Source organism: Nuphar pumila, chromosome 5, assembly GCF_984573655.1.
Source record: "Nuphar pumila chromosome 5, dmNupPumi1.hap1.1, whole genome shotgun sequence".
Classification (NCBI taxonomy): domain Eukaryota; kingdom Viridiplantae; phylum Streptophyta; class Magnoliopsida; order Nymphaeales; family Nymphaeaceae; genus Nuphar; species Nuphar pumila.
The window spans coordinates 14,111,496-14,255,674 of NC_143253.1; the positions used below are offsets into that span (position 1 = coordinate 14,111,496).

Sequence of the window (144,179 nt, forward strand, 5' to 3'; positions counted from 1 at the left end):
TTCGGTGGGTTGGAAAGAAAAGAATGTCAGCGAGCATCTTATTTTACTCATAATCCCCGTTATTAGCAGTAATAATCACGATCAGGTGGAGGTTTTTCTTTTCATTTAGCGTTACTCTTTGCGCTTACCTAAGCGTGGTGACTCTCGGGGCGAGAGGTAAGCCTCAGCTTTACGCTGCGAGGACAGTGCTTAAGTACGACAAGCAGAGCCAACGCGACTAGGTCTTTGATGCGGGATGGTTTCTGCGAGTAAAAATAAAGAAAAGCGAAGTTTTACCTCACAAGTTTGTTCAGTCCTGCAACAGATTCCTCGTACAAGTCCTTCGTCATTTCTTCCCTCTGCGGTTCAACGGAAAAGTACAAAAAAAGGAAAAAAAAACAGCTTTGAGAACATGATTAAAAAAATAACTCAGCCATGAGAGGGCGATTATGGCTAATCAGCAGGATAATTAAACCTCGCATTATCGAACGAGAATTTCAGCCACAACTTAACGACGAAAGCAACAGATTCGATTATCAAATTTCAAAGAGCAAAGAAACAGTAGAGATCACGAGAATTCCGTTTTCTATTTTCCGTCAAATTCGTCAGAGGACGATAAAAAAAACAGGAGAAAATCGTCTCATCGGTAAACTGGAAAATAAGGGAGGCCTAGATTTGCGAAAACTGCAAACGGAAATCCAGGATATCGTCGGATCCAGAAAAAATCGAACGCAAGATCTTTCACCCAAACGCCTCCGATGAGAAAGAGCGGAAACGGTGGGAAAGATCCAGAGAAAAAAAATTGCTAAGAAAGGGAGCAAGTGAGAGAAAAAGAGACCTTACGGACGTTCGTCTGAGAGAAACTGGAGAGTGGGATCGTTGTCTTCTCCTCGTCTTCTTTCGAGAGAAAGAGAGAGAGACGGATCGACGAGGATGCCATGTATATACTGGTGGGGGTGCAGCCTAACCCTGGTTACCCTGCTAACCCTCTTCGGATCGCGCGTCTTAACCATGGTTTCAGTCTTAGACTTATCCAATCTGGACCATGGTTTAGGTAATTGTCTTCTATGCCCTTACTTATTTTAAAATATTACCGTTTTATTCTTAAGGCTGACAGCTTGACATACCTTCGAGGGTTTAAAAATGGATTTCAGTACTATATATATATATATATATTTATTTATTTATTTATTTATACTCGAAGAAACCGCTCCAGGCGCGGAGACTTAGCGGCGCTGGCTCAGCCTGCTTTACTAACGTTGGCCTAAACCTCTGAGGGTTTACCCCTCGACCCCAGGGAGTAAGCCAAGCTTTGGCTTACACAGGAGATGACGCTCGTGGGATTTGAACCTGGATGGTCCGTCTAACAGTCTAGTCACTATCCTACTATGCCAAACCCCTTGAGTCAGATTTTAGAAATATTTCAAATCGGCATGCAGTTTGGATTTTGGATCGGGTCTGATGCGCATCTTTCTAAAATGCGTTTAGATGCTTCCTGGGTCCAACACATTTTCTGGTGGCTATCCAACTTCATAAGTGGGTCTTGATGCATGCTAGATCCTACACCAAACAATATGTACTTCGTTCATGCAAACTGTAGACCACAAAGAACTAAAAGAGGTCATGTTGTTTTCTGATGGAAGAAGAAATTAAGATGATTCACTTTCATAGGAGCATGTAACCAATGTTGTCAGTATCGGTATTGGCCCTGAGTCGTTTGGCTACCGATTCAGCTGTATTTGCCGATGCTGATATTCAAGTGAATCGTTCTGTTCTGTATCGGCTCAAAAATAATAATAATAAATTATTACGTGTCAATCATAATGTGACGCATGTTAAAACTATTAAAATGATATTAAAAAATTATTTCTTGGTGCTTTTTATATTTATTTTAAAAATAGCCGATTCAAGCTTGCAGCGTATCGTTTTTCTTCTGATACGACACCGATACTGATAACATTGCATGGAACAATTAAATCCAGTGTTGTAAACGGGTTGGACTTACCACAAAAGGGTTAGCGTAGTTGGAAAGCGCTTCGGTTGTTAGACGGTCAGTCGGGGTTCGATTCCCTTGAGTCGCTACTCCTTTGCACAAGCCGAAGCAAGCATAGCACTCAGCCCATCGCATCTTCAGCGCCCAGCCGACGACTATGTCTCTGACCTAGTAGTGGATTTCCACCGGGTCAAATATGAAAAAAAAAATGGGTTGGACATGAGCTAGATATAATGGGATGCGACTTAATTGGAATCAGAGATGCAAATCCGAAATTAGATTCACAGGAAAATCTAACCAAACTAACTAAGAATTATATAAAATTATTTTGAGAAAGCAGAAAATTCTAATAAATGAACTGGAAATCTGGAAATAACTGAATTACTGATATTTTAGGTCTCTTTGAACTGCTAACCCTATGAACCTCAAAGATTTAACCTTTCTATTTCAATAAAAAAGAAATGATATAAGTTCTCTAATGTTGATAAGCTTCCTAATAACATATGGATCTAATATAGATCCAATATCCACATAAAAACTGTGAAAGAAAAATCCAACATAAAATGGATTCAGTTGGATTCTTATAGACCCATATATGTGTTTCTTTCGCTCTTGCATCATAGAGTCGGATACAAACTCGGATCTACAGAGTCTCTACCGCATCTGAATCTGATTATGGTATATATACCCTAATCGGATCTATGTTCGCATGTAATTCAGTTGGATCTTATCGGACTTCGAGTTGGACTCGGATATGTAAAATTGTTAAAATCAAGTATGAGTCTGATTATCATTCTGAAACCGTTTTGCTTACCGAATCTGAGTAAATGAACTCAGATGCTAGCAGATAGAACACTGAAGAAACCAATTTGGGCTAGGCAGGGCTCACTGAGGTTTATCAAACTTGGGCAAGAAAGCAACCCGATCCAGCCCCCCCCCCTCAGATCAATGTAGCTTACGTATATTCAAGATAGGCTTAAGTAAGTTGGACCAGGCCTTCATAAAAACACTAGAACCATAATAGTTTTGAAAAAAGAAAATATTTGGACCATAGGCTACTTCCAACGTGGCTATTCAGAAGTGAAGGTCAGCTGGTAAAGGCTCAATCAGGTGTAAGCTACAAACTTTTTGGCCCAACCCCATGAGGTGGGATCAGATCAGAGTGTGCACCTCTGGATGCCGTTGATCTCAAGATGAAGGGCATCCAAAGCCTGTACGAATGGGATGCCGATCACATCACTTGGATGGGTCCCAATCTTTTTTTTTTTTGGATGTTTCTTATTTAGTGTGGACCACAAACCTTGTGTTTATTTTCAACGAAGGGATGCAAATAAAACCCGAGGATGGATCAAATGATTTGACAAAACACAAATTTTTGTGGACACTACTGCCTGCACAATCAATGGTGATTATTGAAGTGAATGGTATCCAAAGCAGTGTTGTCAATATCGGTATCCGTTCTTGTGAGAATTGCATAGACAATGTGACTCAATATGCATTGTATTCGTTCCTCAACATACTCGGTATATATAGAGTTTACAAATTACCGAAAAAATAAAACTACAAGAGATACAAGAGAACTCGTCTATACCGAATTCTTAGAGATAAGACTAATTAGCATAGATATTTAATTAGCATAACTAAAAAAAACTTTGTGATAGGCCGGCCAATCTTCAGCCTTATCCTAATCTTAACAACTCCGGCCAACTATTCAAGTGTATATATATATATATATATCGATACTCAAGTGAATCGTTTTATATCGACCAAAAAATAATAAAAAAAACAATACATGTTGATGAGAACATGACACATGTTAAAACAATTAATAAGATAATATTAAAAAAATGGTAATTTTTAATATTTATTAAAAATAGCCTATTCAAGGGTGAATCTTATTATTGATTTTCTGGCGATACAATACATATAAGAAAATCGTGCAGGTTATGGTGCTTAACACATAAAAAAAATTGAAAAAGAGTTTGGGCCTGTTTGGGATCGGTAAATGGGATGGGCGTTTATGGAGTTTATGAATTTGAGGAAGTGGCAACTGCTTACCACCTCTACAAATCCATCTTTTAGTGTAAATACAAAGGAGAAAGTGCCTCATTTCCCATCCCAAATGCATAAATGCCCATCCTAGCGCCTAGATTCAAATGGGACCACCATGGGCGTTTGACCAAGATTCCAAACAGGCCCTTATTTACAAAAGCATACTTATAACATTTTACAATTCAAATCAATACCCAAATAATTTAGAATGTATATGTCACTTATTTTATGGGTAATCAAAGCATACCTATGGTTAGTTCCTAAGTTAGTCTTTCTTATTTTCACACAAATTCATATATATATATATATATATATATATATATATATATATATATGAATAAAGAGAAAAAATATTATTGGGGGTAAACTAGGCAAAGAGATGCATGTATAATGATGCAAAAACTGGTAAATTTTAAATTTATTAACTATGGTTAAAAGGAGAATAATTGCCGGATGTATGAATTTGAATAAATGACTATATGATTTTTTGCAGTAAATGTTTTGAGGTATGAATACCCAGTTTCTTTTTATCATAACCATGATTCATGCCATTTGAGCATCATCCTTACGCGATGGCTGCCTCAAAAGATAGAAAATAAAAGTGAAATTCCTTTTGCCCGATAAAGAAAAGATTTTGGAAACAGTCAATCCCTTAATTATTACTCCATGGTGCACATGCATAACCGGGGAGTGCAACTTCTTCTTTTCTTTTTTTTTGATATTTACACGTAGGGATGGCAGCGGACCGGGGGAAAGCGGGGCCCGCCTCGCCCCGTTTGGACCGGGGATGAAGGGTATGAAACGGGGATGGAGGCGGGGACGAAGGTTAAAATCCATCCCCGTCCGGGGGTGGAGGCGATGGACGTGCACTTTTCCCCGCCCCAACTACTTTTCCCCGCAATATCCCCGCCCCGCCGCGCCTCATCCCCGTTTGAACCGGGGATGGAGGATAAAATCCATTCCCCGCCGGGGATGGAGGCGGGGGTGGAGGATAAAATCTTGAGGGGGGGGGGGGGGGGGTGGAGACCTTGTCCCCCGCCCCCACCCCGCCCCACTGCCATCCCTATTTACAGGAAAAAACCACCTTTATGATCAGAGACCTAGCCGCGCTGGCTTTGCTTGTTGTACTTAAGGTCGCTGTCCTGACAGCTTAAAACTCAATGGGCTTACCCGTGAGAAGTGCAACTTACTCTTAAGAGAAAACAAGGCTTTTATAAAGAAAAAAAGAAAAAGAAACAACTTGTCTCTCCTCAATTAAGCTAAGGATGGGTAATTGTATCCTCCATGGAGAATTTAACCTTGCAGGGAGGCGGGTCCATTAAGTGATCCGGTTCTCAGTAAGGATTTTGTCATCGAAAACAAAACTTACTAGTGTTTACACCTTCTCTCACACCAATTAATACTTTTTAAACAGAAGATAGAGATGGTGTGCATGAGAGGCTTCCTTCTTTTCTCGTGAACATGAGAAAGAAAGACGAAGCATGCATGATGGTGGCCATGCGTACAATGATACATACTGACCTGAATCGGCCTGTATCTGCCGACGTATCGCCAAAAAATCAATACATACTGACCTGAATGGGCTATTTTTTGATAAATATAAAAATAACTTAAAATTAATTTTTGATATTATTTTTATAACGATACAGATCCGATTTCGATACTGACAACATTGGTTGATACTGAGGGTGGATTTATATGTGGATGGTTAGTCATGAGTCTCTACATTGGGATTGGTTTGTGGAAGACTAAACTGGAGATGGGGGAGATCGTGTGGATGAGTACGTTCGAGATTAATTAAAATATCTTTCTAGAGCTTCTCTCTCTCTAAAAAAAAACACTTTTTTTCTAGAGAGAGAGAGAAAGATAAGGCTTGCATACATAGCTCCATGCACGTTACGAGGGGAAGGCTTGTAGGCGTGGTTGGTGATTATATGTAGTGGCTGGCCTCGATTAATTACCAAGAAGAGTCACGATCAAAATAACCAAAAGTCTTACCAAGTTGATGTGGCTATCTGTCATGTTTCGTGAAGAAACTGAAAGGCTTAGGTCATAATTAAAATTGATAATGTCATCCTGATACCGAACAGCCCAAGGCAAAAAGAGTATGCCCTTGACTTTACCAAGAGGGTGAGTACTGTGAGAGGCTGGATCAAGTGCAATGGACCTAATGTGGCTTGATCGTAGGAGAGCTTCTCATCATAAAAATCCAAATAAAAAGCTCATGATGATTCCATTTACAGAAAAAAAAAAAGATAAACATGTTGAAAGTTGTAACTCAAACTATTGCAGTTTTATTATTCACAAGGAAAAACCAGAATTTTCTTTTTCCATGAAGAATGGGGAAACCATTCTCGAGATCAGAGACCTAGTTGAGCTGACTAAACCTGTCCTACTTACAGTCGGCGCTTTTCCGACGGTATAAACCCATGGGATGATCACCTCTTATTCGCATAGATTCGCTTGCTTCGACATGAGCAAGGAATTTAATGCTCTTGCTAATTATATGCAAGGAGCTGAGGCCCATGATAGTGAAACCTTGACCACCCGTCTAGCAGCCAAGCCACCCCCCCCCCCCTACGCCAAACCCCTTGGAGCTAGGCAAATTAAACCAGAGTTTCTCACCAAGATGGCCAATAGTAAGGTATGCTTATTAAAGAAAACGGCTAGATGAATGAAATCCTTCTATACACATATATCCAATCTTGGTTTATATTCAATCCCCACCACGCATCTCGCATGCAAGCCTTGAGATAGGTGATACTTGGGCAGAGACACTCAAGTGAGATTGCCAAGTAGTAATGAAATATATAATTATATCCAATATGACAGTAATTATTTTTTTGCCGGGTGCACATAGGCAAGCTTTTGGTTGATAAAACCCTGGAGGTCCCCCTACCGGAAAGTACTCTTAGCAAGGGATGCCCCTTCAATGTTGTCAGTATCGGCCTGAATGGGTCGATACCTAACGTATCGGCAGAAATTCGATACTATAATAATTAACCTGAATCTGCTATTTTTTCATAAATATAAAAAATCCATAAAATTAAATTTTAATATTATTTTACTAGTTTTACCACATGTCACATTCTGATTGATACGAAATATTTTTTAATTATTTTTTAGTCGATTCAGAACGATTCACTTGAGAATAGGTATCTGCAGATTCACCTGAATACCGATAATGACAACATTGTGCCACTTCATGTAATATATTTTGGGCATGAGGCCATGTTAATCTTCCCTGTATCTTTTCAATTTTATCATATGTCTCTAAAGAGCTAAGTTTTCAATCATTAAATGAGATATTTAATTAGCTTATATTAGGTTGTATAGCAACAAGGAATCACATCTTACCAGTAATGAAATACAAAAAATCAAAGTTAGATTACTAAAAATGATGTGTTGCCATTAGTCCACTGTTGTTCCATAAAATTAATAGCATACTGTACACCAAAATGTTTTTCATATAGAACTGGTGCATGACCTGTGTACTGACCAATAAATTAAGAAACATATACTTTAAAAAGAACCAAATTCAACATTTTTAATAAAGTTCATTAACAAAAAACATTTTTTATTAAAGTACTGCTTTATATAAGGCAAATCATTAAATGATCTGTTCATGACATGGGAATATATACCATATCCTATACGTTGAATCAAATTAACTGCGTCATAGGTGAGATCGTATTAAAAGGACCAAAATATCTATATATCCATATAAAAAATGAACATTGAAGAAAGGAAATAATTTGTCAAAATATGTTCAAGTTGTCATTGTATGATAAAAGTTATTATATAAAAGCATTTTACTTTCATAAATGATTTTGGAAATTGCGTGGTGCTTCTGACCACTTGAGCTCGATTACTAAAAGGCTTTGACACCCACCCGGGTCGCCCCGCGTGCATTGGGTCTGGGGAGAAGTTTGCTGACCTCTTTTTCCCAAGTTTGACTCTCACCGGGTGTGCAGGTGCATTTAACTGGTGGGCTCAGTAAGGGCTTGGGTGTAGGTGAATCCACCCTTGGTTTACCTCGCAAGGAGGCATGCCCAATAATTAGTGACCCGGTTCTGGGTGAGGGTTCCTCATCATAAAAAAAACTAAAAAACTTTCGGATAAAATAACAACATTCATGAATTTACTGTAATTGCCAAATGAAATTTACAAACGTAAAAGGAAGTGAAGGAAATAACTATTAAATTTCTAGGATATATAATATCCATGGAGAATATATATAAACATAGAATAAAAGATTAATTATTATATATATAGGGCATTGCATTTCTACTAAATGAAATATGCTAAAAGAGTTTTTCAAGCTTTTTTTGTTTTATTTTTAAATTCTGATGGTACATATGTGATCTATGTAGTTGATTTTATAAGGGCCAGCTCTTAAAGCTTTAAATTTCTACACGTGGGTGGGTTTTATAACGTTTGAAAAATCAACAATCCAAAATCTTTGTAAATTTTTGGGGCTCTAAATATAATTTTTTCATCAAAAACACATGATCCAGATATGGATTTCTAGTAAATCGATCATGCCCAATACATTTATAGAGTCGGAACCGCGAAAAAGTAATAGAAAAGTCGAAAACCCATTTAGCACATATGTATTACCCTAATATATATAAAAAACATTTTAAACGAACTAGTTAGTGTTTTAGGCTGCACTAGCAGCATTGAATGGAACTGGTGCGCCCCTGATGCCTAAATACAGTTTCCATTCTCCATTCTTTCTTTCTTCTTCCTACATGACCAATGTTGTCAGTATCGGTATCATCCGGGGGCACCGATTCAACTGTATCGGGGATACTGATACTCAACTGAATCGTTCAGTATCGGCCCAAAACTTATAGCACGTCAATCGTAATGTGACACATGTTAAAACCATTAAATTAAATTTAAAATCATAATAAAAATATATTTTTTGTTATTTTTTATAATTATTAAAAAATAACATATTCAGACCTGCAGGGTATCGAATTTCTGCCGATACTGATAACATTTGGACACAACAATCGAATATGGGCTCCGGGTTTTAAGCATTACATCAATTTGAGTTAAGACTTGAGTTCTCATTCCATTGAAGAGTAGTCCTATTTCTTTTTCTTTTTTTTGGTTTTAGTGGTTTTCTGAGGGAGAAAAATTTATTAGACAAACATTGGTTACATTGCTGTTGTAAGAAGCAGCTCCTGTGCATATAAAAAGCTAAAAGGTATAGTTAAAGCTCATAATTTATTGGAAAAAGTACAGAAACTCCAAGCAATATCATATTTCAAAATATACCTCGTTGGGACAATATCGTATCTTTTCACACTTGCATCTCCCTAGTTAATGCCAATGTACCATGAAAAGCAAAACAAATTTAAAAGTACTCCACTATCTCATTCATATATATATATATATATATATATATATATATATATATATATATATATATATATATATATATATAGAGAGAGAGAGAGAGAGAGAGAGAGAGAGAGAGAGAGAGAGAGAGAGAGAGAGAGAGAGAGGTTACCAATGTTGGAGATAGGATGGGTGCTGGAGCAGCAAAGACTGGGCTGGTCCTAATTAAACGGGGGATGGGAGATGAAGGGTGGGCTCTACAAACAATGTAAGGGGAGATGGGTGGTGCAACCAATTGCAGGGCCCTTGTTGGTTGATGAGAAGCCAAGCTCAGCCCCTGAACCCAAGTGGTCGACATAGTGCAACTTGCACTGTGGCTGTTGGGTATTTGTTGACCGCCCTAGAGGATAAGGAAAAGAAAAGCCAAAGGCCACTAGTGATTGATGATTCTCTCTCTAGGGATGAGGATTGCACACTTGAGATGGAAAGAGGCTGGTTCATCATCACCATGGCCATTGTATGGTTACCATGGAGATAGGGGCCTAAGCTTTTTGTTTGGTCCACTACTTTTTCTTTTTACCTAATTGGTATCTCGATTCCTTTTTATTCTTTTTGTGATCTATTCCACATAGTCCGTGCTCCACATACTAGGCTGATTATCTAATGGGCTTAGAACCATCTCCCATGGAGATATGATAAACTTATTCCTTGTATTATCGATAAGTATAGTATAACAATTCACACATTTATATTTTGGAAATACAGAAACAGACGAGTTTCACGGTCGAACTATCAAACAGAATGAGATTTTATCCTAAAAATATTACAATTTTATGTGATATTTCCAAAGATATACATTCTCGAAAAAAATGCAATAATTTCAAAATGACACTTATTTTTATCTTTATACTAACAAGGTTTTTTTTTCGACAGGCAAGTGAGATCCAAACCTAAGGCCTTGTTATGGTAGTGCTATTATTAATGCATGAAGCTCTCTCATATTTGTTGATCACCTTTATAAGTAAAAAGGTGTAGAGAGACTATCTGTATATAATTACAGCACATACAAATGCAAATCATTTACAAAAAAACACTTATTTTACAATTTTTTTGTGCTTTCTACAATTATGTATGTGTATGAGTGTGTTGCCTTTTACATTTTTTGTATTTTTATATGTACGGATACGTTTTTATATATTTGTGCTAAAATACAAATTTTTAATTTATTGCAAGATCTTCCTCCCCAAATTTTTAATAAAAAATATTTGTTTGTTGGGACTCAATGGTTTCACCTTTTTCCTATTAAAAAAGGAGGGAAATTTAATTTGGATACAATCACAGTGAATGCTGCCCATAAGTGTGGAATCGTTCCCAGTTCTACGGACAGATCCATCTGGTCCCTGCTTTGTCCAAAACAGTGATCCCGTTTGTACTGCTCCACATGTTCCGATCCGTTAATCGAAAGTGCTTGTTCACGGGATGTGGTTCACTCTTTTGGCTAAGGTCCATCTTTTTACCAATGGTTAATGATGGGTAAATATTGGCTACTAATGAAGGTACAAAATTAATGAGCTAGAAATTATAGGTGCAAGTTGTATAGACTCAATTTAACCACATAGATGTGTTCAGCATGGTTTGTTTGCTAAAGATCAAGCCTTGAATCGTGCTTTTCTAATGTAAAAATGTGATTTTTAAGTTATAAAATTTTGACACATTGTGGACGGTTGATTTTTAGATCTTCTTTAAAAACCTAATTACTTGTCATAATCACATGATTCAAAACAAGTTTCTACTAAACAAACCATGTAGATCACTTACTAACAATTGATCTAAAAAAATCAGAAATTTTTGAAGAAAAAAGTGATTTTTCTACTCATTAGTTCCTTACCATCATTAGTAGCCAACATTTACCCGTTAATGATTTCATGAAAAGGATGTGGGCCTGTAAGTGCAATGCATAGAAAGCATGTCAATAATCATATAGTGAGTGATATGGATGGGAACAAATGCATAAACTACAGGTGGATGGGCCATACATGTGTATTGTGGTGATGATGGGTTATGATGCATTGAACATGTTGCATGCATTATGATGAAGCATACCATATTTTTGATTTGCAACCATAGCATGCACCGCGCTTTGCGTAGGAACAATTCAAGGAGATTAATGGGTGTTATAGATGGGATGTTATACATGGTACATGGTACATGGTACATGGTACATGGTACATGTATGATGCACATTGTGATCGATGGTAGGGCTAACAATGGTCCAGCTTTACAAGTGGCAGTACCATAGCATGATTAGTTGGGTTAGGTAGACGTCCCTTATCCCGACAATATTACCTAAATATTAAAATATCTAATTTAGAAATGATTGGCCCACCACATTAACAATACAATCGGCAAAAAAGAAAAGAAAAGAAAACTACATATAGTGAAACATCCATAATATGCCAGCTTATTTAGCCAATTTGACCCATAGATGCGTTCAACATAGCCCATGTACTTGGATTAAGTGGTAAAGTAAAAACATGATTTTGTCGATCGTAAAATTTCAATGCATTGTATACCAGTGAAATTTAAAGCTCTTAGAAAATTTACTTATATAATGTGTTCAGATGATCTAAAACTTGTTTTTGAATACATATATATATATATATATATAGAGAGAGAGAGAGAGAGAGAGAGAGATGCATTCCTTGGGGCCCCTTTTTCGTTAGGTCTCCTTAGACTCTTTCAAAAATCATAGTTTTAAGTATGTTTTCTCATGGCTAACACCATAGATGTGATTCATAGGTTTTGTTTAGTGGGAACCGGATTTTGGATCGCCGGAATCTGACCTGTATACACGTTTTTTCGATGATTCAAAATCAATGGCTATGAAGGTACCAGTTTTTCCCAGCTCAAAAAAATGTTTTTTTGTCAAAAAACATGATTCAAGAGTCTATTCCCAGTAAGTATATATGTGTGTGTAGAGAGAGAGAAAGAGACGGGGATGCCCATGCCCGGCTGATAGTGTGTGTTAATAAAAAAAGTGACCTTTAGCATGACTGGCTAAATGTCATTTTCCACCCACATCTTTAGCCGCAGTCAAAGACTACAACTAATTACTTAAATGAATGTCGGGCGCGTCTCTCTCTCTCTCTCTCTCTCTCTCTCTCTATATATATATATATATATATATATATATATATATATATATATATATTGTATTGGCTACCCTCGACTGTACTATACCATCCAATAGAAAGAGCCTGTTTCTTCAGGTTTTGATTTTGGATCAAGCACTATTGATATGATTTACATGGTTTGTTTTGTCAAAAACAAGGTTTAGATTTTCTAAGGGCTTCAAATTTTAACAGTTCACAATAAATTACAATTTCATGATTGACAAAATCATGTTTTTACGTGGAAATCACTTGACCGCCAAAGTGCATTTTCTAGTAACTTGACCACGTTTAATACCTGTGGGATCAAATTGTTAAATAAAACTTTCAGAGAGTACTGTACTCTAAAGTGCAACCAATGTTTTACACACGCATTATATATTATATATATAGTTCATATTTGGTGCTTTTGAAGGTACCAAATTATATAGAACTATTGAGCTGAAAATCATATGCTTTAGTTTTTTTTTAAATTAAATCTTATAGATGTGATTTTAAATGTTTGTTTAGTGGGAAATGAGTTTTGAATCATATAATTGGGACACATAAGCAGGTTTTTTAGGAGCTTAAAAAATGAATGGTCTACAATGCGGATTAAAAAAATATTTTTGAGTTGAAATAACATGATCCAAGGCTTGATCCTTAGCAAACAAACCTTCCTAAACACATCTATGTGGTCAGATTGAGTTAATAAAGCTTGAACCTATAATTTTTTGCTCAATAGTCTTATATAATTTGGTGACTTCAAAGGCATCAAATATTAACTCAATATATATATATATATATATATATATATATATAGACAGAGAGAGAGAGAGAGAGACTCTTGTCACGATATAACATGATATTCAAAACCAATCCTCCACATATTTTTATTGATATTTACCTCATTTTATAATTTTTTACTGATATTCGTGTAGATTGAGACATGAAACTACTATTTTATAAGGATTTTGACAGAGAAGAGAATAGAATATTAGGGTTAATCTTAAACATTGATTCTCTAAAACACCACAATTACCACGAACAATCATATTAATGTTAATGTAAGTAATAGACAAGGGAACAACGTCCTATGAGTCATTCATTTCAAGCATTCGAATATAAAGCATTTCATCACTTAATATTCTATTGAACCTTTAACTCACGTAATAAAGCATAATCTATATGCATTCAAGTCATACAAGTCATCACATATATATATATATATATATATATATATATATATATATATATATATATATATATATATATATATATATATATATATATATATAAGACATTCAGATCAATGCATCATTTTCATATGTATCTATAAGCCTTTGAATGCATTTGAGGACTTACTCGCTTGGTCACAGGCCATCCCCTTAGGAGCGGAGTCAGTCAGTCATTCAGGATAACATAAAATACATATCATAATAGACCTCTGAATTGATCTTGACTGTTTCGATGTTTCGTGCCTTGTGCGTACCAACAACGGCCAGCTAATAATGAGAACAAAATGTAACCTACACAAATGACTATGAGATATGCATGTTGTGACATGAATTGATTGATTGCTTGCTCGGTAGTTCATTATGCTACTCGTTGAGCTATGCATGCCTGTCGAAGCGTTACTCTAGTTGGTTGAACAGCTTACGCAGTTCTTTGCTAAGTAATAACTAGCTTCTCATACTAGTTAAATGTTTATAATGATAACATTATGCAAGTTGCTATATATTAGCATGTAACTTGCTTTACCACTTAATGTTTATTATAAGGTAGAACTTGTTGGCTTGCGTCTCTTATGATTGACGTGATTGCTTGCAGCTCGTAATATATGAACTGTTTACTACTTGGATTAAAGTAGCTGCTTGTCTTATAAGCTGCCTACATTTTATGATAATTGCTGTCGTGTGATTGCTTATTGCGTGTAACTTATAAATTGGTTGTTGTGCAATGGTTTGCACCTTATGACTAATATAATTGTTTGTTGGCGGAATAAAGAATATTCAGTGGTAAATCAATGCATTATGAGCTCTGTTATGAATGCTTATTTCGTTACTCGGCTTGCTATGCTTCATTGTTTGATGAAGTAGAAGACTTATAGAATCAGTTGGACTGCTATAGTTGCATAATTTGCTTGTTTAACACTTTGGTCCTTACTGCTCTCGTATTTAGCTACTTGCTTTATTTTGAGTTTTGTTTGCAGTATTTGTCAGCATATATGGCTAGCTTTGCCACTTTTGCCTCTCTTGTTTAGTTTAACAATTATTTTGTTTATTACAGTCTTTGTTCTTTCTTGTTTTTGGCACCCTTATTAGTTTATCGTGAAACTGACTCATTTCATGGGCTGGTGGTGTACAAGTTATATAACTTGCGATGACACGATGACGTGATGAGATCAAGATGAGACATCTTCTCTGCTGTTTTACTCTTGAGGATATTTTGGTAAAATATGGTATAGAATTTTCTTTGAAAGCCTCTCTTTGATTAAACTCTGAGTTATTAAAACTATATTACCAAAACTCTGTTTCTTATATTTATTTCAGTAAATATATTTGAGTTGCAAATCAGTTTGTAAAAGAAAAGTTTGTGCTGTAATGCATCCAAGGTCCAGGGACTTGCTATTTCAAATATGAATTTCTACTGAACTCCTCTTTTAAACTCTGATAAATAATCGATTTCAAAGCTTTCAACCTTTTTCATAAAAGATTCCAAGTCTAGAATTTTGGGGCGTTACAAAGAGAGAGAGAGAGAGAGAGAGAGAGAGAGAGAGAGAGAGAGAGAGAGAGAGAGAGAGAGAGAGAGACTCTTGTCATGATATAACATGATATTAAAAACCAATCCTCCACATATTTTTATTGATATTTACCTCATTTTATAATTTTTTACTCATATTCGTGTAGATTGAGATATGAAAATACTATTTTATAAGGATTTTGTCTGAGAAGAGAATAGAAGATTAGGGTTAATCTTAAACATTGATTCTCTAAAACACCATAATTACCACGAACAATCATATTAATGTTAATGTAATGTTGAGGAATACTTTTTTACCATGTTAATCTGACTAAGCCTTGGTGTGGAAGAGTTAGAGGAAGTAGAGCACCAATATGAAGATTCATGCCATTTTCCCAATTCAAATTTCTTCTAAAACTTATTCTCTTTCATAATTTTTGAATGGCCTAAGTTGTTCTTTCAACTTTGATGGTTTTCATTTTTCCGTGAACCTTTTTATTTTATTTTATTTTACACAGATTTGGATCTTATTAGTTTGATTTCGATCTAGTGTTTGGTGGTGCTAAGCTCATAACAAATTCTGATCTAATGATTAAAACGATCAAGGCTTGAGCTGATGGGTTTGAATAGGATCCCTTATTGGGCTTTATATCTTAGGTTATATTTTTGATATTTTAGTTTAAATTTAATTTCTAAGTTTGGTTTCTATTCCACTATATAAAGGTGTCTAACCATGTTTTATTTTATTTTTAATGTTGAAAATAGCCAAAATTGGTGATATAGTATGCTTGAAAAAATTAAATACTTTTCATCTCTTTTTAAATTAAATTCTTTTATTTTATTAATTATTGAATAATAATAAATTGGTGATATATTGACAATATAAGTAAGGTTGGTAAACCAGACTTTACCTGCATTACCTGTCCCCCATAAAACGGGGTCGGACTCACTAAAGTCTGGTAAAGCAACCCAAACTCAAACTTAAAGAAAACATATCAACCATTTAAAGGCAAAGATATATTATTCATCTATTGTCAAGTAATAGACAAGGGAACAACGTCTTATGAGTCATTGATTTCAAGCATTCGAACATAAAACATTTAAAAGCATTTCATCACTTAATATTCTATTCAACCTTTTACTCACGTAATAAAGCATAATCTATATGCATTCAAGTCATACAAGACATCACACACACACAGGTATATATATATATATATATATATATATATATATATATATAAGACATTCAAATCATTGCATCATTTTCATATGCATCCATAAGCCTTTGAATGCCTTTAGGGATTTACTCTCTTGGTCACTGGCCATCCCCTTAGGAGTGGAGTCAGTCAGTTATTCGGGGTAGCATAAAATACATAACATAATAGACCTCTGAATTGATCTCGACCGTTTCGATGTTCCATGCCTTGTGCGTACCCACAATGGCCAGCTAATAATGAGAACAAAATGTAACCTACGCATATGATTATGAGATATGCGTGTTGTGATGTGAATTGATTAATTGCTTACTCGATAGTTCATTATGCTACACGTTGAGCTATGCATGCCTGTCGAGGTGTTACTCTAGTTGGTTGAACTGCTTACTCAGTTCTTTGCTAAGTAATATCATACTAGTTAAATGTTTATAATGATAACATTATGCTAGTTGTTATATATTAGCATGTGACTTGCTTTACCACTTGATGGTTATTATAAGGTAGCACTTGTTGGCTTGCGTCTCTTATGATTGATGTGATTGCTTGCAGCTCGTAATCTATGAACTGTTTACTACTGGATTAATGTAGCTGCTTGTCTTATAAGCTGCCTATATTTTATTATAATTGTTGTCGTGTGATTGCTTATTGCGTGTAGCTTATAAATTGGTTGTTGTGCTATGGCTTGCACCTTATGACTAATGTAATTGTTTGTTGGTGGAATAAAGAATATTCAGTGGTAAATGAATGCATTATGAGATCTGTTATGAATGCTTATTCCGTTACTCGGCTTGCTATGCTTGATTGTTTGATGAAGTAGTTAATCTTTACTTATAGAATCAGTTGAACTGCTATAATTGCATAATTTGCTTGTTTAACACTTTGGTCCTTACTGCTCTCGTATTTAGCTACTTGCTTTATTTTGAGTTTTGCTTGCAGTATATATTCGTCAGCATATATGGCTTGCTTTGCCACTTTTGCCTCTCTTGTTTAGTTTAACAATTATTTTGTTTATTGCAGTCTTTGTTCTTTCTTGTTTTTGGCACCCTATTAGTTTCTCGTGAAACTGACTCATTTCATGGGCTGGTGGTGTACATGTTATACAACTTGCGATGACACGATGCCGTGATGAGATCAAGATGAGACATCTTCTCTGCTGTATCACTCTTGAGGATATTTTGGTAAAATATGGTATAGAGTTTTCTTTGAAAGCCTCTCTTTGATTAAACTCTGAGTTATTAAAACTGTATTACCAAAACTCTGTTTCTTATATTTATTTCAATAAATATATTTGAGTTGCAAATCAGTTTGTAAAAGAAAAGTTTGTGCTGTAATGCATACAAGGTCCAGAGAATTTCTATTTCAAACATGAATTTCTACTGAACTCCTCTTTTAAACTCTGATAAATAACCGATTTCAAAGCTTTCAACCTTTTTCATAAAAGATTTCAAGTCCAGAATTTTTGGGGGTTACAGAGAGAGAGAGAGAGAGAGAGAGAGAGAGAGAGAGAGAGAGAGAGAGAGAGAGACTCTTGTCATGATATAACATGATCTTAAAAACCAATCCTCCACATATTTTTATTGATATTTACCTCATTTTATAATTTTTTACTGATATTCGTGTAGTTTGAGATATGAAAATTCTATTTTATACGGATTTTGATTGAGAAGAGAATAGAAGATTAGGGTTAATCTTAAACATTGATTCTCTAAAACACCATAATTACCACGAACAATCATATTAATGTTAATGTAATGTTGAGGAATACTTTTTTATCATGTTAATCTGACTATGCCTTGGTGTGAAAGAGTTAGAGGAAGTAGAGCACCAATATGAAGATTCATGGCATTTTCCCAATTCAAATTTCTTCTAAAACTTACTCTCTTTCTTAATTTTTGAATGACCTAAGTTGTTCTTTCAACTTTGATGGTTTTCATTTTTCCTGAACCTTTTTATTTCATTTTATTTTACACAAATTTGGATCTTATTAGTTTGATTTCGATCTAGTGTTTGGTGGTGCTAAGATCATAACAAATTCTAATCTAATGATTAAAATGATCAAGTCATGAGCTGATGGGTTTGAATAGGGGATATAATGGGCTTTATGTCTTAGTTTATGTTTTTGATATTTTAGTTTAAATTTAATTTCTAAGTTTGGTTTCTATTCCACTATATAAAGGTGTCTAAACATGTTTTATTTTATTTTTAATGTTGAAAATAGCCAAAATTGGTGATATAGTATGCTTGAAAAAATTGAATACTTTTCATCTCTTTTTAAATTAAATTTTTTATTTTATTAATTATTGAATAATAATAAATTGGTGATATATTGACAATATAAGTACGGCTGGTAAACCAGACATTACCTGCATTACCTGTCCCCCATAAAACGGGGTCGGACTCACTAAAGTCTGGTAAAGCAACCCAAACTCAAACTTAAAGAAAACATATCAAGCATTTAAAGGTAAAGATATATTATTCATCTATCGTCAAGTGATAGACAAGGGAACAATGTCTTATGAGTCATTGATTTCAAGCATTCGAACATAAAGCATTTAAAAGCATTTCATAACTTAATATTCTATTCAACCTTTAACTCACGTAATAAAGCATAATCTATATGCATTCAAGTCATACAAGTCATCACACACACATACACACAAATATATATATATATATATATATATATATATATATATATATATATATATATATATATATATATATATATATATATATATATAAGACATTCAGATCATTGCATCATTTTCATATGCGTCCATAAGCCTTTGAATGCCTTTAGGGACTTACTCTCTTGGTCACTGGCCATCTCCTTAGGAGTGGAGTCAGTAAGTTATTCAGGGTAGCATAAAATACATAACATAATAGACTTCTGAATTGATCTCGACTGTTTCGATGTTTCGTGCCTTATGCGTACCCACAATGACCAGGTAATAATGAGAACAAAATGTAACCTATGCATATGATTATGAGATATGCGTGTTGTGATGTGAATTGATTAATTGCTTACTCGGTAGTTCATTATGCTACTCGTTGAGCTATGCATGCCTGTCGAGGCGTTACTCTAGTTGGTTGAACTGCTTACGCAGTTTTTTGCTAAGTAATAACTAGTTTCTCATACTAGTTAAATGTTTATAATGATAACATTATGCTGGTTGTTATATCTTAGTATGTGACTTGCTTTACCACTTGATGTTTATTATGAGGTAGCACTTGTTGGCTTGCGTCTCTTATGATTGACGTGATTGCTTGCAGCTCGTAATCTATGAACTGTTTACTACTTGGATTAATGTAGTTGCTTATCTTATAAGCTGCCTATATTTTATTATAATTATTGTCGTGTGATTGCTTATTGCGTGTAGCTTATAAATTGTTTGTTGTGCTATGGCTTGCACCTTATGACTAATGTAATTGTTTGTTGGTGGAATAAAGAATATTCAGTGGTAAATCAATGCATTATGAGCTCTGTTATGAATGCTTATTTCGTTACTCGGCTTGCTATGCTTTATTGTTTGATGAAGTAGTTATTCTTCACTTATAGAATCAGTTGGACTGCTATAGTTGCATAATTTGCTTGTTTAACACTTTGGTCCTTACTGCTCTCGTATTTAGCTACTTGCTTTATTTTGAGTTTTGCTTGCAGTATATATTTGTCAGCATATATGGCTAGCTTTGCCACTTTTGCCTCTCTTGTTTAGTTTAACAATTATTTTATTTATTACAGTCTTTGTTCTTTCTTGTTTTTGGCAGCCCTATTAGTTTCTCGTGAAACTGACTCATTTCATGGGCTGGTGGTGTACAAGTTATACAACTTCCGATGACACGATGACGTGATGAGTTCAAGATGAGACATGTTCTCTGCTGTTTCACTCTTGAGGACATTTTGGTAAAATATGGTATAGAGTTTTCTTTTAAAGCCTCTCTTTGATTAAACTCTGAGTTATTAAAACTGTATTACCAAAACTCTGTTTCTTATATTTATGTCAATAAATATATTTGAGTTGCAAATCAGTTTGTAAAAGAAAAGTTTGTGCTGTAATGCATCCAAGGTCCAGGGACTTGCTATTTCAAACATGAATTTCTGCTGAACTCCTCTTTTAAACTCTGATAAATAACCGATTTTAAAGCTTTCAACCTTTTTCATAAAAGGTTTCAAGTCCAGGATTTTGGAGCGTTACACACACACACACAGAGAGAGAGAGAGAGAGAGAGAGAGAGAGAGAGAGAGAGAGAGAGAGAGAGAGAGAGAGAGAGAGAGAGACTCTTGTGACGATATAACATGATATTAAGAACCAATCCTCCACATATTTTTTTTGATATTTACCTCATTTTATAAATTGTTACTGATATTCGTGTTGATTGAGATATGAAAATACTATTTTATAAGGATTTTGACTGAGAAGAGAATAGAAGATTAGGTTTAATCTTAAACATTGATTCTCTAAAACACCACAATTACCACGAACAATCATATTAATGTTAATGTAATGTTGAGGAATACTTTTTTACCATGTTAATCCGACTAAGCCTTGATGAGGAAGAGGAAGAGGAAGAGCAACACCAATATGAAGATTCATGCCGTTTTCCCAATTCAAATTTCTTCTAAAACTTATTCTCTTTCTTAATTTTTGAATGGCCTAAGTTGTTTTTTCAGCTTTGATTGTTTTCATTTTTCCCTGAACCTTTTTATTTTATTTTATTTTACACAGATTTGGATCTTATTAGTTTGATTTTGATCTAGTGTTTTGTGCTGCTAAGCTCATAACAAATTCTGATCTAATGACTAAAAAGATCAAGGTTTCAGCTAGTGGGTTTAAACAGAGGATATAATGGGCTTTATATCTTAGTTTATGTTTTCGATATTTTAGTTTAAATTTAATTTCTAAGTTTGGTTTCTATTCCACTATATAAAGGTGTCTAACCATGTTTTGTTTTGTTTTTAATGTTGAAAGTAGCCAAAATTGGTGATATAGTATGCTTGAAAAAATTAAATACTTTTCATCTCTTTTTAAATTTATTTTTTATTTTATTAATTATTAAATAATTATAAATTGGTGATATATTGACAATATAAGTAAGGCCGTGAAACCAGATGAGCTTGATTGCTTTGGGCTTGGCTCGTTAAGGGTACACCCAAGCTTGAGCTCGGCTTGTTAATTCGTCACAAGCCGAGCTGAGCTTGAGCTCATTGCAAGCCAAGCTTGGTGAACCGATCATGAGCTAGCTTGTTTTCTTTAAAATTTTATTTTAAGCATTTTTTAAGCTTAATTATATAAAAATGTACATGAATTATATATGAAACGTTTGTAATATATAATAAATCTACGTATAAAATAAATAATAAATATAATATATGTATAAAATATAACGTACATAAGTATATAAAGCGAGCCTGTACAAGCCCATCTTGTCATGTTCATACTCGGCTCGTTTTCCTAAACAAGCTAGCTCGTAGCCTGGCTCGCCGAGCAATGACGAGCTGCTGGTCTCGTGTTCCACCCCTAAATATAAGGAAGACGTTTGATAATGACTATAAACAATAATTTGCCTATATATTGAGTTGTCAACTTGTGATCTAATGTACTAAACAGAATATTACAAAAATGAAAAGGGTCCATCCTTTCCAAGAGATACAAAGAAAATTAGTTGAGTCAAAGTGAGAAATAATCAAATCCAGGACCAGTGGTTAGATCCACTGGGCAGGTAGCAACCATTAAGCAATATTTTCGACCAACTTTGGTAGGAGCGATCATTTGCACGTCTCCCTGTGGTAGGACGTTGCAGGTTCAAAACCCCAGTAGTACTATTGAATAATAACTGGTAGGAGTCTGGCTAACCCCAGCTTACCTTTCAAAAAAAAATAATAGTCTTTTGAGGCCCATACCGAAAAGGTATGCTTTATTGTCCACGTTGTCTCCCTCATTTGGTACGAGTGACTCGTGAACATCCCCAAGCATAAGGGACATCACAAGTTCAAAAGCCACGAGTGTGCATCCATTCCCGCAGGGTGAAAGCTCAGTGTATTTCTTGATTGGTAAGGGATACCTAAGGTTTTCATATCAATGAGCTCACTAGTGAGTGAGGCCATTTTCCTCAGTTATCAAAGTTATCAAGAAAGAAGAGGGGTACTTTTTCTACTTTGGCAGCTACAAGAAACCATGAATAATTTAGTTAATCTAGATCACGTTTGAATAAATACTTTGGATATTGAATTAGCATGGATCATGAAAGGAATACCAAAGATCTCACTTTTTGTGAGAAAAGATGGTTTAAAAGTTGATTTTCCCATCTTTTTGCTTATATTTTTTTTTTGAAAGGCAAGCTGGGTTACTCTGAAGTCTGACCCCCACCAGTTATTCAACTTTACCACTGGTTTTTGAACCTGCAACGTCCCACCACAAGGTGGACGTGCACTGACAACTCCTACCAACCACGTGGAGCCCCGTTGGAATTTTGCTTATATTTTTTCCCAGTGAAATTTCCATCTAAATGTGACCTCACCAATCCTTCAGGATTAGGAGTGTGTTTGGATTTGTAGAATTGAGTGGAAGGTGGATTCTAATTCTGATTTCATCAAAATTCTTCCATCAAAACATGGGGAAGATAATTTTGTGGAATTGGATTCCAAAATTCCACGATCCAAACACAGCTTAGGATGAGGCTGCAAATTATCCGGGGCTTTGTTGCAGAACACTAAAAAGAAAACTAGGTGTGTACAAAAACACAATGCATATGACATGCGTAGCTTTGCAAGGGAAGAGGAGAAAGGAAGAAACATCTTGAAAAGGCATGCATGTTCTCTCTCTCTCTTTATATATATATATATATATATATATATATATATATATATATATATATATATATATATAGAGAGAGAGAGAGAGAGAGAACATTCACCATTCAACATTACCAAAATACATCCAACAGAATATTGGATGGGAGAGACAAAAGAGAAACATAAGAGCAAAACAACCACAATCTAGATGGTGATTGTGCATAGATCAGAGTACAAGTCGATCAGCCCCTCCCCCCTACTATGTAACTTAAGAGCCAGATACACATCAGACATGACCCGTTGCCGAAGCCTTCCGAAATCGAATTTGATGCCCCTGAAAAAGATGTCATTTCTTTCGGTCCATATGACCCACCATGCTGAAAGCAACCAAACCCGCCACAATAATCTCCATTTTTTTTGTGTCGTACAATCCTGGGACCAAGCAAGAGGTCCCGAATAACGGAGCACGGACGAGTTTGAACAGGTGGCGCACCCCAAGTTTGAAAAAATAAGTCTAGAACGACCGGGCAGAGCCAAAATAGGTGAGTCGTATCCTCTACAGCCTTCTCGCAAAGAACGCACATGCTTGGAAATTGAATCCCCCGTTTCCTGACATTAATTTGGGTTTGAACACGGTCCAGAGCCACAAGCCACGCCAAAGCTTTTGCCCTTGGAGCTGACCCCTTACCCCACATACAATCCCTGGGAAACCAGTCCATCCCGGACGGCAACAAGGAATGGTAAACTTGCTTAATGGAGAACCTATCTCCGCTCGCCATGGCCCAGTGAAGCCACGGCAGGCCATGGACCGGCCTAAGATCTCTGCCACTGAAGGATCGAAGTGTCTTTCGCCACTCCAGCCAAAGGGACGAGTGACACACTGAACTGGGTGTGGAAAGAAGGGATTCATGTAGACTACCATATTTTTGCCTAACAAACGTAGCCCAAGAAGATTGAGATGTGGAAGCTTCCCAAGCCCACTTCAAGACTAAAACGATGCTCCTCTTTCTCAGAGTTGGAATCTCCAAGCCGCCTCGCTGCCTCGGGAGAACGATCTATTCCCAAGAAACAAGCGGGTACTTTTTGTGCGACACATTCCCAGACCAAAGGAAGTGCGAAAGCAAACGGTTAATCGTCTGCTCTACTATCGTCGGTATAATAGACATGCTCATTCGAAACTCTGGTAATCTGGCTAAAACATGGCGAATGAGCGTCACTCGTCCCGCAAAAGATAAATATCGAGCCTTCCAAGCCTGCAATCTCCCTTGCACCCGCTCTATGGTAGACATCCAAGTAGAAGTTCCTGCTGGCTGCAGAGAGTGCAACGATAGACCCAAGAAATTGACAGGAAGGTCAGATATTGGGCAGTTGAAGATCCTTGCAGCAGCCGATTGGAGAAGAGAATCAGCATTGAGTAAGACCAGAGCGCACTTACTCTCGTTCAGGCGAAGGCCTGAAATTGCAGCGAAGACTTTAATAATGAAGCACAACCTGGACATTTGATTAACATTCGCATGTCCAAATATTAAAGTATCGTCTGCATATTGAATTTTGTGACCAACAAAACCAGGAATGCCCAAGGATTCCAAGAAGCCTGTTTCTTCTGCCCTTTTCATGAGAATAGGTAAACCATCTACCGCGATATTAAAAAGGATAGGTGCTAGAGGACAACCCTGTCGTACACCTCTAGCCAACTTGAATTCTTCCCCTCTCATTCCATTGATGCAAACTAATGATACGGATTTTGTGACCAACTCCTTAACCCATGCTATAAACCGGCTGCCAAACCCCATATTTGTTAGAGATTCAATTAGAAAATCCCATGCCAGACTGTCATAAGCCTTGTGAAAATCCAATTTTAGCATGAAGTGCGGTGATCCAGTCGACTGTAAAGAGTGAAGAAGCTCAGTTGCACAAATAAAAGATCCTTGCAAACTTCGACCTGGAATAAAAGCACCCTGGTTCGGAGAAACAAGTTGATCAATGACAGCGCGCAATCGATTAGCCAACACCTTAGATATAATGCGATACAGAGCACCCATCACCGAAATCGGCCTGAAGTTGGATATGTCTGATGCCCCTTGCCTCTTAGGAATCAAAGAGATGACTGCCACATGATATGGTTTAGGCAACCTCGCATTACGATAGAATTCATCGAACAAGTGGAGCAGGTCAGTTTAACACTTGACCAAAATGCTTTAAAGAAGTCGATGTGAAAACCATCAAGGCCTGGTGCCTTCCATCCCAATAATTCGCTAATAGCATTCGAAATCTCCACTTCAGTGAATCTAACCTGCAAAGAAACTGATTGGTTTGCCGCCAACCGCTTATAGCCCATATTGCCGATGACACCCCCGACGCCTAAGTCGACCGAATACAACCTGGAGAAATAAGAAGTAATAGCTGGCAGGCAATTGTGCGGACCAAACTGACATCCATCGATCTCGATCGAGAGTATCTGGTTCTTACTGTATTTATTTGATGCGTTCATATGAAAAAAACGCGTATTATCATCGCCATTAGCCAACCATGCAACTCTAGCCATCAACTTCCATCTAAGCTCATCTCGTGCTCTCCATTCTGCAACAAGAGCAGAGAGTACGACGATACGCTTCTGCAACTGAAGCACTTGACCCTCCGGTACACCAACAAGATCGACCTGACGTTGGGCCAAATCGGAGAGCTCGGCTTCCCACTGGCCGATGAACCTAAACTTGTCCAGGTTATTAAAACTTAGCCATTCCTTAATACGCTTCCGAAGACGAAGAAGCTTAGCATGGATGCGGATGGCCACCCAAGATCCCGTAGCAGGTTGAACCCACGATTGACCTACCAACTGCTGAAAGTCTGGCACCCGAAGCCACCATTCCTCAAAGAAGAACCTACGACACGCCTTGAAGCCTGCGCCCCACGAAACAGTCATTTGTCCATGATCGGACATGGTCCGTGGCATCAGACAAGCAGTGACATCCGAAACTACGTGAAATAGTTCTGGGGAGAGAAAAACACGATCAAGTATCCGCAAGCAAGGGCGAGACCTCATATTTGACCACGAGAATTTCTCCCCCATATGAGGTACTGAGTAAAGTTGGTTCCGCTGAACAAACTCCTGAAACCCCCTAATGGAGGGGTTGAGAAGAACCGGTAAACTAGAATCCTGCGTGGACAATAGGCAATTGAAATCCCCTCCTAAACACTGAAGAGCTCCAAATATAACCAGAACTCGATCTAAGTCAGCCCAAAACATTGGTCGCGAAGTAGACACGACAGAACCATACACAAAGGTGAGAACAACATCTTGCAGCGACGACAACAAGTTTGCAGAAAGGGAGATTGAATAAAGACCAATATCTACTATCACCACCTTAAGAGAAGCTTTCCAAAGAACCAGGATTCCCCCAGCAAACCCAACGGACGACTTAAAAGCATATGCCACACCTCTCCATAAGAAAGATACCACTGATAATGGAATATCCTCCATTTTGGTTTCACAAATTGCAACGACATCCGGACTTTCATACCTAATCCAATTAGCTAAAAACAACCGCTTACGGGGGCAATTCATGCCTCTAATATTCCAAATACACATCTTCATGATAAATAATCAGACAACACCCTAGTACGCCTTTGCCTAGCTGAGCGTCGAACTGAGCTGGAGCCATCTGCCTGAATCTGGGCTTGCGAACGTGGAAATGATTTAGCTCTACGAAGACTATTTGTGACCCTGACTGCCGATCGTGCTCGAGGAACAATCTGTTGTTGGATCGAAGAAAGCTGCCCGATTGAAATCTGCACTCCTAGTGCCTGCACAGCCTCGACGAATGACATACCCCATATGTCAAACAAGTCATCGACCCCCTGCGACTCACCCCCCGAACTTGACGAATCTGGGCAAGGTTGTGGATGCACTGGTTGCAAGCAGGAGGCCCCCGAGTTCCCCTGAACCGATGCTCTGAAACCCTTCATGGGACAACCCCCGTCTTGATCGGGCAAGCAGTCCGCCGAACTCAAAAAGTGAGTTGGGTGCAGCATGCAAGGTGACAACGAGACCATGCAGGTAAAACCCAAAACACACGTTGGGGCAGACCCCATGCACACCAGGACGCCTTTGCATGGTAGGAATATCGTCAGAATACGAATTGTAGAATCGACTGAACACAAGCTCCCATGATGATCGAAAAATGAATGGGCCCAGGATCCATCATGGGCGACAGATGCAGCACAACTCCCAGACGCAAGATCGTGCTGGCGGCCCAATAGTTGAAGAGGCAAACCAGATGAACATATAGAGCCCGAAAAATTCTCAACGCAAGTGGACCCACACTCCATCTCGAAAGCAGTTTTACTCATTAATTCATCAGGGCGGATGAGACAAATTGTCGGCTTGGAAGGACGCTTCTCGATGGACGCTTTAGGATGCGAGCGGTATAACTCTGACGAACGACCGACATCATGGGATGGACAGACGGCACTGGATGCCTTCAACGGTACCCAAAGTGAACCTATCTTAACCGCCGAAAATGAAGAGGTACCTGCCTCCATGGTACACACCTGCGCCACATCACTGAAAGATACAGCAGGTCGACGAGGGTCATGGACCCGGTGCCTGGCGTGTGATGAAGGTTCCGGCATACGAGACTTGCCGGAGAGGCAAATAATATGACGAATTTTTGAACGATCCGAGCCACACCTGTGACAGAAAAGTCTTGAACGAAAGTTGCGATTGAAACATACAGTACACCACCAGTCTCCCGGCTTCGCCCGACACGTATCCGCCCGTCGCCTAAGGCTGCAGAAAGAAGGGTGCCATGTCGGCCAAACCAGATTCCACCCCTCTAGTACATCCTTGTTAGAGTAGGGTCGAAAGAAAGGAGCATTGAGCGACCCTTGAATCTCATTTTCTTCCAAAGCTTCCCTGTGAAGAGACTTGACAAACCACCGAATATCCCTTATATCAAGCACTCGTCGACACAAACCGCGGACCAAGAACCCAGATAATGATGCGAAGAATCCCTGAGATAGCCTAAACGGGACCCTAACCGAAACTCCCCACTTTTGGAGCGACACCGCGAAGGCCCAAGCATTAATACCCTTCGCTAACTCCAAGAGAGCTTTTTTGTTGTGTGAAATTGACAGACTACACGAGAGACTCCAAAATCGATCCGACCCCCGCAACTTGCCTCTCATCATCAGCAAAGAGAGAGAGAGAGATAGAGAGAGTTACCCTGCTGCTTCGACAAGGATGCCTTCGTGATGAAGGCGCGGAAGGATCTGAAGGCGGTAGACGAAAATTTTTTTCTCTCGAACAGGAACCGGGAATCCACCAGAGCTCTTTGGGCACCGAGGGTCGTAGCGAGGAGACGGTGGGGTTGGTGGTGCAGTCGAGGCTGAACGCTCTCCTGGAGAGAGCACCCGAGGAGGGTTCTGATGTCGGGTATCCTCCGGCGAACCGAATGGGACAAGGGGTCAGGGGTGTCTGGCCGTGGGTCGACGGCCGGATTCGTAGGAGGCGAGAAACGAGAGGGGAGAAAAGGAGCAAGAACAGGGGGTGCTCGGGATAGGGGGAAGAGAGCACCCGAGGAGGGTTCTGATGTCGGGTATCCTCCGGCGAACCGAATGGGACAAGAGGTCAGGGGTGTCTGGCCGTGGGTCGCCGGCCAGATTCGTAGGAGGCGAGAAACGAGAGGGGAGAAAAGGAACAAGAACAGGGGGTGCTCGGGATAGGGGGACTGCAGGTGGCCGGACAAGGGCGTGAGGTCACCGGCGGCGGTGGTCAGAGAAAGGAAGCATCACCGAGAGAGAGAGAGAGAGAGGTGATGAGAAGTTGTGGGAGGGTTTAATCGGTCAGCCATTAAATCTGTGCTTATTCTCAGGCAACAAAGCAACAGTAAATCAACTGATCTCTCTCTCTGTTGGGTCGAGAGAGAGAGAGCCGGTGACCTAGAGAGAGAGGTAACTGCGCTGCCTTGTGCGATATTTGCGCTGGCTGTCCATCACAGGGCGTGATGGATGGCCAAAAAAAAGCAAGAACACTTTATTTATGCATTGTGCCCCTTTAGTGATGGTTTTGACCGCTGCTAAAGGTCCCAGCTACAACTGGAGCCTTTAGCGGCGGTCAAAAAACTGTTACTAAAAGTCACAAATTTCGAAGGGACCTTTAGCAATAGTTTTTTTTTACTGCGCTAAAGGTCCCAGCAGAAACTGAGACCTTTATGTAAAAAACCATAATAAAATCATTTTTTGATCTGGCCATCCATCAAGCCCTGCAATGGATGACCAGCGTAATTGCGTAGGTACCAGAGCACCTACCACTTTATATATATAGATTGTAGAAGCCAAGCAGCATGTGGTGAGACCTGCCTAGGAGCACGTGGAATTTTCATAGGCTTGAGTGTGCGAAATGCGAAGCACTAGTCAAGTGATATGCTTGATTGGGCAAGTGTAGCCCGTGTGAGTGTCTGGGGACCATGTGGGATGTGTGCTAGTGCGTTCAACCTCACAAACCACTCCAAAAATAAAATACAAGGCCAACAATGGGGGTGTGGCTAGCTCTAAAACTAGGTTACAAGGCTTATATCAGAAAATTCAGGCTTGAAAACCTTACTTACAGAATTCAGAATGAGATCAAATTTGGACACAATCAATTACAATATCCTAAGCACATGTAAACCAAATTTTAGCCCAAACGCACGCGTAAAATTTTCAGTAGAGCATCTGCAAGCCAATCTGTGACTTGTGGACTTGCACAGGCTGTGCGCCTGTGTTGTGCCACGCACGCTGCTGGTGCCGGTAGAAGTGCAGCTACACTGCAAATGCATCAGCTCCACCAATCTCCATTTCTCACTTTGATGAAAGGAATGCATAACCTTCCTTGGGAAGGATCTTACCGGTACTAGCCGTCCGGGATAGATCTACTTCCGAGGGTCTTCAGGTCTAAGAGATCCACTCACTCTACTGAAACTTTGTGAGGATAATAAACCCCTGGTGTGTGCAACAGGGCACACGCAGCACAGTAGGGTGTGGAGCCTCCAAAGGCTCTGCCGCGAGTGGTCGCAGCTGAGTTCAGACGCACACAGCAACTGAACACAACATTCAGTTGTGTTGCGCCTGAATGTAGTTACTGCACGGTAGGTACCTCACTTTTCCAAATGAGGTACTGGATTTGGGCTTCAATTCATGCAACGCCTTTGATCAGTAATTAGAGGATCCCAGAGTTGCAGGAAAAAATCACCTGAGCGCCGGTGGAATCGCTGGAGGTTCGCCGAAATCCGATAGGGAAATCATGCACGTGCAGTGCGTACGGCACAGGCTTATGCAGACCCTCTGCGGCAGCCGAGTGCACCCTTGTGCACAGTGCACCGAATTTAAAGTGCTCATAATCTTAAGTGCACATTACAGAGTGGATAGTCCATAAAAGGTTTGCTGGTGAAAATCATAAAATTGCCAGAAATGGACCTACGGATTGGCGGAAAACAATGATCAAAGTTCAAACACGTCCTTATCGGAATGACTGGACGCCCAAACTTTAAACTAGCATATCTCCCTCATTTCTCTACCAAATTAAGCAATCAAATGCTCTATTTTGATGCTCTCGAACTGAAGAACACGGATCTGGGTTCAATTTTCCCAATTGAACCTCGGATCGTTCCATATCTGAGTTCAAAACTTAGATCTACCATTAAAATCCAAGATTTAACAAAGGAACGGTTAGATCATTGCTTATGATACTCAATTCCATCACTTCTACCGTCAATTCACCTCCAGATCATCAATCTCATGCTCAGACCACAATTTCACTGTAGAATCATACAAAAATAGCTTTGAAACAATCAAAACTGGGAGATCCTATTTACACTGTACCTGAGACTCTAGACAATCATGGATGGTTGAACGTCATTATGGTTAGGATGTAACATGAATCATGCTAAGTTCGAGTTTGACCTCTTAGTTAGTTACTGGTGGGGTCCTCCTTGTTGTTTCACTACAGTGCCTGGTGATCCGGAGATCACTGGGAGTGTATGGTTCATAGTCTAGCCAACAATATAGAATTAAAGTGTTCTATGCGGGTTGCTACACCAATAGACAACTATGACTAATATAGACGACTTAGTGTTATCATCTGGTGTGAATGGGTATTTGATTGAGAGAGTTAAGGGAGAAATTTAAAACATAAAAACTTTGTGTGGTGTATCAAAAACTAAACTCAGACTAGGGGCTTAAAGCCCACTACAGTTGTAAGTTAAAGTCATTTATTGTTTATATTTATTCTTTATTGAGTTGTAGACTCACCCCTTGTATAATTACAACTATAGGTTTTAGGCATACTAGTGCAAGCAATGTGTGATAAGCTATTTCGACTTTGCAGCATAATATTTGTTAGTCTTATTTTCTTATCATTGAACACTCATATAATTATTATTTTCATATGTTATGAATGATGAACTTTATCAAAGAAAATTAGTTTATTAGAAAAAAAAGAATTTAACCATATTTTCTCTGTGTGAACTTTGTATGCTTTCTCTCTGAGATGTAATACCAACCGGACTTGGACTCTTGAGGTCCCATATCGGGGTGTTACAGAGGGGTAGAACTAAGAGTTCTTATTTTTTCCTCATTCTAGGGCATCGTCTTTTCCTTCATTTCTCTTCTCCGACCTTTCTTATTTACTCATTTTATTCATCCACAATCACCTCTCATCATATACCCTCCTAAGAGTTGTTCCATAGCATTTGAACAAATTTCAAATGCTCTATATTTCTTGTGTATTTGTTTGCCATCTCATTCTTAGCTTGCCTTATTTGTTCATATTAATTAAGGACCCAAATTTGATAATTTAATCAAATAATTTATGTCTCAATATTATCAAATATTTAAATCTTGAGCAATTTGACCTCATAATAGAGTTTTTTTTCAGACATAAAAATGTAGAATTTTTTGTAGCAAGATGCCCTTCACAATCACAATGTTTTGAATAAGTGAGATTAGTGAAAAGCAAGTGGTATAATTGTTGTAAATAATTTATTGTTGTTATATTTGCGTGACTTATAAATGCTTTAACTGAATAAATAGCACATCATACTTTTGTTATTTGCATTTCAGTCTGCTATCAGAAACCATACCTCAACATCGAAGATATCCACATTACTCTAATGATGAAAAGTTGCATCACAAAAAGGTACATGTTATGAAAGCTCTTTGTGCATGTTTCTCTTTTTGACAATAGTTATATGGGTTATTTAGACAATTCGGGTTGATAGATCGGAATTATCTCATAGGTCAAAATGTACTCCAATGTTTTAAGAATGAGGCATATTTCAGATAAAACATAACCATAAGAATTTTATAATTGTCAGTGTGGTAGTTGTCTATTCTCTAATAGGTAATGCAGGAATTTACTAGTGAACTGGAAGGTTTGAAGCCCATAGTTCCGCAGAGAGTTGATGAAATCGATGGGCATACTATTAATGGGACATCTAAGATTGCTAAAGACGACTCTTATTTCTCATCAATAAGTCATACAAGAAAAGATCAATCTAGCTTTTGGGGCAATAACATGAAGGTACAACATTTTAATGAACTTTTTGTTTCAAGTTCTTCATGTTATAGACTTCATCTGTGACACTACTGGAGTCTCATAAGTTAGGATGATATGTGATATTTGATTTTAATAGATAAAATACATACTATCATAATGAGAATGACATCAAAGAGAAATTTGCCTATGCAACTTTAAATGTTCTACTTCTTAATCCTACATTGTTATTAATAAAAATATAAACGCAAATTGCTTTATTATTTTTCTTCCCTAGCGATTTTATATTTCTATGATGATCAGAAAATGTTTTCTTGCTTTTTATTTTTTTTGCCAAGTTTCTTTTTACAAAATGATAATCATAGGTTCAATAGAGAAATATTTTTGAAAGGCTAACACATTAGAATAGCAGCACAAAAATAAAGTTGTAGATGTCCATCAAGATTCCAATATATCAAAATTCCATTTTATTTCTTCCTTATTGAGTAGATCAGTAGCAGAATTGCTTTCCTTGTAAATTTTGATAGGCCTCAAATTTCACTACCAATATGGATATATATATTTTTATACGAGATTAATGGGACATCTAAGATTGCAGAGGCTTTGAAGAAAATGAAATCAAGAAGGGCAGTTGGCCCAGATGGTATACCTATCGAGGCTTGGAAATGCTTGGGAGAGAAAGGTTTAGAATGGTTGACAAATCTTTTTAACTTGATTTGGCGAACAAATAAGATGCCTAATGAGTGGAGGAAGAGTACTTTGGTGCCTTTATATAAGAATAAGGGTGATATACAAGATTGCACAAACTATCGTGGTATAAAACTCATGAGTCATACTATGAAACTTTGGGAGAGGGTGATTGAGTCTAGGTTGAGGAAGGTTGTCATGATATCGGAGAATCAATTTGGTTTTATGCCTGGAAGATCAACTATGGAAGCTATACATCTTCTTAGACAACTTATTGAAAGATATAGAGAGAGGAACAAAGATTTGCATATGGTTTTTATTGATTTAGAGAAGGCATACGATAGAGTACCTAGGGACGTTCTCTGGTGGACAATGATGAAGAAAGGTGTTTCTCTCAAGTACATTAGTATAATTAAAGATATGTATGAAGGAGTAGTAACCAATGTCCGCACTTGTGGAGGGGTGACAACCAATTTTCCGATAACGGTTGGGTTACATCAAGGATCTGCTTTAAGCCCTTTCCTATTTGCGATAGTGATGGATGAGATTACGAGATCAATTCAAGAAAATGTACCGTGGTGTATGTTGTTTGCTGATGATATTGTTTTGATTGATGAGTCTAGAGCTGGGGTTAATGCTAAGTTAGAATTATGGAGACTGACATTGGAAGCTAGAGGTTTTAAGTTGAGTAAGAGTAAGACTGAATATATGGAATGTCGGTTTAGTAAGCAACGAAGTAGTGATGGGAGTGTAGTGAAGCTTGGTGAGCAAGATATACCGGTGAATGATTATTTCAAATATTTGGGATCCATCATTCAAAAGTATGGAGAAATTGATGGAGATGTAAATCATAGGATAAAGGTTGGGTGGATGAAATGGAAAAGTGCTACTGGAGTGTTGTGCGATCGTAGAATGCCATTGCGGTTGAAGGGAAAGTTTTATAGGACGACTATTAGACCCGCTTTACTATATGGTACGGAATGTTGGGCTGCCAAGAGACATCATATTCAAAAAATGAGTGTAGCTGAGATGCGGATGCTTAGATGGATGTGTGGAAATACAATAAAAGATAAGATTCGGAACGAAGAGATACGTAAGAAGGTAGGTGTTGCACCCATTGAAAATAAGATGCGAGAGAATCGTTTACGGTGGTTTGGACATATTCGGCGAAGGCCTAATGATGCTCCAGTTAGAAGGTTGGAGAAATGGGAAAATATATTAGTTAAAAGAGGTCGGGGTAGGCCTAGGAAGACTTGGATGGAGATGATAGGAAAGGATATGAATGCTTTGAACCTCACCGAGGACATGGCGTTGGATAGAAATGATTGGAGGAAAAGGATTCATGTGGAAGACCCAAAATGAATTTCTTTTTTGGTTCATATCGCTGACCCCAATTGTTTTGGGATGAAGGCGTAGTTGTTGTTGTTGTTGTTGTTGTATGAACTTTTTTGTTGATTGTATTTGAGCAATACATGATAAATTGATAATACCTTCTTCCTTCGCAAATATTCTTCATTTGGCTCTTATTATATGCAAAAGCTCATAGAGTCCAAACACCACATATAGTTGCTTTCTGTTATATCTTCCTTCACCATGTCCCATGTCCATGCAAATTAATTTATATAACATTATCTAGCTTTTCATGTCCGAAACTCCATACCTGTGTCTGACACAGACACAGATAACAGATACTAACTAATTTAGGTCATTTTTTGGAAATCCAGCTTCTTTTATCTTCACTAAGTGCAGTATCTTATTAGTAACAATATGTGGCCAGGAAAATAATTCAACTGAATTTATTTGTTGCTGTTGTTCATTATCTCTGTTTGAATAGAAGCTTTTGGTTATGTACTAAAATTTTTACTTGAAATGTAATTGAATAAATATGCAGGAAAAGTATCCTAGAATATCTGGTTCTTTAACTCAAATTCAAAGCTACAGTAAAAGTTCATCTGTCTGATATTCCTTATTCTCTTTCTATGGAACTTGTGAGTGCATATTTTGAGAAAACTGCTTTCTACATATCCATAGAGATGGTCCCGGTACCTTGAGAAATACCTTGTCTGTAGCCAGAAGTCGCAGTTCTGAAGGCTCAACCAGTGCAGAAGATACTGGATTGGCATCTGTTATTACAGTTGACAGTGCCAGCAGCCACTTGTTGTATGAATCTCCTTGTTTAACTTCTATTGCATCTGGCGACGACAATATTAATGTCCATATTGTGAGGCAGCCATCCCCATCTCCAGTTCTTTCATGCATACAGAAACTCCCTGATGATGAAGCCAAAGGACATCTGAAATTGGCTGCACATGATATGTCAGGCTTTCAGGGAATTCAGACTGTACATATAGTTTGTTTATTAGCTTATTCTGATTTTCATTTTCCATTCTTACCTTTCTAACAATAGGATGGTTTGATTTTCTTGGAACATCTGAACAGGCATGTTATGAGAGGTCTTGCATATATTCCTCAGACGGCCTTCCCTTGGCAATATATTGATTACAAGCTAAATCTTGATTTTTCAGTCAGTGTGGTTGGTGCAAGACTTTTTGGAACTTGCACGAGGGAACAATGAGAACAATTTGGAAACATGTGGTGTTCTTAGTGCTTTTCTTGTAAGATCCTGGATTTTCACTTTACTATACTGTTATATTGATACCGTAACTATCTTGATCATTCAATAATGCCATTTTTTACTTTCCAATCCAGAGGAACAGGACATACTATGTTACCTCCTTGATAATTCCCGAGCAGCAATCAAGTTCGAGTTCAGTGAGTTTTTCCTAGTGGGATTTTGTTATATATTTAGCACTAAAAAATCTTCATAGTTTCTGGTGCCTCTTGATATTTGTTTTGGTTGGTCATTTTTTGTTATAATGAATGCCATTTGAATCATTCCAGATTCAATTTGGACTAACAATGACTGATAAACAGTGTCAGACCATAAATGAAGAAGAAATTTATTCGATACAGGATGAGCGATCTTTTTTTCCTCTAGGATGGATACATGTAAGCAGCTCTCAACAGTTATCTGACAGCATGACTCTTTAACAGTTCCTCAAAGTTATTTACATTGTATTCTTGTGGCTTATGGGTGTAAGCATCATGCTTGTCATTTATTGTCTTATGAAGTCATTGAGTTGTTGCAATAACCTCTTTTCTGCTCATAGCACCACAGCCTTCAAATACCCAAGAATTTGATGATAGCCATATTGTGTCTAACAGTCAAATGTATCATTTACTGCTACAAAATTTTTGTTGTTGAAAGGCAGAAAAGGCACCTTATAAAAGTGACTACATGAATGTTTGCATACCATCACACCTGAAAGTAGAGATGTAAACTGGTCGGATCTAGGCATTATCAAGCCCAACCTAATTGATTTTGACTTTGCTTTTGGATTCAGATGGAATCAGATAAAACTGAATCAGGATCCGACTGGCTTAAAACCTGAGATTTACACTTAATCGGGTTTGGGTTTTAGTCAGATTTTGGGTTCAAGCTTGAATGCAAAACTCAATACCAAGCCCGAATCCAATTATTAATCAGATCTGAATTTGGCTACTGATCCAACTAATCGGATTCGGATTCAAGTTGGATGTCGGGTTACATCCGACCCGTTACATCCATCCTTACGTGAACAGTAACCAAGCAGTAAGCCATTTTTTTCTAGGAAAGTTTTATGTAGGGGCTTTTTGTTTTTTTAATAGGCAAGCTGGAGGTGATCTCTGTGGGATTCAAACCTGAGACACCACGGTTTTGACAGTGTGTCCTAACCATCCGGCTGTCTTGCCCCATTGGGGTTGGTGTAGTGGGGCGGGGCCTTGGCCGCTAGACAGGTGGTCAAGGTTTGATTCCCATGTACCCTCTGTGCAAGCCGACGCCCAACATAGGCCCCGGGAGTCGGGGTCTTGACCTCGGAGTTTGAGTTTTACGCCGTGGGTATGGCAGACTGAGCCAGCACAACAAGGCCTTCGTGCCGGGTGTGGTTTTTTCGAGTTATACATAAAAAAAACAGCTATCTCATTTTATCCCAAGTTTTTCATAGGGTTTGAAAATGACCCACAATGTATCAAAAACTTCATGGCGAATGGACCAATTTTGACATCAAAACAGTTAGATACAAATCATGTTTCTTATTAAAAGAGACCATATATGGTGAACACATCTACACAGTACCATCAAAGGTACGAAAGGAAATAAAACGCAAGCGTGTGTGCATATGTACACATAGATGCATTTGACTGCAGAATTCTCTAGCAAACACTCGTAGGTGCAAGCTTTATCTCCCCATGGATGTGCTTAACATCGCTCATTTATTAGGTACGATGTCTTGGATCCAGTAGTTTCAACCTGAAAATGTGATTGTTTTATTCTTGAAATTTCAGGCCATTATGAATTGTTGATTTTTAGAGCTTTACAATAACATTGTGCAAAAAGTGCCTTTTGCAGTTGTAATTATTTCTTATTTAGTCGTTACCACAACATAATATGCTCTTGTTTGCTAGGGATGGCAGTGGACAGGAGGAAAACGGGGCCCTGCCCTGCCTCACCCTGTTTGTACCAGGGATGGAGGACTAGGGATGGCAAAACCTGACACGACCCGCCAACCCACCTTTTAGGCGGGTTCGGGTTGGGCTTAAGCCAACCCGTTTAATAAACGGGTTGACCCGCCTAACCTGCTTATTAAACGGGTCGGGTTTAAGCCAACCCGTTTAATAAACGGGTTGACCCGCCTAACCCACTTATTAAACGGGTCGGGTTCGGGTTGGGGGTATGCCAACCCGGCTGACCCATTTAATAAACGGGTTAGGCGGGCGGGTCAACCCGCCAACCCGACCCACCAACCTGCCAACCCGCCCACCAACCCGCCCGCTACCCACCAACCCGTTTTCCCGACCCAACCCATTTATTAAACGGGTTGGCGGGTCATGTCGGGTTACCCGTTTATTAAATGGGTCGGGTTAGTGTTTGACGGGTCGGGTTCGGGTTGAGGTATCCAACCCGACCCGATTGCCACCCCTATCGAGGACATGAAACGGGGATAGAGGTGGGAATATAGGTTAAAATAAAAAAACGTGCAGAAATGAACTTACGCTTTCCCCCGCTCCATCACGCCCCTCATCCTTCTTTAGAGATGGCAGTGGATCTATGGAAAACGTGGCCTACCTCGCCTCGTCCCGTTTGGACCGGATATAGAGGACATGAAACAGGGATGGAGATTAAAATCAAAACCCGTGCAAGGATGGAAGCAGGAATAGAGGGTAGGATTTTGAGCCGGAGCGGGGGTGGAGACCTTGTTCTCCGCCGCCCACCCTGGTCCACTGCCATCCTGTGTGTACGTGTGCCTTAGGCAGTGAAAATTCTCACCTATTAAAGATAAGCCCGGTTAGAGCAGTGCTACAGAAAATGGAAAACCTTAGCTCTGTTTGGGAGCCAGTGTTGGAGGGTAGATGAGAGTGGAGTTGTCAACTACGTCTTGTAATTGGAAAAGGCCCATCCCCACCCCCACCATCCTTCCCATCTCCCAAAAAATTTTGCTTTTTAAATGTAAATTAGGGTAAATGCTGTAGATAACATTTATTAACTCCCCATCTCAGGATCCTAAACACAGAAAGAAAAACATGGGAAGGGCACCTTCCAAAGAGATTTCCAGTTGTGTGGCAGGCCATCATTGAAAGCCAGTTTTCCAGATGCATGACTTCCTTTGGTTATTGGCTCGGTAGTTGGTCACTGCAAAGTGCACACACATAAAAGTGAAGGGTGAAACATGCATAACATTGTCCGAATCTCAGCATCATGCTCCATAGTTTCAAAGAAAATCTTCAGAATCAAAACCAGTCTCAAAACCATGTTTCCCGTTCCCTTTATGGGCAGCATGCAAAAATTCACATCGTTTGAAGTCAGTTACACAGCAGAATGGGTCCTTTGAGAAATACTATGAGGCAAACGCTACAAGATGTTTTATTTTTGAGAAATGACCTTACTGTATTGGGGAAATGGTACATTTTTCAAAATTATCCACAATTTTTAAAATCCGTCCCATGTTCAAATTCACAAATGCATGCCTGTCTTTTTTAGAACCTTTTTACCTTTGCCTGAGGTTCGTATGATATATAGTTTTGATATCCCTATCTCTCAACCTCTCACTGAAAAGTATATTTGCACGATGATTTTACGAACCTCATGAAGTTTGCATAACCAAATTTATGGACATCTTTTAACTGAAATCTACATATCTTCGCAAATACCCTACCAAATTTACACACACACATGTATATATATATATATATATATATATACATACACGACATTCGTGAGCTATCGTGTGAATCCCATTTAAGTAACCGAACCTCAAGGAAGTTCGCAAATATGTGGTGTTGCGAATGTTCTTGACCTTCGCACTTTTATACGAAAATTGCAAATATGGTTCTACTTTCACAAATAATGTATGACCTTTGCAAAGAGTACTTGCAAATCTTCTTAGAAATTCTCTTTAATGAGATTTACAAATATGTGTTGACATGCACAAATTTTTAGCATGAGAATTTCTGTGCATTCGCATGCCTGCTGAATAATATATAAAGTCGTTTTTGTTCTTCTTCTGCTTTTTATTGTTTCTGAAATGAACTCTAACCCTTTTCACTTTCTCTTTGTTACAATTTTCATGAAATATTTTTACTCTATGTCGATGAAGTTGTGGCATTCTTTTTCATTGACTTTCTCAATTAGGTCGTAAGGTGAGTTTCATACAAACAATATCTATTGTTTTATTTCATTTTAAACTTTTTTTTTTTGTAAATATGAGCATTTAATAGTCTTGTAGTATGTGCGTTGTGTTTGGTTGTTGTTGTGAATGTGTTATGTATATTTTTTTATATTTTATTTAATATTTAACATCAAATTTATCATTTAGGGTTTATTATGTTTATGTTTTTTAATATATATATATATATATATATATATATATATATATATATATATATATATATATATATATATATATATATATATATATGTGTGTGTGTGTGTGTGTGTTTGTTTGTCCATTATTTAATATTTGATGATTTTGTCTTGGTATATTGAGGCTAGGGTTGATTGTACACAAACATTCAATTAGTATGATAGGGTTGGGGTTGACTCTATACAAGCATTGAATAGGGGTTATTGTAGATAATTTGTAATTGATTTTCAGAGTGGTTGTCATAGGTACTGTTAACTGAATGTATGAAAGGTATATAGATGATCTTTCGTCATATGTTATTTTTATTAAATAAATGATATGTTGTGTAGTTGGTATATGCAATTAATGATGACATTTGAAAGGATTAAAGTATATTACCATAACATTGATCATTATATTTGAAAATCTATACTGGTCTAAAAAAATAATAGCTTTAAAGAATTTATGGTTTTGATATCTTGTAAAAACTGAATATGTGAAAGAGTTATTGAGCCTCTGATATGATTATTCTCTTAAAGTAGGTAGCCAATATATATTTATAGATGTTTTGAATGATCATGATGTATAGTCAATATTATTTAGCGATGACATTTACTTAGTCGATCATAAAGTTAAATAAGAATTAGTTAAAAAAAATTGCTGATGAATGAAATGATGACGATTCTATGAATAATGTGCATGTATTTCAAGTATCATTTATTAAACTCAGTCATTTGACAAACATACAACTGTCTCAAATCGTGGCCGATATTACTATCCCAAACTTTGATCTCAAGCACATGGATGGCATGCAATTAGATACCTATTCTTTACCACCATCACCAAGACCACTACTCAAAAATCCAAATTAGGGTGGGCATAGGTGTGTGTGGCAATGGAGAGAGAGAGAGAGAGAGAGAGAGAGAGAGAGAGAGAGAGAGAGAGAGCATTTAGGTTAAGATGAGCATGGCTGACGCAAACCACCTTATTGAGGATTTTCCGGTGGGTGGGTCAAGGTGGGCACTTGTCCACCCATCCTGGCCCATATATTGCTCCACCCCCTAACTACTGCCCTTCCTTTATCTCCAGTCTGCCATCACCACCTGGCCCATATATATATATATATATATATATATATATATATATATATATATATATATATATATATATATATATATATATATATATATATATATATATATATATAGGTCCACCCCTAACTACTGCCCTTCCTTTTATCTCCAATCTTCCATCACCAGTACTACCACTTCTTACCACCATCACCACCACCTTTTTATCTTGTCTCACCCACCATCTGACTCTTTCCTTTATCTTTGGTTTGAATAATTTGTAATCCAATCATTAGTTTAGTTATAAACAAAAATAAATACTTATAAACTATATTTTAATTTATGCTTATAATTATAAATAAAAATGCATTCAAATAAAACCTACCCTCTCTTCGTATCACTTCATAAATTGCTCATTGCCATTTCTGCGTATTTTAAAGAAAAAGTTTTGGTGTTTTAGATCTTTTCTTTTTACTTTTTTTATTATTTTTTTTATAAATTTCACTCCCTTTTTTAAAGAAACGGCGTCAGGCAGATGTGATGGTAGTCCGTCAGCCCATGGATGTCTTTGATGTCAAGATGAACGACATCCAAAAACCTCTACGAATGGGATGCCCATCACTTCGATGGGCCCCACTTTTTTCCGATGTCGTTTTTATTTCAGGTGGACTGAATGGAATGATTTAAAAAGAGCGGCTCACAATGAGCTTGTTTATTGTTTTGATGGGTGTCATTCATTTTTAAGATAAACATCAAGACACCTCTATCTTTTTTCAAAAGTGAGGAAAGGCCTACTTTTTTTTTTTTTTAGAAATATTTATTTTCTTCCATCCCACTTCCATCATCTTCATCACCCTCACCACCACTATCAAAATGAGTCAACTCGATGACTCAGGAGAGTCAATGTTTCTTATTTAATTTTTAAAAATGCATAATATGTTTTTTTATAGTACAAAAAAATTTAAATTAATATATGAGCATGATTTGTTTCATGTAATATTACATGTACGTAACTTAAAAAAAATTATGGTGACAAATATTGTCAATATTTTCAAAATATCACAAAAAAATAAAATATGTTAGTTTATTATTTTAAATTGTATAATGACATGATATTTGCCAAATGTCATGATATATTTGACAAAATATAAACTTAATTACTTAAGGTATTTATGTTTTACGTATAAATTTTCAAAAAACATAGATAATTAATTACATGAGAGTTATTTAAGATGCATTAAAATAATATTATTTTTATTAAGATCTCTCATCCACCTATTACCAAAACCTAGAATCCAGAATACTTTCAAGAAAACCTAGCTTTGAAAAGCGCTAAGAGTAAAAAAAACTTCTCAAAATCAGCTTTGAAAAATTTAAAAGCTTTAAATGCTTTTAGTTAGTGATTTAAATTAACAAAATTTTGAACATAAATGCATATCATGAAAAAGTAAGCAAGACTCCGTCGAGTCAATGGCAAACTCGGGAATTCTTGACCCACTCACGATTAATTCTTGGTTGACTCGGCCGAGTTTGGCCTTAACCGGGCAAGTTATGAGTTGACTCACTGCGTTTGCCAACTATAACCACCACCACCATCTCTCCATCACCACCATCATCATCACCACCACCCCTCACCACCTTTGTCTTTACCACCACCACCACTATCATTGCCATCATCACTATTACCATAGTTACCATTGTCAGCATCATCACCTCTACTTACTAATCTTCTTTTCTTTTTTATTATAATTTAAATAGTGATCAGCCACACATTCACTCAATTAAAAGCAAAGGCAAGATTCTTCTTTATGAATTATGCTAAATTTTATATTTGTAAGCAATAAATAAAAATAGATCCAAACGTAACCCTAATTTATAACGTGTTTTTATTTATGTTTACATACAACAAATAAAATCCCATCCAAGCAAAACCTATATCTTGAGATCTTTTTCTTTTGGGTGCTAAAACATCTCATGTAACGCTTTAGGCCTTAATTGGATGACAACAAGCAAAACTAGGTTTTCCAAAAAATTGGTTTTGCTTTGCAACCTTGTTTTTGACAAACTTGGTTTTCCAAAATCAGGTTTTATTGGTGTTTGCATGACCCAAAAGCTCAAAAAACAGGACTTGGGTTTCCAAAAAAAAAAAAAAAAGAAATAATTTTTTACCATTTTCATACTTTTTCCAAACAAAAGAACATAAAAGAAAAATGTTAAGAAACATAGAGAAATTAAAAAAATGGTTGGGCCATTTTCTCACCAAAAGATAAAATAACATAAAACAATTAATGACAAAAAAATAGTTGGGCCATTTTCCAGCCGGCCATTGCCAAGAAATGGCCAGCTTGGTGCCACCAAGCTCGAGAGACTAATAGTCTTGCTATTCCTTGGCTGTGGCCTAACACACACACACACAAATAAAACATAAAAAATCATCAAGAAAGGAAAAACATATCGAAATACATGGGCTCCATTTGTGGCAGGTAGGAGCAGCTAGTGCATGACACCTTGTGTTGGGATGTGAAAGTTTGAATCCCAATGGTAGGGGTCTGCCTAACTCCAGCTTCCCTTTCAAAAAACATAAAAGTATTGGCAAAAAACACATTAAAAAGGAGAGTGAGCTCCACTTACCGGACATTGTCATGATGGATCCGAAGGGAGCTTTGGTGGATGTGGGTTGTTGGCGTTCTTCTCAGCCAATCGATGCCCTTGAAGAGCCCAAGCCTTGAAATCGAGAGGAGAGCAGGACCCTTGAACCCCAGAGAGAGTGAAACCAATATCGCATATAGTGTTGTTATGTTCTTATGTAGCACTCATTGTACTACCATGGGTCTTTATAGACTTATGGGAGAAGTCTGGGAGGTTGTAGTAGGAGGTTACCACAATTAGTGGTTACCTTGCATGTGCAGTTGTGATAACTGTTTTGTAACTCCCATGAGTCATGTTATCTCATGATGTACCCATGTCAAACCGGGTCACATTAGGTTAGATACGATCCATATTTCAACATTTTTTATTTGACCCATTGATATGAAAAAGCATTTTATTGAGGTTTTATTGTTATCTTGATTCAATTTTCATATGGGTTCACATGCTATCTTGTATCACATATGAGATATCATATTTCTATATACTATAGTATTATTTATTTTCAATGTTTATTATGTGAAGAATACTTTTATGAATAAGTTGGTCCCTAACACATTCTATTGATCCTTTTAATATTGTTATTTTGCTACTCTCTCTTTTCAGAGTGAAAGACCCTTTATACATAATTAACAATGTACAAAATCATAGAGAATCAATTCAGTTTTAGAAATATGATCACATAAAACCATAATGTATTGTCATACATCAAAAGAAACCAACTAAACACATTCTCATTACATGTTAAGAATATAATCTCGGTGTTAGCCCTTTAGTAAGAGGAACCATAGTCATTTTCTTTGTATCGATGTTCTCAATACATACTAAATGATTCTCAACCCTTTATTTAACAAGAAAATACTTTAACTCTATGTGTCAACATAAGGTGAAGCTCTTGTTGTTATTCAAGAATGATACAATACCTTCATTATCACATAAGATTTTTATGCGATCACTCAATAGATTTTACAATACCAAGACCCATAATGAAGTTTCTGATCTGTATGGCCTGAGACGAAGTCTCGTATGAAGCAATAAATTGTCTTCATGGTATGGGCTGCGATTGTAGATTACTTTGCATTTCTCCATGAGACAACACCACCAGTTAATAGAAAGATGTATCCAATAGTATATTTTTTACTGTCGAGACATCATCCTAAGTCTGCATCAAAGTATTTAACGATCTCTAAGTAGTCAACCTTTATGCATGTCAACATATAGTCCTTTGTTCATTACTAGTAGCACATGGCCTTCTTTGCAGTATTTTAGTGTGGAATACATAAATTAGACTGATATCTACCAAGCATCTCAACAACAAATGTGATTTCTGGTTACGTACAGGTTTGCGCTTATTGCAAGCTCCCAACTACTGAAGCATATATAATGCTTGCTATCTGAGTCTTTTCATCATCATCTTGAGGATGATCCTTTAAGTTCAATTTATCCTCTTTTACTATAAGTGTCGATCCAGAAGAATAATTATTTATCTTATATCTTTTAAGAACCTTCAGAATATAGGATTTTTTAGAGAGACCAAGGACACCCTTAGTTATATCATGATGGATCTCAATTCTAAGGGAATAAGCAACCTCACCCATGTCCTTTATATTAAACTGAGAAGAAGTAAAATCTTTTGTCTCATGTAGCATACTTAAATAATTAGTTACAAGAGGAATGCCATCAACATATAAAACTATAATTATGAACTTACTCTCACTAGCCTTAAGGTATATGCATTGATCAATAATATTTTCAGTTAATCCAAAGTTCAAAATCACCTGATTAAACTTTTTATACCACTGACGGAGGCTTGTTTAAGTTTATAGATTGATTTCTTCAATTTGTAGACTAAATTATTTAAGTCATCTACACTGAAATTAGGAGGTTGAAACATATATACCTCATCTTCCAAATCCTCATTTAGAAAAGTCATTTTCACATCCATTTGATGTAGCTCTAAATTAAAACGAGCTACAAGGGTCATGATTATTCTCAATAATTCCTTAGTTGAGACAGGAGAAAAAGTTTCATTATAATCAATGCTCTCCAATTGAGTGAAACCCTTTGTAACAAGCTTAACCTTGTACCTCTTCACCCATATTTTAAAGTTTATTTTAGTCTTAAAACCTCACTTATAACCAACAGGTCTAACTCCATCAGGTTGAGGTACAAGATTCTACACTTGGTTCTTTGTCACAGAGTCAAACTCTTCTTTTATGACATTGATCCAATGTGTCGATTTATCACTTTCAATGACTTCTACAAAAGTTAGGAGATAATCATCAATATCTATGAAATCATTGAACTCTTACAAATATACCACATAGTTTGGATGGATAACAGATTTTTTGTTCCTCGTGGACCTTCATACAAGTGGTTCAAATTGAATATCTATATCTTCTTCTTGTTGTTGTATACCCTCATTAATAACTTATTCTATTTGGAATTAATGTTCATTGGCCAGATTTTTCCTAACATCATCCAAAAAGATAATGATTAGAAAAACTGAATATTTTCTTTCGCATGCATGAAAACTAAATTATGCAATTCCTCAAATGCAGAATTTTGAGATGCATCTATCCCAATAGAACTATTTTAAAAAAATCTTGCTTTATCTATTTTCACTATTTGTGGTGTATGAAATGAACAATAAAAAAAAACCTTTGATCTTTCTTGATAACCAATGAAAAATCTATTAGTCGTTCAAGGATCAAAGGCTTTTATATATGAATTGTATAAATTAGCTTTACCTGGATATTCTTATTTACACACATATGATAAGAAAGATTTTCTACATTTATATAACTCATAAGGAACCTTTTGGGCAACCTTCGTAGAAACCTTGTTCGATATGTGTATTGTTGTCCTAAGAGCTTCATCCCACAAGATCAAGGGAAGAGTTAAGTGATCTAACATTGCTTAAATCGTTTTATTAAGCATATGGTTTCTTATTTTAGCCACACCATTCTGGTAGGGTCTGTCAAACATGGTGTATTGAGGCACAATGTCTTTCTTATTTAGAAACTGCATTAATGGTCATTCCTTTTGTCTCATCTCAATGAAATGCATATAGTATTCTTTACCTTTATTAGACCTGATTACTTTTCTAACTTTACCAATCTATTTCTTTACTTTTCTCCAAAAGTTCTTAAAAACCTAAACGACTTCAGATTTTTCAAACAAGTTAAGATACATGTACTGAGAATAGTCATCTATAAAGGTAATAAAATACTTCTCACTCGTGTAACATGGGGTAAACAATCCACAAACATTCATATACATAATTTTTAACTTAGCATTACTACATTTGACACTTTTCTTATATGTGTTGATATGCTTAGCCTTTATGCTGTCAAAATATAGATTTTTATCTATGAAGTTAAGGGATCCAAAAATCTCTTCTTTCATAAGTCTTTAGATTATTTCATTTAAGATATGTCCTAACCTTCGATGCTAGAGTAGATAGGATTGATAATTCGTCAAACCATGTTTATTGCCAATTAATATATTCTCAACGGAGTTGGATTCTTGAATAAGGAATTTGGTTCTTAAATGATAAAAATCAGCACACATATATACAAAATAAAATTTTTAAAACTAATAAGTTTGGAGTTTTCAAAATTAAAAGCAAAATCAAACTTATCAAGTCTTGAAATGGAAATAAGGTTTTAACTATAAGATAGTAAATAAAATGTATTAACCAAATCCAAAACAAAACTAGATTCCAAAACTACTATGTAGGTCCCAACATTCTTCACATGAGAACACATCATATTTTCTAAAAAGATGTTTCTTTCATAATTCGTTAGTTCTCTTTTGTTCAAAAACGTCTGCAAAGAATAGACAATGTGCACAGTAGCACATGGATTAATCCACCAATTATTCAATGAAATATGAATTAAATTGCACTCATGAGAAATGAATGACTCATTACTTTTATTCGCAAGTCATTTCTTCTACTTTATGCACTCTACCTTCTTATGTCCATTTTTCTTATAGAAGAAGCATTTTATAGAAAAACCACCTTGGGATTTGACTTTTGTCTGAGAGTTAAAACTCTCCTAAGAGGCTTTCTTCTTGAAGGAATCATTCTTTGCCCAAAGCCTATTCCTTGCCTGATAAAAAGTCATATGTGCATTATACACCTTCTCACCCTTCTTCCACTTTAACACACTTAGCCAAAAGTCATTAAAAGATCACTCATCATTATGTGTTTTATAAGAAATCTTGAAAAAATTGTATTCAATAAGCAACGAGGTAAAAATCAAATAAACCAGGAAGGAGTCAGAAATGGTGAGCTTCATGTTATTCAACTGAGATGCAATATTGTCCATTTCTAAAATGTGTTGTCTGCTGTTACCATCTTCAAAATATTTCATAGATACCAATTTAGTCACCAGGGTACTAGCCACAGTCTTATTAGAACTGACAAACTGAGCCTTAATGGCTATCAAAAAATTCTTTACAAACCTCCAGTGACGGATGACGCCTCAAATATTCTTAGTCACTCTAGATTGCAAAAGCAATAGGTTAAGCTTATTTGAGTGGTCTCACTTCTCGGAGGTAACCTTTTGAGCGGTTGTGTTGTGCTTTGTAAGAGCGGGAGGTTCATCAGTTCTAAGAGTCAAATCTAAGTCCATGTAACCCAGAGTGAATAATACAGTTTATTTCCAATCTAAAATATTAGATCCGTCTAAAATGAGAATATTACTAGAACCATCAATGATGAATGTACCTGATATTGCAAGAACGAAAGATAAATGCCATATAAATGCTCATATGAGACTTAAATAAAAAAATAAACGCAAGACCCTTTATTATTCATCTTTTCTAAGGTATGCATCATAGGGTTATTATTGTTTCACTTTGGTGAAAACAATAATACTTTAATGTGTTTCACCTTCTTAATTTTTAAAGAATTGACTTCAATTGGTAAAACTAATAAATCATGTAACCAAAGGCAATTTGACACTGTACCTTTGGGTATGAACATGCTTCATGGGCTAGTGTACACACCTACTATTGCACCTTGTGTGACTTTAGAACATAATGACCTACCTTTAGGTAGAATCATTGTTTTATAAAGTCACATAACTATAATATTGAATTTCAACGGCAGACGGTTCAAAGAATCATCAATCAATACAACTCAGATCACTTTGGTGATTACGTGAGTTAGTTAATCAAAATCTCTTATCATATTTATATTTAACATGCAAAGCATGCCCATGCATGCATATTCATGATAAACTATGTCTCAAAAACATAAATCCATGCTACATCTCAAATACATAAATAAAATTTTAATAAAATATATTATATATATCTTGAATTTAGTCATAATTCATGCTTAAATATCATGGATAATACAAAATAACATAAAATACATACAATGTCTTGAGAGAGTCATGCATCTATGATCAAATTATACATAAAAGCATGAATAAAATGACAAAAGCATGGTGTTATAGGTAATACCTGGGGTCCTAGTATTGAAACCGATCATAAAATACCCTGAATCGGTCTAAAATAACCTCAAAGCGGTCAATGAAGGCTGTGAACTAGTCTTAGAACAACTGAATCGGTCTAAAATATGCACAAATGCATCTAAATCCCTAAAACTGAATGAGAAAACCTCTATTCTTTCACTGATTCATGAAAACGGGGTCTCTACTTGCAGGAACCGGTGAAAGACTGTTTGGAACCAGTCAGAAAGAGCTTTAAATCAATCCCAAAATCCCCTGAATTAGTCATTGAACCAGTTATGCACTTTAAAGGGTTTAAACGGTACATGGACCCAATTTTGGACCTGATTTGATCTGAAATTGTTGACTCGGTCTACCTTGAAATAGTAATGGATCCTAGACCGGATCGGGCTTAGACCCTATCTGGATCCAAATTTGATCAATTGGATCCTAGGTCAGATCACACGATCCAAACTTGGTTCGAATCCATACCTAGTCCGACTAGATCCGCCATTAGATCCCATCATCCAGACCCTGTCCCAATCGAATCTTGGGTTAGATCCTATGATCTAGATCTGATCTGGATCCAGACCCGATCACCACATCCCAGATTAGATCCAGATCCTAGACCAGATATCAGACTTGATTGGATTCAGACTCAATCCAAGACCCATACAATCTTGGACCAGGTCCCTCCAGATCGAGAGCATATCTGATCCACCCAGAACCATTTTTAATTGGTTTCGGGCTCTGGACCAAGTCTCTCCCAGTTCGAGTTCCATTATAGCTATGGTGCTACAATGGCAAACCCGACACCCCCAATAAAAACTTATTTTTTTTAAAAGGATTACGATGACACCTATAATCGTTCCTACCCAACACGATGACTAGCCATGATGGTCGTCAGTGACGGCCGACCTTCGACATCCAGTCGCTGTCGGATTTGGTCGTCCGCTAACGGTGGTGGAGGGTTAAAACCAAAATCGAAAAGGGGTTTGATCCCCTTTCCTATTGCTCTAACATTGTTGCCCAGTAGCAACCTTCGGTGGTCGGCCTTTGGCGACTAGCCACTATCGGCCTCAGCCATGCACTGCCGGCTACAATGGTGAGAAAAATCCAAAAAATAACTTGCAAAACCTCGCCCTCCCTCTCGAATCCTGTAGCAAATCTACCACTGACGACTAGCCCCTATGACCAACATCAACGACAGTTTTCCAGCGGTCAGCTGTCGTGAGTTATAGGCATCTGTCGGTGATTTCAAAAAAAGGAAGGTGCTAGAGACGAGAAAAATGGGAGGTGGGACGGGCCCTAGAAACTGGTGACCCAGCACGTCGACAGAGTCTGCCATCCGAATGCACAATAGCAGCGTGTTGTGGGCCCATAACTCAATGTTGACAGAAAACACATTACAAAGGAGAGTAACCTGCACATAACGGACATCACCATGATGGAGCCGAAAGGAGCTTTAGTGGATGTGGGTTGTCAGCATTCTTCTCAACCAATCGACGCCCTCGATGATCCCAGGCCTTAAAATTGAGAGGAGAGCAGGACCCTTGAACCCCAGAGAAAGTGAAACCAATATCACAGGCAATGTTAAGTTCTTATGTAGCACTCCCATGATGTACCCCTGTTAAACCTGATCACATCAAGTTGGATTCAATCCATATTTCAACACAAAAAAAAATGGTAGGGCCATTTTCCGCCGGATTCTAGCCTAAGTGGTGCCACCCAACAAGGGGTGCACCGATCCGGCCATTTTCCGACCAGTGAATGGCTTGAAAGCTTAAAAACAAAAACAAAAACAAAAAAAAACTTTAAAAACCATAAAAAAAAGACCAGGCTGTTTTTCAGCCAATAATTAGCCCGAAAATGACTAGGCTGTTTTTCAGCCAATCATTAGCCAGAAAATGACCAGGATGGTGCCACCCAACAATGGAGGCACCAGTTCAGCAATTTTATGGTCGTCCACTGGCTGAAAATGGTCGAAAAGCCTAAAACCCAAAAAAGATTAAAAAACTTCAAAAAATCATCAAAAAAGATAACAAATGAACAAGCCATTTTCTGGCCAGCCACCGGCCAGAAAATAGTCGATTGGTGCTACCTAGCTAAGGATGCATCAGTTCAGCCATTTCCGATCGGTGGCTAACTGGAAAAATGGCTGGATAGGCTAAAACAAAAGAATAATAATAAAATAAAAATGTTAAAAAAAAAAAGAAAATGGTTGGGCTGGTGCCGCCCTTGCTGGGTGGCACCAGCTCGGCCATTTTCCTGCCGATGGGTGGCCGAAAAATGGCTGAACATGTATGAAAGTAAAAACCTTTAAAATCCTGGCCGTTTTCCAATCGATCACTAGCCGGAAAATAAACGGCTGGTACGGCCCTCGTCAGGTGGTACTGGCCCGAACATTTTCTTGTCGAACACCGACTGAAAATGGTTGGCCTGAGATACACCGAAAAGAGGTGCAAAAAGGAAGGGTGGGGGGAGAGAGAGGGTCATGGAAGGAGGTGTAGATGGGTAACCCAATTAACTAGGTTACCATTTAAAAAAATTGTGTATCCCCAATGCTTTCAAAACCTGGTTAAAACCAGGTTTTTGTCAAACCTGGTTTTCATAAAATGCAAGTTTGGTATCATTCAAAGTTCGAACAGACAAAATTTGGTTTTCAACTGAAAACCAGGTATAAACTTAAAACCATGTTTAAAACTTGGTTTTGTGTCATCCAAACTAGGCCTTATAGTTTTAAATCATGAATCACTACCATGTATTACTCAATGAAACACTGGGCCAACTTCTTCATGCTTGGCTCATCTCGGTTCTGAGTTTTCGGTTGCATTGACTAGAAAACTCTGTAAACCACGGAAACTTAAACAAAAAATTAAAAACAAGTCGTTGTAAAGTATTCATTATAATTAATTCAAAGGTCTAGGCTTGAATTGACTTGGGAATATTACCTCTTGATTCCCACTTTACGAGAGGGCGACTTCATGTGTTGAAGATATTGATTCTTTAGCCATCTTTTGACGATTTAAAAGATATACCCTTTTGTCTCGTTGGGAATATTAACCCAAGTCACCTTTTAACAATTTAAAAGGGAGATCCTCTTGTCAATTGGGAGTATTTACCAAGTCATCATTTGGCAATTTGGAAGAGATACCATCTTTTCTCATAAAAAGTATATTTTCAATTCAGTCAATGTCATATGAAGATTTGCTCACAATGAGAGCAACCACTAGGGATGGCAGTGGACCGGGGAAAAATGAGGCCCCACCCCCACCTCGCTGCGTTTGAACTGGGGATGGAGGATATGAAACAAGAATGAAGGTGGGGATAGAGGTTAAAATTAAAACCTGTGCGGGGATGAACTTATGCTTTCTCCCGCCCCGCTTTGTCCCGCTCCACCTCGTCCCCAATCCCCATTAGTAAAACTCCCTCTCCTTCTTTAGGGATGGCAGTGGATCGAGGGAAAACAAGGCTCTGCCCCACCTTGCCCCGTCTTAACCAAGGATGGAGGACATGAAACGGGGAATGGAGGTTAAAATCAAAACCCGTGTGAGGATGGAGACAAGGATGGAGGGCTGGATTTTGAGACGGGGCAGGGGTGGAGACCTTATTCCCCGACTCAGTCCACTGCCATCTCTAGCAACAACTGCAATAATAGATCCTAAATTGAGTGGCTCGGTCAAGTCACTGGCACTTGAAGTCCTTCCCTTGCAATAACAAGGGCACGTTTAGAAGTCAGAAAATGATAGAAAATGAGGGGAAAAGAAGAAGCTACAAAGTTTTAAATTGTTGCAAACAGAAGAAAAAAAAAGTTCATGTGAAAATTTAAAAAAAAAAAATTCAAAAGTTTCATGTGAAAAATGATTTCATCATTGGAGATGGGAAATTTTTTATATAGTAAGCCTCTCTCTCTCTCTCTCTCTCAAAATTCGATTTTCATGTCACACCAACAAAAAATGAAAAAGATGTTTTTTCATAAGAGATTTTTTCTCACTTCCAAACATGGACGTAGTCCAATCATTATACCACCCCTTAAAAAGTCTTCAATTAACCCAATTGAGCTTGTGGTCTTGTTAAAACCAATCACTTAACCTCTCTGACCAAATTGCAGTCAAGCTGAGCCAAGGGCCAGTAGGTGTGGCCATGGAACTACACGAAGACTTAATTTTTTTTTTACCCTTACCGAGAACCGGACCCCTTAATGGGCCTGCCTTCCTGTGAGGTAAACCCCGGCTGGAGTCACCCACACCCAAGCTCTTACGAAGCCTACCAGTTAAAGGCACTCACTGGTGGGAGTAGAACCTGAGATGAAGGGGTCAGCACCTTCACCCCAACCCTGCTGCCACTCGGGGGTTTTTAACTTTTTCAATCATTTTTTACACCAAAAAAGCAAAAAATAGTGGTAGCAAGAAACTTATAAGAATGTCGCTTCATGTTTTGGGAGAGGTTCTGTATTAATCTATGGTAACACTAGCCACTAGGTTAAATATATAAATATAAATATATATATATATATATATATATATATATATATATATATATATATATATAATTTTCTCCTTATACTTTTAATAAATGAATGTACTAAGCAAAGTGGACTAAACACCAAAAGACAACTTTGAGCATTCCCTACCACTTTTTCTTTAGTAAAGGTTTGCCACATGTCAAAGCTAAAATGAGTACAATCTACTCTTTGTTAATGCCTTCGGTGAGGTCCTGCGTGTTAAGCTGTTGACGCAGGATCGAATCTCATTGGTGGAGTCTGGATAAGCTGCAATTACATGGTACAAATTTTGTGCATTAAGGAACTGATCGGGGAGATCAGGTGCTTAATGCATAAATATTTGGTAAATCATATTGCACCATATCTTTTCACCTCATTGGTGCGAGTAGGGCGGCCAATTGCTTTATCACGGTTGGGTCATATAAGGCTGAATAGTCATGTCCTCAACCCCGCAAATTGGGGTTAGGCAAACCCCTACCAGAACAACAGCCTCCCCATGTGACAGAATGATTCGTTCCTGGGCCTTCAGCTTGACACGGGACCCCGCTTACCATATGGGATACCACATCCATTAAGTAACCCGGCTTTGGTGAGGGTTCTTCTTAAAAAAAAAAAAACATTGCAAAGGCAATTAATGACCTATTAAAGGTCATCAAATGATGCTCCAGGATGGAAAAATGGGAAAATATATTAGTTAAAAGAGGTCGGGGTAGGCCTAGGAAGACATGGATGGAGGTGATAGGAAAGGATATGAATGCTTTGAACCGAGGACATGGCATTGGATAGAAATGAATGGAGGAGAAGGATTCATGTGGAAGACCCAAAATGATTTTCTTTGTTGGTTCATATCGCCAACTCCAATTGTTTTGGGATGAAGGCCTTGTTGTTGTTGTAAAGGTCATCAAACACCTTGGTTTTTAACATTTTTGACTCGTATGCACTCACAATTTTTTTTTTTTGCATATATTCTCTGCATATGTATGGCTATTTTGATTCTCTCAGTTAGTAGTACTGTTAGGCATAAATAAATTTTCCTTTGATTAAAAAAAAAATAGAAAAGGTAACTAGATATTGGCACTACTTTTGGTGTATGATTTCACCTTTTTGTTAGATGCCCTCCCAATTCTGCCTCATAGAGCACCTGGTTTTGAGGCTCTGGTTGGTTAACTTAAGACCACTTGGGGAATCTTCCTCCTGTGGTCAGCTCAAATCTCAGGAATCTCACAGATTAGTGCCTTTATACAAAGGTTAATAAAGATATGGGGAAAAAGGGCAACAGCACATAGTTTGCACCTTCATACTTATGCTTGAGCAGAGCCATAACGACAAATATTCTAAAGCAAAAAAAGGTGGTGTTTGGTTTGAATAGAAAAGAGCTTGACAAAAATGTGATAGTTAAACTGATATGGTCAAAATAGGTACTTAAAAGGTTCGCATTCGGAACGGAACCGATGCGGCCAATACCATATTCGACTAATCGGATGTTGGCTATACGGATTCAAATTCGGATGGTGAAAAGCTCAGAACAAATATGCTTCTTTTTTGTACATATAAATAGATTCAGATATCTGCGAAATTCGAATATTTTTTCGGATTCAGTCCCAGAAATTCAAAACCATATCCGCATCTATGCGAATCCGACCCATATAATTCAAAGGACATTTACAATATATTGTGCATAAAAATATACAAGAAAACAATTGCATCAGCTGGGTCAATCATGGCTCAAACCCGACCCATGTTACTTCCATAGCCTTTTGGTCAATATGAATAATATTCGGGTCTGCAATTTATGCCCATTCCAGGATTTCTGTGTTCGAGTCAGGTAACCAGCATAAACCGGGCTCATTGACAGCCCTACTGGAAAGCAACAAAGATAAGCTTGTAACCATAGATGTAGGTTAGGGTTTTAATCATCTGTTCACATTATATGCAGTGGGTGCTGCATGATGCAGCGCGCCGCTGACAACCACCCATCTTCACATTTCTTGAGACAGGCAGCAAATGTTGAGATGGGTGTCTGTCAGCCGCAGCTGCGCATCATGCAGCCCCGCTGCATAAAAAACGGACTTTTTAGTCATATAATCCAAATATTTCGTTTTCAGGTGGGACCCCGATCTCTTGAAGAGGAGCCACCTTTATAGAACGATAACAGTGGCTTCAATAGTCTAGTGTTGTTTTGGTAGCGTTAGCATATGAATTGTAAAAGGAAACATGTTACATGTTTCTTTTTTCTTTTCATGAAAAAATAAGTTACATGTTTGTTTGATTTCATCGTCAAAAAAAGGTTACATGCTTCATATTTTTCATAAAAGAACATGGATTATAAAAAGAGGCATGTTACATGTGCCCTCCACAATGGTGTTTGTTGAACACTGATCCACCTAGGTAGGTAGGGATGGCAGTGGACTTGGGGGAAATGGTGCCATGTCCCACCTCGCCCCGTTTGAACTGTGGATGACGAGGATGAAAGTGGGGATGGAGGTTAAAATCAAAACCCGTGCAGGATGGAGGCGGGGATGGACTTACGCTTTCTCTCGCCCCGTTCCATCTTCATCCCCATCCTTAATCCTTCTTTAGGGATGGCAATGGATCGAGGGAAAACGGGGCCCTGCCCCACCTCGCTTCCTTTGGACAGGAGATGGAGGACATGAAATGGGATGAAGGTTAAAATCAAAACCCGTGTGGGGATGGAGGTGGGGAGAAAGGGCAGGATTTTGAGATGGGGCGGGGGTGGAGACCTTGTCCCCTGCCCCCGCCCCCGCCCCCGCCCCGGTCCACTGCCATCCCTAACCCTAGGCTTCTTGGCAGGCCAACAGAAATCTTGTGGAGAAAATCTCACGATAAATTAAAAATTTTGTTTTTTTTTAAGTTTGAAAATTATCAGTATCTATAAATATATTACTTATAAAGCTGTAAAAAATTATGAAAATTTTACAATACAAGCATATAATTTATAGCATAAATATCACAATAAAATCATGGTATCTTTAACATAGGCAATATTTTGCGAATATCACGTTATTTTGGCTAAGTATCAGCATGAGAAATTAAACATGACGATAAATATGCATTATTTTTCATATCATGACTGAATTTGGTACATAGGGCTTGTACACTAGTTGGTCAATTCTCTATGGTGCTAGGTTAGTGAACAAATTTTTTTATCCAATCCGTACCTATTTCAAGACCCAGCAGGGTTCAGGACTGCCTTAGATTAGTCACTCAGGCTATTTAGACGTGGATCTAGATCTGTTTGATGTGGTACCTCTACAGGGTCCAGGTTAGAGTGGTTCTGTTTTAGGCAGGTTTCATTCCAGCTCCAGCGGGTCCAGATTCATATCAGCCAAGAGCCAAACATAAACAGGCTTGATCGTGATCACATCTCTGGTCCGCCAAGGGGTCACCCACTTGAACAGCAAGGAGGTTGTGAGGATGCTGAGATGAAGGTGCCGGGTCAAACCCCACTGGCGCATGGGTGTGTCGTTAGCTTTCAATGGTGGACCACATAAGTCAAGGTGGTCGAGGGCTCACCCGGGGTTTTCCTGACTTAGACTAAGGTTTTTCATCATAAAAAAAATATCTCTAGCTAAACACCTAAAGGAGGACCCTACAGAACCGATCCAATTTGATATTGGATTTAATTCATGACAAGTCCAGAAAAACGGATGTGTATGATTTTTTTTTTTGGTGAAAATCCTGGTGGGGGGTATGGGAACTTTGGTATTCAAATTAAAGTCTCTATATGATTCAAACTCGAGATCCGAAATATCATATTCATATTTGAGTTTTTTTTTTAAACTAGATTTTCTAAATTCAATATTGTCGTGTTCTAAATGTTTCTAAAGGGCCTTTTTTTAAATATTGAAAAAGAAGTTTCACGTTTTTTTGGTTGTTCATTGAAAGACACATGTTCCAAACGACGTTATGCTAACTAGGAACAGTACTACTTTGTACGACTTAGGGCTGTCAACAGTGGGGTGCCCCGACCCATCAGGGTGTACCCAAACAACTAACTGTCGAGTTGTGCCAAGTTACGAAAATGAAATCTCAAACCCGAATCCGCGTAATTTAGGAAGTTTTTTTTCATCAAAAAATACCTATAAATCACTATGTTCGGGTCAGATACTTGACAAAAAACCAAATCCGATGGAGTACTCGACAAAAATCATAACCCAAACCCAGCTCACATATTGCTCGAGTGGAATTCAGGTTCGAGCCAGCACTTTTATATTCATACTAAAAAAATTCAGGTTCTGGTTAAGTGGGGTACCCGATGCAAACCCGACCCATTGATAGCCTTAGTAGTAGGGGCGTCACTAGGTCAGGTTTAATTATCAAACCCTATAGGGTTAGGGTTTGGTGATAAATAAGAAGGTCTGATTAATTACAATCCAGGTAGTACCAAAGGGTTCGATTAATATACGGAGACAGATAGGGTTTGTAAAATTTGATATCAGACTCGGGCCCGACCCGAGTTTCGACTAAGATCTGCAAATTTTCAATGTAAATGTAAAAGGATAAAAAATATTATTTTATCAGGTATTGTCAGGGTCTGATTCATTTAATCTTTATAAGATTAGGGTATGATTTCTCTTATAGTCGGATATATTAGACTCAAGTCCAGGTACCAGTATCTCAAATAAGTTCTGGGTCTGATTCCACCTGAGTCCAAACCAAACCCGACCCGTTGACACCCTTGCTTAGTAGTAGTACGATACAGGAATGTGCGTCTCTTGCTACAAGCCCAAAGCTAAGCAGAAACTATTTTCGTGTTATAAACGTTTCTAGAAAATTACGGTGCTTTAAACACGTTTAATACGAAAGCCACGTTATAATTAAAAACAATAAAAAACTACACACATTTTTCCTTAAGGATCCTTCCATAAAATTTAGAGGCCAATTTCGTCCCGTCCTTGCCACCACGCAGGCTCTAAAAAACTGAGAGAAATTATATTTTGAAAATCTTTTAGGTCTTCGTTTTAAAAAAATAAATGTTTTTTATTTTCATTAAAATTTCTTAACGATATTTTTTCAGATAAGAACTCGATAAAATAGGAAACGACGATATTTTGGGGAGAGATTCCGGTATAAAATGCGTCATCTCAGCTTGCGGATTCCGAGTCTCGTCTTATCCACCTGGTCTTCTCTTCCTCTTCTTCCTCTCCTATTTATATTGTCCCTCTCCCTCTCATTTTCTTCTGTAGTACCACCTTCCTTGTGCTTCATCATCATCATCATCATTATCTCCCTTTCTCTCCCTCTCTCTCTCTGTCTCTCTCTCTTTTTGAGGTGTCGAAATCGAAGAGATGTCTCTGAAGCTACAGATTTCCGGCGAAATCGGCCGGTCTTCATTCCTCGATTCCTTCTCCGGCGTCTCCTCCCGCAACTCCACCAAAGGAATTCCCCAGAGAGCAGCTAACGGTGAAGTGAAGTTGTTGGGGTTTAATTCATGCAATTGAGTGCGAATTGTGTTTTGTTTTCATCAGATTTCTGGTTTTTCTTTTCGATTTTGATTTTTCGAAGTGATCTGTTTGATAATTAAAGGTCCTTCTTTCCGTTTATACAGAAAAGGTTTCGCTTTTCTGTTGGTTTTTTGTTATTATTGATGCGATGCAAATTTCCTTCTCTTCTTTTTTAAATATTCTTAGAATTTAACTAGCGATTCTTTTTATTTTTGAGAATTATGTTTCTTTGAACCTTTTTTCTTTTTTTTGAAAGTCTCACTTCGTTTCAAAACTAGTACGTTTTTATTCATAATAGATTCTTTATGTTTACACATTATTTTTTTTTTTTGAGAATTATATTTCTTTGATTTCCTTTGTTGAATTCTCGCTTCCATTTCAATTCCGCTACGTTTTTCACTTACAGTAGTATCTTTACGTTGTACGGTTCAAGTGCTTTTGCATCTGTTGAGTTCAATCGTTCTTTAACTATTCAGTAGCTCTATTTGATTTTTAATCCTTTTTCCTTTCGCGTTAGCCTTATTCTAAGAAAATGCAGATGAAGAATTCGTTAAGCTCATCCCTTTGTTGGCACTTGTGACATATTCGAAAAAAAAACATTTTTTTCTTTTAGATTTATCTTTCTACGTCAAAGAGGATTCGGATTTAACATTGTGATCCGTATCTATGATTGTTGTTGAATTCTGAATTTCTCTTTAATTTGCAGTCGGGGTCGGTTTCAAGAGGAAGGGCAATCAGTTTAGCACCAGAAGAATTCATTGCTCAGCGCAGGCACCGCCGCCTGCGTGGCCTGGAAGAGCTGTTGCTGACGAGAGCAAGAACAAATGGAGTGGTCCGAAGCCCATCTCTATTGTTGGCTCCACTGGTTCAATTGGTACACAGGTTAGCAAATTTGGTTGACGTAGAAATTGATTTAGAATTGTTGCATATATAAACAGCATAGTGTTTTCCTCCCGTGATTGGATTTTGTATTTAGATAGAATAGCATGATATCATTGCTCATGGATTTCCTATTTCAAATGTAAGCTTGTTTGGTGCTTTTCCATTGTTGTTTTTCATGCATATTAAGATCCACACATATAATAATGATCATATAGTGGATACCCGATCTTTTTGTTTTCGTTTGGAGCTGTTTTCTGAGTTTGTGTTTGTGTTTTCCTTCCTTCTGCTTTTTCTCTTAAACTTATGTTTATGAGAACTTTATCATGCCCATAATGTAGTTGTTAATATGACCAGCCTAAACTAGCTCCTTTTTAGATCATAATCTGTCTTGAAAAGATTAGCCTGGAACTCTGTTTTCTGCCACACAGAGCTGGATATGTGGACTCTATAGCTGAGGAGCGGTTTGAATTGGTCACTTGAAAGGGCTTGACTCTGTCAAGTCCACTATGTCCTTTCAGGCTGTTAGAGACTTTTGCACCATTCTGTTTGCCTTCATGTGAAGGATGAAAATGATATTGTATGAAGGCTGAGAAGTTTGCTTGCGGCCATGTGAAAGGCTGAGACCCATGACTTCTAGCCGGCTGCATCCAATCCTTTACATGGGAACAAGCAATCTGTAGCCCCTTTTCTGTCTTGTAAAATGCAGTTTTCTTAATTTAGAACAGAACCCCTTATTTATTTATCTATTCAACTTTTGTTATTGATGTTTTATCTTATGATTGGCTGTTGGTATAACCTTGGGTTCCTTCCCCACTCAAGTGTGACCATACAAAACAACCTTATATCTTTGATGTCGCTTCAGCCAGGGCCAACCAAGTCAAAGCTATTTTTTCTAACTGATTGAAGCACAAAATTTACCTTAATGTGCCTTGATGTACCACAAAATTTACCTTTGGATGCACCTAAATGTTTCAATATTATAAATAATTGGGTGATATTGCATGTTGCTCCATTTTTTGTTCAATTTTGACATGTGGGTTACCAGTTTTTGGTGGATTATCATAACGTGAACAAGGTAAGTTTTGTTATGTTGAACATTTAGGTGAAACCTGAATATTTGTAATGCAATGTTTCTATACAGAAACCCCTTAAAGTAGACAACTTTGCATTAAATAAGCAAGATACCTTTGAAGCTACAAAAATCTCAACTTCAGAATATTGATATATTCAAGATTATAAAAATGCTGCATGGTCTTTTATTTCAACTATGGTTTCCATGCACTCATGCCCAAAAAGTTATTGGAATATTTCAGACATCTCTGCCTTCTGTTTTTTATGCGTAGCATTTGACATGCTTGTGGCCTATTTGCATGCATTTTATGAAAATGCTTCTCAGGAAGTTCTGTTGTTTGAAATTTCAGACATTGGATATAGTTGCGGAGAACCCAGATAAGTTTCAGGTTGTTGCTCTGGCAGCTGGTTCAAATGTCACTCTTCTGGCAGAGCAGGTGATTATACAGTTTTTCTATCCAAAGAGGCTGGCAGCATTAATAGTTTACTGTACTTTGTCTTTTAAAGAACTTCTCTATTGAACTTGGGTAATTGTCAATATTTGTGATCCAGGTGAAAGAATTCAAACCTAAATTGGTTGCTGTTAGAAATGAATCTGTAATTGATGAACTTAAAGATGCATTAGCTAACTTTGAGCACAAGCCTGAGATCATTCCTGGAGAGGAGGGTGTTATAGAGGTAATATTCCACTTTTTGAATCATCCCGTCGCCTGGAGTTAAGGCTTATGCTTTCACTGTATGGTGTTAATTTTCCTCTTTCTCTATATTTTTCATATTTTTCTTTGTTTTTCAATCTTTAGGTCGCTCGTCATCCAGATGCTGTTACTGTAGTTACTGGAATAGTAGGATGTGCAGGTTTGAAGGTAAATCATGCATTGCTTTATAAAAGGCATTTTCTCTTTTAGTTGTTATGTTTAGCATGTCTTCACTAGATCAACCAAGTTCAGATACGTGGTTTTACTTTTTCTTATGCTATCTAGATGTTTTGGTTCTAATGAAATTCATGCCATGAATTGAGCAATCTATCATGGATAGACTAGTATGATATTGATGTTTGTTTGATATACACGAGGTTAGTTGTAAGCTAAAGTAATCAGGTCACACCACGTAGATTTTTTCTTAGATGTGAAATAATTTGGTTAATGTTTGCATTGTAATCATGCACACACTTAATCTGAACTTGCAGTCATGGATGTCCATCTGTTAGTTTATCTCATGCATGAGTATGGTGTTTTATGCTCATTGTTTGTCCATCTGCTTTCTCATACATTAGCTTGTTTTCCTTTCTTTGCTCCTCAGTTGCCACAGACGTCTGAGTGGGTGTGAAGAGGTTCAAGCTGTCAGTAAGGTTGCTGAAAGTTTGACTAGATCACGTACTTTGTTATTTGTTGTATGATTGTTGGTGAGGTCAAGACTATTATTTGGGCCCTGTGGGAGCAAATTCATAATTTGCACAGAGAGAGAGAGAGAGAGAGAGAGAGAGAGAGAGAGGTTGTAGACCACATAACATATTGGTCATCCATCCAAATGGGTAATCAAGGGATGAGGGTAAATCATGAAAAATGTCAAGTAGGGAGGACACCAATCTTTAAAAGCCATTCCATCTGTCACTCTTTTGTTGTTTGATAAGCTTCTTTTTACAGATGGATTTAGAATGGCTACTGGTGATATTTTATGGTTCTCTTCATAAGTTATTATGAAACATATCAGTATATCACATAGTCTTTACTTGTTTAGGAAATTATTGTATGTATTCGTATAGAGAGATTTTTATACAATGCTTTAACATAGGAAAGCCTATATAGATATCTGTGATTGGATAAGTTGACATTGTTGGTCAGCATTACCCCACAAGTAATAGTTATGTCATTAGCATGGTGGAATGCGTGTGATGAAAACACAAATAGGTTATATTTTACAGCAAGAGTAGATTTATCCTTAAACATCTCAGGGTTTATGTTCCTTTTTGGGACATATAGATTAATGCGTACAAATAAGCAAGTAATTTTTGGGACATATAGATTAACGCATACAAATAAGAAAGTAATCTTCTGAAAGAAAACTCGCTCAAGGTATACAAACAAAGAATAGGTAAAAGAAATTAGAGAACTGTTGCAAAGAGTATTAAATTATATTACATATATATCTATATACATATATAGAGAGACACCTATACATATATATTTTATATATATGTCTATGTGTCTCTATATATATATATATATATATATTGTAATACCCACTAGGGGTAAAATAGTCTTTTCACTTGTTCCACGCATATTTATTTGGAATATGCTTTCTTTTTTTCTTCTTTTTTGTCTTTTTTGTCTTTTTTTTCTTTTTCTTTTTTTACATCATTGGAGGGGCCACCATATGAACGTTGGAGGTCATAAATATGACCGTTGGAGGGGCTCCAACGTTCCTATGGGAGCCCCTCCTTGGGTCCCCTCTTGTGTATAAATATGGGGTTTTGCCCCATGTAATCCTCAAGCTTCTTGAAGCTCTTCTTAATAATATTTTTCAATATTTTAGCTCTCTTTCTCATTTTAGGTTTGTAAATTGCCACTTTGTGGCTTGTTGTATTCTTGCCCATTAGTGGCCTATTTCTTGTGTGCTTGTGCATTTCCTTGTTACTTAGTGACATTATCTTTTCTCTTTAGTGTTTCATGACAAAGAGTACTTCTCAAATGTGGTCCGATAAAATGAACTGCTTAAGAGGGATGAGATGTATGCCACCAAACATCAAGTTGAACATGGTAAAAGTGGACATGGGGTATGTTCTCATTGGAAAAGCATGAGGGGACATTGTGCTTCAAGTTTATATCCCATAATGAAATGTAAAACATTAGTCATCATGGTGATTGAGACAGTGGCCACTACTAGATGCTTTAGAACTCAATCAAGAAATGACATAGTCATTGTTTAAATGTTAAGGCTCATCCAAAACTTTTCTGACAGGCGGAAAAACAAGCATGGTCAAAAGGCAATTCTAGACTCAATATGTTCAATGTATGATTTGAATTTGGAAGTTGCAGCAACTTCTCTACTAATTGCCATGGCCTTGATGCATTGCTTTTTAATCATCTAAGGAAATCCTGTAGTTGCTTACTATCCATAAGCTAATGAAGGATGTCCTATTAGATCCTTACATATAGAATCATGTTGATGCTGGTTTTTTTATTCTTTGTTCATCACTCCTCATTGAGGATGTATTGGGTGCTTGACTTTGAAGACGACTGATTATGCTTGGATATTTTGAACCTGTAGAGGACTGCTTATTGATGTATGGATTTTTCTGTCTCCAGCCCACCGTAGCTGCCATAGAGGCGGGAAAGGATATAGCATTGGCAAATAAAGAGACACTTATTGCTGGAGGGCCTTTTGTTCTTCCTCTTGCACATAAACATCAAGTTAAAATACTACCTGCAGACTCTGAACATTCTGCAATATTCCAGGTAAAATAGCTTGTTGGTATTTTGTGTGTTGTTGTTCATATGGGAGAGTTGCATCATTCCTAGAGCTGGTAAAAGATCTGAAGGAGCCAAGCTTGGGCTGTTCGAGCTCGGCTCGTTAAGGGTACACCCCTGCTCGGGCTCGGCTCGTGAGCTCGGCGAGCCCGAGCTCATTACGAGCCGATCACGAGCTGGTTCGTTAAAAAAATTGTTTTTTAAGTGTTTTTTAAGCTTGACCATATATAAAATATACATAATATATGTATAATGCATGCATAAAAAATATATAATATGCATATTATATATATAATATATATAAATATGTATAAAATATATAATATGTAAATATATAATATGCAAAACGAGCCTATATAGCCAAGCCGAGCTGAGATTGTCATGTTTGTGCTCGCTCATTAACCTAAACCAGCTGGGTCATAGCTTGTCTCGCCGAGCTCAATTTCCAAGCCGAGCTTCTCATGAGCCGAGCCAAGATGAACAGTGAGCTGCTCATCTCGTTTCCCAGCCCTAATCATTCCACCCCCACTAAGCAATAGCAGTTGGGTGGATCCGCTCTCATCCTTTTACACATGTAAGAACAGGATTTCAACTTATCTTGCATCCAAAAAGATTATTGCAGCTTCTAAAAAGTTTCAAATTATGCAGTGTATTCAGGGATTGCCAGAAAATGCACTTCGGCGCATTATTTTGACAGCATCTGGAGGTGCCTTCCGGTATGGATTATCGATAATCTCTAAGACACTGATATTTTTTTTATCTGCCATCTCACTCTATGCTTTAAGCTTCAGCGAAAAAAATTTGTCTAAATAATGAATTCGTTCTCAAGTTGATGAAAATTTTGAAAATGGATTGCTGTGCTCAAATTTGCCCAAATCCTGATTGTTTTCTTGATGGGCATATTTGATAGAGACTGGCCTGTTGAAAAATTGAAAGAAGTGAAAGTTGCTGATGCTTTAAAGCACCCTAACTGGAATATGGGGAAGAAAATCACAGTGGACTCTGCTACTTTATTCAACAAGGCATTGTCTTCCTCTATTTAGCTCTGTTGAATTTACTCCACTTTGTGTCAGATTATTGCTTGTTGCAATTTTGTACTCTATTACATTTTCTTTTAATTGTTTTGGACCCTTAACTAATATTTGTGCACTTAATAGGGGCTCGAAGTGATTGAAGCACACTACCTTTTTGGAGCCGAGTATGATGACATTGAAATTGTAATCCATCCGCAGTCGATTATACACTCAATGATTGAAACACAGGTTTGACTTGTATTTCCACATAAGTCATTCTTCTTGCTTTTTATGTGATTTTGATAGAAGCAAAGTAGTGATTTTCTAGTTTCTTTTAAAAAATAGGATTCTTCGGTTCTGGCTCAATTGGGATGGCCAGATATGCGCCTGCCAATCCTATACACATTATCATGGCCAGACAGAATATATTGCTCGGAGATCACCTGGCCTCGTCTTGATCTTTGCAAGTACGTTCCACTTGCTCTAAGAGCCCTTTCAATTTAACTTTCTTTTTGTTCTATATATGTGCTGTTGTTTACTATTTTTATTGGAGTTGAATGATTGTTTATCTCTGAGCAAAACGTTTCTACCTATGACACTAAAATTATACCAAGTTATCAATAAATCCTTTTGGACACAAACACAGAACACACAAGTTATGTTTCTGCTTACAAGTGCGTTGCTTATCTACAATTTGGTTGCTAACTAGTTCTTGTACCAGTATGCTCACACTTCTATGGATAGAACAATAAAGTTTTGCCCCATTTGTGATACCTATTCCTAGGAACTTCTAAACAATGCAAGTCATGGGGCCTAGCAACAATAATTTGGTGGTGGCGGTGGTTATGGTTCAACTCTTAGGCCCTGTTTGGAATCTGGTAGCTGGGATGGGGGTTTATGCATTTGGTGGTCCCGAGGTAAAATCTTGGTCAAATTACCTTGGTGGTCCCATTTGGAATCTGGTAGCTGGGATGGGCATCTATGCATTTGGGATGAGAAGTGAGGCCCTTTCTCCTTTGTATTTACACTAAACAATGGATTTGGCAGCTGCCACTTCTTCAAATGCATAATCTCCATAAACGCCCATCCCAGCTACAGATTCCAAACAGGGCCTTACAGTTGTTGATGGTGGTAGCGGCAATATCGGTACAGAAGAAATTGTAGTTGCAGTGACAACTTAATTTTTTCTCTTCTAGTTTTTTGTACATCATCATTATTCATGATATTTGCTTTATCCTTCAAGATGGTGAAGCAGTTGATCCATTTAATGCAGATTGGGCTCACTTACATTTAAAGCTCCAGATAACGTGAAATATCCTTCTATGGATCTTGCTTATGCTGCTGGTCGTGCTGGAGGCACCATGACTGGTGTTCTTAGTGCTGCAAATGAGAAGGCAGTTGAGATGTTTATTAATGAAAGGTATGCGTTTGTCCCTTTTGGTGACTTAGATTTCTTATTTTCCGTTATTGGTTTTTAAGATGCTATAATTATCTTATTAGCAACAATGTTGACCCAACAGGACTGAACATTTATCTGAAGAATACATTGAAGATCCTGATCTATTAAAATTATGCAACTGGATGGTTAAGTTATACTATCATTACCAAGGAATTTTGGGTTTGATTCCCACGGGGTTATACCCCAGCTTAACTACCCTGAAAAAAAAAAGTTAAAAACATACACAATCCCTCCAGAATTTTATGAATTAATGAAAATAGCCCTGCTTCTGATGAATATGATAATGCTGCATTTATAATAATAATTGCATGTTTATTTGCGGCTTGACTAGGCTTCGAGTGCATGCCATCTTGGACCTGGTATCTTCACTCAGTCAGGCACAGAAATGGCTCTGCAGTTGCCATCACCAAGTCTGAGGGTTACTGCTTTTGGTGCCCATTAATATATCTTACATTTCATGCCATAGATGCATCCCTTCTGACATCTATTAGTAGGTTATCGCTTAACACCTGCAGTTACTTCCATTTTGAAAATGCTGCCTGTTTAGAAGAAGAAATCACATCTAGGCATTTCATTTTCTTCCATTTTGAAACTGCTGCCTGCTTAGAAAACTGAAGATTTACTTAGCAGCAAGATATTTGGGATGAGGGTCTTTAGTGGGCCTTGGCATAGAATTACAGTTGGACATTGATTAGCATCTTCACAAACGTTGTAATTGAAGCATGAAGCTTGTCTATTTAGGTTGGCGTGTGAGGTTCGGTATGCATTTTAACAGCAGTTTGGTACATTACTGTTTTCTTCTCCACAATTGAATTGCAGAATTAGCTACTTGGACATATTCAAGGTTGTGGAGATGACATGCGAGAAACACCAGGAGGAGTTGGTGCGGAGTCCTTCCCTGGAGGAGATCATACATTACGACCTATGGGCCAGAAAGTATGCAGCTGGTTTACGACTGTCAGGCGTGACTCCTGTTGCAGTATAGATCCGTTTTGCAGGGAGGATTGTCTTAATAAGGTGGTTCAAACTTGGTGTGGGTGTCCATCTCCTCCCCCTCCTTAATGGGCGAGATCCACTTGCTTATGGTCTCTCAATTGTATTATTTGCAACAGGGAAACATTGATGATGTAATTATCTTGTTTCTTTTATCTGAGAGAGATGTCATGGTTGTGTTGTCATCCAAACAATAACCATTTATCAAAGCTTCAGCAAAAAGTAGGTGATACCATTAGTTATTTCTATACAAATAACAGATGCCATGTTTCTTGCTCTACCAGGAGTTTCAAATGCTTCCATGGTTTTGCTCGTGGCGTGGTTCTGTGGTTGGGACCGAACACTTTATAATTGTTCGGCCCTTTTAATTGGGGGGCAGGGGAGGGGGCAGTACACTGAGCCCCCTCTTTAATAAGAGGTTGCCCCCTTCTTTTATAGGGGAAACTACGTTGCTCCCCCTAGTTGGGCAAAAGTCAGAACACCTTATAAGGTGTCCTGCCTTGGACACTGGATCTGCTCCTGTTTTGCTCGAGTGGGTTAAGAATAGCTTTTTGACTGCCTTTTTTTTTAAGAAGAAAAACATTCCATTGATAACTATGGCAGATCATACAAGAACAACAGACAATGAGGAGTCAGCTAACAGACTCAAATAGATCTTTAGAACAACTGAAGATTTGCTTGAGCCAAGATGCGAAAGTGTTTGGTTCTCTCATCGGCAAAGAACCCTCTAGTTGGACCAACCAGGGCTCTGCTTGTCTGGCAGGAGCAGCTAGTGCACGTCACCTTGTGTTGGGACGTTGCAAGTTCAAACCCCATTGGTGTCGTATAACTGGTAAGTGTCTGCCTAACCCCAGCTTGCCTTTAAAAAAAAAAGAACCCTCTAGTTGGAACTTATAGTGGAATGTTGTTTTGGAGAATTTAACCCCATATACGTGTTTAGCATGGGCAAATTAGTAGGAATCGGCTCTTGGATCATATTATTTTCGATGTAAAAATATGATTTTATGAGGGTCAAAACTTTGGTGCATTGTACACTTTTTCAGCCCCTGTAAAAGCTTACATATACACTTTGGGATAACGTGATCCAGGCACTGATTTCTAGTAACTCAAACATGTAGATCACATTTGGAGGGTCAGATGTGCAGAAAACATTAAAAATTAGCAATGTTTCAGTTAGCGGGGTTCCTTTCAGTCATCTAGTACAAATGGTTTACAGTTCATGCAGTCATCCAAATCTTAGGCTCGCTTTCTTTTTAATAAAGATTTTACACATACTAATTGAGCACATGGAAATTTAGCGTAGCGAGCTTGAAGGCCTAATTATTTTTTGATAGGCAAGCTGGGGTTAGGCAGACTCACACCAGTTATATAATGTACCACTGGGTTTTGAACTTGCAACGTCCCGACACAAGGTGACCTGCAGTGACAGCTCCTGCCAAACAAGCGGAGCCCCTGTTGGTAGCTTGAAGGCCTAATTGTTCCTATCCGATCTCCTTAGTAAGGAGAAATTCCCCATAGAAGAGAGGTATTCGACAGCTTTAAAGGGACTTCTTCCTAATGAAGATCAATTGCCAATAGATTATGAAAATTTTCAGGTAATTATTCTTTGTGCAAACATGAGCTCTATTTCTCTCGTGGGTGGTGTTGGGAGGAGGTACCCACATTTATTATGTCAGCCCTGAACCACATCCGGGACCGGAAACATATCCATTGTCTTGGCAGCATAAAACTCCGAGGCTAGGACCTTCACCCCCCATGGCCTAATTTTCATGCACCTTAACCAATGTGCCCATGCACTAGAAGCCCAATCTTGATTAGAAATAATAATAATAATATTAAAAGAAAAAAAAAGGAGGGAGACTAAGCTCAGAGATCAAAGGAGATGAAGACTCCCACCCAGCTCTTTATCCTCTAATCTCTGTTTAGTTTTTGATATACTTCTTTTATCAAGAATTATGATCTTTTTCATTTTAGATTTTAATTTCTTGTTTTGTCCATTTATGTAACAGTAAAGGCGAGCATCATACTGGTCCAGTCTTGCCTAGACCCGGTAAGGGACTACCCACTAGGTTAACCTATCCCTGATAGGCACCAGCACAGTCATTGTTGGGTTCAAGCACAAAGCTAGTACGATGGCCCTCAGTTAGAGTGAGCTCATGTGTCGACAACCCCTCTAGGGATGTCAACAGGTCAGATCTGACATCTAATCCATATGTGAATCCAAATAGCAATTGGATCCGGATTCCATATTGAATTTTGCATCTGAACCCGAGTCCGAGTCCAATTAGATCTGAATCTAAACACATGTAAATGTCAGAGTTTAAGCCAGTAAAACCTGGATTGGGTTTTAGCCAATCTCATTCGGATTGGTATCCAATTAGGTCAAACTCTGGATTGTTTAGATCTGACCCAAGTCCAACCTGCTTACACCCCTTTACCTCTCGCACTCAATGTCACCGAGTAGATGTGTTCAACATGGTTTGCTTACTAAGGACCATAATTTAAGGTTATTTATTTATTTATTTATTCATGTCTTTGTTAGAGTAAAAACCATATTTGTTAGTCATAAAATTTTGGTGCATCGTGGGTTGTTGATTTTTAAATCACTTCAAAATTCTTCTTAAACATCCTAATTACATGATTCAAATTTCAAAACCAGTTTTTCACTGAGAAAATTATGTAATCATGCATATAGGTTTTTTATAACTGTTCGGTCATTTAATTGGACAATTGAAGGTTGGTACTATGGGTGCACATCAGAACTTGGGCACACCTAGGGCTGGACAATGGGCCAGGCAGCACGCGGGTGACCTGTGGCCCGGCCCGAACAGGTTAGGCTTGGGCCTAGTTTTTAGAAGAAGGCTTGAACCAACAAAATCTCAGCTCAGATCAAGCCAGCCCGTGGGCTAACTAGCTACCTGCAGCAGGGATGTCAACGGGTCGGATTCGGATGAAAAAAGATAAAATTGAATCCGAATCTGACTAGTATAAAACCTCATATTTACACCTAACCGGATTCAGATCTTAGTTGGATTTGGGTTTTAATTGGATTCAGATTCGGATTTCAATGAAAAATTAATACCTAATCTGAATCTAATTTATAATCAAATCGCGATTTGGCTACTGAATCTGACTATCGGATTCAAAATCGGTTCAGATAACAGGTTACATCTGACCCGTTGACACACACACACACACACACACACACACACACACACACTATATATATATATATATATATATATATATATATATATATATATATATATATATATATATATATATATATATATATATATGAAAACTATTTGTGAACTGCTATTTTAATAGATTTTTTTTCCTTTTTTTTTAATCTAACGGTACCGATGTGATTTACATGCTTGGATTTATAAGAACCTGCTCTTGAATCATCCGATTTTGATGCTTAAACCTGATTTTTTAAGGTTTTAAAACCAATGGTTCATAATCTTTATAAAATTTAAGCACTCAAAATTCATATTTTTCATCCAAAACACATGATCCAATGGTTGATTCCTAGCAAATTCAACATGCCAAGCACATCCACATGGTTGGATTTGCAAAAAGGTATTCAAGATGCCCATATTTCTAATTCTCATATTTCATATATATATATATATATATATATATATATATATATATATATATATATATATATATATATATATATATATATATATATATATATATATATAGGCACTAAGGGCAGCACCTACACCCATCTAGTAGAAACCATAGGTGGGTTGCATCTTCCCAGTCAGACTGCACAGATGCATTCAGCATGGTTTAGTTGATAAGAATCATGTCTTGGATCTTGTTTTTTGGGTATAAAAATAAGAACTTTTAAGTAATCATTTTTGATACATTGTGGGTTGTTGATTTTTGAAGATCTTAAAAACCTTACATGTATATCACAATCACATGATCCAGTTTTCTCTTAAAAAATGCATGGAGATCATATCTATAGAGCCTGGTGAACAAAAAAACTCAAAAAAAATAAAACATTAGATCTATTAGATGGGAGTAGGATCACTGTATCATTACTAATATATATATATATATATATATATATATATATATATATATATATATATATATATATATATATATATATATATATATATATATATATATATATATATATATATATATATATATATATATATATATATATATATATATGTGTGTGTGTGTGATTCAAAAAATCAATCCATCTTATTTGCATTATTCTTTGTTAAAAGAACCTATGAATTCGAAGAAACAAATGAGAAATGTTGTGAATATAAGATTTACTCGCAAACCCATGAGACAAATGGGCAGGCTGGTGGGCTTGGTGTTAGACCTAGGCCTGCCCTAACTGGGCTTAGGACTGACCTAATTAGTCAAACTAATTGAGCTTGATCAGGCCTGGCCAGACCAAGCCTGTCTACTAAATGGGCCAGGCCAGCCCGGGTGCGCCCATTGTCCAGCCCTAGGCACACCTATCAATCTTTCATCAAACCAAAAACAAAAATCATCCTTTGAGTCTTTTTTTTCTGCTTTTTATATATTTACATGAAGAAACCGCCCCAGTATCAAAGACCTGACCGTAGTGGCGCTTTGCGCTTTGCCTGTCATACTTACAATCACTGTCCTAACAGCACAAAACTCTGTGAGCTTACCCCTCGCCGCCACACTTCAGGTTGCGCAAAGACTGACGCCCATGGGATTTGAACCTAGATGGCCCAACTTGCAGCGTAAGCCCCATTCCACTGCGCCAAACCCCTTTGGGGCTTTTCTTTCTGTTTTTTAAAGATTTTTTTAGCTGGTTCCAATAGTCTGACTTGATCCCTAATCAACCAATATCAAGCTGTCTTGGGTCTAGGGATGGCAGTGGGGCGGGGGACAAGGTCTCCACCCCCGCCCCGCCTCAAGATTTTATCTTCCACCCCCGCCTCCATCCCCGGCGGGGAATGGATTTTATCCTTCATCCCCGTTTCATGTCCTCCATCCCCGGTTCAAACGGGGATAAGGCGGGGCGGGGATATTGCGGGGAAAAGTAGTCGGGGTGGGGCGGGGAAAAGTGCACGTCCATCCCCGCCTCCACCCCCGGACGGGGATGGATTTTAACCTTCGTCCCCACCTCCATCCCCGTTTCATACCCTTCATCCCCGGTCCAAACGGGGCGGGGCCCCGCTTTCCCCCTGTCTAGGGGTGGCAATTTCTGACACGACCCGCCAACCCAACCCGCCTCTTAGGCGGGTTCGGGTTGGGCTTAAGCCAACCCGTTTAATAAACGGGTCGACCCGCGCAACCCGTTTATTAAACAGGTCGGGTTCGTGTTGGGGGTATGCAACCCGCCAACCCGGCTGACCCGTTTAATAAACGGGTTAGGCGGGTGGGTCAACCCGCCAACCCGTCTGCCCGACCCGCCAACCCGACCCGCCAACCCGTCAACCCGACCCGCCTACCTGCCAACCCGATCCGTCAACCCGCCAACCCGACCCACCAACCTGACCCGCGAACCTGAAAACCCGTTTACCCGACCCAACCCATTTATTAAATGGGTTGGCGGGTCGTGTCGGGTTACCCGTTTATTAAACGGGTCGGGTTCGTGTTTGCCACAGCCGACCCGTTTAATAAACGGGTCGGGTTCGGGTTGAGGTATGCTGACATGCCAACCCACCAACCCGACCCGCCAACCCGACCCAATTGCCACCCCTACCCCTGTCCACTGCCATCCATACTTGGGTCTTATTAGGTCAGATCCAAACAAGATCCTGTCCCGGATCTGGAACCGGGGCGGCTGCCAGACCCGGTGTTGATTGAAGAGTCCCACTATATACTGAAAGGTCTAAACGACAACACAAAGAAAGACGATAGGACTAGGAGTATTGCAGTTTAGCCGTACGGCCGTTGTTTTTCCGGCGAACTTCGTGAGTACAACTCCAATATTGTAATTTTCCGGCGAATACACCGCCGGAATTATATTTTCCGTAAGAATACTCCTCTTATCTGCCACTAAAATGCTCCCCTATCCGATGCTCACAGCTTCTCCTGATTCCGCTGAACTCTAACCAGGGAAGCGTTTTGGATGCACTCCAGTTATACGGAAAACCGAGATAATTCGGGAAATCGGTTGGTGCAGCATAATGCATTATTCCAGAATTTCCCGCGCATGCGGATAAGCAGAGCCCCCCCCCCCCCCCCCCCCCCCCCCTCTTTGCTAAAAGGGAGAAAAGAGTTGTTTTGTTGTTTTATTTCTCATGTTGGGTTTTCTATTCGTCAATTCATTAAACCGTGGATCTGTATTCTAGATAATCTGCCTATTATCCTTATTAAAAATTCGGTTTAGGAAATTGGGTTTTTGTTAATCGTTCTGCTGACCCTATCCTTTTTCGTTTCCTTTGTATTTTTCTCTGATGCACGCATCGGCAGGATTGATATTATTGGTTTGGTTTGAACTTCACAATTGATTTGGATCTATTCAAATTCAAACTATGTGAGAATTCTCTCCACTTTTGCTATTTATTCACGCTGTGTAATTCGTCAGAGAGTAGTTGTTAGTTCATGAATTTACTGAATCTTTGGAAAATCTGTTTTTTTTTAATCTCTGAAGGAGGGCTTCCATTAATAGACCTCCCACGCCCGACGCTGACGAGGAGCGCGAGCAGAAGCCAACTCTTCAGGAAATCATCCACATTAAGGTGCGGTTATAGTTACTGAGTGTTTTTTTTTCCTCAATTTGGAGTTTTTGTTTTCTTCCTTTATTTTTTCTGCTGGGACTTGTTTGGTTCGATTATCTATAACACGGGTTTTTGTTTTCTTGATTGCGATTGATTAGCTGATTGAGAGTGGAGAAAAGGAGAGATTGAAGGAGCTTTTGAGAGAGAGGTTGATTGAGTGTGGATGGAGGGACGAAATGCACGCTTTGTGCAGGTTCTTCTCTTCTGTCTGCGTTCTCCTTTCTGATTTTTTTTTTGCAATGCACAATTTTGGGGTTTTGTTATCTGGGCATCATTATTTTCGATGAATATCAAATTGTGAATATACTCCTCGTTTTCCTGAGTTTTATTCTCCATTTTCAGAGACCAATGCCTTTCTCCTTTTTGACAGGGCTTTTGCAAGGAAAAAAGGAAGGCAAAACGTGACTGTGGATGAACTTGTTCATGTAATTACCCCAAGGGGCAGATGTGAGTATTGCAATAACCTTCCATTGTTGGTGGATTGTATAATTTATGTTCTTATCTACAGGATTTCTTTTTTATTTTTCAAATGAAGAATTTATTTCTCTCAAATAGAAGAGATGGTTTTTGTTTTTTTTCCTTCAAATGTTGAAATTGATGCCATTTCTTGTGGTGGTGTGATTTCTTATCAACTCTGCTGACTTGTTTGTTTTTCTTAAATAGACGAGTTGCTTTTCTTTTTTCAAATGTTGGATTTGGTGCTATTTCTTGTGGTTTTCTGATTTCTTATCAACTCTGCTGACTTGTGAAAGCTTAAGCTGCGGATGGGTTACCAAACTTACCATGGCTTGTCCCATTCCGTGTGCCATCTTTTATTTTTAGTTTTTAAGGGGGGGGGGGGGGGGAGGATGAAGCTCTTCCTTGGTTTCTTGGCATTATGTGCTTTATGATCTATGCCCCTCTGTTACTTTGTTTTATTTTGTTAATCTTAGCGCATGGTGGTAGTTTTTGTTTTTTTGCTCTATTTTTCTTTTGCGTGATTCATATGGTATTACAATTCTCAGCATGTGTGGGGTGCAGCTCACAATTCTCAGCATGTGTGAAGTGCGGCTGTTTTTGCAGATTTTCTTGAGATTGATGCTCTAAATTTAGGCATAGCAATCCAAACTTCGGAATCCTAATGCAGTGAATGATTTTGTTTTAGATTATGAAAGGCTGGGGATTTTACTAAACAAAGTTTGATGTTGTTTACATCTTTAAATCCGAGTGATTTAGAATAATGTGGCATAGAGAATTCTCTACGGAATGTTGCTGCCACTTTCACTTTGATGAGTCACCAGGTCATGCTATGATTTTACATCTGTGCAAATCATGTTTTTCCATGCACACATTGGTAACCCATTTCTTAACTTAAAACATGCTTTAGAAAATCTCAAGCAAATCCATGAACCCATGGTAGTTATTGTTGAGTGCATTATATATAATTGCTTGTTTATTTTGTTCCATTAACGGAACTCTTCTTTTTTGCAGCCACTGTGCCAGATGCTATAAAGGCTGAGCTGCTGCAACGCATTAGAACCTTCCTAATGAATGTTCATGTTGATTAGAAGCCATTGGTTGGATTATCGGTACCCTGCTGTAACCGGCGAGTGTGATGTTCATCAGGATTCCTCACTCACCATGCATATATATAGAGAAAGAGATGTTTTTGGCATGGACTCTATTTACGAACAGATATATTGATTTTACTGAACCTGAAATTAGATACCACTTACATGTTATGTATAATTTTTAAATGATCCCTAGATCTTAAAAAAGAGTTGTCCTTCAATTCAACTGAGTTTTTCTAAACCTATATGAGAATAGTTCATGGAATGTAAGTATATTAACCATCACTATTTTCGCCCTAACAAAGTTATTAGTTTATATACAGAGAGAAGACTAGCAAAGAAAGATCAACAGGTCTGCCTAGGACAGGGCTTCCACTGAATGATTTATTGGCTTTGAGCAACATATAACACCCAATAGCTTTTTGTCTTATAAATCATTCTTTGGCCTTTCGATAAATTGCCATGAATGAATTCAATTAAGATTATCAATTGCGTAGTCTTTTCTCATATATAGTCAATAAAAATGCAATTTTCATCACAAATTCATAATTGTATTTTGTCTATTTAAAATATTTTTATATCGATTATATTTTGACTCCTGTTAATATTAACAAAGGGTGTTTCTTGGAAGCACTTAAAAATAAGTATTTTTTTTTCTAAAAAAGTTGAAAACTTCATGAGTAATTAAAAAGAAAGAAAAAAATTAAAAAGAATTGTTCTTCAAAAAGGCTTTAAAAACATGATAAATTGAGGAGTGTCATGCTTCTGCAACTACGAGTACATCTAGCATATTTTTAAACTTGGTCATAAATGGTTTGGTTCCAAATAGAAAAGAGTTAAACCAAAAAAAAAAGGGAAAAGAAAAATGATATATGCACTTGTTAGAGTCCAAATCTAGGGATCTTGGGTTCAAATCCCATTGGAGGGGAAAACTCGAGCTTGACTACCAGAAAAGCAATATCTATGTCTTATCATTTACAAGTAATAGGACAAATCGAACATGTACCGAGCTAAATGCTTCCCAATTGGAAATGTTTGACAAATAAATAAGTTGCTTTCCAGGGGGCTTATGCACCGAGGCCAATAGCCCTCGTTTCCTATGTTACATAGACACGGGTTATGCGAGTTCACGAATTCAAAGTTTTCTGAAAAAAAAAAAGGACACGATGATACATCCTTTTTTTTTAATTAGTCTTTTGATATTGTACTATATAAAAATACTTTTTTTTTGAAAGGCAAGCTGGAGTTAGGCTGCCCTCCACCACTTACACAACATACCATTGGGTTTTGAACTTGCAATGTCCCATCACATGGTGACGTGCACTAACAGCTCCTTCCAAACCAGCAGAGCCCCCTTGACCAGACAAAGAAAAGAGGAAGATCACTGAACTTGCAAAGAGGTTAGAGATGACATAAAAGAAAGTTATAGCTTTTAGATAGATAAAAAAAATGAACAAATAGGACTCACAAAGCGGACCCCATCTAGTTGGAATAAGACTTGATGATGACATTTTTTGTTGAAATATTATTATAAATCACTAAAATCCATGAAAACATTTTTTTTGAAAGGCAAGTTGGGGTTAGGCAGACCCATCAGTTATTCAGTGTAGGTTTTTGAACCTGCAAAGTCCCCCCACAAAAAGACTGGCAGTGACAGCTCCTACAAACCACGCGCAGCCCCTGTTGGTGAAAAATCTATGAAAAAGTTGAAATGATATTTGTTTATATCCATGTCCATATCAGCGTGTCATAGTCTGTCAGGTCGTGTTCTTGTGGCGGTTTATTTTCTTGTAGCTAAAGGTCCTGCTTCATTAAGCATTAAAAAAGAAAGGTGTTTGCTCTTTTTTCGATAACAAGAAAGGTGTTTTGCTCTTCGAGAACAAGCACCCTAATTTCTTTTTGGATGGATTCGGTCACAGAACTGATTATGCAAATTTGAATTCACAAAGTTTTTTTTTTTTGCTAGAAACCCTCACAGGAAGCCGGGTCACTTAATGAGCCTGCCTTCCCGCGAGGTAAACCCCAGGTGGAGTCATCAACACCCAAGCCCGAAGCCCACCAGTTAAATGCACTCGCACACCTGGTGGGAGTCGAACCCGGGATTAAGGGGTCAGCCCCAGGCCCACTGCCACTCGGGCAACCCAAAAGGTGATTTGATGTGATTTCACTAAAGCAAGTAAAAAGCACTGGACCTACCAGTTCCAAAAAATTGAAATTGCTACTTATATACGTTCATGGAAGTATGGAACTGATCAGCCTGAAAAAATGCTAATGGAACTAATAAATATAGTGGCGGTTTTATGCTTGTCTTATAAAAGAAAAGTTAATGGAACTAATAAATATAGTGGTGGTGTTATGCTTGCCCGATTTTGGGAATTTAACAGCAAAGTTGGATTTTAATGAAACAGCCCTCCGGGAGGAAAGAAAAAAAGGTATGAGAATTCCCACCTTGGTGTCCAAACAGACCCTTTGTTTTGATTGAATTGCCTTTTCACTGGCATTATCGAGGAACCATCAAATTTTCAAAGTTGGATTGCTCAGATGCTGCTTTCTTTTCTGAAGGTCAAGGTGCAGGTAGTCCCCCGAAGACAAAATACTTTGGTTACAACCTTGGCCCTTTATGCCTCTAATGAGGGGAACCGCCACTGGGAGAATATTCCCCCAAACTGGCATTCTTTTGTGTAATCTGCACAGTGTATAGCTGAAAAGGTTTTGTTACTCATTCTTTCAATATACTGGTAGGGGTCCACCAAACCCCAGCTTGCCTATCGAAAAAAAAAAAGGATAATGGGATTTTACAAAGGCTGAAATAACACACCTTTGAAGAGATTACTACGTCTACAACACATTTAGATGATGGAATGAAGCGATTTTCTTTTTCTGATTTTCTTTTCATTTATCAAAATCCATGCCTATTTTTCCTTCCAGAAAGATTGTAGAAAATCTTGCTAAAGTTTTTCATGCATCACTCACTTCTACATTCACTAATTATCTAGTGAAGACCAGACTATGAACCAGCGAACTGTAAAAACAGTATACAAGTTTTTTATACTAGTGATTAGACACTGGGACATAATTAGGATTCCAAGCTAGGTGCCGTAAAATTAGAGACAACTACAGAAGTTGGAGATTAATGATTTTAATATCACATCTTTAACTGGATGATCAGCGATTTGCCCTCTGCATCTTGAATCTTGAGACTGGTTTAGATGATGTTGAAATTGGTCCCTCCTGCGCCAGCCATATGAAAGAGGTTTATTGGTTGGATATTGATTAGTTTACACTAAAGGGGAAAAAAATTAAAGAAAAAAAAAGTTAAGGACCAATCAGTTCAACAAGAATCAGTACCTGAGAGGATCCCAATCCTTGGGTTGCAGGGCTTGGTGGGGTGATAAAACCACGTTCAACAACGGATCCAGTGAAAGCCTGAACACAGGAAAAAAGGTAAAGATCTCAAATATGCTAAAATAGTCTAGCTGATAATGCTCAGTGGATCTATGACTTTATCATTCTTACTACTAGGCACACGAGTTCAGTGGATTTCAAATTTAAGAAATGGTGTGTGTGTGGGGGGGGGGGGGGGGGAGGTGTGTTTTCAGAAGCAGAACATGCCTTCCGAGCATGAGAAGATCCAACTTTGTTCACGTGATCAGTAACAGGAGCCTCAGAGACCTGAAAAAACATAAAAGCTTCACCCTGAGAAACTGTTGAAATGCTGGAAAAGAAAAGGAAGAAAATACAGATAAAACTTGTGACGACATTATAAAAGTGGAGAAATGAAATTCTAAAAGAAAAAGAAATTTTGGTGCAATATATCTGCACCCTTGTGATCCCAATTTCCTATACCTGTCACCCACTGCCAGCCTGCTAACTTTATATTTTGTATTTCAGAAAATATTAATCACTTGGTGGTCATAGACTGCTCTAGATTAAGTAGAAGGAAGACGGTCATCCTCAGCATATATCACATTTACACTACATTATAACCATCTGATTGTGAAAAAATGAGAATCGAAAGAGTGTTTCATACATACACTCGCTTCATGGATTAAATTTAGTTTTTCTTACAATTCAATTCAGAACTAGTGAAGTGATGGATCACTTACAGGCACTTCAATACTAATAAAGAACACAGAACCAATTTAGCATCTACGCCACTGGAATAAGAAAAGCAATAGCAGGATGGGAAACCTTTTCCAAACTGGCAGCAGAAGCCAGTCGAGGAACATCATAATGGCAGAGTATTGAAAAGAATATAAGACATCGTACAAGCCAGTTAACATTCTAATGCCCTCAATGGCACTTATAAGTTATAACGTACATGAGCAACATCCTCCCAATTTGGTTGAACAGTTGCAAGCACATGGTTTTATCCTACAAACAACCCATACTTAAACAAAGGAAAATCAGCTTTTACAATCACTAGATATAGTTTTTTAATGACGTTGCCATCATGAGTTCGAATTTCCACTTACAATTTTCCAAACCTTTATTTTGATCTTTATCTATATGGTTCAAACTGAAAACTATAATTTGATAGATCTTCACCCAACAGATTAATTTTGCATGTAACCTAATGGAACATCACCCAGTATGTCCCCTTGCACCCACATCCTTTCAAGATTTGGTCTGATTCATATTGCTTTCTGGAAACATTTTGGAATAATAAAACTTAAAGAAGACATGCTCAACATGCTTCAATATTAAAATATGCAATCTGAATCAATTTAAACCAAATGATCAGCTATATGAAACTTGCCAAAAGGCAAACTAATACGTTAATTGAAACCTCAAACTTGTAATCAATAAAGGACCACAACTTTGTCTTTATCCTAATTCATAAGAAAAAAAATTCCAGTACTGGAAAGAGGAATTCTCAAACTCTGCCAAACTATTATTGTCATAAAAGACCTTTCTTTGAAGGCAAAGCTGCAAGTAATCCATAAAAGAACTACAGTTTCAAAAATAAAATCCATGAGGACCCAGGTTTGTCATTTAGTTTTGAATCAGACATAAAAGCCACAGTAACTGACATTACAACATCACACCCTCCTACATGGATTTAAACTTATTAATGCTTTGACCAATCCCATGGCAACCAAAACCACTTTGGTTTGCAGGTGGATCAGATCCTCATAGCAATAAACGAACATTGCAGGTAGGCACTTAGCAAGAACTTAGGTCCTCAAGGGTTAAATGCAAGGTCAGCCTTACATTAGTCTAAGAGATTTATCTACAATTTCCTCAGTGGCAGGATCAGATTTTGGAGGCGGAACTGGATCTTACAGGTGAAAACCCACCAACTCTGAATCGTACTTCTGTGGATATGAGGATAGTCATTTTTATGAAGTTTTAAATATGGCCTGTATATAAGGGAGTCAAAATGGAGTATCCATCTGACAGGTTTACTGTATCAATAGCCTTTCTCCTATTAACTTGTTCATCATTTTCAAATGTTTGTGGTTTGCCTCGAACTTTCCTGTTAACATGTTTAAAGCTTTTTGCAAACTTATTTGGGCATGCCACAGGATTGAAAGTGATAATGGCAACCAAAATCAGAATACCTAGCAGAAAGGCCTTGCTTTCAAATCTCACTGGGTTATTGCGGAACTTAGGAAATCTTCACATACTTTCAAGAATTTTAAATCTGTGTGATCACATAGCTTCGAAAAGTTTATGATTGTACCACATATAAAGTGCTACTAGGAGAAGCACTTATAAATTATACTCTATGTCCACAACTGCAAAATGTTTGCAATACTGAAGCAGTGAACAGAAGTAAAGATATCATACCTCATTTTGTGATGCAAACGTCACATGACGCTTCTCCTCAGGTCTAGGAAGAATCATAGGCTTCTTTTCCTGAAAGTTCCTTGTGTTATGGGCTCTATCATTTCTCTCAGATGGTTCACCTGAACAGGACAAACATACAAAATTTCACAGATAATAATTAGCTTCTAGGAAGAAAAAAAATAGCAGTGTAGATCAGACCAAAAGATAGCACTAGATACTATGTCACATAAGTGCGGGTGCTGATGTTATATATATATATATATATATATATATATATATATATATATATATATATATATATATATATATATATATATATATATATATATATATATATATATGTGTGTGTGAGAGAGAGAGAGAAATGCATTCATCCAGTCCCTATTTTTGGACTGGTTGAACCAGTTTCTTGTGGACCGTCCATTGTAGTTGATCAAACGGTCCACAGCATTTTCATTTCAAAAAGAAGCTGATAGTCACAAGCTCAAAAAATCCCGTCATTTCTCGTTTCTTTGTACGAGGAGCTCCCTGACATACTCTTTACAAGGAAAACTTTCTCTCTCTCTCCTGAGAGAAACTTTGCTGATCCTTCTCTCCCTCCTCTGTTGCCAACCTCTACCTGTGCACAATCACCACCAGTGCTACTGAGCGGAGGAAAGAGTGGAGCCCTTTCATATTTCTCTGCCTCTCTCCCCTTTCTGTCATTGAGGAGAGGACTGTGATCACCTTCGAGCAGTTGATAAAGGTAATGCTTCACTCACTCGTCTGCTAGATCACGCTTTGTGAATACTCTTTTTTTTTTTTGGGGGGGGGGGGGGGAGAGAGGGGTGAATATTTTAACTGTAATTAGTTTGGTTTCATTGTTTGTCTTTGGTATTATTCTAGATTGTCCTAGTTTTACTTGATTTTTTAAAATTTCTACTTATTTTTCTTATTATTCTCAGATATAGATTTTTCCTTTTTTTGTCCTTGAATTTTGGGGCATTAGCTTTTTCTTCTTCTCTCTTGGAAGAATTCAACAATGTCTTGAGTGTTTTTTTCTTCTCTGTTGGATTTGCATTTGGTTCATCTTCTTGTTTTAGTGATTTTATTTTTTTTAGTTGTGGGATTCACGTTTCTTGGGTCTTTTTCATTTTCTTTTATGGAGTTCATATTTTTATGGATAGTCTGGGTTTCTCTACTTTTACATTTCAGGTTTTTTCATCTGTAATGTGTTTGTGGAATGCTTTTGCTTACTTCTTCTCTTTTCTTTCTTTACTTTTTGTTCTTTTTCTCTTTTTCTTTTAGTGCCATTGGTTGCAAGTTCGTGAGGCTTTTGGGAGGAGAATTATATTTTTTTCTATTGTGTTTTATAATGATATAAATTTGGGGATCTTCTTTGGCTGGAGAGTATCTCTCAATTTGGATTATCATTCTCTATGGTTTATTAAGTGCATATTTGCAAGTTTTTTTTTCTTTTTCAATAAGGAAGTGGGTTTGTTGATGGGAGTTCTAAGAAAGTATCTTGTATATTGTTGTCACTGGCTTCTTATAATTGTTAGCTTCTACAAGCATTTCTTGTTGGAAGGTATTAGCTGATTCCCTTTAGTTGAGTTGAGCCATTTAGGTTGTTTTCTCTATACATTACCGACATAGTTTTATGTGAGGCATATAAGCTGATTCCATTTAGCCGAGGGATTTAGGTGGTTTTCTTTATACATTATCCACATTTACATGAGGCAACATTCTAGTATGAGCTTTTTTTAAGCACTGATCACCAATTCAAGGCTAAATGTGCAACTGCCAAACAATAATTATGTTAGGCAAGCCACTAAACCACTTCAAGGCTCCCAAATAGTGCCTTCAGGGGCAAAAAGGTGGGCTACTATTTCCCACTTTTAAGTTTGCTTGCATGAGAAAACAGTGAAAAGTGGACCCATTTTCAATAATAATTAGTTTAATATCATTTTTTACATTGGTATTATTCAGGATAGTTGTGTTCATTTTTATGCAAATTTTGTATTTTTTGAATTGCACCTTGCATATGGTATTTTATTGATATAGTTTTGAAAAGTACCTATGGACATACCCAATGGAGTCTTTACTATGGTGTGCAGCGGAGGGGCATGTTCTGTATTCTTTGCCTTTGTGTTTGTTACTAACATTGGTATTATTATTGATTGTTTGCAGAATGTGGCTCATGAAAAGCATTGTGGTTTTTAGAGGATGAAAACCAGACATATATAGAGAATGGGATTAATATAACTCAAGTAATTGGTTTAGAAAAACATGTTATAAATCATTTTGTACAGCAGAAAAAGCCATAATCTTTTGGGACGATCCAACAAGGGTAGGTTGGAAGTTCAGAAGACTCCATGCACATGAAAATTTCCTTTGATCGTTTTTTTAATGCTTTTGTACTTATGTTAACCATTTGTAAGAAAAACTCATTTAGTGCTTTTATTTTGTTCATGTGAAAACATATGATACATGATTGTTGTGATTGAGCTCAAGCTGATTTGTGTTGTTTTGACTGTGGTGCATGATACTGGATTATCCAAGTGGTTAGGAATCAGACTGTTGTATAGAATGGGTGATCTTAGTGATGGGATCTTATGCAAGCCTGACTAAATGTGCAATACTGAAAAGGATTCAATCCTTCAACTAGTTCTTTTTTTTTTAAGGGAAAAGAACACTTGTTGTTCAGAGGCCCTACTGGTATGATGCTAATATAACCATCATGGTTGGGTTCAATGAGCAAGTTGCTCAAAACGATTTGATGCTAGAAGCATGCAAACAAGTTTGTGTGCATGAGAACGTTGATTTGAATCCAAAGATTGTGATGAATATAGTCCAGCAGGCAAGAAGTTATGGTAGAGCACAAATTAATTAATAAAGTGTATAGACTTTGTGATAGCTCATAATCAATTAATAAAGTGTATTTACTTTTGTTATTAATTTCTGAAAGGAAATGTTCTGTCCCTCACCTCTTTCATAAAAAAAAGAAAGGAAATATTGATGTAAAAACCAAACCACCTAACAACTTATCAGTGTTTAATTCAACAAATTAATTCTTTGTCATCGTGAGCTACCAATTGGTCCAATCTATGTTCTATCCAATCAGGCTCAACCAGAATTCTATTGGTAGTCAGGAAAAGGACGGACATAATTTTGGTTGAAGTGCAGTGCACCCAACGAGTATAGTATGCAGGTTAGGACATCCGGGGCTGAGAATCAAGAAGTGCTGCTCGTGCTTCAGCTTGTATTCAGTTCACAAAGAGCACATTCAACCTTGTGAAATAGGCTTGACAAGTCAAACACAAACAATGAGTATTTGGCTTGGCTCAACTCGTATAAACTCGTTAATTAGTAATAAATGTATTTTATATCATAGAACATAGATGGCTGAAATGTTTGGCCTGCTAGCAATAAGTTTAAGGTTCAAATAAGGTAAAAATGTATTTATTTTGTAAATGACCCAGTTTAAACTTGGCTTAATACGTTTAGAGGCCAAATTTTGTTATTTTTAATTTTGAAAAGAATTTTTTTGTAAACAAGCAAGCTCGGACTCGGATTGTTTAACTCTAGCTTGCCATGAACATGAGCTCAGCTACGCCCGATGCAAAAGTGATCCGAGCATGAATGCTCTTTATAGGGTTTGTTCAGCTTGTTTACCCATCTCTTCGTATGATCAAGGAACTAATATATAACACAAATATTATCATCAATAGCCATAAGCTAAAAAAAAATCACCGATTATCCACAGATCCAAAGGGTTTCTGCTAAGTTTTTTTAGGGTCTCTGCTAAGTTATTAAAGAGAAACTAAAACAAACAGATTAAAGCACCCAACCAAACAATATGGGAAAGCACATTAAGATATTTGTGATCAATTCAAAGAAGAAAACACATATAACAAGAGGAAGAACAGTTGCCAAACATACCTTAACACTCCATGCAATTACACATAAAAACTTCATATTTTATGACATAGTTCTGTTATTTACTCAAGGAAGTGAAGTTCTAAGTTTTTTTTTTTGTAATTTCCCAGATGAGGCAGAAAAAACTAAAATTGCACAGAAAGAAAAACTAAAAAATGTTGAGAAACTATATTTTGATGACACACAATATAATACACTGTCATATTTGATTTAAATATGATATGATAATATGTCTTCTTGAAAAATGTTATAATATGACTGAATATGCTTTGCCATGTAATCTAACGAGTATTTGATGCAAGAATATCTCATCATAAAGGATGGAGGCCTCCTGTTCAAGTACAACCGTGGTGCAATCATACTTCTTGAAGAAAAAGCTTGTTGAGCCATGCGTTTTTAAAGATCATCTAAAGAGATCGGCTTCCTCAAGATGAAGACTTTTTTCTTCTTTAGAGTCATATGTAACAGAACCTTCAGAAGCATGCATATTGCATATTACATACTTCATAAAAGTCACTCATTCCCAAAAACTATATTTCATAAAAGTATACGATAGTTTCAAAAAGCACCTTTTTGAAAACCAATAATTGTACCTTCTTACAACCCTTTATGAAAAATGTATTTTGACATGATATTTTTAGCTCATGATTTCAAAAAGCAATAATTGTACCTTTTATCATGTACAAGACAACTTGAAAAGAAATAAAAAGAAATGATTTCAAATATGTAAGAAAAAGACAAAACATAGAAATCGGCTAGACAAAGAAAAACAAATATAATATGCTTAGAAAAGACTTTAGTTACCTTTTTACAAACTCAAGAATGTCGACTTACTTAAAGTCATCATTCTCTTTGTAAAACATTAAATACCTCCTCTAAAAATCCTTTTTAGAAATAAACTATCTTAATCCCACTCAAGAATGTCGACTTGCTTAAAGTCTTCATTCTCTCTGTAGACATTAAATAGCACATCATAAAGCAATTTTTGATATGACTATTTACAAAATAAAGATCTCAAAGCATTTATTGTACTTACACTCATTTAAATAAAGAAGTGACAATTTCTAATAAAATATTTAAGTACTACAAATCATTAATTAGAATAAAGACAAATGTACATGATGACTTACACATCCAACGTTCAATGTACTATTGTAAGAAAAAGACTTTTTACATAAACTATATAATACCTAAAATATTACAACGACTAGTGTACCTCATATACTACTTTTATGGAAAGAAGACTTTTTCAAATATCCATAAAGATGTTTTTTGAAATGACTTGACATCTCACATCCCAAAAAAACAACTATTTTTCTAAGGCTATATAAACACAATCAAATTACTTATTTCATAAGGACATGTGAGCTTACAACGAGAAAAAATCCTATTCGATGTTTGAAAGAGAGCCTTGAAAAAGAAAAAGAAAAGAAAGAGAAAAAGTCAAGAATAGCTCTTTGACAAAGAGTATCTTCTGAGTGAAAAGAACAGAACATTCTGAGAATCCTTCATTCGTGTATTCATATCATCCTGAAGATTCTATAGGAAGTATTGTAACTTTTTGTTATTCACTGTATTCCTTCTTTGTTGAAAGAAGTAGACCTCTGAGAAAGAGGGTGTTGTCCTTCTCTGTTGAGAGAAGAAGACCTCTGTGAAAGAGGGTGTGCCCCTTATCTGTTGAGAGAAGAAGACCTTTGTGGAAGAGGGTATTCCCCTTCTCTGTTGAGAGAAGAAGACCTCTGAGGAAGAGGGTGTTGTATTATTTATCCGGTAACTCGGATGTTATAGTGGAAAGCTCAAGTGGTTTGCTTGGGGACTGGATGTAGGTCTGAGAATTGACCGAACCAGTATAAATTCTATGTTTTATGTGTTGTGCCTTATTGCATTTCTTTTTTAATTTATCGATCTTTATCGTATTTCACTATTCACCCCCCCGCCCTCTAGTGGAATTTCAAAAAACACAAGAAACAAAAAGGAAAATCAAACGCAAGCCATAGTTCAAGGAAATCATGCAGTTTAGATCAACATAAAATTGTTGGTGCAATAATTTATGGACTTGCACAAGTTTTTTGGCATTGTTATCTTTCCATTAAATTTTTCATCGGGACTTACGCGGTGGTCGGTGGACTATCGACAACTTAGTCATGGTTGTGCACAACGCCTAGAGGAGTAAAGCACCCAGGCAATGGGCATCGATGCTCAGGCGGTGGGGCTTTTGCAGAGAAAGTTTGTGGTGGTGGTGGTGGTGGTGGCAGTTGCGTAAAACAGAGATCAGAGGAGTACGAGCACTGATGGTGGGGACTGTGTATAGGGAGGAGTCCCATGGTGTCGATTTATCTGGAAACAGGGCCCACTCACTCTAGTATAGCTCCGGAGAGTGGGTCGTGACTCTTAATCAGGAGGGCAATCATGGATGCTAAACCATGGCCAACACCCCTATGTAACTTTGGCCTTGATAGTGGGAGGAGTCGCCCTGTGGAGTCAAGTTCCAAAGTTCATTAATCAACCTCCAGAACTGGCAATCGTCATTAAAGTCTTTCTTGTCAAAGGAAAACATGACTTGATCGGTCTTGGTTTGACATGGTTTACGCAATATTGGTTCTTGTAAGAGTCAATAAATCCATTAACAAAATCCTTTCTAACCCTGCCTTTTGACTCGCAGGAAAGGTGTCACTTTACTTTACTATGGTGTCACATATGTAGGCTCGACAAAGAAGCAGTAGCATTGTGTAGTCGCATCCAATCTCGCTTTGCTTTGCTCTTGTAAGCAGAGTCTACACTCTACGCTCCTCATCTACTCGCGAGCCAAAACTGGCCCAGAGAGATGCGGACGAGAGCCAAATGTGGTACAAGGCCGAAAATCTTTCATCGATCTGAAGAACCACTGCCAAATACGATGATGCTCCAGCCGAAGCGATTCTTGCCCGTTCTTATTGTGGATTGGTTCGGAGCTTTGGGAGAATGGGCGAGGGAGAGATCTAAAAGCAATGTCAAGTAAAGCCTTCAACAAGAGTGTTTTGGCTTCCTCAAGGTCGTGTGAAGCTTGCTTTAGTCGTCACTTTTGTAGCGGTTTTGAAGTTCATTTTTTTCATGTGTTAGTCTCGCCCCACCGTCTGTGGTAGATACAAAAATTGCCCCCAGCGATCTTGACAGTCGATACTAGCCAGTAGGTAGCAAAGCCTAGCCCTGACCGATGTTGTATTGACTTGGTAAGATGGGATTGTTAGTAGAGACTCAAGTAGGTGGACCTTGTGAAGTTATTTTGAGCATGTGAATGTTGTCTTGTTCGGGCCATAGCCGACACTCGCCATGTCAATTAAGAATGAGTTAAGAAATTTGGGTGGAGTGTGGAACCCCTGATATAAGCATGTAACTCTGTTGTAGGGCAGATTTAGGGATGCCAAATATTGGCAACATAGACATAGGGAGCATAGGTACCCTGAACGGTACCTTCTAGGGTCTGATATAGCTAGCATCTATCAGCTGCTTGAGTAGCTTCATTAGATCTAATAGTTCAAGGGGAGCCATTTTCCTTAGTAAAGGCTAACAAAGCTCTAGCTTTATCTTATGGTCCACTGGCCATCTTGGTGGTTGGCACTTCGACAATTGCTCACGCATGACATCCTCGAAATCTCTTAGCTTAGGGCCAGCTCAATCCCCCCCCCCCCCGAGACAACCTGGTCCATTGGGTTGGTCCTCTTGTGGCAGCATTTCCACGAGACATGTCTCACAACCCTTATTTATGCCTTGCTTTAGTTGCAGGGCCGCTTTTGTGATCTCTGTCTTCTCTGAGCTGCCACTGGCACCATGCACGGGGCCCTATCATCCAAGATGCGAAGTATATAATGGTGGCGTCACCTCGGAGTTGACAACCGAAATTTGGCTTGCATCCCATTCATTGATGGCCATCGAGAAGACGTAGATCAGCTTCCTTGTTGTGGGCTTATCCACTGATTGAGCCCCATAATGGCATTGAGTTGTTGCAAGACCCCTATCTGTGGCTTTACTTGCTCCTCCATCTTTAAGGGCTTGCCTGGGCAGTCTCGTAGTCCATTTTGGAGCAGATGAAGCAACCCTTCTCATTTTTTGTCTTTCTCAGTTCGGCCTTGACCGGACATGCAGCATCCTAAGGATCACCAGGCAAATTTCTCTCTATAAGGATCAAGGGTTGGGGCATAGCACAATTCTTCTTGGAGGAGGGTTGGTTTGCCCAGTGACTGATCCTGCCATAATATGTAAAGAAACAACAAGACTACAATCCACAAACCAAAGTGTTCCCTCAAGGAATCCACTTACAGTACTCACAAAGTGAACCACAAGGTGTTCTAAAAGAACACACTCATAAACCCATATAAAGGGAATAAAAATATAATCTATTCAACAAAGAAGTGTGCCAAAAGGCGTACAAATCAAAGGAGAGAACACCCCTATATATACAAGAGGGAAGAAAAAAGAAAGGCTCAAAAGAGAGAGGGAGTCAAGCTCCCAACAGCTAGAACAGTCAAACTCAGTTTGACTGCTCCCAATGGCTAGAATTTCTAGTTGTTGGGAGCAATCAAACCCAGTTTGACTCTCCCTCTAACATATATATTTATATACAATATATATGTATTATATATTGTATATATACAAATATACGTATATACACAAATATATATATATATATATAATTTAACACTCCCCCTGAAACTTACGGTAGGATAACCGAAAGTTTGCTTAAAAGGAAGTGAAACTTAAAAGCAGAGAGAGGTTTGGTAAAAAAATCCACCAACTAGTACTATGATGTGACATAAGGTAGATCGATTGTTCTTTGAAGATATTTCTCTCAAACATAATGGCAGTCCATTCTAATATGCTTCGTTCTTTCGTGAAAAGTGTTGTTGTTGGCAATATAGACAGCACTCTTGTTGTCATAGCATCTTTGAAGCTCCTAGAATCTTGGTTCTCATATCAGTCAACAGTCTTCTCAGCCATACTACCTCCATTGTGGAAGTAGCCATGGCTCGATACTCAACTTCAATTGAGGAAAGAGAGACGCTTTTGGAACCTCCACGAAACGATTCACCTAAGAAAACACAAACACATGTGGTTGAGTGTCTATTGTTTGGATCACCTCCCATCTGTATATGCAAGTAAATCTAATGCATAAGAGGAAGACATAAGCAGCAGGCCTCTAAAAATAAAATTGAAACTGACTAGGTGTGTACAATATGTGTTATATCAAGTCTCGTAATAGTTAATAAGAAAGAGCTTTGATAAGTTGTATATAAGGAGTTGGATCATCCAAAGGTTATCCATCATCAATTTTCATCTTGACATTTGTTACTTCGGGAGTGTCAACCTTCTTATCATCTGATATTCCAGACTTGAAAATAATATTAGAAGCAAACTTAAACTGAGATAATAAATAACCTCTAGGAAAATAGGCAACTTCTATTTTTAGAAAGTACCGTAGGAAACCCAAATCAGTCATTTCAAAACTAGTTTTAAGAATATGTTTGACATATTGAACTCCATGTTTGTCACCTCCGGTGATTAACATATCATCTACATAGAGCAATAAAATGACAATACCTGCATCTGAATCATTAACAAACAAAGTAGTGATAGTCAGCAAGAACTAAAACTAATATCAAACATAACATACTAGGCTTTAGGGTTTTGTTTCAACCCATATAGCGCCTTTTAAAGGCAAAGAATCTTTTATTGAGAAAGACTCGTACCAAGAGGTGTCTCCATATATACTTCTTTCATAAGTTTTATATTTAAAAAAGTGTTTTTGACATCCATTTGATATATAGACCAATTTTTTGTTGACATTACTGCAATAAAAGTTCTAATTGTGATCATGCGAGCAACTAGAGCAAAGGTTTCTTCATAATTGATGTCATGTTCTTGCAAATATCCCTTTGCAACAAACCTAACCTTATATTGTTCAAGAGTTTCATCACTCTTGGTTTTTATTTTATATACTCATCTACAACCTATGGGTTTCTTTCCTAGTGAAAGATTTTAAATAGAACAAGTTTGAGCCTTTTCTAAAGCTTCAAGTTCTACCCTCATAGCTTCAACCTATTTAGGGTGTTCTTTAGCCTGAGCATAAGATGAGGGTTCTACGTATGAGTGAATTAGGGCTATGCATGCTTGATATTTTGAAGAAAAAGAATCATAGGATACAAATTTGGATGGGGTTTTGATATTCTAGATGATTTCTTATTTACAGATCATCTTTACTAAGGTTAGAAAACTTTTCAAGTACATATGGAGGGTTTTGATTTCCCCTTCTAGAATATTGTATATGAGTTTGATCATTGTGGGACACTCCATCAAGTAAGTCAAAGTCGCTAGATTCAATAACATTCTTCAAATCATGCTCAAAGTCATAGTTATTAATATCTTGTTTGGAAACAAAGTCAAACAAAAAAGAATACTCGGTTACTTCCTTCGGTTGATCCTTATCAAAGAAATTTTCTTTTTTCAAGAAGGTAACATTTCAAGAGATATATAATTTCTCATTTTTAGAGTCATAACACCTATATTCCTTTTGATTGTCAGCATAACCAAAGAAGGTACAAGGGTAGCTCTAGGAGAAAACTTGTCATTCTTATTGGTAAAAATAAAGCATTTGCAACCAAAAGTTCGTAATCTTGAATAATTAGTAGAGAATTTAAAGAGTTTTTCAACTGGTGAGGTGTTGTGTAGAGAGATGGCATTCTGTTTATAAGATAAAATCTTAGGCACATAACTACCAAAAAGTAAAGTTCTTGAAGTTTCAATAATGTGCCTATATTTTCTCTAAACCAGCCCATTTTGTTGTGGTGTGTGTGGATAACATTTTTTATGCATAAGAACAATAAAGTCCAGATAGTTTTTAAATTCTTTTAACAAGATTTTTTCCTTTGAATCAGTTCGAAATATAGAGATATTATTTTCAAATCTATTTTTGACCATCTTATGAAAACTTTGAAAATGAGAAAAAACTTCAAATTTATGCTTAAGTAAATCCAAGTATATCTAGTAAAGTCATCCACAAATATACCATAATATGCATGTCCACCTTTAGACATAACCGGTGTTGGACCTCAAACATTTGAATAAACCAACTCAAATGGTCTAGAGGAAATAAATGTTCTATCTTTAATTGGTAATCGTTTCATTTTTTCAAGAACACGGTCTTCACAAGTGAAATCATCAATATTATAAATTTTTTTCAAATTTAAAAAAAATAGATTTTAGATATACTGAGATGTCCTAATCTTTTATGCCACAATTTCAAATCCATTTTTTGGACATTACAACAAAAGGCATCTTTCGGTATTACAAAAAAAATCATATAGTAGAGGCCTCCTTCTCTATGGCCTTTCCTAATCAGCTTCCTTGATAGGCAATCCTACACCAAACATTTATTTGAAGAGAAGGAGATATTACAACCATAATCGGACATTTGAGATACGAATAAGATATTCCAATTTAATTTAAGAATGTATCTAACTTTTGAAATCAAAAAATTTTTAGAGTTTGAAAGATCTTTTTCAAAACTTCCTATTCCTTTGATTTCAAGAGGCATACCATCAGCCATAAAAACTTTTGAGGCACTTTAGTTGCTATAGCATTTTGATAAAATGTCACTGTTTGGAGTCATGTGAAAAGATGCACCAGAGTCAAGAAGCCAAGGAATCTAAACTGGGTCTAAATAAAATAATATTGTGGCCCCAGCTGAAGAAGATGACCCTCTAAGAAGAGGTTGAAGAGCTTCGACTAATTGAGCTAGAGACATGCTTCCAATAGATGATTCTTGAGATGTGGGAAAGTCCTTGTCCTTTGGCTCTTGAGAAGAGTCAACCGAAGCCACATTCTTTTCAAATGTCCCTTTTAGTTTAGGACATTGGAGCTTAGTGTATCCCGGTTCATGACAAAAATAACAAATGGTTTTCTTTCTCTCAGTCATTTCCCGGTCTTCTATAGTGAGGTGGCTTATATGCAGGAACATGGTTTCTCGGTCTAGAAACGGGGAAGACCAAGTCATCTTCACTTTTGCTTATATGCTTTTTTATTTTATTCTCTTCCATATTCAACTCTTCTATAGTGTCTTCAATAGAGGGCACTTTTCTTCTATGAAGAAGAATAGTCTTGGTAGATTCAAATTCCGATCTTACTCCATTAATGAATTGATAAAAGTGCTCTGCATCTTTTTGTCTTTGACGGAGTTCTATGTCTTCGGGACAATGCTACTTTGGCTCTACAAGAGTCAATTCTTCCCAAAGTCCAAATAGGTCATTATAATATTCTCTAATAGTTTTGTCTCCTTAGACCATAATCTGAACTTTATCTTGCATGTTACATATATGTGTGCAATATCTTTAAGAGAATACATTCTCTTAAGATAATCCCAAGCCTTGTTAGCATGTTCAAATTTGGCAAGACTTGAACATTTTTTCACATCCATACTACTAATAAGCCAAGACATGTTCTTGGCATGTCTCATTCTCCACTCCTTCCACATTTTCTCATAAGTGGTTATGGCTTTAGTTTTCTCATTTTCGGTTAGAGAAACCTCTTTCTCACCCTCTACCTTAGAGAGAACTAGATTGGGTTTCAGATTTGATCCATCTACTAGTCCCCATAATCTCTTTCCCCACATAAGGTGTTTCACGATAGAAGCCCAAACAACAACAACAACAATTACGCCTTCATCCCAAAACAATTGGGGTCGGCGATATGAACCAAAAAAGAAAATCATTCTGGGTCTTCCACATGAATCATTCTCCTCCAATCATTTTTATCTAATGCCATGTCCTCGGTGAGGTTCAAAGCATTCATATCCTTTCCCATCACCTCCATCCATGTCTTCCTAGGCCTACCCCGACCTCTTTTAACTAATATATTTTCCCATTTCTCCATCCTTCTAACTGGAGCATCATTAGGCCTTCGCCAAATATGTCCAAACCACCGTAAACGATTCTCTCTCATCTTATTTTCAATGGGTGCAACGCCTACCTTCTTACGTATCTCCTCGTTCCGAATCTTATCTTTTATTGTATTTCCACACATCCATCTCAACATACGCATCTCAGCTACACTCATTTTTTTAATATGATGTCTCTTGGCAGCACAACATTCCATACCATATAGTAAAGTGGGCCTAATAGTCGTCCTATAAAGCGTTCCCTTCAACCGCAATGGCATTCTACGATCGCACAACACTCCAGTTGCACTTTTTCATGTTACATAATTAAAAACATTAAGCTTTATGAGTTTAATGGAGACATTATCATTGTCATCCATTTTTACAAGGGAGAAAGAAATAAAAAAGAACGAGAGAAGAGAAAAATGGAAAAAAGAAAAGAGATGAAGAAGAACGAACACACCTCTATGAACACACAAGCCAACAAGCCAAACTTGCACAATTCCGCGAACACTTGATTCATCAAGAAGGTCTTCTTTTCTTCTATTGAGCACAAAAAATAAGGCAACAAGCAACCTTCAGAGGTTAAGAGCAACCTCACTCTCATACCATGTAAAGAAACAATAAGACTACAATCCACGAACTAAAGTGTTCCCTCAAGGAATCCACTTACAACACTTACAAAGTGAACCACAAAGTGTTCTAAAAGAACACACTCACAAACCCAAATAAATGGAATAAAAAATATAATTTATTCAACAAAGAAGTGTGCCAAAAGGCTTACAAATCAAAGGGAAGAACACCCTTATATATAAAAGAGGGTAGAGAAAAGAGAGGCTCAAAAGAGAGAGGGAGCCAAGCTCAAACTAGGTTTGGCTGTGCTGAACGACTAGAATTTCTAGCCGTTGGGAGCCGTCAAACCCAGTTTGACTCTTCCTCTAACATATATATTTATATACAATATATATGTATTATATATTGTATATACACAAATATATATATATATATATGTAAATATATGTACAATTTAACATAATGTACTCCTACCTCTATTTATTGAACGGGCAACCGAAGCATACGGTGATCTTCATGTGTAGGGATGGCAGTGGACCGGGGGAAAGCGGGGCCCCGCCTCGCCCCGTTTGGACCGAGGATGAAGGGTATGAAACGGGGATGGAGGCGGGGACGAAGATTAAAATCCATCCCCGTCCGGGGGTGGAGGCGGGGATGGACGTGCACTTTTCCCCACCCCGCCCCGTCCCCGCCACGATCCCCGCCCCGACCACTTTTCCCCGCAATATCCCCGCCCCGCCCTGCCTCATCCCCGTTTGAACCGAGGATGGCGGACATGAAACGGGGATGAAGGCGGGGATGGAGGATAAAATCCATTCCCCGCCGGGGATGGAGGCGGGGGTGGAGGATAAAATCTTGAGGCGGGGCGGGGGTGGAGACCTTGTCCCCCGCCCCGCCCCACTTCCATCCCTATTCATGTGTGCCCGAGTCGAGGTTCCAAAGGAAAGAAAGGGTGGTAGATAATGAGAGTATGTCGCATTTGGACAAGCAGGCAGAATGGATAAGCGAAAGGTGCCATGGAGTGGGGAATATCCTGAGTCTCATGTAAGACAACTATCTATGAAGTGAAGCTTATCACAAAGCCATCCCGACCCAAATATGAGAAAAAAAAAGGCCGTCAGGGTTTGTTCTCGTAGAAGTGATGTGTTCCATTTGTATGAATCACGAACATACCACTCAGGACTGAACATAGAGCCACTAAGAGTTGGTTGATTGGGCCAGCTGCAGGTAGGGTCGGAGACCAAGAAGTGAGTTATTGATACCAAGCATTCTTCTTATGGCTATATCTAATACCCTGGTTCCTGTACAACAACAAACAACAACAACTACGCCTTCATCCCAAAACAATTGGGGCCCTGGTTCCTGTAGAAAGGGAAAAAAAATTTATGTTCTTCCTTTCGTTTTCAAGAAGGGAAGATTTTAAGGAAATCCTATTGATTATTGCTTTCTCAAGACGAGAGGTTTTCGCATGAAAAAAAAGGTTCAAATGGTAAGATCCCTTCGTCACCCCTTTCATTCTGGAGTGAGATATATATATATATATATATATATATATATATATATATATATATATATATATATATATATATATATATATCACCTCACTTATTAATTGACTCCAGGGGAAATTAACAAACCAACTAAAATAAACCAAGCCTAACCAGTGTTCTGACTTGAGTAGTATATTACATCCATATAGAAGCACTATCACTTGCAGAAAAATACTCATTATCATCTCTTTGTTTGGAAGGATGACATTCTAGTGCCCACGCAGCAAATTATGCATTTTCTTGCCTCAGGTTTCTCTTTGTGTACCACAAATGCATGGTGTCTATTGTGTGTGTGTGTGTGCCTTGGTGGTAGGGATGCACACGGGCCGAGTTTGAGATGAGCCTGGGCTGTTCGAACTCGGCTCGCTTCAAAATGCCCATGTTCAAGAGCGGCTCGAGCTCAGAGCCGAGCTTGAACGGCATTGTCCAGACTTGGCACGATTCTGAGCTTGAGCCGAGCTTGAACGACATTCTAAAAAAGTTTTTTTTTGTTACATACGGTGGGATTCCATCCCCAACCTCTCCAAACATTTCCACTGCGCCAGATCATGTGTTTTTTTACCGTGACCGAGAAAAACTTATACATACTAAACATCCCCTTGACTAATATACAAGGAAAAAAAGTAAAAGGCGTGGGATTCGAACTCAACACCTTTTAAGGAAGAGACTAACGCCCTACCATTACGGAAACAATGACTTTTTGGTTTTATTTTGCAAACATATTACATATATACTTTTATTTGAGCCTTATCGAGCTCAATAGGTCGATCAAACTTGGCTCGTTTGCTCTTCCGAGCCTCAGAGCCATGTACAAGCTCAGCTCATTTAAGGCATGAACGAGCTTCGGGCCGAGCTTAACCAAGTTGAACCCGGGCCAGCTCGATTCGTTGTGCATCCCTACTTGATAGGTGGGCAGATGCACGTCCGTTTATGCACAATGGTGTATGACACACCCCAAAAAGAATCCACTTTCTTGGCCTTGTGGCAGCGCACTACCACACCCACTTCTGCTCCTATTCTTGATAAATATAGTTAACAATTGGGATTTATCACATATTATGTTATCTGGCATTCCCAAAAACAAGAATGTCATTTCTCATTAGAAAAAGAAAAGCATGCTGTGAAAACATAAAGAATAATGCAGACCAACAGCATTAAGATTTATTTTTTAGCAACCTTAAAGCATAAGTAAACTTGAAATAAAAGACAGACTAACCTACAATGGCATTCAAATAGCAACAAATGGATCAATTAAGAGGGGAGAAATTACAAGTTAAAGAGATTCATGATCAACATACAATCAGCTAAACAAATGGATCTTTCTAGCCTTTTGGCATATATTATAGGCCTTGTATCTGAAATAAGAAACAAAATAAATCCATAAAAGTATTTTGGCCAAATTGCTCCTTGAAATCATCACCTATGCTGTTTATCAAACATATAAAGGACATTCATAAACATCACAAATGTTAGCTCCATAAAGCTCAACATGGATGTAGATAATGTGGAACACACACATACCAGAGGTCATGAAATTCATGCCATTATTAATGAACTTAAACATAAAAGAATATGCATTAGCATTCAAAGTCTCACCAACTATAACAACATGATCATCAACAGAAAAAGAAAATGTAATTGAAGTTATGTAAAACACCGTTGCTAAGGATTTCTTTGAATCCTTATTTTTGAATTTGATTTTACCTTCGGCGCAAGACTGAAGCTGCAATTTTTCAAGCTGCAACGAAATAACAGCCAACGTTACTAGTGACTGTCAAGGAGTAGCAACCATTGACTCACAATTGCATATATATATATATGTGTGTGTGTGTGTGTGTGTGTGTGTGTGTGTGTGTGTGTGTGTGTGTGTGTGTGTGTGTGTGTGTGTAATCGCCAAATATTGCAGTAATTTCAATCTATCAAGTGTTTAGAGGCTTTTTCTCAGAGATAATAACAATATGAGAATATTCCTATGAACAGAAAATGTCTGCAAAACAAATTTGTGACAACATTGCAGCAATAAACTCATGATATTTTCATCCTTAAAATGGAATTTCAATTTTTAAATTTTTAAGTTTTACTATATTTGATTTTCAAAATTCCCGAGATATTCTTGAGATCTCCCAATAAAATTAAACATTTTTAAATTCTCTGAGGAAAACTCATGAATATTTTGTGAGTCAAAGATTGGTGACTGTGTGTGTGTGCATGCGTACAAGCATGTGCATGGACATGTGTGCATGTTTAAATTAATTGTTTCAGTAATAACTGTTTGGTTGTGAGTGAGAGATGAACAAATTTTAGGTTGTTTGGGAGCAAGGCATCATAAGGAGTTGGAGAGTTGAAAATTGCATGAGCAAAGCCTCATAAGGAGTTGGAGAGTTGAAAACTGCAAGTATGCAATTATTTGACTTGGCTCTCAGGCATTTCCCAATTCTATTCTACAAAGAAGCTAAAAAGTAAACAACACCCTAAATGCCCCTTAAAGCATAAGTAGGAGTTAGATACAACCTATGTCACAGGGATTCAGCCAACCAGGTGCCGCACCCACGTCGACGCGATGCAGGTGTGCGTGCGGCACCCGGTGCAGTCAACGCACCCAGGGTCATATCCATCCAAATTTTAGACTTAAAAAAAATAATAATATCGCCCGGTGAAATGGGCTTGAGCCTAAGGATTAGGGCAAAACTATTTTGCCCTCTTTCCTGTCTTCCGAGTTCCGACGCTGCTGAGCTACGACACCCCGACGCCTGCTACCGTCCGGCGAGCGCAAACTCAATCTCCATTTTCAAGGTACATTATGCTCTCTCTCTCTCTCTCTCTCTCTCTCTCTCTCTCTCTCTCTCTCTCTCTCTCTCTCTCTCTCTCTCTCTCTCTCTCTCGGCTACCTCTCTCTCTATATACTTTTTTTCCCATTTTCATACTGTGTGCCTCTCTCTCCCCATACTGCGTACCTCAGTCTCTCTCAATCTCGGCTAAACAAGCCCATTTTTGAAAAAAAAAATTACCCATTTTAGGGAAAACTCACTTTGGCTGGCTCGTTTTCTTAAAAATCTATCTATTTATACTGTTTATACATAGATATATTATATTAATATGTCTGTTGGGACGTTGCAAGTTCGAATCCTAATCTAATGACCCGTATGGGGGTCTGTCAAAAAAAAATCTGCTTTAAGCAGTCATTTTTTATATATACATAGATATATTATATATAATTTTTAATATTGTTGCCCTCCCGCACCCAAGTTTTTTTAAAGTGCCGCATCCCCGCACCCGCACCCGCACCCATGTGACATAGGATACAACTTGATGGCAAATTCTCAATACCTACCCCAACTACTGGGTCCCACACAGAGCCTTAGAGGACAAATTAGATAGTTTAGCTCTAAGTCTAATCTTTATAACAAGATCTTATGAAGAAGCTCATGCTCCATCAATCATGTAAACCAGAACTAATGTTCTAATAATTGTGGCATATATGTATAGATTGCCTTTAACGGCTTTATAGAGGTACCTCAATTCCTTGTACGCTTTTATCTTGGGTGGAATTTAAATTGGCAGCATTCTCCAAGTGAGACTCAGCTACTGGACTTTCATGCACTGTATCTTCGTCAGCATACTCTGATGAACTTCCTGCCTGATCTTCTTCCTTCTCCAGTTCATCTAACCTTGACATTAGTCTGTCAAATTCTTCACTCTGGGATAACTTTTTGCCATTTCCATCATCGGACGAAAGCAATAGTTCTGATCTTGAAACATCTAGATTACACATACCAATTTATTAAACATACCGAGATCAAAATCAGCATTAAAAGAACAATTTAATAAAAAAGAAGACATACTAGGGGTGGACAACGGGCCAGCCCAGACCCATAGACAGGCCTGACCAGGTTATGATTGGGCACAGGCTGGGCTTATTGTCCCCTATTTATTTTGAAAATGGGCTAGGCCTGCTTCAGGTCCGATTACCTTACCAGGCTGGGGCCGCTTTGAGCCGGATTACCTTACCAGGCTGGGACCTCCCCGACTTTAGTTGGGCCTGGGCTGCAAAATGCAGCCAGTTACCCGACAACCCGTCAGGTACCTGGCCCGATGTCCACCCCTATAGGGGCGTAGGAGAACAACACATTGCATGGCTGAAAAAGTGAGGAGAGCGGGGAGAGAAGAGAATATGGGTGACAAGGTATCAGGTAAACGGCTAATTACACCCAAGGAAATGGCTAGTATTGATAAAATTGAACTTCATATAAGATTACAAATGCTGGAATTACACTTCCTCATGGTACTAACAACACATTGTGAAAGGTGAGCTGTATAGATCGAAAAAATAAAGCCAGTTATAGAAGCTGATTTGCTTCTGTTTCTTAAAATAAAGATGTTTCTCTTAAGTTGATTTTATTGCTACTAAGCTCGTTCATTATTATTGCATTTTTCAGCAGAAAATGAGAAACTTTTAGAGTTCTAATGTTATTTGAAATTTCATAATAAATTATCTCTATATGTGACATGGGAGCAGATTGCGCTGGAAATGACAGTCCAGAAAGGAAGAAAAGCTTTGACAGACAAAGAAAAAAAGCACATACACATATGGATTATATCTCCTAATTGCACACTAATCAATAATTGCACATTAGCGAGTAAAGGCTATATATCCTTTACAAATATAATGAAAAACATATTCATGATCCACATTCCACTATTCTAGATGGTATTTTTGATAAATAGCATGACAAACATGGATGGAGAAATATAGAAATGCCTCAAATAAGCATACATAGATACTTGTCACATTGACATCCATGACCCAGCTTCTAAGAGTTATTTTGGAGCAAATAAAATTATTTTAAGTTATTTATAATACTTTAGACTGCAAAGATATGTATACTTTATTTTATTTTCTATAAGCAAACAAATCAGGGATCATTCTTTTGGACTGCATGGTATTTTATACTTCTAGAGATATGATGCATGTAGATGGTGTTAAAATATGGATGTTGATATACATATATAGTTATATGTATACATGTATGTATATGTATATGAATACATATATTTTATGTATATATATATATAAATATATGTATTCGTATTTTTTTATTTTAGAATGTATTTTTAGGGAAATGTCTTTTTAATTTTTTACCAAGGGTATAATGGTAATTTAACCATTATAGCCATTGGGGAGCTCCCCAACGGCTATAATGGCCTCCTCTTGTCCCTTGTTTCTTGTATATATATGGGATTACTTGTCCCTTGTAATGTATGCATTTTATGTGCAATCCTTTATTAATAAATTGATTTTTTTAGATTGTTTGTGCCCTCTTCTTCGCCCTTGGTGGCTCTTGTGCTTGTGCTTATTGTGGCTTGTGTTTGTGCCTCTTGTGAGGTGTGTGGGCCCATATCCTATTTCATTAGAGATGGAACATTCAGTTGAAGTCCCCTATTTCTCAATAATGAAGACTGTCATATATCATACACCTAAAACATTCTAGGAAAATAATGCATATTAATAAAAAGAATAATGCATAATGTATTAAAAATGATAAATAAAATGTCAACACGCCCCTTTACTCAGAACTGGTGAACTTTGTGGATGGACAAATAACTTTGGAATCCTATGTTTCCCACTTCTTTGCCCTCCTCTCCTTTCCGGTCTCCAATTATCATAAAGATATAAAAATGAATGAAAAGGCATAACAACCCAACTTTTTGTTAAGAAAAAAGACTAAAGCAGTGTAATTTCACCTTTGTCAGCCTTTAGTGTTCCTTCAGAGAAAAATTAACAGTTACTTCAATGTGACCCCCACTTGATGTTAAAATGTACCCATCAATTGTTGTAATTAGACATATGTTATATATATAAAAGATGATACATATACATATATGGTATATATGTATATGTATCCTCCTATTTATATATATAAAATATATTTTTTCCTTTTGTTTAGCCGTAGGGGTATTTTAGTCTTTTCCTCTGTTTTACGCACATTCACTTTATGAATGTGATTGTAACTTATTTTATTTTTCTTTTTCTTTTATTTTTTATTTCTTTTTTCTCAAGTACCAAAAGGTACCTTGGGGGGCCCACTCAAATAGACGTTGGGCCCCTTCCAACGGTCACATTTGTGACCGTTGGAGGGGCTCCAACGTCTATGAGTGGAGCCCCTCCAAGGCTCCTTTTTGTTGTTATAAATAGGGGCTCTCCCCTTTGTATTTCCAACTTCTTGAGGGAGCTTATGCTCCATTGTAATGGGGTTTTTACCCCTTCTCCATTATTCTTCAATGATATGCAACTTATGACTTTATGTCATATTTTTCCCTTTTTATGGGTTTTATGTGTTAGCACATTATGTGCTTATGTTGTTTCCCTTTAATGGGTATATTTGCACTTCACGTGCATAAGTATGGGTTCATTATTGAACCCAATGTATTTCAAGTCACTTTCTAACATGGTATCAGAGCAAGGTTACGATGGGGTTGTCCTTTGGTGCAACGGAAAGCGTGTCGCTCAAGAAATGGTGAAGTATTCATTGCTCTTCCTTTTTGCTTTGAAGTTATTCGGTATGTATCCCTTTTCTTAAAATATTATGCATTTGAAAATATGTTTCTTGCATATAGTTTGTTCGTTTAATGGTTATGATAGTTGAATTATGTCTTTTCACATTTCGTGTGCTCGTATATTTTAAAATTATCTCCCTCAAATTTGGTAAACTTGTTTGTTGTTCAAATATATAATTTGTGTTTATCGAACTACTCATCGCATATAATAGCAATTTATGTTTTGTTTTTAAAATTACCTTCAATTATGTGAGATTTATAATTGTTACATAACTATCTCATGATTGACCTATAAGTAATTTTTAAAATTATATATATGATTTCTTGATAAAGTAATGATCTTTGCTTAAAATTTCTTAACTCTCATAATGAACCCAAATTTGATTTGAGTTCCTCTTTTGATTATGAATTTTAGTGCATTTTTTGAAAAAAATTGATATAATCCTTATATGAAAATCTCTCACATCTAAAAATCTTTGTTGAATCCTAAAGTAGTTCTTGTTAATGATAACTTATAAGAACTCCTAAAAGTTTTCCAATGTTTCTTTTTTGAAAAAGTGTTTATGATAAACCATTAGGAAAGATTTTTTAAAAGGAATTTCTCACACTACATAGAGTGCATAGTTCATCTTTTGGATCCTTTTTGGTATAAATGATTTTATTTTTTCATCTTTATAAACTTGTTTGTTTGTATTTTTCATAAGGTTTCGAAACCTCTTAGTAATATCTTTTAAAAATGCCTACATTGACCATAATATGGTTTTTCTTTGTCCTTTATTGCAATTGTTAAATTTTGAGAATTTCAAGCATTGCTCTTTTTATAAAGTGCATACTTGCTCACTTTTGTGTATTTTTGTGTTTTGTGCACATTTGTTTCTCAAATATTTGCGCTTGTATGCATTCCCTCTTTTTTATGAAATACATGCCTTAGTGCATGTTTGTTTACACCTTGGTGTGTATTTGTTCAAGTATTGTATGAGTGCCTTCGTGCACATCTTTTATAAAGCCTTTTGTGCTCACATGTGTATTGTCTCTTCGTAGACATTTTTGCATTATGGAGCCTTTATGCACATTTATTTTTGTGAAAAATATAATGAATTTAGATATTGAGTCCTTTTTAAATCATTGTAAGTGCTTTTAGCACTTTGAATGTTTCCGCATATCTCATCACAATCAAAGTTTTTTTTAAAATTGTTGTATGGGATTTAATCCCAAATTTATATATTTTCAAGTGTTTTAAATATTCATTCCTTGAGTATTGTGTTAAAGCCTTCTTTGTGAACCATTACGGTTCTTATGATTTCTTTGATTAAAAGCTTGATTGTCTTGATGAATTCTTTATGATGTTGTGTTTATTGCTTAATAAGTCCTTTTTGGTATAAATGACTTGTTTGAAGATTAAGCATAAATTGTGTTTATGCAAAATTGTTGTTATAAAGCACATTATTGATTATTGGACCTTTTGATTCAATTTTTTAATCGGTCCTCTTTTCTTTGAAAAATGATTCCTTAAGTGTTTATTGCCTTTTTGTGGCATTTATATTTGTCCATCACATGTTATTTAATGCATCTTTTATTTGGCGTTATTATTGTTATATTAGAGATGTTTGTCGAGGTGAGTTATGGGCACCTCGTGTTGTATCATTTTAGATTGTCCACCTTCCATATTATAGATGGTTGTTGAGGTGAGTTATGGGCACCTTGGGACTCTAAAATGATTTGTTATTTGATCTCTAATTATGAGTGTGACACTCATTTTTTTTCTTGTGGCCATTGATATTATGGATGCCTCTATGTAAATGTGATGGACATATGGTGTTTGAAACCTTAAATGTTTTAAGGTATATTTAAAATCAAGGTGTTTTGGGATTATAGCCCAACCTTTTATTTGTTTAAGAATCTTATGAGTGCACTTGCACATTTGTGATTCCGTATGTTGTGCTTGTTGTGCACATGTGTTCTTGTGTTTTTTCACAAGTGTTCTTGGTGTGTGTATGTTCACACATTTGTTCTCAAGAATATTATTTTATCGATTGTAGTATCTTATTGAAGATACTTTTTTACATGCATTTATTCCAAAATGTTATTGTTATGAGTATTCTTTTTAAAAGGAATATTGTTTCATTCGAGGTTTTATTTATATGTTGTCATTACAAGCTTTATTGCCTCAAAAGTCCTTTCCTTTTATGCCCATTATCTAAGTGTCATCATATGTAGACAAGAATTTTATTACACCTTCGTGTGTTTTCAGCCCTTTGTTGGCTTTTGCTCTCTTGGTCTAGTAGCTAAACACACTTGTCTTGAGTGATCTTATATGTAGACAAGACACGTTGATTCACACCATCGTGTGTGATCTTAGTTCATGTTGGCGTTTGTGTTCTTGTTCTAGTCGCTTAGATGTATGCCCATGGTTGGCTTATTTCACTCATTTCAAGTGTCATCTTATGTAGACAAGAGATGTATTATGTTTTAGCCCATGGTTGGCTTATTACTCTTGTTCTAGTAGCTGAACATACTTGGTTTTAAGTGTATTTTTACGTAGACAAGAGATACTTTTTAGTCCATGTTGGCATGTATTCTCTTGCTCTTGTCGTAGATGCACTTATTTTAAGTATTATTATATGTAGACAAGAGGTTCGTTTACACACCTTTGTGTGTGTCTTTTGCCTTTAATGGTTTTATATTCTGGATCTAGTAGCTTATACACTTGATTTATGGGTTTTGGAGGACTAATGAGGAAGTTGTTTGTAATGAATAAACTATTATTGAAATTTGCAAAATTCCATTCATGACTTGTGTTTTTCAAGTAAATCATCTTTTTGATATGCATATCAAGTTGATTTCTTAGCATTTAATCTATATATTAAGTGCTTATGGTTTTTGCCACCTTTATATGTAAAATGTTTTTTTTTTATTAAGTGTGAATTTCATAAATGTTTTTAAAAAAAAACTTTGTGAACTCTTGGGTTTATTTTGCCTAAAGTATGCTTGGAGACTTCGTTTCTCTTTTTTGGAACTTCACTACATGTTTGAAGCATGTTTTAGTTCTTTGAGTATCAATTCATATTATGATTCGTATATGCATATGCTCTTTATGGCCTTTTTTGGGCTCTCATTCAATAAAGCATGTGTATGTTATGCCTCTTCGTAAGCTTCTTGTGGTATCCCTTAGTGGATCATTTTGTTATTCCCCATTATGGGGTTATATTTGTCCAATGGGGGACCTTATGAATGCATTATGCATTCTTGCAATTTTTGCATAATTTGCTTCCGCTCATTTTGTTTTAACATAATGTATGATTTAGAAACTTTGGTTTTCTAAATTTTTCGTTTCATACTAAAGTAACTATCATATTATGCATAAATTTTGCACCTTGTTAAGAATGTTCCTTTTTGAGTAAAGTGCAAAGATATTGTTTACTTGTTCTTTGTTGTTTTCTTTTCTCAGGATCTTGGAGATAGGACAAAGGGAAGTACCCTGGATGGTTCGGAAAATGTGTTCATCATTTGAAGACAATTGGAGGAAGGCTATTTCAAGTTTCATTGCATCCTTGCCGAAGCCTCTTGGAGTCGCCGAAGCCTCGTGGAGTTTTGCCCTTTTTTCAATCTTTTCGTTTCCCTGCAAAGCTTGAGGGGGGGTATTAAAATGTACCCATCAATTGTTGTAATTAGACATATGTTATATATATAAAAGATGATACATATACATATATGGTATATATGTATATGTATCCTCCTATTTATATATATAAAATATATATTTTCCTTTTGTTTAGCCGTAGGGGTATTTTAGTCTTTTCCTCTGTTTTACGCACATTCACTTTATGAATGTGATTGTAACTTATTTTATTTTTCTTTTTCTTTTATTTTTTATTTCTTTTTTCTCAAGTACCAAAAGGTACCTTGGGGGGCCCACTCAAATAGACGTTGGGCCCCTTCCAACGGTCACATTTGTGACCGTTGGAGGGGCTCCAACGTCTATGAGTGGAGCCCCTCCAAGGCTCCTTTTTGTTGTTATAAATAGGGGCTCTCCCCTTTGTATTTCCAACTTCTTGAGGGAGCTTATGCTCCATTGTAATGGGGTTTTTACCCCTTCTCCATTATTCTTCAATGATATGCAACTTATGACTTTATGTCATATTTTTCCCTTTTTATGGGTTTTATGTGTTAGCACATTATGTGCTTATGTTGTTTCCCTTTAATGGGTATATTTGCACTTCACGTGCATAAGTATGGGTTCATTATTGAACCCAATGTATTTCAAGTCACTTTCTAACACTTGACCAAGTACAACAACAACAACAACTAGGCCTTCATCCCAAAACAATTGGGTTCGGCGATATGAACCAACAAAGAAAATCATTTTGGGTCTTCCACATGAATCCTTCTCCTCCAATCATTTTTATCCAATGTCATGTCCTCGGTGAGGTTCAAAGCATTCATATCCTTTCCTATCATCTCCATCCAAGTCTTCCTAGGCCTACCCCGACCTCTTTTAACTAATATATTTTCCCATTTCTCCATCCTTCTAACTGGAGCATCATTAGGCCTTCGTCGAATATGTCCAAACCACCGTAAACGATTCTCTCATCTTATTTTCAATGGATGCAACGCCTACCTTCTTACGTATCTCCTCGTTCTGAATCTTATCTTTTATTGTATTTCCACACATCCATCTAAGCATACGCATCTCAGCTACACTCATTTTTTGAATATGATGTCTCTTGGCAGCCCAACACCACTTGACCAAGTAGGACAATCTAAATTCCCAATACCACTTATTTAGTGTTGCAATGAATAGTACATATCAAACAACACTAAGGCAAGAAAGATGATAGAAAAGTAGCTGAACCAGTTATCCACAATGATAGAAAATAAACGATAATACAAAATGAAAGCAACATAATGACCAAGTTTGGAACGAATACCTGCCTGAGTCTAAGTTTGTCTTGGAATGCTCTTCATTATAGTCTTCCCATATTTCCACAAGACCCTCCTATTACAAAACCACCCAAAACGTAAAAAAATGTTATTAACATAAAGATGTGAATGGCAAAACAGTGCTATTGCGTAACCCAATGCTCAATGAGACCTCTTCCATTTTGAGACACACTACCCAAAGTATTTTCTGATAGACTCATTCCATGAGCCAAAAGAAGCACCAAGTAGATCATATCTTAGGCAGAATCAATCTCTTCACTAGTATTTATGTTAATTTTACACTAGGAAATCACATCATTGATTTTGGACTAGGACTGTCGCTCTGAAATATCAGATATTGTACCATGAATATCATAAGAAAAGCAATTGAAATGTTGGACCTAAGTATTATGATAAAACAGCAGAATAAGATAGTTGTACTGGGTGAAGTCACATTTTTTCTAACCAAGGGGCATGGTGCCTGAACCCAATGGCGACCTAGACCTAGAGAGAGAGAGAGAGAGTTGAAAGTTTTCTACAACTTAGACAACATCAAGAACACAAACAACTTGACATTTAAATACCAACTCAGGCAATCTCCAACTTTTCCATACAAAAAAAAACAATCTTAACCATTCAGATGGTTCCAACATCACAAAATATACTGCAAAACTGTCTTAATCTTCCATCCTGAATAATAATAGACTGCAGATGCTAGTAAGAAGATCCAATGGAAGAATGGAAATTCCAAAGAAAAGCATGACAGAAAAATTCAAGCCAAAAAACAACTATGGCAAGTATGCTATTAAGTTCATGTTTACAACATCACAATACAGAGTCTACAGGCCTGGAAAAGGATTTTGCACATCAAACTAGTGAGCAGGAAAAAGTTCATTTTTAATACAGTGTAAAATTTGACAAACTCACAGCAGCTTCAGCAGCAGCAGAATTGAAAAATGAAGCCTCGGCTTGAAGATCCATTATTGTAGCTTTTAAAGCCTCTACTTCAGATGCTAATGTTTTTCCCCTCCTTTGTAGAATCTCTATTGTCTGCTTTGATGTCCGCTCTGCATAATATCCCTCTCCTAGTTGAACCTGTGAACATACCAATAAACAAAAGAAGATCTTGATGAAGGAAATAGTATCCACCATAAATTAAAGGCTAGAACGATGCGGACAACTAGTCAAAGCTACAAATAAGTATAAGAAAGTGAACAAAGAGAATTCACTTCAAAGTTCCAAGTGATAACTAATTCCAGAAGGACAACCAAATCATACCAGGAATTCGTTTGTGTGAATCATTCGCCCAGGGAAGAAGGCTGCCTTTCCAAATGGTACCTAAACAACCCTACCATTCAAGATCTATTTGACTGGCATACATCATATATAAAGAGTTGGAGGACATGAGTGCTGGAATGTTTTACCATGATATCATGGGAGAGCTCATCAGGGAGTTTCTGGACAAGTTTTTTGAGGGCGTTGTTGTCAGCAATGAAGGCATTTAGTTGCTCCAGCTCCTTCTGGCGCTCAGCAATAGAGGCATGAACCCTATCTACAGCTTTTTGAGCCTCTTCAGCAGAGAATAAGGAAGCCAAAGGAGTTACTATCCCCTTCCCACTCCTCTCTCTTTCTTCCATCCTACCCTTGTGTCCTCCTTTGCGCTCTGACTCCTTCTCACAACCCGAACACAACTGCAGCAAAGGATAGCCTTAGTTGGCATGGAAGCAGCAGACTTAGGCAACCGATCAGCCTTATTATTTACTGATAGATTAAGATCCATACATACTATCATTATAAAAAGATACTTTTGAATACCTTAAATACCGCCATCGGAATAAGTAACAAAAGAAAGTTTGGAATTTAAGAATAATTAGGGTTGAAAATAAAAAATCACCACTAAATTTCAGATACAAACTTTGCTCGAAAAAGTAAGGAAAATAAGAGCCCCAAAAATCATTGAAAATAAAATTTCCAGATTACTATTATGCGAACCAAAAAAAATGAACATTGACAGATAGTGTTTTAGTTACTATCTGTAAATGAATAAAAAATTCTACGAGTTCACAAAGCGGTTTCTTTAGGATACCAAGATAACTGAATATGGTTCAAAGTATTGGGACATTTTGTTTGTTAAGTTCCAAGGCAAGTTCGACAAACCACATGCTTGCTAAGGGCAGAATTCAATATGGGCTATCCATAGCTCCTGTCAACTATAAGTTATGTATGCCAATATTCATGTTGAGATGCCTCCAAATGAATGTAAATTTCATTATTTGCTCCCTCTTTTAGGAACAAACATTTCTTCCTGAACTGGATAGTTATATCTCTCATAAAGCAAGGTAGTGAAGTTGTTCATGCAAATAGCTCAGCAACAATGTCTAATCATTAAAATGGCGTGGGTCTATCACCTGGTGGCTTTAACAGTCTTTTATTCGGCGTTAATAAGTTCCCTACAAGCTTCTAATTAGGGAAAAAAGCCACTCCACATGTTCAATATGAAGTGTAACGTCAATGGAGACCTTCAAGAAGTAGCTTTGTGTCCACGCAGAAGATGTCTTACACAAAACTCATTTAATTGAAATAGACAACAGCTTTGATAAAAAGAATGCAACTAAGATCAACTTAATTTGCATATATAGATTGCAATGACAGAAGATATTTGTTGGTAGTCTGACTGCAGATGAAGGGTGGTTCACTAGACTCAACCGAAAGAAAAGTTTGTGCAGTTATATGCCTGGCTCTGTCTACAGCAAAGCGAGAAATATCATGAAGCTGACACAAGCTAATAAGAACATCACATTTCCCAGTTTTACAGATTGAGGTAGAGATGAAGGAGGAGGATGGTGGAGAAACAAGGCAAGGGGAGTTGAAGTGAGAGGAATCTGGAGAGATTCTGAGGGATGGGGAAGAGAACCATGGGTGGTGAAATCGGGGCAGTTTCCTGCAGAAAGAGATCTTGAGGGATGGTATGAAAACACGTAAAGATAAGAAAGAAGAAAAAAAACAAGCAGAAAGGAGGAGAGACAAGGATGGTGGTGTCCAGTATCTGCTGGCAGCATTAAAGAAGGGGGACAAAAGTATGGGTGAACGGTGTCAGGCAGCAGTGCAGGGGTGGCATAGCTTTGAAAAAAATGAAAACTCTCTTGCTAGCTGCAACTAAACTCACACTGAAGTTTGAACTGAATGCCACATGATTATTCACTAACCATAATGACGAAACATATTCAGTGCATATACAAAGCCAAAATTACAGTTCTTATCTCCCCCAGTGTGCATATTCGCTTCATCCCATTTTCCTATCTCTAAGGAACCCAATTCAGCACAAGCAAGAGCACCCATAAAGCTTATTAGATTTGTTCTTCTACATGACTTCAACATGCGTCCGAAATAAGAAATTTGCATCACTTGGATCACTTGTCGTGTTCTGTATGTGACTTGTCAAGCTGCACCGGTTCACACCCGGCTACAACCAGCTATAAGTTAACAAGGTGCTCAAAACGGGTCTTAAATTACTCATCAACATACTATTCAATTCTTCAGAACCAAATTAACCTCACCAACCATGAAATAACCATCAATTTTTGTATTCCAAGATACAATGCTTCCTGTGGCATTTTATCAAATAATTGGTGGGCAAGACCCATATCTCAAAATTTTCAACAAGTCAGGCAATAGAGTCTGCACAGAGGGATAACAATGGCGGAGCCAAGAATCATCTAAACTAGGGTGGGCACGATTGCACTGTGAAAAAAAAAGTAACTATTAATAAATGAAGTCCTAGGTATGAAATATCAATCCAATGTTTACATTGCAAATATATGTGAATAGTCAAACTACCTCAATAAAATATAGATATATCAAATACGAAAACAAATCAGCAAAAACAAAAAAAAAATCCTTAAGTCATAATAAAAATAAAAAATAGAATCATGATTATTGCTATTTGAAGAACACAAACAAACACCCCATCCTAATAAAAATCAAACATAGAATGATGATTATTACTAATTAAAATGCTAAGAGAAAAGAAAAAAAAAACACAAAAAGTCCCTAAAGCCCTAATTTAATCATTCATGTCATTTGAAATGATGCAAATCAAAAACCTAAATCCTAACAAAAATCATAGATCTCACATCTATAAAATAACAGAATCATGATTATTGCTATTTGAAGAACACAAACAAACACCCCATCCTAATAAAAATCAAACATAGAATGATGATTATTACTAATTAAAATGCTAAGAGAAAAGAAAAAAAAAACACAAAAAGTCCCTAAAGCCCTAATTTAATCATTCATGTCATTTGAAATGATGCAAATCAAAAACCTAAATCCTAACAAAAATCATAGATCTCACATCTATAAAATAACAAACAAAACCCTTAATATTCTAAGTTCTAAGGTCAAACCAAATTCAGGTATTCATTCTTTATGGATTCATGGCTAATGATAATTGAAAAAGAAAAACACATAAACCCAAAAAGCATAATTCAACATTCATGTCATTTTGAAAAACACCAAATCTAAACCCTAATTCATACAAACATCATAAATTATGCATTTCTGCTAATTGATAAAAAAAACCTTTAACATTTTAACCAAAATCAAGCATTCATTATTAATTATTCAAGGATCCATGCCTAATGGTAATTGAAAAAAAAAAGATGGAAAATCCTTAAAACCATAACTAAACATTTATGCCATTTTACAAAAAACCAAATCAGAACCTTAAATCTTAACAAACATCATTTATATATAGCCTAATTAAAAAAAACTACATTTTTTCACTAAAATCAAGCATGTGGAATCATGTTTAATGTTGATTAAAAAACATAGAAATACCTAATTAAATATTCATCTCATTTAAAAAATAAAAATAAAAAGTCTGAATGATAATCAGAAGAAAATACAAAAAACCCTAAAACCTAATTAAATATTTTATGCTATTTAAAAAACTAAATAAAAAAACCTCAATCCTAGCAAACATCATTCATATAGAGGCTAATTTAATAATAAAAATAAAACAAAACCCAAATTAAGTATGTGGAATCATGTTTAAAGTTGAAAAAACGAAGAAGTACCTAATCAAATATTCATCTCATTTAAAAACAAAATAAAAAACTAAATGCTAATTGAAAACAAATACAAAAAATCCTACATCCTAATTAAATATTTATGTTATTTAGAAAACTAAATAAAAAACCTCAATTTTAATAGACAACATTCATATAGAGGCTAATTGAAAGAAAAACTAAACCCCAAAAATTATAACTAAAATCAAGCATGCGGAATCATGTTTAATGTTGATTGAAAAAAAATAGAAATACCTAATGAAATATTGATTTTATTAAAAAATAAAATGAAAGACCTAAATGCTAGTTGGGAAAAAAATCTAAAACCTAATTAAATATTCATGCTATTTAAAAAAACAAATCAAAAACCTAAATCCTAATTCCTAACAAACATCATTCATATATATGTTAATTGAAAAAAAAAACCCTTAAAATTTTAAGTTTCTAACTAAAATCAAATATGTCGAATTAGGTTTAATGTTGATTGAAAACAAAGAAACACTTAAATACCTAGTTAAACATTAATCTCATTTGAAAAAATAAAATCAAAACCTAAATGCTAATTGAAAAAAAACACAAAAAACCCTAGACCCTAAAAAAACACAAGAAGAAGAAGACGGGAAAACCGCCTGACAGCGGACGGCTGGATGCATGCACCATGATGCAGACGAGGCCGTGACCTGGGTATCGAGAGAGAGAAAGGACCTGACAGGGGGTGCACCAGAGGCTGCCGCAGAATGGCGAATGGCCGGAGGTACTGATCGAAGCTGCCGCAGGCCAGAGGTTCAGAGAGAGAAGGAGAGGACCTGCGAGGGGTGCGCGGAGTGAGTCGGAGGCCGCCGCCGGTCGTTGAAAGGATGTACCGCCGGAGGTGCAGCCGTGCAGGTACGGTGGCGTTTTGATGAGAGAGAGAGAGAGAGAGAGAGAGGTGGGGTCGGAGTCGGGAAAGGGAGAGCAAGGAGAGAGTCGAGATGGAGATAGGTAGGATCGGGGTCAGGGCATAGTGACAAACGTTAAACACGGCAAAATCTTGTTTTTCAAAAACTCCCGAGAATTTAAAAAAAAAAAATCATAAATCTCTCTTTTTTTTTGGCAAAATCTCGGCAATAAAAATTTTAATTGAAAATAATAAAATTATATTTTTATAAGAAAATATTAATAAAAATTAATTAAAATTAAAAATACACAGATTTTTCATGATAAATAACTGTTTAAAACATAAATATCGCATTTAAATTGCGGTATTTATGTTTTTCATAAATCTTACGATATTTTGAAATTTTCACAAGAAATTATCGTTTTAAACTTTATTATCATGAGATTTTCATAAATCTCACTATATTTGTCACTACGGGTGAGGGGTGAGGGAAAAGGGGCACACATCGTGTGTGCCTCTGAGTCCGGCCGGGTTATACCCACCTTGACCCGGCCATGACCTGGCACACCTATTCGGGTCAGGGTGGTGGCCGGCCCCTAGATTACATCCTACAAATCCTCTTCTTAAGATATCCAAAACAAAAATCACATAAAGTGACCACCATGGGTTATTGAAAACCCCAAAAAAAAAAAACTTCTTACGGCTCCGCTTCTTGGAAGTTGAAAGCCGTGATTAATGGGTTCTCGCCTTCTCGGAGCCCACCAGTTAAAGTCACCTGCACACCCGTTGGGAGTCGTTCATGGGGCAAAAGGATTCCAATCTTCTCTCAAGGCTTACTGCCACTCGGGCAACCCAGGCAAGTCTACTTGACTCCCGCTTTGGCAGTACGGCATTGTGCGGCAATAAAAGATCAGGTGCAATGTGATTGCACACTTTTAGTGCGTCGCTGCACCTTATCACCCTTCTTCTTCATCTTCTTGGAGATAGGGTCGAGTCCCGGTGCAATCATATGGCACAAAAAATTTGTGCATTAAGCACTTGATCGTCCTTTATCAGGCTTTGAGCCCCACAAAATGAAAGCCCTGATCAGGAGATTAAGATTGCACATTATCTTTTTACGATAATGCCTGTCAGTTGTGGGGCCGAAGAAATGATGGAGGGCGATGACAGGTGCAGCGACACGCCATAGATTGTGGATTGTGCAAGCAAAAGAGAGGGAACCCTGATGGACGGCCGGGCAGATTGTCGCGCATAAGGATGTCAATGGATTGGATTTTATCTGATATCCAACTGAATCCAACTCTATTTGGTTGGATTCGGTAAGCCAAAACCATATCCCATTATAATTGGATTTACATATAGTTTTTGAATTTGCTACCAAATCCGATGGATGTTCAGATTTGATGGATATCCAAATCCGATCCCATTATAGGTAAAAGACTGAACCAAGTGTGGGCTTTTATCAATCCAAATTCAAACTAAAATCTGAATGTTCAATTGGTCCAATCTGGTATTGACCACATCCGACCCAAAAGGAAACCATGTACATCCCTATTTCCTTCCTAGTCATTCATGTAAGGCAATGATCCCACACTTTGTGATTTAAAATATATATATATATATATATATATATATATATTTTGTTTCGTAATTCCGACTAATAGTGGGAACTACTTTTTTCAGGACTTAAAGTTGTCTAAATTTTATTTATCTTATTTTTATTAATCTAACACATGAAAACTATAATTCTCGACTTTTTTTCTAAGTACCTAACTTATTAGCATAAATGGATCTTTCCTAATGTTTGGTATTTAATCATTGGTAGAAGGTAAGGGCGTCAACCGCGGTGGTATCCCATGTGGTAAGCGGGGTTCTGTGCCAACCTGGAGGTCCAGGTTCGAATCCCTCTGCCACATGGGGCTTAAGAGTTATCTGTTAGGTAGGTAGGGGTCTGCCTATAACCCCAGCTTGTCTTTCAAAAAAAAATAAAAAAGAAGGTAGGGGTGTCAACTGGTCAGGTTTGGTTCTGACCCATATGGGATCAGACCCTGACCTGATTCGAGATTCTAGCAGACCTGGAAGTCTGGAAACACTATAAGAGAGTGGGAAACACATTTCCTGAAAAGCTTTTTGGGAAATGGAAAACACCGTGTTTCTAAATGTTTGGAAAATGTGCTTTTCGTACTCCGTGAAACACGTTTTCCACACCATGCAAAATGTGTTTTCCCTCATGTTTCTCAAGTGTTTTCATAGCATATATATTATTTTTACTAAAAATGATTGTATTGTCCTTGTAAAATGACATGCTTCTCGAAATACCTACCAATTTGACAATATCCTTAGCATATCCAAAATTTTGATTCTCAATTTGACAGTATTTGAGCATATCCAATATTATATCCCAAACCCCAGCTAATTATATGTATTGTCCTTGCAAATTTTCATAGGATATAATATTGCCCCAGACTATTTTATATGTATTTTTAATGTAAATGTACCTTTTAAATTCTCTTTGAATAATTATAGAGGTCAGGTTTGGGATTCATTTTCTTGGCCTGACATAATCAAGGTTAAGTACCCTAGCCTGATTTATTGTCAACCTGGAAGGTTGGCTAAACCCTGATTAGAACCCAGCATGTTATTGACTCAACCACCCACAAATTTGTTGAATGAAGGTAGACTGTAGTGGTCAATTGAACACAAAGTAAACTATAAATTAAAACCCATGGAATCACTACTAACTGGATTACCTAGTTGGACAAGAAAAAAAGGAAATAAGGAATAATAAATTAAGTTTTCAAACAATATCCACAACCCAACCTCCTCCAACAACTCTCTCTATTCCTGCTTATGTAGTGAAATGTTTATTAATGTATTTTAATTCTAATTACAATTTATTTGCAGTTTGGGGTGGATGGCAAGGTTGTGCTATTATAAGTTCGCCCTCTTCATCAGGTTGGTAACCATGCATACCCCAAAATTAAGCCTTAATTATAAGAAACTGTTTGCATTTTTGCAATGTTAGGTTGGAAGATAGTTTAGTGGTGTATTGCTACCATTTGCAAAATTAAGTACATTTTTTCAAGGCGACCTCAATATTTAATATGTTGCCGTGCTTGAGATTTTTTTTTTTGATAGATCAAGCATGAGACAACTTCGAAAGATCATGTGCAATATGATTGCACAAATAATTGTGCATTAAGCACTCGATCACCCTCCATCTTGAGGACAGGCCTGTTAGTTGTGGAGCCCAAGGCCTGATGGAGGTTGATCAGGTGCTTAATGCGCAAAATTTGTGCCATGTGATTGCACCCGATCCGGGTCTTCGAGACAACTGCACTGCCTAAGGGCCTTCCATTGACACTGGTTTTCAATGAAAACTAGGTTACAGGCTCAAAACTAGGTTATGTGTCCATTTGGTGACTTTTTTTTCATATTTACACAGAAAACGCCCCACATGTTCATAGACCTAGTTGTGTTGGCTCTGTATGCTGTAGTTGTCCTGGTAGCGTAAAACTCCGTGGGCTTACCCCTAAAAAATCGCCACACTTTTGTCTTGAGACATTCATGGGTTTTGCACCTAGACCGCCTGCCTAGCCGCCTATGCCCCATCTCACAATGCCAAACCCCTTTGGGCGACTTCAAAAAAAGTTTTCTTCAAAAACCCAGTTTATGAAAAACCAGAACCTCTTAATTTTTCGCAAATGAAAAATTTTAGTTTATCAGGGGCTAGCTTCTCATCTCGCCATACTCCAGTCCTTAATGTTCCTTCATCACCAATTACTATGCCTGGCCATTTTCTTGCCAGCCAGTGTCCAGTGTGACTTTGAATTTTCTAATGTTAACATATCATTACAACAACAACAACAACAACTACGCCTTCATCCCAAAATGTTAACATATCATTACTATCATAAAAATCATGTTGCTAATCTTTTTTTATAGGCGTGTTTCTAACAACATAGAAAACTTAGGGTGTGTTTTTGAAAAGTTTTTTTTTCTTTTTTTTTTTCTCACTAGATGGATAGGTAAATCTTTCCAAGTAGAAGCAAGGCCTCCTTCTCCTATATGTTTGCCAAAATTTGCTCAATGCTGATTTTTTTCTTTTTTCTTTTTTTACCTTTTAAGTTTTACTGGGTATCTATGACCCTTTTGTTCAACTAACCAAAAATAACTTGTAAATGTTTTGGTAAATATGATAAAACAATCTTTTATACTGTGGTATTAATTATTTGCTTAGTTTTTTTAGTTGCACGTTTCAAATTGAAAATATGGTAAGCCTACTAAAAGGACATTTATTTGCTTTGGGTTTTATTAGTTGTATTTTTTTAATTAATTACTACCTAGTATAATGTGCTTTGAAGTCATTTTCATCTTATTTGTCATAATTAATAATGTAAATATGATTATCTAAGGGCGACCTATGGACAAGGCCGTTCAAGTGTGCTATGACCAAACACAAGAAGAAACCTCTTCTCACTCCACATCTTTTTTGTTTTTAGGAATTATAAATCACGTTTTGGAGAAAATTTATCATTGCACCATTTTCTTTTCAATAATATTATTTTCTTGAAGAAACTTTCAATAATCATTTTTTATCAAATCAGTGTTATTCAATGCCTGAATTAAAAGCATTTAAATGTGTCATATGGCATGATGCTGCAAATTGGTGTTGCTCAATGCATTCGTGCAGTATGATGTGGATGTGATGCTGCTAATGCAGAACACCATGTGAAATATATACTTTAAAGCTTCCCTATTGTAATGACTAAAGGCAGAAAAAAAGCCACAGCAACACATCATTTCAAAGCTATCTGTATTAGATTATACAGTCGAGTAGCAGCAAGTAACCGCTACATCAAACTATTCTAGAGGCAGCTTGCTATCACCACCTTTTTTCCATTATCTATGGTGGACAGACCGGTGATTATTGATGTGATAGTACCCATAACATGCTCTTTATTCCAACTTATTGGAAATAGCCATTTCCAAGTGGGGTCCACCATTTGGATGGTGGGTGTATATTTTATATTTTATTTTTTGGATAGCCTAAGGGAAAGACCTTGAACCCTTGTTCAAGCTCAGCTTGTTTGAACCTTTTGTTCAAGCTCGGTTCATTTATTTTTTTGAATGAGTTTGAGTCTAGCTTAAACTAGTCGAGCCTAAGCTAGCTCGGCTCGTTGTGCATCCCTAGGCGCACGGGTGTGTTTGTTCAGAGGTGGGCCACGTGAGGCAAGGTGGTCATGAGGCCCCACCCAGGGTTTTCCTGGCTTCGGTGAGGGTTCCTCATCATAAAAAAACTCAATGATGTATTTAATGTTACAAATCCTTATCTTGTTGAGGTGGTTGAATATAGTACTCCTCTTTCCCAAACTGCCCCCCGAGCTCTCCCCTCATAGAGGTCTCAGTCTCATCAACCACATGTCTCTATGACTCTCTAGGTCTGGCTGGTATAACTTGACCTTGAGTACGCTCAACCAAAGTGTCGACGAATGTGGTCAATCAGGCCATGAGTGCATCCATATGATCAATTCAGTCAGATAAATCTTGGCCCAACTTGGTCACATGATGCAACATATCCATGTTAGATTCCTTCAACTATGCTTGAGTCACTAAATCATGCAAGGTCAGGGTAATTGAGCTTGTAGCTCTGATACCATATGATGGGATCCCACTTGAACATCTAGGTAGTTATATGAATGTGTTATTGAGCTCATCTAGTCTATGATATGTGAAAGAAAAATCAAAGTGCAAACCAAAATAATCTAACATTTTGCACTCACACAGATCAAGACGTCATCTACGCCCCTCAAGTACAAGTGTGTAAGGATCTAGCCTTACTAGCTGAGATCAATGACCAAACCACAATGTGGGCTCTTAAGTGGGTTTGGCTCACTTGTGTGAGGGTGCAAGCACAATACGCAACCACACAGGGTTAAAGTACAAGCCTCTAAGGTAATGAGAGTGCACATACCTCTTAATAATCACATTTATTATAATGATTATGCTTGTATACAAAAATTAAGTGTAACTTACATATTTTATTAATAGAATCAAAATGCACGTGACCAAGTCTAGCATGCCATACTTCAAAAAAGTCAAGCGAGTAAGCAAAAATAGAAGCATAAGCAATCTTATTAATCATATTCAGTTTGAACATGTCACCAAAAATAAAGCATTTACCAATAAACATGTAACTCTTCAACAATATTAAATTGTCGGATTCAAACACAAACTTAAAATCATGTGTGGTAAGTAGAAAGGCTAGTACAAGTTCTTAGTCATGGTAAGTACATGATATACATTTGTGAGGGTAAAATATTTTTGGAAATCGAATTGCAGTTTCAGAGTCCATTTCCTTTCAACCTTCGCATAATGAGAGCTTTCCATGTAGACTTGATTGTCATTCTCCACGACATTGTATATTTTAAATATACTTTAGTCATTATAAGTGTGAATTGTAGATCCTGAATTCAGGTACCATCCTTTGTTCATTTGAACCATAAAAATTGAGCTTAGTACCACTACTATGTTCTCTTCATAAGCTTTTGCCTTGGTTTCTTGTCTCTTACGGTGATGACACTCTCTCGCATAATGTTCTTGTTTGCGATATACATAGCAGAAAATAATCCTACATTTAGATTTTTTAAAATATTTGGGTTTCTTATTTTTGGATTTCGAACTAGGTTTAAACCTTGACTTATGATCCATATCATATTCACTTTTGTACCAACTTCTTTAACTTTCACTTTGTTATCTATCTGACGAGCTTCTTTTTTAATTCGAAGATGAGAAAGAAATTGCTCCAAGGTGAAATCTTCATTGTTATGTTTTAACATATTACGATAGTATTTTCATGAACTCGATAATTTTCCAATTATCGCAGCCACTTGAAAAAACTCATCAAGGTTCATGCCTTATACTTTAAGTTGATAAGCCAATCATTGTATTTCATCAACTTGAGCTAGAAGTGATCTGTCATAAAAAAAATTTAAAATCCATATATTTGCTAACAAAAAACTTATGATTTTTCATGTCCTCAGTGTTGTATTTATTCTAAAGAGCTTTCCTGAGTTTTTGCGTAGAGTCTACTTCTGAGTAAAGATCAAATAATTAATAGGTCAGACATGACATTCAAAATGTGCCCTCAACACACATAATCAACTTCCTTCCACTTGCAACGCTTTTTGTTCTCAACAACAGTTTATTATTCTCGTTCTTAAGGATATGGTTTAATCAACACGTACATCACCTGTGCCACAATAAGGAAGATCTTTACTTTATTTTGCCATTGCTTAAAATTAGTTTCATGAAACGGGGAAAGCTTAGGAAGCTTCTGGTTCCCAACCTTTTCCTTTAATGTCATAAAGCTAGTTGTGACTTTTAAATTAAAACCAATTTTCTTGAAAAGCTGAAACTAATGCTTGGAGGCGCACAACAATGACATTTTCTTAAAAGGTGACAGTTGCCCCCACCAAAGTTGTACTAGGGTACAGTAAGGTTGAATATAACCTTGCTTTTGGATACAAGATTGCACCTCATGTGGCTACTCTTAGCATTGAGAAAACTGGCCAGTGAACAACTTCGAGAAAAAATGCCCGAGAAGGAGAGAAGGAGATCAGGAAGAAGAGAGAGTTGAGAAGGGCTAAGCTTGCTGAAGAAATAACCTGAGGCAACTGTGTTTATATAGACCCTAGCAGAACAGTCTAGAAGAACGTTTGCATTGGAAGTGACATGCAAAATAAAAGTTTTTTAACAAGCCTTTATAAGATACAATGAAGTGATAAAAAGATTACTCAAAGTCAAACCAAGACCAAACCGAGCCGAATCCAAATTCAAAGTTCAAAGTTCAATTAACAAACCCTTTGAGGGTCTTTCTCTCTAAGTTAACTCTATGCATTTTAAACCCAATGTGTTCATTAAAAATATCCGAAGTGGGACTAAATATTTTTCATAAAGTAGACTTTCTCCCCAAAATCTATTTCTCAAAACACTAAGCAAAGAGAAGGTTACTTGACCAAAAAACTTGGTTAAAAAAAACTATATATTTTGAGCCAAACAACATAACCCACTCGACCCTAGTGCAAGCTTCCACCAATAAAACCTATGAGGTCCTCCACACTCCTTCACAGCTTCTACGTTGGGGTCAAGGACACACATCTGAGGTATCTAACTCATGTATGTCTATCTTGGCTGTTTTTCTTTTTTTTTATGACATGGAACCCTCACCGAGAATCAGGTCACTTAATGGACCTGCCCTGGGTCAGCAAGGCAAACCCCTTATAAGCTTGTTTCTACAATTAATTGAGAAAAGTATATATAGATAATGAACTAACTATATATCATGTTCATCATCAAGGTGTTTGACATTGTGGGAGGGGGACTTGGTCACTAAACGGGTGGTTAGGGTTCCATTTTCATCAACGTCATCCCCTTGCATTAATAGGGATAAGCCTTTTTTTTTTTTCTTGAAAGTCTAGCTGGGGTTAGGCAGACCCTACCAGATATCTCTTAAGCCCCATGTGTCCGAGGGATTCAAACGGGATAAGCCCTTGCTCAGCCAAAGCCCGGCGACTCCCTGGGGTCAATGGATGGACCGCCACAGTAAGTATGACAGACTTAGTCAGTGCGACTTGGTCTCTGATTCTGAGGGTGATTTTTGTGTCCTGCATGAAAGTAAAACATGTATCATATTCAAAATGACAATGGTATTGGTCACTATGCATACATACAGTGAAGAAAATAGGTTGGCTGTTTACGATCAAGACGTTCCTACAGATGATGTAACTGCTCAGTTGGAAAAGTTCAGTGACAGAAAACAAACTTTTGGGTGAACATGAGAGATCATATGCACGATGCAAGGAAGGAAAAAAAATGGCAGCTTTGACGCAATGTAGAAAATCACTATTTTCCGTGTGTGTACCAAATTCTGGTAGAAATTTTCTTCAGGAATAATTTGTTTTCCACCACCGGGGGGCGCGGGGGGCGGCTCTTGTTTGGTAGGAGCAGCTAGCTAGTGCACGTCACCTTGTGTTGGGATGTTGTAGGTTCAAAACCCAATGGTATATAGTTGTATTAACTAGTATAGGGATCTGCCTGTGGTTGCTAGAGACAGGTACGGGTACAAGATACTGGTATGGGTATGCAAGGCCCTCAAAAGTTTTGTGTACATTTTTATTGAAATGTTGTATCTAAAAATTTTGATACGAGTTTCTAATAAACATTTATACGAGATTTTAGTACCTGATGATGGTACAAGTTTCTGAAAATTACATCTCATCATTTATGTTATAAAAATAATACCATCATATATATTATGGCCAAAGAAATCCTAAGAAAAGCAAAAGCACTAAAAATAAAAAAACACCTAATTTCACTAGGTATAGCTATAGCAATGGGCCAATCTCTCAAGAAACATGTAAAATCAAAATATTGAAAGCAATATTTTTTAAGATAATAACTAGATAGAAAAAACATAGAAAAATCTCAAGCTAATGATATAAGAGTTGTCTCTTACAAGAATTTATGAAAAGTATATGCAAGTAGGAGAATGAATGTCTTGTCAAATCTCATGAAATATAAAAAGTACAAAAAACATATTTAGATTAAAGAAAAAGAAATAGCCTCCGGTGGTAGCCTCAATGAAATTGATAGAAGCTCGCCGATGGTTTTAATGAAAGTAAGTTAGATCCACGCAAATAAAAAAAGTGTAAGAGGTGGCTGCAGATGTCTTGTTATCCCTTGTCTTACCTTGTCTGAGAGGCATACAATTATTGCCACCAAGGTAGATGAAATCAAGTTTGATTTTGGTTTCACTTATATAAGAAACTGGTTTCTTATAATTTTAAGGACAGAGTTTCATATGCATCTACAGATAAACAAGTTTAGTATTGGTTTCACTTATATAAGAAATTGTTTTCCTACATTTTTAAGGTAGAGTTTCATATGCATTTAGAAAATGGGGTTCTTGGTGTTTCTGAAACTGGTTTCAAAGTTTTTGAAACCAGTACACCTGAAACGGGATAAGTAAGGTGAAATATGGTTTCTATGCAACTATGGGTTGGACTAATCCCAGCTAGACTTTAAAAAAAAAATCATTTGTTTTCCACATATCATACGACTAATACATGCATTGTTAAAGTACGAGTCAAACATGTTTTTGAGTCTCAATGTGGGAACTCCCTTCCACAAGGTGAAACGGGTGGGTCCCTCAGAATCGAGCCCAGTTGGAAGAGCAACTACAAATATGACAGGTTATAAAATCCAGCGCGACTAGGCTTTCGATCCCGGATGAAATTTATCCATGTAATAATAAACAGAAAAAAATGACCGTGGGCGGTCGCCCACATGGCCAGCAGCAAAGGCGTAGCTAGGGGGGGGCAGGACTGGCCAGCAGCAAAGGCGTAGCTAGGGGGGACAGTCCTGCCTCCCGAAACAGTTAATTTTTTTTTTTTTTAAAGCCCAGTCCTAGCCCAGCCCTGATTCCATATGAAATAGATTTTTATCCATTTTTGTAGCCCAGCCCAGTCCTAGCCCAGCCCTGACTGCAGCAATAGTTTGATTTGTCCATATGAAATAGATTTTTATTAATAATTGTAGCCATTTTTTATTTTATCTCAAAAAAAATTTTTCTGGGGGCGCTGCCCTCGAACCCCCGACTAATTTTTATTTTGCTACACCCCTGTTTGCCCCCCCCCCCCCCCCCCCCCCCCACACACACACATGAATTCTAGCTATGCCCTGGCCAGCAGGGTGGTTATGAGGGTGCTGAGATGAAGGCACCAGATCAAACCTTGCTGGTGCGCGGGTGTATCCAAAGCTTTTAGAGGTGGGGCACGTAAGGCATGATGGTCGTGGGCCCCACCTGAGGTTTTCCTCACTTGGGCGAGGGTTCCTCGTCATAAAAAAATAATAAATCGAAAAAAGATGTGATTGAAGCATGTGGCCTATGCAACGAAGGAAATCAGAGGCAATTTGCATATAAATAAAAATAAACAACCTCAAAGGAAAGAACTTAGATAACTCAAATTAAGAACGTGAACATCTTTTGTTATTTTTTACCACGCCAGAAATGAATTGTTTTGAAAAAATGGCAGATTTCCACTAGCGCGTCTTAGACACATACAGCTTATTTTATTTTCAACATTATTTCAGTTCTTTTTAATAATATTTAAAAAATATTGTTTGTAAGTTAAAATATCAAAAATAAGTTTTTTATTCATGACAAAAATCCTTACCATTGTATCCTGTTTTTTAAAAGTTTTTTTTTAACTCGTGTTAAACATTCGCACTCTAGACCAACAGGGGAGCTGGCAGGAGCAAGTAGTGCACGTCACCTTGTGTTGGGACGTTGCAAGTTCCAATCCCAAAGGTATGGTTGTATAACTGATAAGGGGTCGGACCAACCCTAGCTTTCTGCATTTTAATTGAATCATTTTTAACTTAACTTTATCTTTTATTGAAGGACTATGACATATTGTGACGTTTGGTCCATTGATAGATTCTAGACTTGGAGAACCAAGCTCATCCAAAATAGAAGTTAGGCCGTGCTTGTGTCATTTCATCTTTAATTTTAAGTAGGGCCTAGCAAGCCAAACATGAACCAAAGGTGCTCAACTCGGTTTGATTCATGCAAGCTAATTAACTATATATATATATATATATATATATATATATATATATATATATATATATATAGAGAGAGAGAGAGAGAGAGAGAGAGAGAGAGAGAGAGTAGGTGCTTGCGATACCTGCTTGATTGGTTTTTCAGGTTTTTTGTTTTCAAAATTCTGACCATATATGATCTATGTACTTGATTTTACCGGGATCAACTCTTGAAGTGTTCAATTCCCACACATGGGTGAATTTTTATAAGGTTCAAAAAATGAAGGGTAAAAAATCTTTGTAAATTTTTTAGGCTTCAAATATCATTTTTTCATCGAAAACACATGATCTAGGTGTGGATTCTTCGTAAATCGACCATGCCCAACACATTTATGTGGTCGAAACTATGAAAAAAATACCAAAAGAGCAGAATAACCCATCAAGCACGCATAGCAAGCACCTAATGTTTAAGCACCTATGCGCTATTGTGTGTATATATATATATATATATATATATATATATATATATATATATATATATATATATATATATATATATATATGTTTGATGTATACTTTATGTCACCAAGTACCGATGGTTGAAGCATTTGGATCGTAAGTTAGCAGTTTAAAATTAAAATCTCATTGCTTACAACATTTTATGCATTCATTTTGTAAATGAGCCAGCTTAAGCTTGCTTCAGTATGTCCAGACTGCAAATTTTATTATTTTATGCTAAATGAGCTTGCCTGACTAACTTGGGTTTCCCATTAGTTCAAGCTTGGCTTGACAAACCATAAAAACAAGCTGAGCTTAAACACCCTCGGCTTGATTCATTCGGCTCATTTACTAGCCCTAATTTTGAGTTGCATCAAAATAAGCTGAGCTTAAACATCTCATGCACTGGTACCCTGGTGCCCTTCCCCTGGTTGTCATTCAAGTTTCAAAGAGGGGGCGATGCACACATCCCTCCAAATCAACCAACCAATGCCACGCCATTGAGGGCAACACTGCGGCCCCTGGGCGTGTTGCCCAAGAGGCCTATAGGTCCTCACTGCAGGAAAAGGTCATTGACGACCCTAAGCCTTATAGCCAGTTGATAGCTTAAGTCTTAGCAAGTGACACTATCTCAATTACTCGTTACTGTCAAAGCTTTCACGTTTTTGGCCCCCATGCATAGTTGGGATTGTCTGGTGCAATCCTTCAGGAAATTAGTGTTGGATTTTGAATCCATGGAAAGACTAAATAGATTGTTAATCTTGTTCACACTAAATCATTGAAAAGAATCGTAGAAACCTACTTAAATCCATTGGTGCTATGATAGATCTATGATCTTCTATAACCTTTATACATAACCTTGCATTTCTCTAAACCTAATGAAAGAGGGATATTTTTTTCTTGATGTCCCTATATAAGGTCGGGGGATCATAACCTAATTATAATCACCTTAGAGTTTATTTTCAATTCAGCTCATCATAAAATTAAAAATTAACGAAAAAGAACATAAAAAGTCTCTTGACATAACAAAATCATACCATATCATATATTACATGACTCAACTATATTAGATCACATACTATGAGCCTAAGCATTAGACAATACACAACGGGTGATTGTATATATGTAGGCCCACACTATTTTTTTCAACAATTAGCCCTAACTCACACGTACCCACGAGTACCTAATAATTCTTTTGCGAGATGAAATAGGCATGCAGGTAAAGATTTGGCTTACTTGCACTTGAAACCCAAAACCCTATGAAGCTTTACTATTCCCAACCCAATTCTTCAATTAGATCACCAAACAAAGTACAAGCCCCAACTTAATGAGATGGACCATGGGGACAAACACTTAAACCAACAGTAAAACTTCCCTGAGAAATTGAAAATTTTCACATTTCTCGCATGCTTAAAACTAAAAATCTGCTTGTTTTGCACAAAAATAGTTGATAAAAATGTGAATTTCACAACAAAATCACGTTATTTACATTTTAACAAAAAAATTATGATTTCCAAAAGATCACTATATTTTGAAGCATAAAATGATTGATGTAAATATCACATTTTTTTCTACACTAAATTGGAGTACTAGCATCCATATGCAATCGACACCACAAACCTCTTGATGAGAAGTTGAACTAGACAGTAACTTTCGTGGAAGGACTTTAGTTGTACGATATTAGTTGAAGATAATAGCCAGCAAAAAGGAATTTTTGATCATATTAAGGGCTTGAATATATCTATCATGGAATAAGACAATACCCTTTCCCCCACCACAACAAGAATCCCACTTAACGATTGAGAAGACATTACATGATATGCCCATAAGGGCTTCGCTCATCTGGCAGGGACGACCAGTGAATATAGCTAAGTTGACCGGATGTCACAAGTTCAAAACCCATGGGTCGCAAGCTCGAAGTTGAGCCTACTCCCTGGTAGGCATGGGGGACCTCAAGGGATTTACCAACCGGAGGCCAGCCAATGTGCGATCTGATGCGGAATTTATCCTTGATTATCCCCCAAAAAAAAAAACATGACATTACCTGATATATTCACCAAATGTAACATACTTTGAACCAGCGACATTGAGGACCACTTGGGTTATAGGGTTTCTTGAACCCCAAGCAAAATATGACCAAAAGCATCTTATTCATTTCCATAAATAAGAGAGCAAGAGTATCCCTACTATACCTAGTAGATGGAGACATGACCGCAATGAACGGTCAATTTTGCCATGTCACGATGCCAGAAGGCTTCAATTTAAAGTAGAGGTGGATACAAGGCTGACCCGCACCACGGCCCTTAGGTCCAGACATGACTGTCTCAGTCCTTGGGCAGCCGAGAAAGCTCGAGCCGAGCCTGAATCTTATTGGTTGAGACTTGAGAGAATTGGGTCAGGACATTTTAAACCTAACTATTGAGCGAGCCACACCGGGTCGAGCTTCGTTGAGATGTTATTTTCTTCATAACCAGACCTTGCCCATTTACTAGTAGTAAGGCTAGGTCGGGCCTAACATACATCAGGCTTGAAGCAGCTCAATCGGGCCGAGTACCTGAATACCCATTGAGTACCCGACCCGATTTCCACCCCTGACCTAAAGTGCAGAGCTTTATATATATATATATATATATAGGCAGCAAGTTGCCAAACTTGACTGTTACATCCCATCTACTGGTCATGGGGACAAGACCACAGTCAAATGGTAGGCCAATAAACTTCAAGATAAAGCAGGATATCAGCAAGGTATAACCAAGACAATTAGGCAATATGCATGTTTGTTACCAAGACGACTGGTGCAACCCACAACTGAACCTTCCAAACACAAACAAAAAAGCAGCCAGAAAACCCAATTCAGTAGTCTCTCTCTCTCTCTCTCTCTCTCTCTCTCTCTCTCTCATACGTGTGTGTCTGCACGCGAAGAATGCATTTGTTAGGTCCTTGCAAAAAAAATAAATTTAAGGTCCTTTTTCACTTAATCTTAATTAATCTATAAAGGTATTAATACAGTTTTACTCACTAAATTAGGTACTCTTCATGCTCAAATGTGCTTTTTAGAGAGCATACATGCACATATTTTTACTACAATTTGATTATATATGCAATTGTCTTAGCAAGTGCTAAATTTCTTTTTAGTTCATGAAGGCTTTGCTCATCTAGTAGAATTGAGATCAGGTGCAATCACACTGCACAACTAATATGTACCACTGCACCTGATCACCATCCATCTGTTGTTGTTGTTGGGCGATATAGGAGACGAGCTTAAAGAAACTGCTTTGCTCGTATAACAAAGCTTTGTTTGCTTGTCCAGCTACCGAGCTCGAACACCACTTTTTGCGCTAAAGGTTTTGAGTGTAGCTTTGTCGAACTCACTCGCAGGAGCGGAACAACAGATGGAGGGTGATCAGGTGCAGCAGCACATTACTGTTGTGGAATGTGATTGCACCTTATCCAGCCTCCATCTTTTAGGAGTGACTTGTGAATATCACTATATTGACAAGACTTGGATTGGAAACCCACGAGGGTGCATCTTTTGCTGGGAGCTCAAGTTGGGTTTGTGGTCCTTATGAACAAGCGGTATGTGAGATCTTACACCAATGACCTTGGTGAATGAGGTGTTTTTTTTTTCTGTTATAAAAAAGATTTTTTTTTTTGTCTTCTAAAATTTTAACCTTATAAATGTGATTTACATGGCTCTTTTAGCGGAGATCAACTTTTAGATAGACAAATTACTATGTAGACATTTTTTCCAATGATTCAAAATTTAACAAACATAAACACACTAAAATTTCTCAAAATAAAAATTAGTTTTTTAGGAAAAATACAATCCAAGAGTTGGATTCCTACAAATGAACATATAGATTGAATCCAAACAACTTTCAACAACAACTTTCCAAGTAAATTTAAAAAAGAAAATCCCCAAGTAAATTATACACAAAGTGGAAAATGAATCAAAATTGGGATTAAAAGAGGACTCTATGAGGGGATAATTATTAGAGGGTCAAGCAAATATGATAACTTTAAGAAGAACTATTTCTAGAAGAACCAAATAAGCATTGTCAACAATTATTAAAAGAAGCATAACAAAACTTGAAAGCCCAAGAATGACAGGGTCAAAATCAAGTTCAGTTAAGACAAGGCCACAGAAGACTCCAATGTAGACAAGGGCAGAAAAACCAACTACCTCCCACTAGGATTTAATCGAATATAAAAAAAAACCCTTCCTGAACCATGAGAGTTTATGAACATAAGGGCATTCGAACCAGTACAGAATTGGCCTCAACCAGTCAATATCCCTGAGATTATCCTAGTCCAGTCTTCACATGAAGAATCGCTCCAACTTATTCCAATTTCTTATGGATTTGTGTAAATTTCATATATATGTCCTGTATGTATACTAAGTTCAACGTTCCACGAAGAGAACAATCTAGAAATCCTTGGAAAACAATGTCAACTTTTTCACATTATCATGACTTGACTCTGATCCCGAAGGCAAGAATAAATTTGTGAAATTTTCCCACCCAAGTCTGGTCAACATATTATTTTAAAAAACAAAGACAAGAAAAATGCAATGAGAAAACCAAAACCTAACCCCCCGAGAACCTTCCACCAATCCAAGAGATCCCCTGGTAAACCTTTTTTCTATCCATCTTCTAGAAGCATCAAAATAAATATTTAATCCAACAACTTGCCCAAGAGGTATCCCATGGCTCCCTTATCCTCCACGTTTCCAACATTTTCACATTCAGTCATTCACACGTACACACACGCAAAGAGACCAATAAAAATCCCGTCACCGGAAAAACCAAAATCTCACCGGAAAAATGAAACCAATGCCCCAACATAATAAATATACAGTTTGAATTGAACAACAAATTAAATTGATACTTCAGCTCTCTATCGATTTCTTCTTTACATGATAAGACCCCCCACCCCCCCAAAAAAAAAGAAAAGAAAAAAATCATATCTTAATTTTTCTCACTCATTCTAAAAAAACAGAAAAAAAAGAAAAAAGAAAATAATTATCGGTGGTGGATATTGAGATTGCCGAAGATGCCAACCAAATCCTGCCTGTACGGCAGATACGACCGCCGTCGATCTCCCTCCCGGGGCTTCACGTAATGGATCTCGTGCGCCAGCGGGAAACCCTCCTTCTTCTTCATCTTCTCCTTTTTCTGACTCTTCTTCTCTGGCTCCGGCCTCTCAGGCGAGCCAGGCGTTGTCTGGTGGTGGTCCTTGTATCTGTCCTTGGGGGCCGGGGAGACGAAGACGAAGATGTCCTTGCCGTCGCTGTTGCTCCGGTGGAGGAGGTTGCGGAGTCGCCACCGGCGGGAGGAGTTGCTGGTAGAGTTGCTCTTCTTGCACGTCTCCGGCTGCGGCGTCCTCGGCGTCCACACGCAGTACGTCCCCTCGGGAACGCCTGCGAGTTCTTTGGTCTCCGGCACCGCCCGCTCCTCCAGCAAGAGCGTCTTCAGAGGCGGCCGAGGCGAAGCAGAGGAACAGGAAGAAGGACCGGATTCGGTGGTCTGAGGAGGAATCTGTTCCGGCCGGGACTGGAAGATCTCGAAAAGCGGCCGGATTCGGCCGTTGGCGAAGAGTTCGTCGGCCGAGATGGCGTCGAGGTCGTCGACGGAGGAGCTGAAGGTGCTGAACTCGAAGTCCTCATCGTCGTCGTCCTCCTCGTACTCCCCATCGTTTCCTTCGGGAAGATCGTAGACATCGTCGTCCTCGAGAGGGTAGGCGGCGATCAGATCGGGGGAGACGTTCAGGAACCGACCGGAGTGGCCGCTGAAGCTTTGGGAGAGGGAGATCAGGGGGCTCTGTGTCTGCATCGTTTCTCTTCCTGAAAAAGTTGGCCTCCGGGGACAATCCGGTGGTTCGAGTGAGATGGGTATCGTCGGAAAATGGTGTAGCTTTACTGGAACTGGGTTAGGAAGAGAAGGGGAAGTGGAGGAGGAAGGATGCCCCTTTTCTTCTTTCTTTGATACTTTCTTCTCGTTTGGCGATTGCTTTATTTGGGAAGGGAGATGGGGGAAGGGGCGTGGTGGGAAAGGGGGTGAGAAGAATAAAATGGAAGGTAAATCACGCGCTAAGTAAAGGCGGTCAGCTGACACGTAAAGGGGCAGGTTCCTGCGGTCTTTCCCTTCCATCTAGACTGTCAACGGGTCGGGTTTGCTTAGGGCCCAAGTCTAAGCGGGTTCACTATAAAAAAACCATAGTCAGAACTACGTGAACCAAACCCGGACCACACTCGGTAAAACTATATTTTTATCATTTTTACATTGAAAATTTGAGGGTCTTAATCGGAACTCAGGTAGGGTCCGGGTCTAGTATAAAATTTCACAAACTATACCCAGGTTCATGTATTAATCCGATTTTCGGGTCTGGATATGGGTCTTAATCGTGTCTTCTTATTTATCACTATACCTGGACCCTATAGGGTTTGGTTTGGGTCAGGTCCAAGTAAACCTGGACTATTGACACTCCTACTTCTACCCATATATATATATATATATATACACTGTCCACCTTCTCACCTCATTCTCTACTCTCAAAATTTAGCTTTTTTGGTATTTTTTTCTCACATCTAACACTATAGATGTGATTTGTAGGTTTTGTTTAGTGGGAACCAGCTTTTGGATCACCGGAACTACATGTATACATGTTTTTTGGGTGATCCAAAATCAATAGCTATGAAGGTACTAGTTTTTTCCGACTCATAAAAGCATGTTATTTCTTAGAAAAAACAGGATAAAAAAACGATTTTCGCTAAATTGAGCATGCTAAACACATAATGATTCACATCTATCTTAAAATACCTAAAACCTATGAGCGCAAAACAAGAAATTGAGCTTAATATGTTCAGTTCTCATATATATATATATATATATATATATATATATATATATATATATATATATATTGGCCGCTCTCATATTGGTTTGACAACATGGCTAATAGGCCATAGTAAGAATAATCTTTGGATCATAATTTCAATTTAAAAATATGTTTTTTTGAAGAAAAAAAATCATGTACCATGAGCTGCATGCAAAAAAAAAAAAAAAGACTCAAAAACCTGTTTCTACCAAACCAAAACATATAGATCACATTTTTCACAAAGGGTTCCCTGCCTACAAAGACATTTGACATTTTATATACGAATATAAATACACACATTGGGACCACTTTATAAACCAATGTTTTGATAAGTTGAGGCAGGGCGAAGCATTACACCGTTTATGAAGCGAGGCCTAAGTATCTAGGGGATGAAGCATAAGTATCATGATAAATTATTAAAATATATTAAAACCAAGAATTGAAAACAAACAAACAAATTATTTCTACTTATTCTAATATTCATGAAGAAACAATAGTAAAAAAGGAGTTTTCTTCGTATATTATCATTTATCATCTAATGCATGAATGTTTATGTTGACTCCACAAGTTTGCTAACTACATTAACACTGACAGCTGATTTTTAATACTAACAAAACTTTAATATACCATGAACTGCATTAAGTTTTTTCTAATCAAAGGAAAAAATTTAGTTGAGAGACATGTTTGCGATATATAACTGAACAAAAAAAAGGTAAAAACATAAAAAAATTCTAATATTGAGTTCACAAATTATACGAGTCAGATAAAAATTAATAAGAAAGAGTGATCTTGTTATAGTATAGGCATCTCCGCATGATAATATATTTGTAGTCAAGCAACCATCGAATCCTTGATTGACACGGTTACAAAACTCCTGCCCAAAGTCACATAGATTAGGTAAAACATGCCACAAAAACAAATGTTTAACGGACCCACAGAAAAAATTTAAGATACCATTGATTATATCATCGGGCTCCGCTTGTCTAGTAGGAGCAGCTAGTGCACGTCACCTTGTGTTGGGATGTTGCAAATTCGAATCCCAATGGTATCGTTGTATAACTGGTAGGGGTCTGCTGGACCCGAGCTTGCCTTTTCAAAAAAAGAAAAGAAAATCCTGCAACAATTTTCTAGAGAGAGAGAGAGAGAAAGAGTACAAAAAGGAGGGCAACTGTTTGCCACCTGCAGCCGGCCACTCACCGCCAGCAATGGATGCTAGCCACCAATAGTCAGCTCATGGTAGCAAAGAAGAAACTAAAAAAGGGGCTTCCTCTTTTTCAAATATGTCCAAATGAAGGGTTTTATGACCGTTCTAACCCCTCATTTGATGGTATGATTGAAGCACAGGTTTAGCTTTGAGGCTCACTTCGAAGGTGAGACTTGCACTTGAGGGCTTGAGGCGCCTTTGAGGCATGAAACATGCACCATGCTTTGAAGCATACGCTCGAAGCATAAGTACATGGCAACATTGTTATAAACTTCTTATTGCCATTTATGCTTATTTTAAGTAGCATTTTTTTATTATTTTAATCGTTTACTTTTATTTTTAATAATATTTTATAAATATTTTATTAAAAAAAAAACTACTTAGTTCTTTTGTAAGTGCTTATTTTCTTTCATTCTACCCTATCACCCCATCATGGTTATTACCATCCTTCCCACCACCACTTCTCCATCATTACTACTACCACCATCACCATTGCAACTACCACCGTTGCCATTGTCATCACCTTCATCACTACCACCACCACCATTACTATCACTATTGTCATCACCACCATTACCATCATCACTATTGCCACTACCCTTACCATCACCACCACATCGCCATTGCCATTGCCACTACCACCATCACCATCACTATTGACATCACCACCACTACCATCATTACTATTGCCACTGACCTTCAATACCATTACCACCACCATCCTCGCAATGTCATCAACATTATTATCACCACTACCATCCTCCATCCTTACCACTGCCACCATCACTATGTCATCACAACCATTACCACCACCACTTTCTATCACCATCACCATCATTACTACTAATTAAACTTCTTTTCTTATTGGCTAAAATTTTGGTAATCCAAACATTCACTTAATTAAAATAAGGTTAAGTATCGTCATTATAAAGTGTGTTTTAATTTATTTTTGTAAGCAATAAACGAAAATAGACCCAAACAAGGCCTCACTTACTCACCATTACCACCACTACCATCCTCAATCCTCACCACTGCCACCATCACTATGTCATCACAACAATTACCACCACCATCACCACTTTCTATCACCATCCCCATCCCTACTACTAACTAATCTTCTTTTCTTATTGGCTAAAATTTTGGTGATCCACATATTCACTTAATTGAAAATAAGGGTAAATATCTTCAATATAAAATGTGCTTTAATTTTATTTTTGTAAGCAATAAACGAAAGAGATCAAATAGGCCCTCACTCACTCGCAGTAGCTGCAAACTTGCATTGACCAACGCATGTAATGTAAAGATGCTTCTAAAGATCCCTAAAATGACAGCCAAAAAAACACAGCTAAATGGTATTTTGTGTAATCTTGATTCTTGTAGGTTTGTCTAACACTAAATTATGTTAACATAAGTTGCACTTAAATGATTAAAATGACCAAAATACTTAAAAAACAATGCTACCACTATAGTGACAAAATTTTTTATCGGTAATTTTTCATTTTTCAAAAACTCGTGAGAAATTGAAAAAAAATCATAAATCTCACATTTTTTCAGCAAAATTTCGGCATATATATAATTTATTTTTATAAGAAAATATTAATAAAAATTATTTAAAAATAAAAATATAAGTTTTTTTTTTGTAATAAATAGCCATTTAAAACATAAATATCATGTTTAAATTGCGGTATTTATGTTTTTTCATAAATCTTGCTATATTTTGAAAATCTCGCAAGAAATTGCCTTTCTAAACTTTCATGCAATTTCTTGCGATGTTATCGCGAGATTTTCATAAATCTCGCGATATTTGTCACACTGACTACCACATTATACTTTAAAGTCAAAGAAGTTATTTCACTTTTCAAATTTAATTTGTGAAGTATACTTTTTTCCCGAACCTTTTATTTCTCTTCAAAACAAAAGACTTGTTAGCCCCCAAAGGGTTTGGTGCACTAGAAGGGGCCTTGACCATTAGACTGGTCCCGGTTCCATTATCTTAAGTGCTAAACCCCTTCAATTAACGAGGGAAGTGATAAAATTCGAGGGATAAGCCCTTGCTCAGCCAAAGCTGGGCGACTCCCTTAACAAGGGGTGCACCACGAGTTTACATCATCAGAAAAGAGATCATAAATACGGCGAGCTTAGTCAGCATGACTAATGGTTTCCCGTCCTTCATGAAAAAAAAACAGACTTGTAATTGGGTCCTAAAAGATAACCATATATTTAAAAATTGAATGCAACTGCATTAATATGACTAGTTTAATGTTAGTTAAACTCCTTCACCAATTCCACATACACACATATATTTATTTCTATATAACTAGTCTACCCTACCCAATTATGGACTCTGCCTTAAAAAAAAAAGAAAAAGAAAGTATGGACTCACAATGAACCATAGTATTTTTATGTTTTATTTAAAATGTTTGTTCATCAAACACTACAAGCGTGATCTCTACATTTTATCCACATCTTTTTTTTTCTGGATAATCCAAGATAATACCCCCATCACTGACCCCACATTTGGCTGTCCTCCGGTTGGTAAAACTCTTGAAGTCCTTCCTACCTACCACGCGAGGAAGTCCTTTGTACCCACACTATGCTAAATAAATCATTTTATTAGATTTTTAGTTTTTTTTTTTCAAAATTTTGAACATACAGTTGTGTTCAGCATGATTGATTTACTAGAAATTGACACTTGGATTATGTATTTTGGATAAAAAAATAGTATTTGGAGCTTCAAAACTTTATGAGAATTATAGGCCATTGATTTTTGCAACTTCATAAAAACCTATTCATGCATCGAAATCAAATGCTTCAAGAACTGATTACTATAAAAACAAGCAGCGGTCAGAATTTTGAAAAAAAGCCTTAAAATCCAATAACATGTTTCATTTAGCACTGTGACATATTTAGCAGGGATGTATTACCTTATATATATATATATATATATATATATATATATATATATGGTTGTGGTTTCAAACATCAAATTAAGGAACATAAAAAGAACTACTATTCCATCTAGGGTGTCAATGGGCCATGTTTGACACAGACCAGACCCCAACCTTATAAGGTCAGGGTTTGGTAGTAAATAAGAAGGTCCCATTAGAATCTGGCTTTGACTCCAAGGGTCCGATTAATATATGGAGTCGGGTATGATTTGTGAAATTTCATACCAGAGCTGGGGCCCGACCCAAGTTCTGACTAAGTACAGTAAATTTTCTATATAAAAAAATTAAAAAATTTATTTTTTCGAGTCTGATTTATGTAATCCTTATATGATCCTGGTATAATTTCTCTTATGGTGGGTCCAATTGAAACTGGGTCCGCACCCAATATTAACATCTCAAATCAGGTCTGAGTCTGGTCTCACCTAGATCTGAACCAAACCGGACCTGCTGACACCCGTACTTCCATCCCCAAGATTTTAATCTAACTTACCTAACATGGACACCTGCAAATTTAATTATTAAAGATAAGGGTTTCAATCTTCTTATGTTCTAAACCTAACGTCTGTACTCAATTTTCAATTCATTAAGGAAGTCATTATTTTCACACCAAATACAAATATTACACAACAGGCATAGTACAAGCGGATTGGTGTTCTCTCCAATGTTATCAGTATCGGTAGGCCAACACGCATCGTAACGGCAGGATGCGCTGCAGGCCTGAATTGGCCATTTTTTTAATAAATGTAAAAAACACCAAAAAAGAAAATTTTTAATATTATTTTAAAAATATTTTAATGATTTTAACATGTGTATTGATACATAATAATTTTTTATTATTTTTGGGCCGATAGAGAACGATTCATGTGAGTATCGGTATCGGCCCGATACAGCTGAATCGGTAGCCCAACCATTCTCTCCCTAACCTATCAAACCACTCTATGATATAAAATTGAATCTTGGTCTTAAACTCCAATAATATATATGTATATATATAATAAAAAGAGGTGTTAATCTTTTTATCATCCTGGCGCCGAGTTATTTTTCCGCAGGACCTTCCCTACAGTATCGTCACCGCAGTAGAGTTTAACCACCAAGTTCGGGATTGATTGGTGTGGTTCATCTATTCTTAGGGCACCAGAATATCGAACCATGAACAAAGAAATGCATGAGAGAAAAGCATTATATATATATCACTACAAGAAAATACGTTCTTAGCCACGGATCTATATCATTAGAATCTAAAGAAACAAAAAGGTGAAAACATGGCCGTCAGGAAGAAACTGCTTTGTGATTTACGATACTTTTTGAATAAATGAATACTCGTGATAAAAAAAGTCAAATACCTTTACGTTATACTTTTTAAGGTTGCAGCTTGACTTTTACAAGACTGAAGAAAAATATTCTAACCTTTTTTTGACCTTAAGGTAGCAATGCTGAAACTTTTAACGGTTTAGAAAAGGTCAATATGTTATTTTTTTTATTGGACATCATAGCGACGCAACTTTTAGAACGTATCGGCAGCCAAAATCTCGTGAGAAATTGAAATTTTTATACTTTTATTTTTTTTTCAAAATACTGGAAAAAAACCTAATTTAAAAAATAAAACAAATTCTCAGAATGAAAACAGTAATACAGTTTAAAAATTAAAAAATAGAAATTCAATTTCTCAAGATATTGTGTTTTTACTGGCTGGGCAATTTCTCACAACTTTAATTTTCACAATTTTTGAAAAAAAGATGTTGATATTTATCACTACGTTAGATATATCTAGCTAGCTAGGGATGGTGAAGGAGCTAAGACTCTAGCTAACTAGAAGATTTGATATTTTCACCATCAAGTTTTATCGTGGTATATATAAATCGTTCACTTTTGATCACCCTAAAACTGCATCAAGTTTTATTGTGAAGCATGTTTTCTATCCTTTTTTTTTTTATTTCTATAAGAGCATGTTTTTTACTTTGCAAATATATCTTCAATCATTTCATGAGATTGAACAAAAAGTTACATGTATAGATTTTTAAACCCTTTAAGATAGTTTAAGGAGATAAGACTGATTAGGGTTTTTCATCACCTCTCCAACTATCTTTCCATTTGGTAGGATTTGGTTAGCCTAGGAACGTATTTGTCATGTATGAAAACTGACTTCAGGTTATGGTAAAAGTTGAGATAATTCCTTGAGAAAAAAAATACAACACTTTTCAGGCTTCCAGCCCATTGCAACTTTTTTCCAACCTGAATCATGTGCCAAGGTAATCATTTTCCTATAAATGAAATTGTATATTTTCACACAAAAAACAATAACTTTAGTTCTTGAGGACCATTTTGTTAGAGTTGCTTTCAATATGTTGACAGTTGAACTAATTAAAAAAGAAATATGTATCCATGGTAAAGAATTATGATAAAAAGGCCACTGGTGCATGATGATGACTGTGACATACTGGGAGAACATGAGGAGAAAATAGAATTATGATGATACATCATGCATGGATCCCGTGCTTCAATGGCTTTAGATCTCATGGTGCTGAATAATTTAAGTGTTTGTGGTTCATGCTTCATTTCCCACATTTGATTACTTAATACCGACCAACGAGGGGCTATACAAAACATGAAACTCATTTTGCATGGTGGAGGATACAACTCAAATAGAAACCCTAAAACATCAGCCCCCACTTAGACAGAGACAGCATAATCATGGCCAAAAATATCGACTATTTTCTAAAAAACTTGCAATTTTATCATGAGATTTTTAAAAACTGAGATAATTATGAAAAATGCAATATTTCCAAAATATCGCTTATTTTGGGAAATATCATTTTTTATAGTGATATATCACATTATTAACATGATGTTTGATTTTTTTATATTTTAATTTTTTCTTATATATTTTAAAATTTAAATATGCCGATAATTTCCTGAGATTTTTACAAGAAAAAAAAACAGTTTATTGCAAGATTTTCCTTTGCAGAGGAAACCTCGATGACATTACTAAGGATAAAAACAAAAGAACCGCAAACTTGGTATTAAAAATCACTTGCATTTGTAGGGTCTCTGCTTGTCTGGTAGGAGCAGCCAGTGCACGTCGCCTTGTGTTAGGACGTTGCAGGTTCAAAACCCAATGGTTTAGTTGTATAACTGGTAGGGATCTGCCTAACCCCAGCTTACCTTAAAAAAAAAAAACTAAAGCAAATAGAAAGGTTCAAAATCCCATATTATATGCGCTTTCTTTAAAGCAAAAGCTGTTTCTTTTAAGGACACGTTTGAAAGAGAGAAAAACCCTCATAGGAAAAGAAAGCTTGGACAATGAGAGTTTTTGATATGAGAATTTTTTCAAAAGAAAGTTTTTCGCTTGTTTGTGTGGCATGAGAACAACAGAGTGGGAAAATGTGAAAAAAAATGAGAGAGAAGGAGGGTGGTGGGTCGTGGTGGTGGTGAGATGGGTGGTGGAGAGTGTAAAAATAAATTTTCTCTTGGTAAGAAACATTTCTCCACCCCCTTCCATGGTGAAATGTTTTCAATCGAAAAGTGTACTTTTTAGAAAAACTCTCTCGGCAAAAAAGTCTCTTGTTTGGAAGGGTCAAAAAATCTGTACGGATTTTCCATTTTGCGTCACTTTTTTTTTACATCTTTCTTGCTTCCAAACGTGCTCTCTCTCTCTCTCTTTTTCCTTCTTTCTCTCTTTTTTCTCTCTTTTTTCTTCTTTCTCTTTATTTTTGTAAGGTTATCTAAGGGTGATCATGTCAAACTCTCAGCCTTGACTTTTTCTTTAAGCAATGTGAATATGACGTGCTTTTGCAAGTGCTAGCCCTTTAAACTTAGGATGGTCACCAAAGGCAAAATATGAGAATGGTATAGCTATGGTGCACTAAACTTGGGCTGATAGCATGCTTGATGGAGTAGAACTTGTGCACATGAGAGGGTCCCTGGCCTTCTCCACCTGAAGTGGTCCATGTATATTCTGATACATTAATGTGCACTTGTGGGATGGTATCTCCACTTGGTAGCTTCAATTTTAGTTGCATTAAATAAGATAGCATTTGCTTGGTTCTTAGCATGATCATTTGGCAACTCCTTGTCCCTCCATCTTGTGTTTACTCTCTTTTAGCTCCTTGTCCTCTTTTATGCCAATGCATTTAAGCATTTAGTATTGTTGTTGTTGATTCAATTACCAGTGATTTCATAACCAAATAAGAGCTTATTTTAAATTTCAATATATACGATGTTTTTTTAATGAAATATATGGTATTGGTTAACTAGGATTAACAAGATAATAACAACGACAAAATTGTAATTATTGAACATTTGAAGGTGGGTAGTGAGTACTAACACTTTCATTAATATAAATAAAAAATTAATCAAAGTACAGAAAGGCCTACTGAAAATAGGAGTGGGCAACAAGCCGGGTGGCCCGATAGGCCAAGCCAACCCGGCCCGCCATGAGCTGGGTTTGGATCAAGGTTTTAGGTGCGGGCCCGTTAGCTACCAGGCCAAAACCCAGCCCATTATATCTGTAGGCTGGATTTGGGTCGGCCTGCGGGCTATCGGGCCGGTCTGATAGGACTATGCTATTTATTATTTTTTTAATAATATAACAAATTAAAAAAATAATTAGTTACATAGTAAGTTGGTAACTATTATTATTTACCTAATTAGTTGCATTGATTTTATAGACACTAGAAAGATAACTAGTTGGGTACATGGGAACTTGTTAATTATTTACTATTTACCTAATTAGTTGCACTAATTTTAGGAAAAAAAGAAAGATAATTTTATGGGACTGAGTTTAATTAAGAATTAGGTTTTGTGGAATTTTTTCTCCATCACCTTCAACGTGCAATTTTTAGGACTACAATTCAAACTAGAGAAAAGAAAATAAAATAAAATGTTGCTTTATATGATGACGGATCATGTAGGTGCGCTAGATTAATTAAAATTCAATTATACTGTGAGTAGCAAGGCATATGCTTCTTACGCTACAAGGTGTATGCCTCAGGGCGACGCATGCCTCAAGCTGAGGCCCGCACTATTTTTATTTTTTTACTATTTGCCACTTTTTCTGTGGCACTAAATAAGTGTGCCAGTAAAAGACTAAAAAGTTTTCACTCACTAAATTTGTGCCACTAAAAAGGATTTTCACTGGTGAATGTAAATTGTGTCAGTAAAACCTTTACCGGTGAGGCTTTTACTGGTGCATCTAGCACAAAAGTTGCGTTAGTAAAAATCGAATTTCTTGTAGTGTGAGGTTTGGTGTTTAGATGGGAATTGGTATTCCATGACAAAGTTAAAACTCAAGTTTTTTTGAAGCATAGAGGGATTCAGATGGCCAGTCCTTGTCCACTTTGTGGAAATGCACAAGAATCAACAAAGCATCTGTCTTGGAGTTGTTCATTTTTTCAAAAAAAAAAAAAAAGTATCATTGATCGTGGGGTGATCTAAATTTGGTAGGACTAACCCTGAGGGGTTTCTCATAGCGAGAAACTTAGAAAGGCTTGGAAGCAAATGGGTTTTCACTTGGAAATGTTAGTTGTTATTAGCTTGGAAGACTGTCAGGACGGAGAGGATCAATAGGGTATTAAGAGATTCCACCAGAAGTGACTCTCTGAAGAATCAAATCGGATCTCACCTAGCGTTTGAGGGTTAAGTGGACGGGCTCTGATATCTTATGGGCTGGGAAAATTCGTATCTCATGAAGCATTTTTATCTTTTGTCTTAATTCTCTTGTATACTTTAATTGTTAGAAAGTTTCACGTGGGAAAATCACATTTTTTTCATAAATTAAAAATACACGGTTCTTAAAAAATTCACCATGCCGATCACATTCACATGGTTGGTTTTGCAAAACAAGGGTTGAAAATGCTCACATTTCTAGTTCTCATATTTCAGTTAACACTCGTCATCTTGTGTGGGCAGGAGCAGTTAGCACTCATCATCATGTGTTGGGACGTTGCATGTTCAAATCCCGATGGTATACGGTTGTATAATTGGTGGGGGGTCTGCCTAACCTCAAATTTCTTATAATAAATAAATAAAAAACTAGCTAAACTAGGTGTAGTTGACATAGACAGGATTCTGTAATGATAAGCCACCTGAGTGGTTTCTAGTATATTGAATAGCTACCACCAAA

At 37.2% G+C, this 144,179-nt stretch overlaps 5 protein-coding genes across 7 annotated transcripts in view; 2 read left to right on the forward strand and 3 right to left on the reverse strand.

The window, feature by feature from the left end:
- The window catches only part of LOC149836866 (carbonic anhydrase 2-like), an 18,044-nt gene extending 8,310 nt beyond the window's left edge, over nt 1–9,734 (reverse strand). Inside the window, exons 1-3 of one of the 3 annotated variants that reach the window (XM_090005623.1) lie at nt 9,549–9,734; nt 1,985–2,140; nt 277–338 (exon numbers count right to left, since the gene is read on the reverse strand). In XM_090005623.1, the coding sequence (XP_089861749.1) occupies nt 277–338; nt 1,985–2,140; nt 9,549–9,734 (404 nt within the window). Of the gene's footprint in view, nt 1–276; nt 339–817; nt 907–1,984; nt 2,141–9,548 lie in introns of those variants that run through there. The other 2 variants (XM_090005624.1, XM_090005625.1) reach the window with 2 other exon arrangements.
- A 49,502-nt stretch (nt 9,735–59,236) lies between these two features.
- LOC149836867 (1-deoxy-D-xylulose 5-phosphate reductoisomerase, chloroplastic-like) lies at nt 59,237–68,681 on the forward strand. Its single transcript, XM_090005621.1, has 12 exons — nt 59,237–59,546; nt 60,294–60,469; nt 61,891–61,977; nt 62,093–62,218; nt 62,341–62,403; nt 64,846–64,995; nt 65,656–65,723; nt 65,918–66,029; nt 66,165–66,269; nt 66,366–66,487; nt 67,294–67,440; nt 68,299–68,681. Exons 1-12 carry the CDS (start codon nt 59,432–59,434, stop codon nt 68,462–68,464), a joined length of 1,437 nt encoding a protein of 478 aa, XP_089861747.1. The 5' UTR covers nt 59,237–59,431; the 3' UTR covers nt 68,465–68,681.
- Nucleotides 68,682–74,365: 5,684 nt separating this feature from the next.
- LOC149836868 (transcription and mRNA export factor ENY2-like) lies at nt 74,366–76,951 on the forward strand. The gene is made up of 6 exons (XM_090007156.1): nt 74,366–74,405; nt 74,908–74,971; nt 75,089–75,176; nt 75,314–75,408; nt 75,586–75,662; nt 76,686–76,951. Coding segments are annotated over exons 2-6 (339 nt in total). The 5' UTR covers nt 74,366–74,405; nt 74,908–74,969; the 3' UTR covers nt 76,763–76,951.
- Nucleotides 76,952–79,635: 2,684 nt separating this feature from the next.
- On the reverse strand, nt 79,636–114,946 carry LOC149836869 (Prefoldin chaperone subunit family protein). Its single transcript, XM_090007157.1, has 11 exons — nt 114,757–114,946; nt 110,404–110,670; nt 110,258–110,317; nt 109,907–110,074; nt 108,992–109,055; nt 101,019–101,263; nt 99,209–99,242; nt 82,559–82,677; nt 80,378–80,437; nt 80,114–80,191; nt 79,636–79,996 (listed from the first exon to the last, which is right to left on the reverse strand). The coding sequence occupies exons 2-11, from the start codon at nt 110,614–110,616 to the stop codon at nt 79,931–79,933; spliced, it is 1,107 nt and encodes a 368-aa protein (XP_089863283.1). The 5' UTR covers nt 110,617–110,670; nt 114,757–114,946; the 3' UTR covers nt 79,636–79,930.
- A 16,911-nt stretch (nt 114,947–131,857) lies between these two features.
- LOC149836870 (uncharacterized) lies at nt 131,858–133,065 on the reverse strand. The gene has a single exon (XM_090007158.1). It carries the CDS (start codon nt 132,859–132,861, stop codon nt 132,052–132,054), a length of 810 nt encoding a protein of 269 aa, XP_089863284.1. The 5' UTR covers nt 132,862–133,065; the 3' UTR covers nt 131,858–132,051.
- Nucleotides 133,066–144,179: the final 11,114 nt, after the last annotated feature.

What these genes read in the sequence shown, in the direction of transcription:
- LOC149836870 (XM_090007158.1), bottom strand. Translation starts at nt 132,861, where the DNA reads ATGCAGACACAGAGCCCCCTGATCTCCCTCTCCCAAAGCTTCAGCGGC.
- LOC149836868 (XM_090007156.1), top strand. An exon ending in AGGAAATCATCCACATTAAG is followed by an intron (nt 75,177 to 75,313) that starts GTGCGGTTATAG and finishes GCGATTGATTAG; the next exon opens with CTGATTGAGAGTGGAGAAAA. An exon ending in GAAATGCACGCTTTGTGCAG is followed by an intron (nt 75,409 to 75,585) that starts GTTCTTCTCTTC and finishes CCTTTTTGACAG; the next exon opens with GGCTTTTGCAAGGAAAAAAG.
- LOC149836867 (XM_090005621.1), top strand. Translation starts at nt 59,432, where the DNA reads ATGTCTCTGAAGCTACAGATTTCCGGCGAAATCGGCCGGTCTTCATTC. An exon ending in CTGGTTCAATTGGTACACAG is followed by an intron (nt 60,470 to 61,890) that starts GTTAGCAAATTT and finishes TTGAAATTTCAG; the next exon opens with ACATTGGATATAGTTGCGGA. An exon ending in GAGAGGAGGGTGTTATAGAG is followed by an intron (nt 62,219 to 62,340) that starts GTAATATTCCAC and finishes TTCAATCTTTAG; the next exon opens with GTCGCTCGTCATCCAGATGC.
- LOC149836869 (XM_090007157.1), bottom strand. Translation starts at nt 110,616, where the DNA reads ATGGAAGAAAGAGAGAGGAGTGGGAAGGGGATAGTAACTCCTTTGGCT. An exon ending in TTCACACAAACGAATTCCTG is followed by an intron (nt 110,075 to 110,257) that starts GTATGATTTGGT and finishes GTATGTTCACAG; the next exon opens with GTTCAACTAGGAGAGGGATA. An exon ending in CTGCTGCTGCTGAAGCTGCT is followed by an intron (nt 109,056 to 109,906) that starts GTGAGTTTGTCA and finishes GTTTTGTAATAG; the next exon opens with GAGGGTCTTGTGGAAATATG.